General features: G+C 37.1%; 1 protein-coding gene across 1 annotated transcript; it reads right to left on the bottom strand.

Annotated features, from left to right (window-relative positions):
* Nucleotides 1-62,270: 62,270 nt before the first annotated feature.
* BRWD1 (bromodomain and WD repeat domain containing 1) lies at nt 62,271-140,560 on the bottom strand. Its single transcript, XM_070944304.1, has 42 exons — nt 140,390-140,560; nt 140,100-140,158; nt 139,958-139,987; nt 139,726-139,785; nt 137,560-137,710; nt 131,490-131,588; nt 130,458-130,618; nt 128,401-128,622; nt 127,243-127,343; nt 126,890-126,960; nt 125,479-125,579; nt 124,608-124,648; nt 123,478-123,576; nt 122,696-122,849; nt 121,890-122,024; nt 120,637-120,765; nt 118,174-118,399; nt 116,161-116,346; nt 112,974-113,157; nt 112,432-112,525; nt 111,886-112,026; nt 107,063-107,148; nt 106,153-106,342; nt 102,165-102,263; nt 93,395-93,502; nt 91,009-91,133; nt 90,840-90,922; nt 89,715-89,826; nt 88,392-88,453; nt 83,140-83,295; nt 82,831-82,951; nt 80,685-80,810; nt 79,135-79,207; nt 78,904-78,939; nt 78,607-78,753; nt 76,697-76,849; nt 74,964-75,136; nt 73,517-73,752; nt 71,013-71,180; nt 68,023-68,913; nt 66,073-66,915; nt 62,271-64,474 (listed from the first exon to the last, which is right to left on the bottom strand). The coding sequence occupies exons 1-42, from the start codon at nt 140,541-140,543 to the stop codon at nt 63,438-63,440; spliced, it is 7,623 nt and encodes a 2,540-aa protein (XP_070800405.1). The 5' UTR covers nt 140,544-140,560; the 3' UTR covers nt 62,271-63,437.
* Nucleotides 140,561-144,179: the final 3,619 nt, after the last annotated feature.

Here is a 144,179-nt window from a genome sequence, read left to right as displayed (position 1 = left end):
AGCATTCCTTCCCATCCGTGACTTAGTTAAGGGGCACATATATCAATATTGGGTTGCAGTCTTCCACCATTTTATTTTTTACACATTACCTAAGCGAAATCTCTTTAGTGCCCAGAGACAAGCTGAGAGATGAGGGCGAGGGAGGGCGAGGGAGCGGGGGAAGAGGGAGAGAGAAAGGAAAGAAAGTTTTCCACTCAATGTTGCTAGTTAAACTAGCAAGTTGTAACTATATTAAGTTACAACTATATTAAGTACAGTAGCTAGTTGATGTAGAAAATATGGGGATAGTTAGGATGAGCAAAGGTTACCCTTTCTTTATTTTGAGGATTTAAATATGATTGAATATAGCAACAGGTATTTCATTGGATATGGCAATATAATACTGTATGTTTCAGTGAGATAATCTGCCTAATGATCAATCTGTGCTTCAACAGTATTATGTGCTGGTCTCTGAATTAAATAACCTCATGGGGGAAATTGTGACAGAGCAACTATCATAACTAGCATCTGCTGAATGAACTCCATATAGTTTTGTTTTATTTTTTTACCTCCCCTCATTTCTGTCACAGCAGATGAGTTTAAAACCAAAACTACCAGCAATGAAATACCTAGAGAGGCTTTATTGTCACTGGAGATCTCTAGGACTGGTCCCAACTATGCATCAAAAGGGACAGTTATCTCCCTGGTACACTGTAGGGACAGGGGAGGATTAGCTGACAGGGTGGGGTTAGTTTATGCAAGACTAGATCTAATTAACTAACCCCTCGGGATTGAGTAGGCCATTGACCTCTTTTGGTGTTTACATAAAATGCTGCCACATCACCACCCATTGACCCAATTAGGCATGTTGTAGAAATATAACCTATTAATTAAATATATATTTGATTTTATAAGGGCGGCACCTTGAATATCCAAGAAGACTAAACCATGTGACCACATAGTAGCTAAGCTTATATACGTCATACTATACCAAAAACACACTGACAATATAATCTCTCCTTCAAGAATGTCCAAATAAGCACCTTCTCTCTTCTTGGCTCAGTTGTTTCCATTCAATGGAACTTTAAGGCCTAACTAACTTATTTGGTAACTCTTAGCAATCAAATTCATTAAATTGATACATAAAGATTTTCTAGGGGAAAAAAACATTCAAGTCTTCAGACTCTGACGACAACTCCACTACCACAGCCTTTCAATAGATAATTACAATTGCTAATAGACTGGATGACAAGTTGGCAAGAGCATCTGTTTTCCTCAGCCTAGAAATCTGTATGGTGTAAGCTTCAACAAGCTAGACAAGATGAACAACTAGTCTTCTAATTCCTCATTTTGGAAAGTCAGAGTTTTTGAGTCAGTGAGGTCATAATGGACAACACCAAGAAAACCTAGAGACACTAAACAAATGGCATTTTAGAGTCCTTCCTCTTGAATTAACCTTGTGTCATAGCTTAGCTTTCCAGATTCAACTGGAGATACCAATTGATTGAAAATGCTAGACTGAATAAAATTGAATTGAATACAATACAATTCTTTATTGGCCAAGTGTGATTGGACACACAATGAATTTCTCTTTGGTGAATATGCTCTCAGTGTACATAAAAAGAAAAGATACATTTGTTAAGAATCATAAGGTACAACACTTAATGATAGTCATAGGCACTGGTGGATTGCTACCAGTTCGCCCCAGATTGGGTGAACCGGTAGTAGCGGCAGCGGGAGACTCCACCCAGCGATCCGGATGCTTCTGCGCATGCGCAGAAGCATCACACGCAAGCATGAGCACCCCCACAAGCAAACTGGTAGCGACAGGTTTTGAAACCCGCCCCTGGTCATAGGGTACAAATAAGCAATCAAATCATACTAGGAAAAATCAATATAAATCGTAAGGGTACAGCAACAAGTTACAGTCATACAGTCATAAGTGGAAGGAGATGGGTGATAGGAACAATGAGAAGATTAATAGTAATAGTAATGCAGGCTTAGTGAATAGTTTTACAGTGTTGAGGAATTATTTGTTTAGCAGAGTGATGGCGTTCAGGAAAAAACTGTTCTTATGTCTAGTTGTTCTGATGTGCAGTGCTCTATAGCGTCGTTTTGAGGGTAGGAGTTGAAACAATTTATGTCTAGGATGCAAGGGGTCTGTAAATATTTTCACAGCCCTCTTTTCGTCTCGTGCAGTATACAAGTCCTCAGTGGAAGGCAGGTTGGTAGTAATTGTTTTTTTCTGCAGTTCTAATTATCCTCTGAAGTCTGTGTCTGTCTTGTTGGGTTGCAAAACCCAACCAGACAGTTATAGGGGTGCAGATGACAGACTCAATAATTCTTCTGTAGAACTGTATCAGCAGCTCCTTGGGCAGTTTGAGCTTCCTGAGTTGGCGCAGAAAGAACATTCTTTGGTGTGCTTTTTTGATGACGTTTTTGATATTAGGTGTCCATTTTAGGTCTTAAGATATGGTAGAACCTAGAAATTTGAATGTCTCTACTGTTGATACTGTGTTGTCTAGTATTGTAAGAGGTTGTAGTATGGAAGGGTTTCTCCTAAAGTCTACCACCATTTCTATGGTTTTGAGTCTGTTCAGTTGAAGATTGTTCCGGTCACACCACGAGGGTAGTTGTTCAACCTCCCGTCTGTATGCAGATTCATCCTTGTCTCAAATGAGACCAATCACTGTTGTATCATCTGCAAACTTCAGTAGTTTAACAGATGGATCATTTGAGATGCAGTCATTGATATATAGAGAGAAGAGAAGTGGAGAGAACACACAGCCTTGGGGGGGGGGGCTGTGCTAATTGTACAGGAATCTGATGTGATTCTGCTTAGCTTCACCTGCTGTTTCCTGTCTGTTAGGAAGCTTATGACCCACTTACAAGTGTGTTCAGGTACCACTAGCTGGTTTAGCTTAGTTAGAATAATGTCTGGAATGATGGTATTGAATGCTGAAATGTCTACAAAGAGGACCCTTGCATAGGTCTTTGGAGATTCAAGATGTTGTTGGATGTAGTGCAGAGCCATATTAACAGCATCATCTGTCAATCTATTTGCTTGGTATGCAAATTATGAAGTGTTTCTGAGAAGTCAAAGTAATTATTTTATAGGGAAGAAATTTACTATACTTTTCCTCAAGGCATTTTAAAGCCAAGTTTAAGCATGCATGAAAATAAGGTAAGAATAAGGTAAGGTAACCATGATGGGATCTTCCTCTTCCATTCCCATCATGTTCAGATTGAATTTGAATTTTAATAATTATAAATTAAAATTAATTTGAATTTTAATAATTATAATATAAAAATATTTACAGGAAATGTAGTCTTGGGTAGGCAAAACCTACCATCTAGTGAATTACCGTACATCTTATTAGGAGATTCTAAGAGCATGAGTTCCATGCATGTCTGTGCCTAGAAGAAGGAAATGATCTCCGATAAGCAGCGTTTCAGATAAAGAATAGCAATCCAAAGTAGAACAGGGAGTAAATGCCTAATTGTCTATCTTCACATTTCTGCCCCTTTAAAGTTAGTAGGCCAGGAGGTCCTAAAGAATCAGGATCATTGACTTGTACTTCCAACAATTGAGCTTAATTGAGTGAGTCAACTGACCCCTTTTTAGTATACTGACTAATCCCTCCAATACAGTTAAGCATACAGGAAACAATAACTACAAGTCTTCAGTGTTATCTTGCTTTTGGCCAACCTTTTGCTCTGATCATCTCTCTCCCCAAGTTCTTCACCAAGTTGTTAATAATAACTGGCAGTCTCTTTAGGCTTAGAGCTTGGGCAGATATACAGGTACCCCCAAACCAGTGGTGGGATTCAGCCAGTTTGAACGAACCAGTTGTTAAATTGCTGGCTGGCCCCCCTCCCTTTCTAGGAGTCCCCACATGCCCCGTTTTGGCCCTCAGGTATGTGTAGAGAGGCCTACTAGGCCCAAAACGGGATGTAGGGGGCTGCGGCATGGTTCCTCTGCAGCCCGTTTTTGCTCCCAGGAGGCTGCAGGAGGCCGAGTGCTGCCTGTCACACCCGCTGGCCATGCCCAACATGGCCACGCGCACCCAGTCAGTCATTAGGGCAGAGAACTGGTTGTTAAATTATTTGAATCCCACCACTGCTCCAACCCCCCCCCCAAATTCAATTTGGTGATTACCAATAATCAGTGGTCTGGTTCCTTCCAGGATGAGATGGGAAAAATATGAATCTCTATAAGCTTAACACAATTATCAACCAACAAACCAAAACAAGCAAACAAAATCCATAATCGACTTTCCACACTTGGGAGAAGATAAAAAATCTCTATCCACAAGTATAATGTAGCTCCACTTACTTTGCATCATTGCCTTGCCCAATGTTGACCTTGGTCCTCCAAAGTCATCATGCAACATCCAGGCATTGATAGGTTGCTCACTGTGGATTATATTATCCCAGGGCCTTGGTCCCCAGGGTAGCACCCAGGAATCTTATTATCCTGCTAAGATATTTCTTTCTTGTGCCTTTAAAAATATTAGTTATGATCTTTTCAGTTATATTTCTAGGGCTCACATAGACTCTAGAGCACTGATGGCTAACCTTTTTGCCATCTTGTACCAAAAGGGGAAGCACAGGGGAATTGTGTGCATGTATGCCCACACCCATAATGCAATGCACCTCAACCCCTAGAAAACCTCTGGAGCCTGGGGAGAGCGAAAAATGGGCCTTCCCCCCCCCGGAGGACCTCCGGAGGCCAGAAACAGCCTGTTTCCCGACTTCCGGTGGGCCCGGAAGGCCCGAAAATCAGTTGGCCGGCATGCGCATGTGCACTGCAGCTGAACTAGGGCAATGCTCGCATGCCCACTGATATGGCTCCGCGTGCCACCTGTGGCACGTGTGCCATAGATTCGCCATCATGGCTCTAGAGCCTGTTTTTTTCTTTTTAACTTATCTTTAAGAGATATGGACTTCATCTTCGAGAATTCTGGGAGTTAAAATCCACACATCTAAATTTGCCAATTTTGAAAAACACTGCACTCAGGCCAAAAATGATAATGATTGTAGTTTAGTTCTCTGTTTTGAAGTACCCACCAACTCAGACTAGCCAGGGGTAAGTTAAGATAACAGGGGTAATCTGGAAAGAACTCAGGGTAGTGCCAAGAAATTTCATCAATCTTCCTTTGGTAAGTCAATATTTTGTAATTGGCCAGTACAGTACAAAAAAAGCACCTGTTTTGTAAAAGTAATAAATACACAAAATTACAAATATGCTCATTGGCCAAAATAAATTGAGAATCCTGGACAGGGATCATGATGGCCTGTTTTCAGATTCCCTATACAGTTTATTGGGTGATTCTGGGTCACTCAATGTCCTATCCTAAACCTTAATTTCTCATTCAGGAGTACTGTACACTGACATCAGTTATTTGGATGAAAAGCCAAATCAAAATGCAATTAAAGTGTTTTTCTACAACTTAATGTGTCCCCCTTTCATATATTTCCCTCATTGTAGCTGCACAAATTTTAAGCTTTCTGAAACCATATATTTTCAGTTTTCAGAGGTTCATGAAATGTTGTGTGTGTACCACAAGGTGCATTTAGAAATAGAAGCAAAACTTCTTCAGCTTTTCATAACTAGCTCACCATGTTTAAATATAGGAAGAATGATGTGTGGGAGTAGTTGTATTCTGGGTGTGGTTTTTCAACTTTGCAGCCAACTTAAATTGACCTTGAAACCACCTTCTCGTGATTTTAATAGAACTAAACTGGATCGTCCCCAAACAGGGTGTTATGGCCATAAATGGGTTAGGAAGAGGGTGGAGATTTCCGAGGCCTCGAGTGAATTCAATAAAAGTCAAGCATAATAACAGTGAAGCAGTGACTTCAATCTTAGGTTTTAGTTGAGTCATTTTTACTAGTATTTGTTTTCACTCTTAGAAAAGAAGACTGAGAGACAAAAAGTATAATAAAAAATTGGTTTTTATTCCGCTCTCAGATGGAAATAGACAATATTCACTTCAGATATTTACTCAACCTTCCCAAATTTCACACCATCCACAAATGTGGCAGTAACCTCTCCCTAAATTTCCAACCAGCTCCACTAGTTTTGTTCTGTAAATACCATGCAACATAAAAATCAAGATTTTTTAAATCTAATTCCAGCTATTTCTTGGTGTTTATACTTTGAATATAATATTTGGGAAGAATTGGATATTAAATTCCATGAGGCTAAAGGTGTAATGGTAAAGGAGTGTTTCAAATTTTATACTCAAAGGTTTTCATGCAGTATCACAAAATCTTGTTACACCAGTATCACAAAACATATGCCATAATACAGAACAAATCTTTGAACAAGCTCTCAGTCAGCAAGAATTTTGTTGTTGTTGTTAGTTGTGAAGTTGTGTCCGACCCATCGTGACCCCATGGACAACGTTCCTCCAGGCCTTCCTGTCCTCTACCATCCTCTGGAGTCCATCTAAGCTCATGCCAACTGCTTCAGTGACTCCATCCAGCCACCTCGTTCTCTGTCGTCCCCTTCTTCTTTTGCCCTCAATCTTTCCCAGCATTAGGCTCTTCTCCAGTGAGTCCTTCCTTCTCATTAGGTGGCCAAAGTATTTGAATTTCATCTTCAGGATCTGGCCTTCTAAAGAGCAGTCAGGGTTGATTGCCTCTAGGACTGACCGGTTTGATTGCCTTGCAGTCCAAGGCAATAAGAATTGATCTTCCTTTAATTTGAACATCCTTCACCAGATCCAACATTGCATCAGCAGTCAATGATACTCAACTCTTCGTATGCTCAGCTTCATGGTACAAGGATGCAACATAGGAACACTTAAGCTTCTGCTGTCAAAAGGGGGGCAATTGAAGTTTTCCTTTTCTCTGATTCTGGATTTAGGGTTTCAGTTCACCATTTTAATTTTCAAAAAGTGTCCAGTATAGCATTATTCCTCACACAGTGAAGGAATGCAAACTGATGAAGGCTAGAGCCAGAGGAAGAGGAAGGTAGAGCTTCCTCTGATTGAGTGGCTTCTCCAAGGGATTTTGCAGAAAAAACCCTCTAGTACAGCATTCTGTTTTCCATCCTTGTTCATTATGTTTCTTTTTATTCACTGGTTTAACTTGCAGTGTTTTATAAAAACTACTCAGATGTTTTAAAAACACTCCAGTAAATAACCAAAGTTTGCTTCTGCGCCCCCCCCCCCCCGATACTCCCATGTCTATTTTATGGAGGTTTCTTAAAACATTCTTAAATCTTCCCTTTCAGTTTGCATTTCTTGAGTCATTAAATAGCTCTCTTCAGATGTCTCAAGAATGAATCAAAGAAAAGATGTTAATGGTTAAAGCAACAGTGAAATCAGAAGAAAAGTTACACTTTTCTGCCTGGCAATTTTAACATCTTTGCTTTGATGTTTATAGAGCAGGGGTTTCAAACTCGCATCATCATGACAACATCACATGATGTATTGGGACTTTTTTCCCACTTCGCTAAACCAGGCGGGGGCGGAGCCAGCATGTGACACATCCGGCCCATGGGCCGCGAGTTTGACACCCCTGGTATAGGGTAACAGAGTTGGAAGGGACCTTGGAGGTCTTCTAGTCCAATCCCTTGCTCAGGCAGGAGACCCTATACCATTTCAGACAAATGATTGTCCAATCTTTTCTTGAAAACTTTCAGTGTTGGAGCACCCATAACTTCTGAAAGCAAGTTTTTCCACTGATTAATTGTTCTAGCTTTCAGGAAATTTCTCCTTAGTTCTAGGTTGCTTCTCTCCTTGATTAGTTTCCATCCATTGCTTCTTGTCCTGCCTACAGGTGCTTTGGAGAATAGGTTGTCTCCCTCTTTTTTGTGGCAACCCCTTAAATATTGGAACACTATTATGTTTAGGATGACATGTTCATAATTCAGCCACTTACTGCAGGCAGTTGTTTATCACTTTGATGCAACTAATGGTAATCAGACACTCAGCAGATGCCACTGATGAAAGCATAAACCTGCCTCCCTTTTATCTGTCTAATCAAAAACAAATTATTATATTCAGATCTAATCCTTAAATGGATAATTTACATCAGAACGTATCTTAAAGATAGCAGCACAAGTACACTATAGTCTCACTAAAATCAGTGGAATTTAAGATACCTATTTCTCTCTAGATTATAGTAATTTTAATTCAATGTTCAAGAAGGTTACCTCCAGTTAAGTGACTAGGGTGAACATTTGCAGACTGCTCAAAAAAAAGGAAATATAGATTTGCATAAGATTTGCATATCACCTTATAAACAGATGACAATGTAGAGGGAATGAATATAATTTAAGTAAAATACTTTTTCAATGCCACCATCATCATAGGGATGATTGGCAGGACTGGAAGAGAGAACCTTTTTGGTGACTGCTTACAATTTTGGGATTCCTGTCCAAAGTAACTCAATTTAGCTCTCTTTCCTTGCTGGAAAGCAAACCAAGACTTCTATCTGTTTAAGAATTGTTCTCATTGTTTTGTTATATGTAATTATATTTTCAATACATTTTCATTATATTTTAATTTCATATTTAATTCCATTGCTGTTTTTTATCAACTGTTTTAGCACCATCTGTTGGCAGAAATGTAGGCAATAAATATATCTAATTTGAACAAAGAAGATTGTAACCCTACCTGATGTGCTGAGACTGCTATCCAAATGCTTTCTGATGAACAAATCTAGGGTCCTGCTCTTTTTTTTTAGTTCCTTTTTTAGTCATTTTTGGATTGGACAGACTTTAAAATACTGTAGAGCGAAGGTGCCAAACCCGCAGCCTTCTGTACACTGACACCCCTTCTGTAGAGAATACTTTCAATTAAAGGACTTCTGTCTGACAGAAACATATTTTCTGTGTATTAGAAGAAATAACTGTCCAAACTGATTCTCCCACAGTGATGTTTCCTTGAACATTAATCACAGTACCCATGTTGTCCTTCTGCTCTCGGTTGTGAGCCTCAGTGCACTCCACTGAGTGCATCTTGTTTTGGTTTCATTTTGGAGCATTACTAACAGTTTTTGATATCTTTATAGAGTGAAGATCATGCATGCTTACTGAAAAGGTTGGTCAAGATTGCTTTTAGTTTAAATTAAAAAATGAGTCATAGCATTTCTTATTAAAATGGAATTATATTAAAGTACTAGTCACTGAACCATTAATTGGCCCTTCCTCGAGCCAACTCCCCATGAGTTCCCTCACTCTTTTCACAATCTGATATTTTTGCTTGATAATTTTTAATGGCTTTCATTTCTTTTTGTTCATCTTCTTCTGTAGCTGATTTGGAGTAAAGCATGAGCTGAATGTGATTCTCCAAATGTTATGGATCTCAACTTCCATCAGTTTCAGACGTATACCGGTAATCAGTAAAGACAGTCCATTGGAGCTTCTACTCTAGAATAACTGGAGGGCCACTACAACTCATGCCTACTCAGAAAAATTTTGAACTTAAAAAGCATTTATTTTTAACAATATTCTAAATTGAGCCACAGTTTCTTAGGAGAAGTGCTCTACATATAAACAGTTCCCTTGGAATTAGCAAAATCAGACTAGGAAACAATGCAGCTATATGGATGCTGATGTTTAGCCACATTGTGCTCCACCCCATAACAGGTTTCTGACACAAGTGCTCCTTTGACTGACATCTTACACATCCTAACAAACACTGTCAATTATCCTGGCTACATAAGGGGAAAAAGTAGCAGTCAACTTGTTCTTCTAGTTTAAAATTCCAGTTGAATAAGCACTTCCATAATGGAGGCACTATTCTTATGACTCAAAAAGATCATTATTGATGTTACAAGCTACACCCATACATTTTAAACTGGATACAGAGATATTATCATCAGCCATAGGCATGTGCCAAGGATGGCACGATGAATAGGGAACATGCATGGTTGATTATGAGGTGAAAGTTATTAAAACACCATTCCTAACATATTTCATACATTTCTTTTAAATGCCCATTGGCAAAGAATGATTCAAAACCTTTTTAGATTATACGGGTCAAATTTTCAAAAGTAAACAAAAGGCATAGTTTAGCCTCTTTGGAAATACAGCTCTGTGCTTGAAACTCAAAAAGTATCTGCATATCTTCATTGCACCAGAAAACATTCTCTTCCCCAATATTTCTTTAATAGTGCTCAGAATTCAACCAACCAGGTCTAGGAAGGATTTAGAGGGTGTTTAGCCTCTGCTGAGTTAAAGAGCTATCCATCCTTGAATTAACATGAAACAATTGTGTTTTAACATGAGCTATGCTTCCCCTTTGCTTCTGCTTGCATCTGTTCTGGAATGCAGTTGTGAGCGAGCCAGCCATTTTACATAAGGATGGTTATCTTTCTTAATCCCTTTCCAGCACATTACCAGCCAGTGAGACAAATATCCACAACTTGTGACCCTGCGTTAAGAATGGGGAGGGTCTCAACTGAGAATTTCTAGGTTTCTTTATCTAACTCCCACATCCCATTTGAGCATTTCCTGAGTTGTAAAAATGTAAAACAAAGAAATATATGCAAAATTACCAACATAGAAATAGTCACAGAAAAGAAAAAGGCAGAATTTGCCATAATTGTGTAACAAGCTGGGTCTTGTAAAATGGAATAACTTTAACTAATAAGATGCTGGATAGGAATAGGATGTCCCTGCTGTGAGAAACCCCTTTAATTTGGCATTTGGAACCTTCTTTTCTTGGGGGAGGATGCATTGGGCATAGTTTCTAGACTCCATTCTCTCTGCCTTTTAAAGAACAACCAAGACATATCTTTTTTACCTGACTTGTAAATTATTTTGTGCATTAATCTTCAGTTATATTATTTACAATGTCTGTGCTGTCACAGTTACTACATGGTAAAGCAATATAAGCACCCCTGAAACTACTACCCACATTCCATGCTTTCTGCATTTTGGTGTAATGCTGAGATTTAAAGGGCATGCTCACAAAAACCACCCTGGGTTTATAACCCTATTTTATTTCCAGCAATTTGGAGGGCTGTAATTTACACTTGAGGGGACGCGGTACCTCAGTGGCTAAGAGGCTGAGCTTGTCGATCAGAAAGGTTGGCAGTTCGGCGGTTCAAATCCCTAGTGCCATGTAACGCTGAGCTCCCGTTACTTGCCCCAGCTTCTGCCAACCTAGCAGTTCGAAAGCATGTAAAAATGCAAGTAGAAAAATAAGGACCATCTTTGTGGGAAGGTAACAGCGTTCCGTGCGCCTTCGGCATTTAGTCATGCTGGCCACATAACCACTGAGGCGTCTTCGGACAGCGCTAGCTCTTCACCTTAGAATTGGAGATGATCACCGCCCCCTAGAGTTGGGAACATCTAGATGTATGTGCAAGGGGAACCTTTACCTTTACTTAATTTACACTGGAACTCTGTGAAAATTGATAGAGCAAAAGGACTAGCAACAATGAGTCGAGTGGCTACTGCATCCGCCCCATTCCCAATATTTTCCTGAAGGTCTAAAACTTGGCAACTTTAAAATGTATGGATTTCAACATGCTGGCTAGGGAATTCTGGGAATGGAAGTCCATACATATTAAAATTGTCAAGTTTGAAAAACACCGGTGTGAAGGCTGACAAGATCTGATGTAAAAATAATGATGGTGCAATTAATCTTAGAACAGAAATAGAAAGAGGGGGAAACCATATATGGCTACCAGCCATGCTATTTTGTCACCAAACCACCCCCCCACTTCCAGATGTGAGGGGAGAAAGTTAAAATGTGCTATTCCAAAACCAGTGGAATGCTGGAAAGAGAAATAGTAGAAGGGAGAAGTGGGTTTGAGATGAAACATTGATAGGCATAGTTGGAACAGCAAACACAGGAAATCTGAAAAGGGACTGTAACACACATACACACACACTTTATCAATCAGTTTTAAAAATCTGGCAAAGCTCATTTCTATCATTTGCATACACATGTCAATAGAAGCCATTTAAGAAGCACATGTGAAATTGGTCAAAGACAGCAGATAGGAGATGAGTTTAAATAACTTCTGCTTTTAGTCAAAGTAGTAAATGTTACAAGGTAACTATGCTTTATAATTTTGCTTCACACATAAAGTTCATTCTTTTTTCATTGATTTTAAAACAAATTAGGCTACGCCTCCATTATATCATGGCACACATAACATAACTATTTCTGTTTCTGTAATTTTAATTTACTCTTTGAATAAATACAAAAATATTGAATAATCATTCTCTCGAACACTCTATTGTGTTTATTTTTTTAGTGATGTATATTAATTGCATTCCTTACAATGAAATATTTAATACTAATTGATTTCTTTTGCTGGAAGGAAGCAATTATCCTTAATTTTCACACTACATTTTGCTAGTTTCTTTTGGTAATGTAATGCCACTTTGGACATATTATAAAAAGGGAAGCTATGAGTCTATTATTGCATTTCATCATCATGTATGCAAAAGGATTTTGTATTCTTGAAGGGAAAATCTGATTTTCAGACATAATAAATATACATCCCTCAGAGTGACATGCATGGGTTCCTATTTTGCATGTGAGGGTGAAAATGGAAATGAAAATGAAAGGGTTTGCTAAGATTGCAAAGTGGCAATGAAATGCAATGCTACAAATGCCATGGATTATCAGGTTTTAGGATAGCCATTTAGGAAACCTGTTGAACATCAGGTTACAAACTGCAAGAATAAAGGAAAAAAGCATCAGTGAGGATGACCAAAAATTAACAAATTATTATTTACTACAGTCACATTCCTTGATTCAACAAGCAGCATACAGGGGAAAAAAAAAACAGAATTAAAACATCTTTCTCCCCTTATCTTTCCTTGTTCAGCGAAATTAAAGTGGATTAAAGTGTTCCTCTTATTACATTATACCAGTTTTAAAGGATGGTTTATTTTTTTGTGTATGTGTGTGGAAGTGTTTCTTTAAAGATTTCCTATTTAACTTCTTTTCTTCTTCCAAGCTCTTATCTCCTTGTGCAGTTTTGATTTACAAAAACAAGAGAACAAAAATCAACAAACTATTCTAGCTGACTTTGAAAGGTAAATAAGGCTCAAAACTTCATTTGACTTTAACACAGGCATAGTTCCCACACTCTAAAAGCTGCAGCCATTGCAGGAAACCAGGAGTAGAAAGGAGATAAGGAAATTGTTATGCCTTGACAAATTCCTTACTCTCCATATGTATGTGTGTTGCATTTCCTCATAGTTTTAGCTAGAAAGTGTTCATCTCAGATTCAATTTAGCATTTCACTCTGTATAAGAAAATCACTTTCAAAAGGCAAACTAATATTCAACTTTTCTTCCTTAACAAAGGAACAAAAATACTTCCAGAGCTAAAAGCATTGGTCCATTGTTGCACAATTAACAGTCTTGTGGCCTTTTACAATGTTGTAGATTTATGAAGGCAGACAGTTTATCTAATCCTTGAAATTTTTTATTCCAATAAAGAAAACACTGTCAACTTGTCCAGGTTTATAACAAGTCTTGAAATAAGAGATTTTCACTTGCTTCAACTTGAACTTTGGCCAAAATGTATAACTAATTTGGCTTGAGAGAACATTATTTGAATGAAATCAGCTTTTTAAACTATAGTAACTGTATTATATCAGTAATATATTGTCATGCAGTAAGGAAGCTGACTTTTTGGGCATTCTTCAAGAATTCAAACAGAATCAAGAATCATGGATGTCAGTCAGTTCACCACACTGTACATGCAGGATGTGTCACATTGACTGGAGAAGGATATTAGCACATAGGTCACTATGAACAGGATCATAGGCATATGGTCCAGACTAGCAGCTCCATGAGTATTTAAAAGATCCCTCAAGCTCTTGCAAGTAAGGAGATATGGTACAAAGTAGAAAAAGTTGTAATGTATATATTTAAGTATCATTGAAATGAACCATTGAACTGTAATTTCCAGTCCATTAAATTATTTCTGCTTCCAGGACAAACATACTACAAGCTTTTGGTCAATCAAATAATGTATGTATTTTCTTATTGATTTGGGGTTTTCCCCCTCATTTTCTCACTAGGAGTTCAAGAAGATACATATAGTTCTATTTTGCACAGTTTTTTCCCCACACAAACCTTTTTACTAGAATGAGCTGAGGCATTCCGCCTGGCTCAAAGTCACCCATTAAACTCTCTTGACTCAGAGGGGCTAAACCTGAGCTTCTCCAGTCATAGTCCAGCAATTTAATCATGACACCTCTTTGACTCAATATTTGTCATGTTGCCATTCCTGTTTTATTTAATGCTTAACATAAATATTAAGTACCAGCAGATTTAAAACAGCATCTTTGTTATTGTTTTCTTCTGGTTTAGCTCATCCTTCTCCTCTCTGGTACCTTAAATGATTATATTCTCCTATCTGGAGATTGAGGGACACTGAATTAACTTTTTGGGAGTGTCAGTGGAGGGGCCTGGACGAAGGTGTCAAAAAGTTAATCATCTATACAACTCAAGCCCTGCCTCATTTTTTACATGTGTCATACAGACAATACAGGGAAGGGACTTCAATCCCATAGTCAAAGGCACCAACTTCTTTGATGCCCCTCTCTTCTTCCTCAGCTCCCAGGGATGTCTCGATCTTGTTTGATGTTTGTTTTGTGATAGTTTGAAGATTACCTTACACTAGATTATGGTTGCTGTAACTATTTTTTTTTTAATGAACTACACTTTCCTTGAGTTTATACATAAAGATAAATGTTAAATGTTAAATGTTAAACTGAACAGCACATAATCTGAAGCCAAAAGCAGACCAAATCTATTATGGCTTGGTGGAATGTGTGAGCCTATTCTCTGTCTTTGCAGCATTTTCTACAATTTGGGATCACATCAGATTACAAAGTCTTTGTATCCTTCAATTCATATGGCCATTTTTCATGGGGAAGGTGAGGCTTGAATTCTGTAATGATGATGAATGATGGATGATGATGATGATGATGATGATGATGATGATGATGATGATTGGTATCTTTTCAGTCATGTCTGGGTAGGTGAGGTATAGATGATAACTTTGCAATTAACTTCAGCCAGGGTAAAAAATTCCAATTGCTCCATTATCTGACTTTTGAAGTAAATAATGTTGGCCTACATTTTCTACCCTGAAAGAACTGGATGCTGTTTTTCTAGAATCTAGGCTACACAAGATTAGATTATACCTTAGTATTTCCACAAGGACATCAAATAGTTCCACCTGTAATTATTTCTATGAGCAATATTGTATAAGCACAAAAAAGGAGGTACTGTAAAAAGCTGGTTGATTATTTGTCTTCAAGTAACTGGGATATACAAAACAACTCCTGATAATTCATGGTTTCAGATGCACATACTGTATATGTATATTAGTTAGTATGTTCCACCCACTTTCCTAAGCTGTCTGATTGCCTTCTGGTATGATATGTTAACCATAGACTTAAATTGCTACTTGAAAATGATTTACTAAGTTATGTTTTTATGTATAGTATAATTAATAGATGAAGTTCTAGTAAATTCAGTAGGATTTATATCCATATAAATGAATAGAGATTTGCACCTTTTTTGAAGTCTTTCTCAGTTCCTTTGAAAAAAAATTATTTTTTAAAAAAAATCTAAAAGAAAAGAAATAACCATATCCTCCCTTTGACCCTCCTTGACAAAAATCCAAGAATGATAATTAAACTGAAAAAAAGCTGTTCTGAATGTAATTGTCATAAAAGCGCAGATAATTTCCATGGTACTGCAACTGGAGAATTAATGCTCTCTTCTGTACATTAAAGTAGAAGAAGCATTAGTGCACTTGTGACTGGCTTTGGAACTTTATTTCTATTTAATGGAAGTAAGTAAGTAGGTCAGTCTTCCAAGCAGAAAAAAATAAATTTAAATTATCTGACATGCCAGCAGTTCTGTTACAAGAATTAGGCAGAAATGTATATACAAACTTTCAAATTTCTAGGTCCATAAAACTTTAAACCCTTAGATTTTCAAGATTAGGTTTCATCTCTTTCCCTTCTTGGAATAAAGGATTATAAGAAATAAACTAATCTTGTTATTTCAGGATAAATAGATTTTCAAATGCCAGTTGCTTAAATCTGAACTGGTTAATAATTCACAAAACAATTATTTTTATTTATTTATTTATTAAATTTATATCCCGCCCTTCTCCCCGAAGGGACTCAGGGCGGTGAACAGCCGAGAATTAAAATAACATACAATATAAAAGTTAAAATAATTAAAAATAAATTAAATTAAATGGCCACCCCAATTAAAAACCCCTAGCTATACAATTAAAAAACTAACCCATAAAATCTATTCAGGCCAGGCCGGCTTGCTGAAATAAAAACGTCTTCAGGGCCTTACGGAAAGTGCGGAGATCCGGAATCAGCCGTATTCCGGGAGGTAGCTCGTTCCAGAAGGCGGGTGCTCCCACAGAGAAGGCTCTCCCCCTGGGGGCCACCAGCCGACATTGCTTGACCGACGGCACCCTGAGGAGGCCCTCCCTGTGAGAGCGTATTGGCCGGTGGGAGGTTATCGGTAGCAGAAGGCGGTCTCGTAAATACCCTGGCCATAACTTTATTTTATGAAATCAGAATAAAAGAAGGATGAGATTCTATTGAAAGATGCAGATTTTCTGGACTAGTACTAGTCTTTTAAGTTTAGTCATACTTTCCTGTATTTCAGATATTCAGATTGTGAGTTTTGTAGCTTCTGATACCCTTCATGTACAAACAAGAGGCATCAGGAAATACTGTTTGCAGATGCTAACCAAAAATGTTTGGTGTTTCTGGAATGCTGTCTACTTACAGAAAATAGAAGGGGTTTGAGCTAGAGTAGTAGATGAAATACAAATATCAGCATTTAACTTTGTGGTGTTTTGTTCTACACCATCTTCCACAAATAGAATCCTGCCTATTCTGAAGCATTTGAAATAATGTTTAGATAATGAAGTTTTACATAATTAGCAATAGCAATAGCACTTAGGCTTATATACCATTTCACAGTGCTTTACAGCCCTCTCTAAGTGGTTTACAAAGTCAGCATATTGCCCCCAACAATATACCTCATTTTACTGACCTCAGAGGATGGAAGGCTGAGTCAACCATATTCTCTTGCAGTCTCCATGTCACTGATTATCATTTCTACCGTGAATTATTTGAGGTCTAAAATATTTTGTGGCCACAATGTATACAGAACTTCAGAATGAGATGTACATCTAATTTTACTGTATTTGTTTTTACATTTAAACTAATTCTAGGTAGCAAAGAATCCCATAGAACTTTCCCATTTTACAGATAGGGAAACCAAATACTGTAGTATAAATTCTCAAGAGTCACAGTAAAAAGAACAAAAAGACAATGTCTGCAGTTTTAAATTAATGTCTCAGAGTTGATTTGTAAGCACAAATACACACATGTGCACATACATGCACATGGGTACACATGCACACACATGCGCATACATACAGATACTGCAGACATCTTCCTTTGTCCTTTATGCAAATTTAACATTAGGAGTAAATATTCCTTAGTCTTCTGATGTTATTTCATTTGCACATGCTTGGTACAATCCATATGCTAGAGAAGCAAAAATATTGGCTTTACTATCGTATTGGTCAATCTGCTCAATATTGTAAATGATTATAATTGTGGCTCTATTTCTTTAATCTCTTAATACATGCGATATGAGATCAAATAACATGATCACTTTTCTTCTGGCTTCTAAATGAATTGAATTTTGGTTGCAATCAAACAATTTTAAGGAATTTAGTATCCTAATTTTTCCTCTTGTGCTATCTGAAGTACTTAATGAAACAAATGCTTATAGTTGCAGTTGCTTAAATTAATCCTTGTCAGATCAATGAAGCTTGACTGTCTGCTTAAGGTGGGCTGAAAAATGTTGATTATTTAAAAACAAAAACAAAAAAGATAGTTGGAAGCAATATGTTTCTCTGAAGTTAGAATCCTCCTTTGATGACAATGCTGTAGCAGACTCAATAGCAGGCAGAAGTGATGTTACACATTTTATTTGGTACCTGGATAAATTAGGAACATTTGCAAAATAGGTTGGTACTACAGTATTCAGTGGGACTGGAATCCTATCTTCCTCTTCTCAGTGATAAACAAAGTCAGCCATTTGGAATATGTTCCCATTCTTTTGAAATAGAATCTGGTACTTCCAGTGGTGGGATTCAAGTAATTTAACAACCGGTTCTCTGCCCTAATGATTTCTTCCAACAACCAGTTTGCCAAACTGCTCAGAAAGTTAACAATCGGTTCTCTGATTGGTGCAAACTGGCTGAATCCCACCACTGAGTACTTCCTACATATTATCTACATTTGCTGTATTCCTCTTAGAATAACATCTCTTCTCTGAATTTGTTAGAAACAAATTATCACTGATCACTGTAAATATATCTGCTGAACAAAACTCTGCATTGGCGACAGGAAGGGCATCCGGCCATTAAAACACACTGCTAGCTCCATTCAATTGCCCAAAGTCCACCCCGCAAGGAATTATGGGGTCGTATGGCTGTTGGATCTGTTCATGGGAGTAGATACAGTATTAGTGTCAGAATGGTTACAGTATTTTCAAACATGTATAGTACAATGTATCCATTTTGTGTTAGTTTAATATAATTTTTTGCCTTCTAAACTTTTGCACACATGAGGGCACATGACCTTTTAACAAGGTTAAAAGAGTTACTTCTCTATCCTAGAATGTCTTGATAGGCATACTGACTTATTATCTTAATTGCCTTGCAAATAACCCCTTGTAATTATAATAATAGAGACAGATTAAAAAAACTTCTTCTGTCACCAACAAAATGCTTTTATCTTTGGCTAAAAAAAAAGCAAAGATTTTTTTTCTCGTTATGTGGAAATAGGAGAATTTTAACTTATCAGAGATCCTTTGCTGGACCTAAACAATAGTCATGGTGCATCTTTAAAAGCAATTGCATCCACTAAAATAACTGTTCAAAACAAAATAAGTCCCATGGTTAGATATTCATAAATTCAACCAACAAGTAAGTAATCCCAGAAATCAATTGGATAGAAATCAAAAAGCTTAACTCTAATCTTTTTCAGATGGATCAAGTTTAAGGATATTCAAATGCAGGAGCTGGATAGAGCCCATTCTTCTTGCCGCTATCCTTTACATTTAGATTAGCACTGAGTGCACAAACTCTATGTATATATTGACAGTATGTGTATAGGCTTTGTACACCTGATCCACTTCCCTAAGGATGAATGGAGCCTGATTACTTAAAGAAAGCACACAAGCAGACCATTTTTATGCATTTGCAAGCTCTCTGCACATGCAAGTGGGGGAGAGAATAGCAGCTGGGATTCCATCCCCCTCTTCACATGGAATACAGTATTCCAGTGTGTTAACCGTCTGAAGTAACAGACTTGATGATGGCATAACTTCCTTCTGGCTTTATCCAAGAAAGCAAAGAAAGCATACCTTTGTAATGGACATGAATCCCTGTTTTAGACTTTTCATTTTGAACTGTTAAAGAATATTTCAAAAATTTTAAGAAGTCAGCATTATCAGGAGCCGCATTTGCTTGTTATAGTAATCATACACTCATAGTTTTATAATACCTTACTGACTAAGCAATCAGTCAGTCAATAAAATACCATGAAATCTGACATTTTATTTATCATATCTATTATGGTAGCCATCCCTAATAGATATAATAAGGCAATCTTTCTTGTTTAGCTATGCCAATTTCACAGCTTTTGTGTTAGACAAAATGTGTTTTGTGTTTCTCAAATAGAATGCTCTTTCTAATAAATTGCAAGCAATTTCAAATGATCTTTCTTTGAATTTATGTTGTTGAAGACAGTGAAGATACTGTGCTTTATAACTGCACCACTTAATGCAGGAAATTACTGTCATAACCCAAAGACTACCTTAATAACATACCTCTCACTCTTCTTTCTGTATTTCATATACTCATTTCATTCTTTATAAAATCTATTTACACTTATTGTTTATATATTTGGTTATTTGGTTGTATTATGATCTGAAACCATGATAAAATAGTTTACACATGCTATCTTGCACTCTGTAATGTGTATGTGTACAGAGAGCAAATTATCATGTGTATATTATTCAGTTTGTCCACTTAATTGTGTCATAATAAATTCATTCATAATTATCATTTTTGCTGAATTGGGTTATGAAGTCTTTTCTTGAATTTATTTTATATTTTACAAATGTTTGCAAATAATTAGTACACAAAAGATTATGGATGTCCTTAAAAAGGTGTCTATTTTTAGGCAAGAATAGAACAGATCTTGGTCTGCTGTCATGGTTCATTGGAATGACCTTGGAAGACATTGGGGGTGTTGGTGGCAGATTGGACCATGTAAAAGGTACAGTCTCAGCAGCAAGGAGAGTAGAATGGAATGGGACAACTTGCCACGGTCAACTCACCATGGGGATAACTCGCCATGAGACAATTAAACAAGTCAATTTAATTTTTTAAAATAAAGAAATCTGGCCAAATTTTAAAATCTTAAAATCTGGCCAGAGGGAGCACTCTGTCAGTTGCAGGACTGCTTTGAGACTACCGAGTGGAGTATATTTGAACATTTGGAGCTGCAAGAATTCACTGATGCTGTACTCTCTTACATTAAACATGCACAGACAATGTAACAGTGAATAAGTGTATCAGAGTTTACAGCAGGGGTGGGTTTCACTTCCTTTGCTCTCACTTTGCTCGCGCACGAGCCCTGTCTGCACATGCGCAGAAGCTGCTGCGCATGCACAGATCATATTTGATGATGTCCAGGGGGTGGGCAGAGCCTCCCGCCGTCGCTGCTACTGGTTCATCTGAACCAGGGCAAACCAGTAGCAACCCACCACTGGTTTACAGTAATCGTAAACCCTGGATGTCAACAGAGGTACAATCATTCTGAGAGCCCGAAACTCCACCTTCAAGGCAGCAAATGAAAATGAATACAACAAGGCCGGACTTGGGGAGAGGCATTAAGGCAGCTAAACAGAAATACAAATAAAAGGTAGAGAAGCATCTGGAAGATAATAACTCAAGAGAGGTGTGGCAGGGGCTATAACACCTAACCAACTATAAGGGCAAAATGAAAAAAATAGCCAGTGATGATGCCCTGCTGGTGGAGGAGCTAAATAGCTTCTTCACCCACTTTGAGGTCAAAAGACCTGTCTCTGTGGCTCTAACCCAAAGGACCTCTAATCTCCAGCCACTCACCCTGGATGAACATCAAGTGAGAGCTGTGCTGAAGGCTGTAAATCCCAACAAAGCTGCAGGTCCAGACTAGGTGCTGGGGAAAGTGATAAAAACCTGTGCTGACCAATTAACAGGGGTCCTGACAGATCATCCACAAACAGTGATGGTTGGTTCCTTTACATCTTCCACCCTGAAGCTCATCACAGGCTTCCCTCAGGGCTGTGTGCTCAGCCCCTACCTGTACTCGCTGTATACACATGACTGCATATCCTCTGATCCATCCAGTGGTGGGATTCTGCCGGTTCTAGGCGGTTTGGCCGAACTGTTTGTTAAATTGCTGGCTCGCCCCGCCCCTAGCCCCGCCTCTCCGCACCACTGGGCGAGGGGTGGGCGAGCCAGCAATTTAACAAATGGTTTGGTGTTTTTTTATAATTTTATTGGCCTCACAGCTGCTGCCGGCTTCAAAGGGCCGCCCTACAGCTGATCAGTGTTAAAAGAAAACAAATGAGTAGACCAACGCCTGCAAAAATAAATGGGTAGACACAGTGGTGGGATTCTACTTCGGAAGAACCGGTTGTTAAGTAGTTAAGCCAGTGGTTGCCAAAGTGGGTGGTACCACCCCCTGGGGGGCATGCCTTAGGGGACGGTAAGAGGCAAGGGGGGCGGCAGGAGGGGCTAAGTGGCAAGGAGAGTAGCTCCCACCCTTTGGCCTGTGCCTCACAGCATTTACCTCCTTGCAAGCAAACAGCAAGAAAAAACAGCCCCTTCAGCTTCAGCATCGGTTAACGAGCACAAGTTGATTAGATCGGCCTCTGGAAACTCAGCTGATTTGCTCTCAGCTGTTTTGCCGGTGTCTGTTGCTATCTGCAAAGAGTGCTAGAGCAGATTTTTTTTCCCCCTAGCTTTAGCTATGCTGAAAAAGCAAAACTGAAAGTAAAGCAGGGTCTTTGCTGCAACGTGACAAAATGAGGCAGAGAGAGATTTCTTTTTCTTTTTCCTCACCAAAAAAGGTAGGTGCAAAACTGCAAACAATGGGAAATTTAGGGCAAAAGAGGAGAGTTCAAGATTTTAAAACACAAAAGAAAAAAAGCTCTATTTAACTAGGGAATTGTAATAATTGTGTTGAAAGCAGAAATGGTTGAGTTGTGGTTTGGAGGAATATATGCGGGAAATTATTTGGTTTATTATTATTGGTAAATATAATTAATTGATTTGTAAGAAATTGGATTGCATGGAAATAATTGGAATATTCATGTTCATATTGATTAATATACAAAAAAGAGTTATATAACTAATTGATTTATATTAAAATGTTGAATTTATATTAAACAACTGTACTATTACATAATTAACCAATGTGAGGATGGATATAAAAATAGATGACAATGGGAAGGGGTATAATATAGAATAGAAGGGAAAAATTGAATTTGATTAAGATTAGAGATGAGGATGAAGGGTAATATTGGTTTTTTTAAAAAAATAGATGAGGAATAAATATGGCAAAAAGGAAATATAGAAATTGTAAATTTAATTGAAATGACTAAATACCGTTTAAATTTGTGAACCAGCCAAATATTCTGTTCAAAGAAAACACATTGTATGTTTGTATGTGTGTTTCTAATTATTGCTATTTATTCATATGTTCTCTTTTATTTTTTAAAGTTTAACAATTCATTCTTTATCTTAATATCTTTATATTTGTTTGGGGTTGGCTTTCTTCCCTTTCATCTTTTTTATTGTACAGCAATCTTTCTCCTCAAACCTACCATCTCTGTCTTTTCTTTCCTTCTTACTTTCTCTTCTCCACCCTCTCCTTCTCCTCCTCTCTTCCTCCCTCTCTTACCCTCACTCCTACTCTAATTTCCCTTTCCTTCCTTCATCCCTCTCTATTGCTGTATCCTTTTATGCATATGGACTACTCAGAGGGCTGAAAAAGTTATTTTTGATTGGTCCTCGCACTTTTGACCAGTCCTCGAACTTACGACTATCCTCACATTTTACGTTTTTGCCCTATCTTGTCACCATGGTGAAGAGAAGCAGTTGTGAAATGAGTGACACGGTTGTTAAGAATGCCGCAATGGGCATAAATGTGAGGATGGTCATAAGTGTGAGGACCGGTCAAAAGTGCGAGGACCAGTCAGAAATGACTTTTTTCAGCCCTCTGAGTAGTCCCTATGCAGATAGCCACGCCCACCCAGTCACATGACAAGCTAGCCACGCCCACCCGGTCACATGACAAGCTAGCCACGCCTACCCGGTCACATGACAAGCTAGCCACACCCCCAACTAAACCACGCCCAGAGAACCGGTTGTTAAAAAAATTGAATCCCACCACTGGATCCATCCAACATCATAATAAAGTTTGCAGATGACACAACAATGCTGGGTCTCATAACTAGCTATTTGTTTTCCATCAATGAATGTATTTAGTTTGTTTTACAATAGTGATGACGTCTTTTGTCTCCTCAATAATGTATAATACAAAGCCATGAAGATGCATATAAGTTCCCTCCTAGTCTGTCCAATGCTATCAATTCAGGTTGCTGCTTCAAATTCAGTGAGTGTCATTATTAGCAAAAATGAGACCAAAAAATCAGGAACAGCTATTTTATTATCTTTGTTTAATGTTAATGTGAATGGATGGATGGACCGACAGACGGACAGACAGACAGACAGACAGACAGACAGGCAGACAGACAGATCTAGATAGTGGTCTGCTCTTACCCACTTCCTAGAGCTGAAAGAGAATGACAAACCCAAGATCACCCAGCCAGCTTTGTGCCTAAGAATGACTAGAACTCACAGTCTCCCAGTTTCTAGCCTGGTACCTTACTTGGCTCTCTATTTAAATATATACATTTATATTTAGGTGTGTGTATGTGCATGTGTGTGCACACCAATGATAAAAAGTAAAACAGCAAATGAGCCAAGTAAAATAATAAACAAACAAACAAACAAACAAATGATACCAGTTTAGCGAAGGCTGCCTTTTTCTGCTCACACAAAGACAAAAACCAACCATGTCTGAAGACTCCAAAAGAAAACATTTCTGAGACGGCTAACTAAGGATTGGTTTGTTACACCATATAGTTTCACAAGAGAGGTGGAGGCTGGAATGAGGAAGTACTTGTCTCTGAGGATTCCTTAATCAAAGTGGCACAAAAACTAATTCCCATTTCCAGTTAACTTTCTTATAACATTTGAGCAATCTTGTTCAATTCCTCCAGACGCAAACACATTGCTAATGTCCATATAAATAATAAAACTGTTTCTAATGCAGAGCATAGATCTCCACACTAGGGAATCTGATCTCTCTGTACTTTACTGGATTATTGCCTTTTATCTTTCTATGAGTTCTGTTGGCTTATACATTTAAAAGCTTTAATTCCTTTTAAATTCAAACACTTTAGATATTACCGTATTCAAGCTCAAAACCTGGTTTTTTGTATCTCAAACTGAGCAAGTTATAACCCAGCAGCTCCTATTTAACAAATAAGAAAAGAAAAACTGATCCCTGCCCCAAAGTCAAAGAAACATCCCCAGCAAGGTGATACAGCTATTTATCATGTAGGAATGCTTCATGTGTTTACCAGCATTTTCCTAATTTTGCCCCAAAGCAATGCAAAATTTTTATATTGGGGAAATAAGTTTATTCAGCAAATTGCTGGTAATGTCACACTGCAGATTTATTCAGTCATTTTTATAGTACAGGTAGTCCTCAAATTACGACCACAATAGAACCAAACGTTTCTGTTGTTAATTGAGACATTTGTTAAATGAGTTTTGCCCCATTTTATGATTTTGCCTGCCACAGTTGTTAAGTGAATCACTGCACTTGTTAAGTGAGTAACCTGGTTGTTAAGTAAATCTGGCTTCCCCATTGACTTTGCTTGTCAGAAGGTTGCAAAAAGTGATTACATGAGCCTGGGACACTGCAACCATCACAAATATGAACCAGTTGCCAAACATCTGAATTTTGATCATGTGATCATGGGATGCTGCAATGGTCGTAAGTATGAAAAATGATCATTAGTCCTTTTTTTAAGTACCATTGTAACTTTGAACGGTCACTAAATGAACTGTTGTAAGTTGAGGACTACCTACGTGTACTCTTTAGTGGATGTTTATTATTTGTCCTAATCCTTTAATTTGGTTGTATTCATATGTTCAGAAAACTATTTTAGAAAGGTAATAAAATCATGAACAAGATAGAATTGTACTTGCTCTTTCTGTCTGTTATTTTATTTTCATATCTGGACAAGGGGATATACTCACTCCAGAAAATACATTTGGAGTTGGACACCCTGAAATTATATCCACGCAGTGGCTCAGTAGCTAAGATGCTGAGCTTGTCAATCGAGAGGTCGGCAGTTCAGCGGTTCGAATCCCTAGTGCCACGTAACGGGACAAGCTCCCATTACTTGTCCCAGCTTCTGCCAACCTAGCAGTTCGAAAGCGCGTAAAAAATGCAAGTAGAAAAATAGGGACCACCTCTAGTGGGAAGTAACAGCATTCCGTGCGCCTTTGGTGTTTAATCATGCCAGCCACATGACCACAGAGACGTCTTTGGATAGCGCTGGTTCTTTGGCTTTGAAACGGAGATGAGCACCGTGCCCTAGAGTTGGGAATGACTAGCACATATGTGCGAGGGGAACCTTTACTTTTTAAGCATATATTTCTGCAACTCAGCTTACAATAGATATCATGGAAACTTTACTGCATGAGGTTTTTCCAAGATGATGAGCCCCTTACATGCCTTTGCCTCTCATTGAAGAAGAAAGAGATAAAGAGACAATAGACCCCAAAGTGGGGGATAACAATAAAATTGGAGCAAATGCAGCAAAATTTGATGCTGATAAGCCTGATTCAGTGTCAAAAGGCAGAGCTTAGCAGAAATATCAGTCCTTGTTAAAGTCTTGTTCTTTTAGGTTATTATTTTTTTCCAAGCTTTTGGAAAGGGGAAGCATCTCTCCAGGTTGACAGAGCTCAAAGTGGTTTGTTTGTCATGCTCTTTTCTTCACAGAAACAGTGACAAAAGCTGAACCCATCAGCACCCAGCTATCTGTCACATAATACAGGTATTCCTCGACTTATAACCATTAATTTAGTGACCATTCAAATTTACAACAGCACTGAAAAAAGACCTGTGACTGTTTTTCACACCTCTGAATATTGCAGCATCCCGAGGGTCACATGTTCAAAATTTGGATGCTTGGCAACCGATTCAGAATTATGATGGTTGCAGTATCCCAGAGTCATGTGATCACCTTTTGCAACCTTCTGACAAGCAAAGTCAATGGGGAAGCCAGATTCACTTAACAACCACATTGCTAAACTTAACAACTGCAGTGATTCACTTAACAACTGTGGCAAAAGGTTGTAAAATGGGGCAAAACTCACTTAACAACAAAAATGTTCTTTCACTTAGCAACAAAAATGTTGGGCTCAATTGTGGTCGTCAGTCAAGGACTACCTGTAAAATGCCACATATTGTATCTACACAAGACAAAGAATAAAAGGTACCTTGACATGTGGAGTACTTTCCTTATTGATAATTTACATTATTTCTTCTCCTGGTCAGCTAGAAACACCTGGACTGGAAAAATCAGATAACTGGAGCAGACAACTAAAACATCATCTTTCCTACCATGTCTTGAGAGGAAGACAATCATTGACTCTACTACCATAGTAGCATCTCTATTAAGATTTCAGTAATCACTTGAGTTATTGCCAGTAAACCGAAGGTCCCATACAGTTGACAAAGTTGCCTTTGAACTGGTATAATCCTTTTGGTCAAGGATCCGATTTCTCTGACACTATTTGAGATGGAGAGTATCTGCCTTATAAGTGAGTGGCTGTTGTCCTGTACCTACTTTATTCATCAACACTGCATCTCAGATATTGGATAAGGAGGAAGTCCCTTGGGTCAGTGGTTGTACAACCATAGATTTATGTATCAGCAGCCCTGATCACCACAAAAGCAACTGGAACCTCCTGACTGCATGTCAGGCAGGAGGAAAAGCCCAATTAATAAAGAATGGAGCCAACATTTGAAGATAATGTACGATTTCATCAACAATGACTGGAAAACAAATTCAGAGAAGTTTTGCATGTCATGTGAAACTGATTTCACACAAATGCCTCTTACGTACAGCTGTAGATTGTCTACAGTGACTCATTCACTTATGGAGGAAATTATTTTCCCAAAGACAACAAGTTAGGGTTTTTTTTTTTTGTTTTTGTTTTTTGCTAATGAGGAATTTCTCTTGGCTCCAATTTTCCTTTGCCTGTGGTTAAATAAAGTAATATGTAGAACAGTGTTACAGGTGTGTGTGTGTGTGTGTGTGTGTGTGTGTGCGCACGCGCTTAATTTCTACTCAAGAGATCTGCATTGTACAGCTAGTTTTGGTGGCCCAGCATCATTTACCAGGTTTTTGTTATTGGTATTATATGTCATTTATAAAAAGAATTACAGCCTCTGTTACATTAATTCTTGAAATAACCACATAAATTGAATGGGAGGCACAGATTACCTTCAGGACTAGAAAAGGCACCCAATTCCATCACTATTTCCCTCAGTATCAAATAGAAGTGGATCAGTAAAATTCAGCAGACTGGCAACAGTTCTGAGTTTGTAAGAATAAAATATAACTGTGTTAAATCTCCGGAACCTTTAAAACACCTCTTTTTTTTTAAGTAAAACTCTTCATAACCCTTCAAATATGTTACTGTGCCCTATGGTATCCCTGTAGCCTTCAGTGGTACTAAACAAGATCACCTATCAGTTACCCAAAAGATTGTCCCTTTGCTTATCAAATCATGAGTAATATTCACCTCTGATAAAAGAAGTACTATCCATCTCAGTCAGAGAAAACTACAGGGAGTCTGTTTCATTCAAATGAACTCTCCTTCATTTTTGTTTTCTAAGAAAGCTTCTGATATTTAGATGCCATGGGTATTCCTGGAAATAAAATTATTTTGATGCTGTGATTTATTATTTTATTTATTTTATTTTTCAGATTTCTATACCGCCCTTCTCCTTTCGGACTCAGGGTGGTGAACAGCCAAATATAAAACATTCGTACACAAAAGTTAAAATAGATTTAAAATAATTAAATAAAATTTGGCCCATAATTTAAAACATTTCAATTAAAATCAATATCAAATTTTAAAACCAACCATAAAATCAGGACAGCCCGGCTAACTGAAAAAAAATAGGTTTTAAGGACCCGACGAAAAGTCCGGAGGTCTGGGATCACTCGTATCTGTGGGGGTAGATTGTTCCAGAGGGTAGGTGCCACCACAGAGAAGGCTCTCCCCCTGGGAGTCGCCAGCCGACATTGTCTAGCCGACGGCATCCTGAGAAGGCCCTCTCTGTGGGAGTGAACTGGCCGGTGGGAGGCAATTGGTGGCAGAAGGCAGTCCCGTAGGTACCCTGGCCCTAAGCCATGGAGCGCTTTAAAGGTGATCACCAACACCTTGAAGCGCACCCAGAAGTCCACCGGAAGCCAATGCAGCTCGCGCAGGAGAGGAGTCACATGGGAGCACCCTGTCGCTCCCATAATCCCCCGCGCAGCCACATTCTGACCAGTTGGAGCCTCCGGGTGCACCCCAAGGGGAGCCCCATGTAGACAGCGTTACAATAGTCCAGATGAGAAGTGACGAGTGCTTGAGTGACCGTGCGTAGGGAGTCCCGATCCAGAAAGGGGCGCAACTGGTGTATCAGGTGAACCTGATAGAAAGCCCCCCTGGCCATGGCCGTCATATGCTCTTCTAAAGACAGCCATGCATCCAGGAGGATGCCAAGTTGTGGGCCCTTTCCGTGGGGGCCAATGATTCGCCCCCAATAACCAGCGATGGCACCAACTGGCTATACCGGGACGCCGGCAGCCACAGCCACTCGGTCTTGGAAGGGTTGAGTTGAAGCCTGTTTATCCCCATCCAGACCTGCACGGCCTGCAGGCACTGGGACATCACTTCCAAGGCATCGTTGGGATGGTCTGGGGTGGAGATGTACAGCTGAGTATCATCAGCGTATTGATGGAACTCCACCCCAAAACCACAGATGATCTCGCCCAGTAGCTTCACATAAATGTTGAACAGGAGGGGCGAGAGAACTGACCCTTGTCGCATCCCACAAACAAGGTGCCTCGGGGTCGACCGCTGCCCCCCTGTCAACACAGATTGTGATCGGTCGGAGAGATAGAAGGAGAACCACCGCAAAACGGTGCCCCCCACTCCCAGTCCCGCCAGCCGGCGCAACATGATACCATGGTCGATGGTATCAAAAGACGCTGAGAGATCTAACAGGACCAGGATAGAGGAATAACCCCTACCCCGAGCCCTCCAGAGATCATCCACCAATGTGACTAATGCCGTTTCCGTGCTGTACCCAGGTCTGAAGCCGGACTGGAGCGGATCTAAATAGATCTAAATATTTACATCATATTTGCTTTCTCTTTTTTAATCAAAAGATTGTTTAGGAATTGAGAAGGGGCAGAGAATCTTGCAGACACCAATAGAGCCTCTGTGCATCTCATTTCAGGGGTTATATGCAACACTTCAGAAATAGCTTGCCTTCTTCTTAGGGCTTAGAGAGAGTGACTGGCCGAGGTCACGCTGCTACATTTGTACCTAAGGCAGGACTAGAACTGTGAGTCTCCTAGTTTCTGGCCTTTAACATCTATGAAAAACTGCATCTCCTTTGTAAAATATGCTGGTGCGCATTTCTTCTCAAAAGAAAGGAAAATTTATATGAGCAGGATTCTGACCATTTTCTTATATGGAAATGAAAGTTGGATAAGTGAACAGGGAGGCACTTAAGAAATGTCTGGATTAGAAGAAAAAAAGATGAATGGATAAAGTAGGAATAAATGAGTGATGAATAATATAAAGTGTGTCACCATTATGAAAAAAGTATGCTGAAGTGGCTTCATCACATGGAGAAAATTAATTATGAGTGAACGGTAAAACAGATGTATGAAAAAAGAGTGAATGAACTGAGAAGGGGGAGATCAAGAAAGTTGCAGTGGGTGGTATTGAGATCCTTAGAAAAAAGAAAGGTGACAAGTTTAAAGAACAAAAGCCATTATATGAATTTATGTATAAGTTAAAAATCACAGATGGTTTGCTAATGTAGAAAAATATGATGATATTCAGTAAATATAAACTAGATTTAGCTACTAATTAGAGGAATGACAATAAATTAACTACTTTGGCCTACTCAGGGAATTGTTCTGGTTCTTGACACACTGAGAAGCAAATTGGTAACCTATGTACAGTACCTTCTGTAAGTTTGGTGTAGCACTTCTGTAATGGGGTTCACCTGCCATTGTATGGGCCACAGTATTTTGCATTTATTGAAGTTTCTTTAGTTGTCTTCAAGGGCAACTTCAAATGTGTTGTAGTAATCCAACCATGAAGTCTTAAAACTGGCTATATCTGCTAATGTGAGGTTACAGACAGGATACTCTATTGTGATCATTACACTTTTAATGTAAAATATAGATAAAAGCATTAAAATAATAAGCATACAATTTGCAGCTGTGCAAATTGAATAGGTGCTTGTCTGTTCAATTTGCACAGCTTCACAGTTTGGCCAGCTATGATATGACTGCATACTTAACAGCATTTATTGATAATGATAAGATTATATAATATCTTTTCATGTATTAAAATTAATGGTTTAATTACTACAAATTATTATTCCACAATGCCTTGTTCAGTATAGAAGAGGTTCCATAAGATAAAGAGTTTCCATAATTTCATTATTTTAACAGCCTTGATCAGGCACATGGACCAGCTTTCAGTGTATTTATTATACAGATTTACTGCTCCGATTTTTACCTTGCCACTGTCCAGAAACTCTTGGCAGCTTTATAAAACCAAATAAAACATCAATGTAATTATAAAACCATAAACCCAACACCAACAAAAACTGCAATAGAAAATATGGGTAACATGATAAGGAACTCCAGAACAATTTTGTCTTTAAAAAGTTCTGAAATGTTTGCAAGAAGGATTCTAGCCTGTTGTCAGCCAGGAAGTCAGACCATGAAAAAACTAGTGCTTCATCATTTCTGCAGCCACCCTCCTCTGGTGCTCCCCAAAATGTAGGATTAGTAGCAGTTTCTCTCTGGTAAAAGTGGTTGGGCTAGACCTAGCATTGTGCATTCATATGATACCAATTTGTTGCTATGGATAGTATAGCTTGAAAGAACAAGAAAAACATGCAATGTTTGTTCATGCCCAACATTTGGGAAGGAAAATAGTTGTATTTTAAATGGAAAATTGCTCTTTACAACTGTTGCATGTCTCTTTCCACAATTTTTTTAAAGGAAACATTAATCAAATTGAGATTACTAAATTACAGACAAGGAGTATAGTTTCTTGTAGGCAATTACTAACAATATTTTTAAAACGCCCTTAATACAGGTAGACTTTGACTTACGACCACAATGGAGTCCAAAATTTCCATTGCTAAGTGAGACAGTTGTTAAGGGACTTTTGCCCCATTTTGTGACCTTTCTTGCTACAGTTGTTAAGGGAATCATGACAATTGATAAGTTAGTAACAGGATTGGTAAGTGAATCTGGCTTCCCCATTGACTTTGCTTGTCAGTAGGTCATAAAAGGGGATTGCATGACCCTGGGACACTGAAACTGTCCTAAATATGAACCAGTTGCCAAGTGCCCAAATTTTAATCACATGAATCTGGGGATGCTGTAATGGTCATGTGAAAAACAATCATAAGTCACTTTTTTCAGTGCTGTGAACAGTCACTAAATGAATGGTTGTAAGTTGAGAACTATCTGTATTAGCAACCGTAATACTTTTGTGAGCATCTACCAAGCAACTGAAGTCATATACAGCTCTGTGCTGGCAGGGTATCACAGCATGCTTAGCTTCAGCCATAGGCTCAATGGAAACCGGGCTGGAAGGTCTCCAGCACCCTCAAGACCAACTTTCCAAAGGATCTGCAATTAATTAAAAATAAAGGTAAACTTTGAATAACCCTTTTATAGAACAAAATATGTACTTAAAAATAATAAAACATCAGTGAACAAACACAACACAACTGATTTCATGGCTTGTTTTGTGAAAGCCTTTAATGGTTTTAGCCATGAAGGAACGCCTTGTTCAAGGCACTTGTATGAATGTATTAAATTCAGATTACAAAGTAGCACTTCCCATTTCTAATATACACAGTGCTACTTTATCTAGAGCCAACCAGCTATACAAAAGCCAGTAATAACATTAGGTTTTAAATGTGTATATATCTTGTTCAATTATGTTTTCAAAGAGTGCATTTACAAAAAATAGACATCCAGATATCATTTAATATTTAATATTAAGAAATGCTTTCCAGAAAAGTGACTATTATTATATAATATTCCTTTTCCAATGATTAATTTGAATGACTGAGTTGTGCAACTGATTTTTAATACTCAAAGTTTTTTTTAATACTCAAGCTTTAAATTAGAGATAGAGTAATCCTGAAGTTTTGTTCTAAAGGAAATCATATAATGGCTCTATATTAACTGAAAACTGATGACTTTACTGAGTGGGTATTTTCTTTTTCCCAGGAGGCTGTTACTTTTCTGTAGGAGAATATTTCCAAGTCTTCCCATTCTGAATTGGTCACAGTATTCATGATTCTATGATATAATCTACAAATATGACCAGGTAGGCTTCAGCTTCTGGAAGAACAGCAACAAAAATCTTTTTGTGTGATTTTAATCTTGCAGTTGTCTATGTCTGGACATTAGAATGTGTCAGGGAATTCTGCAGCCAATGTCCAAATGCAGTCAGAGACACTGACATAAACTTGTAGTTTTATATAAATAAATATATTTACATTTATATTAATAGCAAACAAGATAGTCATGCACGTCTACATCATGAGGTAAATCATCAGATAAATCACAGAACAGCATACATAGCACACAGAAGAAAAAGGGTAGGGAAAAAGGGAAACTCTCCCTTTACACTCAGCAACCAATCATAACATAGATTGCCTCATGCAGAAGCTTGCACTCCCCAACCAATCAACTACAACTGTCTGTTCTGGTCCATTATATACTTTGCTGTTCCAGCTATTAAATTAAATATATTGACAGAAGGCATCCAAGGAAACCCTTTGTTGTTGGACTAGAATGGTCAATACAATGGTCCATACATACTAAGATCACAGTTCTATATTATTTATAAAATAATCAATAATAAAATAAATATATAAATAAATAAATGCTAGGTACTATACCTCTAGAGTGTAGCCTGCCAAATTGCTCCAAAATTACCACTGAACTATATTTCTTAATCTTTACAAGGCAAATAATTATTAAATACATTAGGAGTTATCCTACGTAGCCATATTAACTTGATTTCAATTGAATTTATCAAATTAAATCAACATTTAAAAAAATTTTGTACTGACCCCATTCTTTGTCTTGATCCTATCTGTGCTGGAGTACACACTGTGCAAAGGAAGATCTTGACCTCAAGAAAGTAATACATTCAGTCATTCTAGGCCAAAAATATGATATTAAAGAAAGAGTTTTCAGGATTAGGCTATATTAAATTCTGCCACATAAACACTAGCGAACATTTGAAAATACCATCAAGGCAGTGGTGAAATCTGAACTGGTTTGCCACTGGTTCACTGGCTGCGCATGCGCGCTGCCTGCCAAGCACGCGCTGCGTGCATGCATGTGCTGCATGTATGCATGCGCAGTATGCACCAAAAGGAGACTTGGGAAGGTAAGGAGAACAGCAGGGGGGAGGAAAACAGCTGTGATGTGCGAGCTTAGGAACCTTTTTAAAAGCTTTTTAAAAGCATTTTTTAACTACCGGTTCCAGAGAACCGGTAGTAAAAAAAATGCTTTAAAAAAGTTTAAAAAACCAGTAGCATTTTTTAGTACCGGTTCAGGTGAACCAGCCCGAACCGGTAGCATTTCACCCCTGCATCAAAGCCTCTGAAGTAAGAAACTCACATGGTCTGCTGTTACTGTTTAAAAATAATAACATTAAAAATAATAATCTCCCAGTTCTCAATTTTTCAATGGGCTTGTGAATTTGGTATGTCCCTTAAATGTGTTCCTATGTGATGAGATGGGTGATCCGATCAAAAGAAGCTGGAAAGGTGTTCTTTATTTTCAATTCCTCTATAGAGCAAGCTCAGTGGTTTGTGAATTATTTAAGCAACATTTCTTGTTGCTTAAATCCATAGCAATAGCACTTAGACTTATATACTGCTTTACAGTGCTTTACAGCCCACTGTCTTTACAGAGTCAGCCTATTGCCCCCAACAATTTGGATCCTCATTTTACCCACCTCAGAAGGATGGAAGGCTAAATCAACCTTGTGCCTGGTGAGATTTGAACTGCCAAATTGCAGTCAGCCGGCAGTCAGCAGAAGTAGCCTGCAGTACTGCACTCTAACCACTGTGCCACTGTGGCTCACATGTGCACAGTCAACACCTCAGAACTGCAATTTCAAGTGATGCTTAGCACAAACTGAAAAACAAACCAGTCTTGAAACAATCCATTCTAAGCCTTGTCAACACAGCACAACACATTCTATTCTATAATGCATTGAATATACAGTTCCTCACTAGGTCCAGATTCTGTTATTATTCCATTTAAATAAACACTCATTTCAATACCTAGTGAACAACCCTTTAATTTCATTCTCTTCATCTTTTAGAAACATTGGGGAATTTTTTCCCCCATGTACAGTTCATTCAGTAGTTTTCCGTATTCAGGAAGCAATACTTATTTGAAAATATTTAAAAAGAAAAATCTGCCTCTTCAATTCCCCAAAGCAAGTAGGAAAATCCATTTTTTATCATGCTTTTGCTCAGTAATTCTGGCATTGGCTTGAATTGGAAGATTAAGTTTTGGTGTAAATTCCCCAGTTTGGATATATACAAATAAGTCATAATTTACTGGCATTTGGTAAGCTGCCAGGAAGAGGCATGCACACTAATGCTGGAGGTTTTTTTTTAATGAAACTGAACAGTCCTATGTAATTTTTCAAGTAGTACCTATCCTTTAAAAGTAATCTTCTAAACTTTAGTTTTCTTCTGACCATTCTGATCTCAACTTCTCAATCATTCACAAACTAAGAAAAAGAACAGTAGCAAAAACACAGGAATAGAAATTGGTATAAATAAAGGCATTTAGAAACATAGTCATAGGTTCAGGTGCTTAATTCTTAACTTTTGAGATGTACATGTATTGCTATGAACTTTAACAAAAATGTTATTGAGCTTTGCTTTCATTTATGTGATGCACCTTCTTATTCCTGTTCACAGTTGGTTCAGGGCATGTAGTATAGCCATCCCCAACCTAGTCCCCTCTGGATGTGTTGGACTGACAACCTCTCAGAATTTTTAATTTGCATGGCTTTGACCTTAAGTTATCGTTCCAGCATAGAAAACCCACCAAACTGAGGAATGATAGGCTAGATTATATCCAGAGTTATTTTAAATTATACATTTTAATACGTTTAGAGTTCTATTCTATATTCTATATTTAGTTTTATTGTGCTTATTGTATATTTTGAATAATAGTATAGCAAGCAACATAGAGCACTTCCTTCAATAAAAAGACAAGATATGTTTTATTTAAATAAATAAATTTATTTATTTAAATAAATTAAAGGGAAACTTTATGCAACAGGTCTTACTTCCAAGTAAATGTCTACAAAATTGAAACCTAAATCTGTATCTGTTTACTGACTGAATAATCTTCCCTGCTGTAGAAAGCCAATATGAAAACATTCCTTCAGCCTTCTTTCAACATTTACAAAGAATTGCATGACTCACACATGTAAATATATCCTGTCTTCATATGGAAATGAGATAGGCCACTCTTGTATGGTTTCCTTCTGGTAAAAGGGCTATTACTGTATCCAAAAAAATACAAATTATAGTTATGGCAATTTTTTTTAAAGCACAATGTGCAGAGTTCAACTTTTCCAGATGTATTACTTTAGATGTCACAATACAAATTTTGTTCCAGCTTTCTTCCAAGTGGCTTTTAAGTAATGAGTCAAAAATGGAATGATTTGTGAGTATGAATAGCAGTTTTTAAATTGAGCATTCCTTTGAGACTACTCCTGTGACTGAAAACAAACCCCTAAAACAACAACCAAGAATTCTGGGGTGATTTTCAAGAAGCATCATCCAACTTTTTGCTGGAATGGAATATGGAAAATTTTGGCCTGAATACCAAAGAATGATACTGACAATATGCACAGGTAATTGTAAAGCAATAGTCTCAATAAGCATTTAAATGTTATCTTGATTTGGCTTTCATTGATCACATACACTGTAACTCAGATTTTAGGTTGTTGTTTTTTTCATTCTGTAGTAGTTTATTTCTAAACATCTGTGCTTCTTGAAAACCCTTGGTTAAAGCAGTATTCATGCTACATACAGAAGTATAAACAGGCTTTCAAAATTCTCCACTGCATTTCTGGACCAAACAATTGGTGGGTGTACAATTTCTCCAAAGTTTTTCAAAGAAATTCTCCAATCCAGATTTCAAGAGGAGGTCCCCATCATAGCAATGACAGCAGCACCACTATTGAAAAAGTCGAGTGTGTGTGTGTGGGCTGTGGGGATGGGAGGGGTGGGGTGGAGAGTTCCCTTATGATATCTTCTCTTGAGATTTAATTGAAGTCTGGGAAGCCAGGCAGGCTTCAGGCTGGTGAAAAGAGAAGTTGATTCAAGGAAAAACAGGCCTTCACACAGCCTCCTTGGCCATCTTATAATTAAATTGTGCAAGAACCACAGTCTACCCCTGAGAATTTCTCTGAAAATCTCTTTTGCTTTGAAATAATGCCTAAAGCAAATAAGCCCCCCCACCCCCCAATCAAACTGAATAAAAACTGGTAGAAAAAAATGGAGAATTTGTCTGCCTAATAATTATGCACAGTACTTTACATCAACATTTGCATTAGGTAACAATGCAAAATTTAAAAAAAGGGTTTAGTCGGTTGCCCAAATAAAGGATAAGCATTTATGCTTCTTAATACTGTTCTTCAGTCTGGATATTAAGCAAGAGAGAAAAAGAGAGGCATGTAGGAGGAAATAGATGTTTCTGGTCATTTTAAAAAAAATCATGTGCTAATTAAAAAACATTAACAGCTGATTATTTAAAGTCATGCCTTCGTGTTAATGAGCTAAACCCATACCACTGAAAATAAAAAGCAATTATTTAAGAAGAATCTGAAGTACTGTAAATGTGTTGTGGATTGCACTGCCTTAGCTCACTTACTAAGGGACTCACAGTCCTTTGAAATTTGTTCAGATTTTTAAATGTATTCCTCTCATAAATTACAATAGCTCAGTAAGATGAGTTTTCATGTTTGCATATACAGTATACTACTCATTTGCATTGTTTCTTCATCTCATTCTCATAAAGGGATGCAGATAATTTTGCTTAGCTCACATTTCTAATTCAGTTTTTCCAGATTACCAAACCATAATTATACTTTTAATTTTGTGATCAGTTTTCACTTCCGAATTGTTTAAAAGAGAAAACCTAAACCTAAACCACCATGGGCTGCTAATCCTTGACATCTTGTAACATTGATATATGCACCTGAATTCTCTCCAAAACAACAGTAGTATATTGTTATGAGATCAGTATATTACATTGATATAAGCATGTATTTTTAAAAGACTTCCATTATAGAAAAGTAATTATTAATAGTTAAGGCAATTCACTGAATTCAGCTTAAAGTCAGTGATGTTTTCATAAAAAAATATTCACACAGCACCATATGCTTTCTAAGAGCCAGATGATCCTTTGAAATCATGATAGAATCACAATTTTCCTTAAAATGTGGTACAATCCTTCACGTCAGGTCCATATGTATCAGAACAATGATTCCCAAAAAGGTCTGAACAGTTCTTTAACCAGTCTATTAAATAAGGAAATCATACCACTAATAGGGTATTTTTTATGTTCAGAGCAAGTGCACATTTCAGTAACATAGCTTTAAATTACTTATGCAAAGTTTATAGAAGCAAAAGATGAGGGCTTTTGTTTAGGCAGAAACCTTTGGTTATTGATAATATTGTTATTTTTGAAAATGATGAAGGTTATTTTTTAAAAGTTGAAAGTGAATTTTAATCAGTTTATTCAGAATCTTTTTTTAAAAAGTCAAAACCACTGCTTGCAATGATGGAATATTATTGTATCATTCATTATTTGCGAAGGTTGTTGAGAGTGTGGTGGCGCAACAGCTTCCACAGTACCTGGATGAAGCTGTCTATTTGGATCCGCTCCAGTCCGGCTTCAGACCTGGGTACAGCACGGAAACGGCATTGGTCGCGTTGGTGGATGATCTCTGGAGGGCTTGGGATAGGAGTTATTCCTCTATCCTGGTCCTGTTAGACCTCTCAGCGGCTTTTGATACCATCGACCATGGTATCATGTTGCGCCGGCTGGAGGGACTGGGAGTGGGGGGCACCGTTTTGCGGTGGTTCTCCTCCTATCTCTCCGACTGGTCGCAATCTGTGTTGACAGGGGGGCAGCGGTCGACCCCGAGGCGCCTTGTTTGTGGGGTGCCACAAGAGTCGGTCCTCTCGCCCCTCTTGTTCAACATTTATGTGAAGCCACTGGGTGAGATCATCCGTGGTTTTGGGGTGGAGTTCCATCAGTACGCTGATGATACTCAGCTGTACATCTCCACCCCAGACCATCCCAACGATGCCTTGGAAGTGATGTCCCAGTGCCTGGAGGCCGTGTGGGTCTGGATGGGGAGAAACAGGCTTCGACTCAACCCTTCCAAGACCGAGTGGCTGTGGCTGCCGGCGTCCCAGTATAGCCAGCTGACGCCATCGCTGGTTATTGGGGGTGAATCACTGGCCCCCACGGAAAGGGCCCGCAACTTGGGCGTCCTCCTGGATGCATGGCTGTCTTTAGAAGGGCATATGACGGCTGTGGTCAGGGAGGCTTTTTATCAGGTTTGCCTGATACGCCAGTTGCGCCCCTTTCTGGATCGGGACTCCCTATGCACAGTCACTCAAGCACTCGTCACCTCTCGTCTGGACTATTGTAATGCTTTCTACATGGGGCTCCCCTTGGGGTACACCCGGAGGCTCCAACTGGTGCAGAATGCGGCTGCACAGGGGATTATGGGAGCGACGGGGCACTCCCATGTGACTCCTCTCCTGCGCGAGCTGCATTGGCTTCCGGTGGACTTCCGGGTGCGCTTCAAGGTGTTGGTGATCACCTTTAAAGCGCTCCATGGCTTAGGGCCAGGGTACTTACGGGACCGCCTTCTGCCACCAATAGCCTCCCACCGGCCGGTTCGCCCCCACAGAGAGGGCCTCCTCAGGGTGCCGTCGGCTAGACAATGCCGGCTGGCGACCCCCAGGAGGAGAGCCTTCTCTGTGGTGGCACCTACCCTTTGGAACAATCTACCCCCAGAGATACGAGTGATCTCCGACCTCCGGACTTTTCGTCGGGCCCTAAAAACTCATCTCTTTCAGTTAGCTGGTCTCTCTTGATTTTATGATTTTATGGTTGATTTTAAATTTTGATATGGATTTTAAATTGATAAATTTTAAACTATGGGCCAAATTTAATTATTTTAAATCTATTTTTAATCGCACTTTATGTATAAATGTTTTATTTTGGCTGTTCACCGCCCTGAGTCCGAAAGGAGAAGGGCGGTATAGAAATTTGAATAATAAATAAATAAAATAAATAAACAGTGACTTAAAAGTGCTGGTGACCCCCCAAGTTTCATAACGCATGAAGCAAAGGAATGGCTTCTGGAGTGCTACTGTCACATTTTCTCCAGATAGATTTTGCAATTTAATAGTTGGAAGGAGATCCTTTCCCTGCAATGGAAGGACTACTTGGGAAGCACTATGTTAGGAATAGTCCAGGGCTGGGGTCCTCTCAGTAGGCAAATGAGACTTGGTCACTGCTGTTTTTTTTTTTTTTTAAAAAAACCATTCTATTCTAGTTAGTACATTTGGCTAGTTGGCCTATTGTGCTAGAAGCTTTTTAGATACTACTAATTCTCTCTCTCTCTCTCTCTTTCTCTCCCTCCCTCCCTCCCTCCCTCTCTCTCTCTATCATCTCTATCTCTATCAGAATAGAGCTGGAAGGGACCTTGGAGGTCTTCTAGTTCAATCCCCTGCTCAAGCAGGAGACCCTATAATTTGAGACAAGTGGCTGTCCGGTCTCTTCTTAAAAAACATCCAGTGATGAAGCACCTGTCAGGGTTCCAAGTAACACCCCCAACCAATGAAGACTCCAAGGCCAACAGTTCCTCATAGTTCCATTTTATTAGAGATGTCATATTGGCACATCTGGGAAAACTCGAATCTGAAAGCTCTCGGGTTTTCTTCACCCAAAAGAAAGTCGAAGTCCCTTCCCCTGCACCCACATGTCCATCACATGGTCCAATCAATCCATCGTCCCAACTGGGGATGCCTCCCAGTCATGCCACGCCAGGTGCAGGCTGAATGTCCTTGACTCTCAGAGAAAAGAATGTTGTTATGACTAAATATTTCTACCAACTCCATACAACTCCCCTTCCCAGTTTCCCACAGATTAAGTGTGGCAACCCTGAAGATCCAAAGGAAAAGATGGCCTCCAGAGCTGACAGCACCCACAATTTCTGAAGCACCCACAACTTCTGAACTTCATATGATATATAATTACATCATATGAAAACAATATGCCCTAATTTTTTCAAATAAATACATAAATGATAGTTTCCTTCAGCAATTTCACGTTTGTCCACTAAAGTCACATATGCCTTATATTAGGCCTCATATGAGATTTTTTTCAAAGGACATGGGGCTTTAGCATGTTGCATCTGTGTTGGATCAACAATGTTTACATGCTCTACAGCAAGAGTGTCAAATTCACAGCCTGTGGGCCAGGTGCGTCACGTGCTGGCCACGCCCACCCCCGGTTTAGAAAGGGGGAAAAAGTCACATGACATCACATGACGACATGAGCTTGACATCCCTGCTCTACAGTATTCTGATTATGCCTTTGCAAAAAGAATGCTCCCAGTCACAAGAAATGTATCAAAAGCTGAGAAAAGGGAGTTTCCAAAATTTACAGATTATGGAATCATTCATGTCATTTCTATATGTGTCACCAATACTATACAACTTCAGATACAGTTCTAAAGATAGGAGGAAATCTCAAAGAAGCCAACATTTCAGTGCCATATAAAGGCATTCACAGCACTGAGGAAGAAACAGCTAGAATTTTGCATTTATAACTGTAGAAGTGAAAATGAAAGAGGTCACTTGCAGTTCACAAGCATCCCTTTTGAAACAGAATTTTCTCTCACAAAAAAAATCTAGAATAAAGTCATTTAAAAGTTTTCTGCACTTATTTCAGTATTTTAAACAGTGTATCTTCTTTATCTAATGTATAGGAGTGTTTTACAAGATCATTAATTTTTACAGCTTTTCATTTTATAGCAGAAATTAAGAAATAGTGATATCTATGCAATAATAAGTAGATGCTATTTTTCCAACAAAGAACCACCAATGAACAAAAAAAGGCATAATTGGAGGGGCACAACCACATTTTTCCTTTTTAAAAAAAATGGATTTGATATGTTTTCCATATTAAACCATATTTATTAAGCTTATTGAAACATAGATTTTCATGAAAATGTTCAGTTACTCCTAGTCTAATTATACATTAAATCTCTATGTGAATAGAAGCAGACGTAACTTTCACTCGGTACAAAGTTAAACATGCATTTCCACAACTTTGAATGCACACTTGCTATTCACAGTATGTGTGGTTGGTTATCCATTCAAAAATTAGTGAATTTGACAGGTGCTAAAGTTTGAACGTCTTTTAGTCAATACTTTGCAAATATGTTTTGGCAGAAATAATTTCCAAATTTTTCTTACACTAAGGAAATTTCTTGTTTTTGGAACTTTCCCCCTACTCTGCTTTATAGAACCTTAGTTTCGAAATATTCTCAGGCCTCTTTGCATGAAACTATATGTTTTAAAACTTCCCTCAGATTTTTAATAATATTCAAATGAGGGCACTATGAAGGCCATTTCAATATCTTTAACTTTGTTTCTATAAATACATGATAGCTGATTAGCAGGTATGTTTTAGATCTTTGTCTTGCTTAAATATAAATTCCCATTTCCAGAAATTTTATATTTAATTTTGTATATTCTAGAGGAGGGCTAAATTTCTTTTCACTTAGGGATTCATTGAAACATACAATTCCAAACAGGATTATACATGGCTGATACCATTTTAAACCATTAAAAACAATAAAAGATTGTTGTTAATCGTGAAATCATGTCTGACCCGTTGAGACCCCATGGACAACATTCCTCCAGGTCTTCCTGTCCTCTACCATCCCCCGGAGTCCATTTAAGCTCACGCCAACTGCTTCAATGACTCCATCCAGCCCCTTCTTCTTTTGCCCTCAATCGTTCCCAGCATTAGGCTCTTCTCCAGTGAGTCCTTCCTTCTCTTTGGTGGCCAAAGTATTTGAGTTTCATCTTCAGGATCTGGTCTTCTAAAGAGCACTCAGGATTGATCTCCTCTAGGACTGATCGGTTTGATTGCCTTGCAGTCCAAGGTATTCACAGGAGTCTTCTCTAACACCATAGTTCAAAGCAGGGGTGAAATCCAGCAGGTTCTGACAGGTTCTGGAGAACTGGTAGCAGAAATTTTGAGTAGTTCAGAGAACTGGCAAATATCACCTCTGGCTGGCCCAGAGGTGGTATTTGGGGTGGGAATGGGGATTTTGCAGTATCCTTCCCCCAGGAGTGGGGTGGGAATGGAGATTATGCAGTATCCTTGTCAGATATATATTGATGGTCGTGCTCATTTGGTTCTATGAGGAAGTTATTTGGTCAATACAGCTTCAGGTTCAAAAGGTTGTTTTTATTATTTACAAATATATACATGCATACAATAATGAACAGGGTGTCCTGTTACATTTTTTTATCCTAACTGTATGACTCAGATGTTGAGAGGAGAGAGAAGTTCACGTGTTGTTCTTAGTACACCCAGCATGGATGTTTTTCAGTAAACATTGTATTATAATGAAAACAATTAGGCATATTCTCATGAGATTACTGTATTTAATAACATTTTAGAGAAATTTACAATGTAATAGTTTTAGGGCTAGACATGACTTCAATATCTATATACATATGTGGAAATATACATGGTATATTTGTTAATTTGGTTTTGAGAGTCATGATATAGAATGAAAAGCAAATTAGGCAGAATGAAATACAGTCGCTAATACAGAGTACAATCACCATCTAGTGGTGTCAGAGAACATCAATTGCACTGAGCCTAAAGCTGAAGAGTGGTCCAACTAAACTATAGCTAGATGAGTATCCAGAACAAACAAAATGCTTCACTGAATGAAATATCCTTAAGAATGAAGCTCAGATGAAATGCTAGTGGCATGAAGAAAGATTTTCCAGCAGTCCAGATGCAGTTTGGTATCTGCTTAATTTCAGTATCTGTTTCAGCTGCTAAATTAGCATATTTCTGATTTTTTTTTAAAAAAATGAAATAGAGTTGATTTTTTTTTTTGCAGTACAAGTAGTCCTCAAATTATGACCATAATTGAGCCCAAAATTTATATTGATAAGTGAAACATTTGTTAAGTGAGCTTTGTCCATTTTATGACTTTTCTTGCCACAGTTATTAAGTGAATCGTTGCATTTGTTAAGTTAGCAAGATAGTTGTTAAGTGAATCCGGATTTCCCATTGATTCTGCTTGTCAGAAGGTTGCAAAAGCTGATCACATGACCCTGGGACACTGCAACTGTCATAAATATGAACCAGTTGCCAAGCATCTGAATTTTGATCATGTGACCATAGGGCTGCTGCAACAGTCATAAGTATGAAAACTGGTCATAACTCACTTTTTTCAGTATCGCTGTAACTTTGAATGGTCACTAAATGAATTGTTATAAGTTAAGTACTACCTGTAATCAAACACTTATTTTTATTGTCTCATGATGATATCTGAACTCAGGGTAACTGTTATCTCCTTTACTATCATCATAGTAGATCTTCTGTATCCTTTTCCGGGTATCAATCTGTAATTGTTATTCTGAGAACTGCTGACCCACTTGAATCATTGCAGTAACATGGGAAAAGTACCTACTTGCAAAATGTTTATAATGCTATCATCATGACAATTTACAAAAACCTTTAAAGCAGGAAAATAGAATTTTGTAACCTGTAAGCTTAAAATAACTATTGAGTTGTGTATGTGAATGCTAATTACCAGATATATGCTCAAAACATGTACTGAAACTAGGGGTGATTGAATTAGCAGTTTATTTTATTTGTTTTAACTGGATGGGAATTGTTTGTTTGGATTTTGTTTTTGTTTTTAGCTTCAGTATCAGCAGTGGCCAGTGATATTGGATGTTTCTAGGAGTTTTCAATGGTTTGTGGTTTGCAGAAATGAAGACGTTTGCAGGCCAGTCAGAAATTACTTTCTAACAGATTAGGAAGTGGAAATGCTCTGTGGAAGTCCCCTTGGCTAACTCATCTATATTCAAATTTAGAAATCCCAAATATGATTTAGCTCTAACATACAGAAGCATAAATCTCCTTCCAAAAAGTCCATAGTATTTTCCATCCAACAGTATCCTCCTAGGCATCTCCATTTGTAACTCAAGCCCATTTTTCATAGTTATCATAGGCTTGAAAACACTTGAGTCTTTTGGAAAGATTGCATTTTTTCCATTTTCACTTTTGGAGTTTACTTAAATCAGCAGAAGAATTGGGACTGGGACTTCAGTTAGTCTAACTGAAGTCTAATCTATTTTAAGGGAACATTCTAGTGGACCTTATTATATTCTTCTGTGGCCTTTGAGCTCTGATGAGTTATGCAATACAACTAAACAAATGGAGCAAATAATATTATAAGATTGGAAATAATGGTTCTTGCCCCTTAAATGGCAAAAGTTATAGAAGATGATCTCTGACAGACATTTCATGTTGACAATTAAGCTTAATGTATGGATATTATTATTTTTATTCACTCTAGGGTTTTTTTCCTAACCCAATTATAATGGAGAGGCAGCATAGTAGGACAGATTAGTTTATGAAAGTAGCTGCTGTAATTACACTGACACAAACCAGACTTTAGACTTACTTTGATAGAACATTATTTGATTTTACTTAGATGAATTACATGACCAAAGCTACTGTTTATTTCCAGAAATAATATTAAATCTGCTATAGGATTTGAATTATGACTTGACAGCTCCAGGGAGCAAAGTTGGGGAAGTTAATCTTAGTCAGAAATGCCACAATCAAACTATTAGTCCTTAAGACCATCAAAGGGTTCTTTATAGGTTTTTTGCAAGAGAAAAATAAAAACAACCCAGGTAGGTTAATAACATGCATAGAGAAGCAGCACTCCAAAACAAAAAAAAAAAGTAAGTCAGAGAAGAATTTTCTCTTCTTACAAAGCCACAGTTCTGTTTTCCAGTTTGCTTATTGGCAAGTCATACAGTAGGTGATTTAAGAAATTCACCAAGAAGAATTCTCATGGCAAAGGATTAATTTCATGAGATCACATGGGAAATAGATGGGCACCAATGTATTTATTTGGTGAAACAACAGGAATTTCTCCAGGGATAGCTTTCATTAGGCAGATTCAGAGAAACAATCAAGGCAGGTGTGGGCAAGCAAATGATGAACAAGACATCACTCTGGGATGATTTTAACTGGATTCCTGCACTATGCAGGGGGTTGAGCTTCATGATCTGTATGTTTCCTTCCAAATCTATGATTTTACCTTCCCACAGAGTCATGACTTCCTGAAATGTTATTAAATTTTCTTACGAAGTGACAGGAGATTCATCAACACCCTACTTAATATACTAGGTTTCTTATAATAGGGCACTTAGTTTAGGTTTGTAAATGTTTTATGTGTATAAACACTCATTAAAGTATATTAAGAATACAGAGGAATACTTGGTGTGATCACAACTTTACAGCATGAATCAGCATACAAAGATGACATTATGAGAGGTTTCCTTTATGCTATGCTCCTCCTAGTAAGTTTTGTAATAGGCTAAAGCTATCCCAAAGTGTTTTCTCTAGTTAATTTGTGCAGCTGTGAACTGTGTCACATTTTTTCCCTAGAAAAAATTCCCTGGTGTGTGTGTGTGTGTGTGTGTGTGTGTGTGTGTGTGTGCTATTATAGACATATTTACTTATTTTAATCCTGTTGCTTAATTTCTGTCACTTTCTGGTATAAATAATATATGCCAAATCATTGTAGAATTCAGATAGGTCAAGTAGGGGAAAGAAAAGGAAGAAAGGAAGTTTTATAATACACTTTTGAAGTCCAAGGAACTCTGTTATAATTCTGCAGAATCCCTGTGACACATACAATTTGAAGCTTATTTTTGTCAATTTCAGTAATTTATATTATTACACACTACATTTTCCAAAAATGTGAGAGAGGTTTACCAAAATAATTAAGCTGTCTACCATCTGCAAAAGATTTAGCACAGAGGTTTCTGAATTCTTCCCTATCATCCCATCAAAATATATTTTACTGAAGCTTTTTCAACAATTTCCCTTGTAACCAAATTCCAAATAACGCCCACAATTGCAAATTTAATTGGGCAAAACTGTCTTTCCAGTATCTTATTCTTCACTGTTATTAAATCATGTGTTGTCATATATGACTTTATATCACATCAAATGTTTATCATTAAAAAAAATATCAGTTTTATCTGTAAATTATTTATTTTGTGAAGCTGATGTTAACAGCACTTGTCTATAATTATCAACATACATATCCACTTTCATGCTCATCTTTATTCTTAAATTAAATTATTAAGAGGCTTTATTACTTCAACATATCCTGCTTTTTACACATAAATCACTAACGGTGCATATAACATACTACCCCTCAGTTGCTTGGAAAATAATTCCTAAGAACAAAATATAACTAGGAAATGCATCCTACTGGAAAAGCTTAACACTTTCTTGCTCCCTCTAATTTCAGATATTTTCAGAAACATTTGCTTTAGTGTGAATTTAATGGATCTACTCTGCTATGCTCTCCCTAAGAAGGGATAAGGATAATCAAACAACAATAATTGGGGACATTAAGCATTGTCTAGGGAAGCATATTTTACATCAGTTTTAGACTCTAGCTAGACATAACTGTCTCAAACAGAGGGTATTTTTTCTGCTACTGCTTATTTGGCTTGCAAGCTTGCTGATTGTTTCCAGTTGCTTGGTTCAATTGTTATTTTTCACTCCTCCCAATGGAAACTGCTCCAAAGGCACTCGAGGTGTAATTTTAAAACTCTTCAATAAACAGAAATTGTATATGACAAATAATCAGGCTGCCTACTTTCCATGCCTGGTTCTTGCCAAGGAATTTCATCATTGAGGACTAAGGCTTAAGAACAAGCCTTTTATTGTTGTGATATATGCAATCATCTCAGTGTTTTGGATTTCAGTTCCCATCCTCTTCAGAGGGCTGACCATAGATATGAAACATGAACTGATATTCATCTGTAAGTAATAATTAGCTGAATTTCTCTGTGTGTATGGTGGGCAGCAAGACTACCACTTTATTTGCAAAAATGAAGCATTGTGCCTAAATTCATATGTTACTAGGCAGTTACCTATTATATCTGTCAGTATTGCTCAGTGAATTGTTCTGTTTTGAATTGTATTGATCTCTGCTTGCAAGGAGGTACCTTAAAAAGCTAGACAACAAGGAGGAGAAAGGTAAGAGGATATTTCTTGCACAGAATCTCCCATAATTTAGAATACATTGTTGTTGTAGGCAACATTGCAGGTGTGTTAATGCAAGGCTGAGCTGCAGTCACCGACATACTGTGATCTATATATTTTAGAGCATGAAGATCATTTCTAGTCACAAGATAATACTTGGAAAATTCTTGAGGTATTTAGCATTATATACCTCAAATTCCATACACCTACCTTTCCAAATTCACTAAGTTAATGTTTGAAAACCCTGGATTTTGTTTTTTGTGAAATATTCAAATTTTAAATCATTGCTCCAAAATTCAGAAAGATAAATTACAGATTGATATTCATACTCAGTGAGTAGATTAACATTCTACTTGATAATACAAAATAGAATTGACAATAATATACTCGCTCAGATTCTTAGCTGGCAAACACTACTCCAGGAGTAGGTAAACAATAGAGATGCTCATTGGTATGTTCTCAGCTTGTATTTTTAAGTTTCAACAGTAAAATCATTCACTTTTTAGTAGACTGCACAAATTATGTCAACTTTAATGCTATGCTTGGTAAGTCCATGGTGCAGTTTAAATGACAGATATGAAGTAATGAATGACATTACACTTTCAAGGGAGAGAATGGAGGGAGAGCAAGAAAAAGCTGGATTTACTGTAGATCTGCATCCTAGGGTTTGAGAACCTCTTCCAATGCTTATTCGTTTGTTAATGGAGGTAGTGGTTTGTATCTATGAAACTTATCTGATGTAATACATTTCTTGTTTTCAGAAAATAGGTACAGTATGTCAGATATTATACCCCAAATTTTCCTAATATGTTAACTTTCTGCTCAAAAAATAGTTTGCACCTTCAATAGAGAACATTCAGACAGCTGGGGGGAACTGGCTGGGAGTTGTAGTTCAATGCATCTGGAAAGTATCAAATTGGGAAGAACTGTGATATATTTAGGTCATACCAGATAAGATTATGCATCCATAATTGGTCAGTTTAGGCTACAGCAGTCCAAGCACATGTTTGAAAATGGAGATGTTATAGAGAGACTCTCATGCTAATTACTCAGGATGTATGAACGGTGTGGTTTATTGGGATAAACTGGATGCTTTATACCTGTAGACATCACATCAGTATTTTCCTCAGCATATAGCAGAGTGAAGTGTTATTTATCATTTTCTCTGTCACACAGAGCAGGATTTGGCTTGAACTGAACTATACACAGCCAGAACAATTGGCAAAGGCAACCTAACACTTCTTGCCAACTGATTTATTGCCAATGTTAAGACTACCAGGCTCCTGTCAACTGATGCTATTTCTTTGGGGTACTTTCCTGGGTTTACAGCCAGTGTACCATGATGTAATGTCTCTGGTTTCTAAGATACATAGTAAAGTAGCTGATAGTATGAAACCTATATCATAATTTAAAAAGGAATGCAGTTATTTCAGATGAGCTTTCATGTTTTTCTCCATTTAGCTCAATTATGCATGGTGAGCTAATGTGTACTGCCATTCCTTACTTCACACCTTATTATATCTTTTCTATTCCCTGTGCACCTTTCACAATACATTTACTGCTAAATGCTAAAAATATACTTTATTTTGGAAATGAATTGCTACCTGAAAGACCTTTTGGTTTACTTCAGCCACACATTCTTATGAAAAAGGCATGAAAATATAATGAGGATAATAATATAATGATGAAATAATTTCTCATTTCTATTGGTGGCGGTTTCTTCCAGGAGGGTTTCAGTGGCCCCTGGAAAGCATACCCTGTTTCCTCCAAAATAAGACATCCCCTGATAATAAGTCAAATTGGGCTTTTGAGCGCATGGCAATAAGGCCAAGGGCTTATTTCAGGATTCAAAAAAAAAAAAAATAAGACAGCGTCTTATTTTTGGGAAGACACGGTAGCATTGTTGTTTTCCACTTCTGGGTTAGGATAAAACCCAAATATGAGGATATCCTGTTATTATTGTTCTGTCCCCGTACCACGCACACACCCAACCAGCCAGCCGAGGGTTAAATAAACTCTTCAAACACTCAACGTCAGTGATAAGGAACTTGGCAGCAACTCCGTGGCTGCCTGCCAAGATCTTTTTGTTGCCGTAATTCGAGGATCGGACTCAATAAAGAATTCAGAATTATATTATTCAAACAAAGTAATGTTTATTTACAGAAGGCATTCTATATTCATTGAGTGATTGTAGATAGAAGCAAGAAGGAGGAGTGTGCATCCCCTTTTATATCATTGAGGCGGGATTAGGAGGTAGGAGTGGTTACAGAGGAATACATTAGGGAAGGAAGAATAAATTAACCCTTAGTACTCTATGAGCATATGTCTCTTTCATTTGAGAATAAGGCATTTATCCATGACACTTTTACTCCGATAACACAGACAAAAATACACACAGTTTGAATAGTCCAGTTTGTAATTAAATCCACAGCAAATAGGTGTTGTGTCCGAAGGTGCAAAGTGCCTCGCCAGAGGTTAGCTTTGTCCGTCACAGAGTCCGAATGGCCACCACACTCACTTTTATAGCCTGTGGGGTGTGGTCCAGTGACTCAGCTTAATCTCTGGCATGCCTCCTTTTCTGCTGTGCCTGCTTGTCTCTCCGACGCTGGCGTGGGTCCAACCACAATGTTTCTTCGTCACTATCCGACGGCTCGGAAACACCTGGCTCCTGGCCAATCTCTTCTCCTTCGGGAGACACCTGAGGCATTGCCAGAGAGGAGGGTCCTGGAGAGGGAGGCCTGGCCATCTCCTCTCCTTCATGTTCGGAGCCTTCTTCCTCCGATAAGATAGGCTCGGAGGACGGAGCCACAACACTTATCAGTGTAGATGCTTCACCCAAAGGCATCTACATTGTGTACAAACTAACAATATTCAGTAAGAACAATAACGCAAGCAGTCACAATGCAATTAAATTGCAAATATTAAAACAATATTCCTTTTTCAAAAGCATTCTAAAAGGCAGACTGGTAATGCAATTTGTAGTTGCACTCAAGAAATGTCTATGGGTATAGGCAGGCTTTCTAAAAGGCAGACGTAGTGATTTGGGCATCGACATTGAGAAGGCCTGATTCCTGACTACCCTTCAATGAACCAAATCCACCATAGGGACCTTGAGCAGCTAATAAATTATTTTAGGCAATTTTAGTCGTCAGAAAACCGATTCTTGAGTTTTTTCCATTTTGGGGGCACAGTTAATATTTTGGGGAGAGACATACTTCTCCTCCAAGACCTAGTTTCAATAGACTGGCTGCTTCTCTGTTTGTTGTTGCCATTGTTTTTTCCAATCTATTTCTGCTATAGCAATGTGGCTCCAGCTTTATATTTTTTTGTGTGGATTTACTCAGCCAATCCAGGATCATGTAATGAATCTCATGGTTTCAGGATGCTTTTGGTGACAAAGAAAAACTGCTACTGTGAAGGCAGAATGAAGGGTCCTAGATTTTGTTTGTTTGTTTGTTTGTTCATGCCACCCATCTCACTGATACAGTGACTGATACAGTAGCTTATAATATAATAAAATGGTTATAAAGGTAATAAATACAAAGTTATTAAAATTAAGAGAATTAAGTAGTAAAGTAAAAAGTAAGAAGTTGGCAACATGGGCATGGGGAACTTCTCTCTATCCCGTCAACCATCCCCAACACAGTACACTCCTATGGGGGCCCCAGGCTAGCCAGCAGGTTTTCAGGCTCTTCCAGAAGAAGTGGAAGGGGGAGGATCTCACCTCTAGCAGGAAAATATTCCAGAGGGCAAAGGCCACTGCAGAAAAGGCTCTTCTCCTGGATCCCACCAGCTGAAATTCTTTAGCCAAGGGGTCCCCAACCTGTTTAGAACCAGGCTGCATAAGCAGCAGGCATGCTTGCTCGTGCATGCACTCCACTTGTACAAGGAGGCGAGTGATGCACTTGCATATGAATCTCCATTTGTGTGAGTGGTGGGATCTTGCCATGGGTAAATTTGTAGCTGTGCGCGCTCACCCGCTCACCCACTGCTCATGCAGAACCATCCCTTCTGCCCCCCACTGCTGTCAGTAGCCCACAAAGTTGGAAGGTTTTCTGCTTTAGCAGACAAGATCCAAAGTAAGCCTCTTCTGCTACAGTGGGAGGCTATCCCCATTGGGAATGGGGATAGATCAATCATAAACTAATAGAAATAGACAATTAAACCAATTTTAGGTCTAAATAGATGAATTAAGTTTTCTTTGTGATGATCCACCACCTCAAGAAACTGTCAAAAAGAAAAGAAATTGGTAATACTGGTTAGAAAATCATATACGGTAATAATAATAAATCATAATAAAATCTACCATCCTATTTTTTCAATTTGTGAGATGTCATATGATTTCAAACAGAGGTAGAAACCTTTCCATGGCTAATGGTTAGCCTTTTGTTTGAATGAGGTAGATCTATAGCAAGCAGGACAATAAAGTGAAGAAAATGGATCAATGACTTGCATTATATAAACGAATGCAGGTAAGATTTTTCAGCTGTTTATTTGGCATGAAGTCTGACCATTTTTTTATTTATTTTTAGTTGTGCCTACGTTTTGTTTTAAGGAACAATGTCATTTTATCTCAATTTACTTCAACATCAACAATGAGGCTTGCCTCCACATCAGATCAATCTAGAACAGTGTTTCTCATACTTGACAACTTTTAAGATGCTGGCTGGAGAATTGTGGGAATTGAAGTCCACACGTCTTAAAATTGGCAAGAGTGAGAAATGCTGATCTAGAGAGGTCCTCTTGAATTAGTTCCTCAAACCACTAATATATCAGCCTTCATTTCAGTGAAATTTCCACATGATATGTGGGCAGCTGGTTGGTCTTAGGAAGGGATATATCAATTGTCCTGCAGGCAGAGCTTGTTGTATTTTCTGGACTGTGAACAAAGATGAGAGTTTGGGGAATGAAGGACAAATTCATATCCCTGGTGAATAAAATCAGATCAAATATATCCTTCTGAGAGGCAATTAAACAGAGATTATCCTTTTGCATATGTACCACAAAATGTATGAATATACTCAGCATATATAAAAGAACCAAAAACAACCAGGGCACTTTATTGAGGTCCCAAGATGGAATAGATCAATTACTATAATAGCAATTGCACTTAGACCAGGGGTCGGAAACCTTAAACATTCAAAGCCACAAAGGTCCTAACTGGAAGCCCTCGTTCAATTCTGGAGCCAACCGGAAGTCCGGTTCCCCCATCATAATCTCCTAGCGCGGCGTCCTTTTTCTTCTCCCTTTCCTAACCGAAAGCCATATCAATTGTAGAGCCAACCAGCAATAGGGAGCCGCAGCAGAGGGATGAAAGAGCCACATGCAGTTCCAGAGCCGTGGGTTACTGACCCCTGACTTAGATTTATATAGCGATTCACTGTGCTTTACAGCCCTCTCTAAGTGGTTTAGAGTCAGCATATTGCTCTCAACAATCTGGATCCTCATTTAATTCATTACTTATCCAGAGTTCACTTTATTGTATATAGTTTTGCTTTTCATTTCACTTTATTTTGTAAAGCAATGAAAAGCAAATTCTTACTTCATATGCAGTCTATTCTAATCGCTCTGCTTTTCAACAGTAATTTACTTTCCACAGTGCTGCTACAAGAGGAAAGAGTTAAGACTTAGAAGCACTGGTATAAATTTCAGTGGAGCCCAAGCTATTTTAAGCCAGAGATAAGTTTTCATAAGGATGAGTATTTGTTTTGAATGCAAAACTATAGATAGTATCAAACCACAAACAAAGTTGAATCTTTAAATCCCTAGGTCCAACTAAGGAACACTATACAGCAATTTTGGGCATGACTCACTTTCTTCTGAAATGTAACTTACCTTTACGATCATACTATTTTTATTGGCCCTATTAGGTTATTAAATATGTTGTATTCTGCAAGACTGGACATAATCAGTGGTAATTTTATGAACCAAAGTATGTGAAATATAGTTTAGTAAATAAGCGCTCATGTGCAAAGTAAGTTTAGTAAGGTTATAGACCAGGGGTGTCAAACTTGCAGCCCGCGGGCTAGATGTGACATGCATTGGCCACCACCACCCCCATTTTAGCAAAGGGGGGGAAGTTGCAATACATCACGTGATGATGTGTTGTCATGAGTTTGACACCCTATCATAGTCCATGGGGGGGGGGGAGAGGAGGTTAGCTTTTCTCACTATTAAGATTATTTTCAGATAATATTTTAGTTAACATTTGTAAAAAAAAGTATTGGAATTTGACATCAGATCAAAACAGAGGTACATTTATGTAAGCTTTATTCATTAAAGACAATGATTTATTCTTCTTCAGTATTCACCACATTTCAGGGCCAAAAAAAGTCAGTTACATGGACTTTTAAAGGTTTAACAGAAAAAACAAAAGTTATTGAAACTAATGGTATAGTCCTAGAACTAAGAGACATAAAAAATCTTGCCTGATCAATATATTTTAAAGTAGACACAGAGCCAAGTAACTTGAGACCTTTCAAATCTGTTCAGTAATTACCACCATACTGCAGCCATTTTATATATCTCAGAAACAAAGTATTAAGCTCTGGCTCAGTGACACAGAGTTTACAGTGGACTATAAATTAGAAGAGATGGACTATAATAATATATTAACAAGTTACCAATTAACTTACTTTCCCAATGAAAACAGGTATGCTGAATAAATCAGGAAGGCACCAGTTACCTGTTTTTGGGAGAAGGAAAATTTTGATCCTAATAACCTTTTAATATGTAAGATGAATTCCAATAATTAACATTTATCCTGGGAATTGTTGTTTCTGCCATGCCCAGCAAGCTGAAATTTATTTTTGACTCAATTCGCTTTATACCATGACTTACTTCTCATAACATAATTGCAATATTTAGCTCACAACTTTCATGCCACAAAACCCACAATCTGATCAATGACTTCTGTTCAGATTGAAAACCTGCAAGAAGATATTTGGCGCATCACTCTGAATACAGTTTAAGATTAGGTTTTTTTCAACTTCCTCTGCGTAGAATAGCATGGAAATATAACATATGGAGTTAGCACAATAGCTGATTGGATTTTGATTGCTCTGAAACAGAGCCAAGTTTAAAGTGGAGAGTGCAGCCTGAAAGGAAATGCAGTAGACACTAGACAATTTATTTGTTTCTGAGAAGGGACCTGGCTGACAGGCTGCTTCGAAGGTGGCTAACAAAACCAGTATGTTTCCATCTGGAAGCCATATGGGGAACTCAGTTACTATCTTGAAAATGCTACAATAGATACAAGTACTTGGAAAACAGATATTGCAGTTTTCTAAAAACTGGAGCAGATCAAGAGTATAATGACTGACCAATAGCCCCAATGAAGACTTGAAACAGTTAACCTGAAAACAAATACATAATAAAATAGCGTCAAATCAATGCACTGAAACTTGCAAAGGCAGGTAACTGTTGAATATCAAAAAAATGGTCTTGGGGACTGGCAAAACTCCTATTCATTTCACACACATTTCAATTAAAACATCTTCATTTGATTGCCTGGCAGAGGGAGGGAGGGAAGGAGGAAGGGAGGGAGGGAGGAGTTGCCTTACACTGAGAACTGATCCATTTTACTCAACATTATAATGGAATGCTCTAGGATTCAATAACAATGACAATCCTAAAGAAAAGGACATGCATTATGACATTTCAGTTTGTGTCTGAAAGCATCTTTATCCAAGAACAAATATTGCGTTGTTTCCATATGAAAAATATAAAATTGCCATGCTCAAAATTAACTATTTCTCTTGTTTCTCAATGCATGTTCATGGGCAATTGTGTGATTCAGTACTAGCAGCAAATGGTCAGCATGCAATACCAGTAAGTAGGACCTCTGGTAAAAGAAGGAAAATATTCCTAATTTCCTTTTTTTAGTCTTTAAGATTCATATTTACCCTGCACAAAATGCTGCACAAAAATGTCCCAAGAATGTAATGTAATATAATTGCATTATATTGCAATGTAATTGCCCATATCTGCCATCAGTGTTTAAAAGTTCTTCGGTAATCTTAGTTGGAGAAATAATTCTACTTTAGCAATCCTGACATCAAGAAAGGTCAGCCTAGAAAGATGTTGGAAAATGTGAAGTTTTTATTGTCTGGTGAAGCAGAAGTTGTGAAGGGACAGGGATAATTCTTTGAGAATATTGTCCCAAAATGTATGTGTCACCCAATAAATTGCACAGGGAAAAACAAAAGGAAGAAATGTGTGGGAAGATTTTAGCACAACTTGTGCTCTCTGGGGAAGTCTAAGAGTTGGAGTCCATGCAGTTAAAGGATTCTCAGATTGGTAAAGTCTGATTCAAAGTGTACCAGAAAAAGAAAGGCGCAGAAGACACTGTCAAGTCTTATAATTGATGGAGACAAGACCTTACAACATTAAATTAGCTCATGGAAACATCTTTATAAATTTACCTCCCAGATGCTGTTCAAAATAAAACAGAACAACAAAATTTAAAAATGTTATCCATGTGGTTTGCACAATTTATAAATTATTTACCAGTGCATGCTGAAAGTTATTATATGTTGCTATTGCCTGAAAAAAAAACCCAAATAGGAACAAACATAAAATGAATTGCCTAGTGGATTTCCTACAAGCTAGTTATGGGGGGGGGGGGGGGGGATAACTTATCTTAAACAACATTGCCCTCTTGTGTTTGTTATCTAAAAAGCTATCACAATATTTGCAGTAGAAAATCTAGAGTTCTTTAATACAATGTATTCTTTGTTTTTTCGATGGAGTAATGATTATTTTTTTCAATAAGAAAAAAAAAGTGAAATGTAGTAGAATCTTTTACATGCAGTTATGTACAAAAGCAACGTTCCATAAACCTCTAGTTTCAATTGTACATTAATCTTTAAACTCTTCTGAATCAGTGTATATATATATATTTGAATCCAAATGTTTCTAACTTTTTACATGTTCATCAAACATGATAAAATGACTGTTCATTTTGTTGTTAACAACATAAATTTGAAGTGCCTTTATATATTCTAGAGAATTTCTCTGGTGACATACCAAGGATTCTCTTTAAAATTCTCTTTAAAATTATAACAGTCTAAATTTTGATCCTTTCATCCACTTTTCTCATTGTTCCGTATGTATATTAGAACCCAATTTTTTAACCCATTTTATCATACATTTTTTATTCGTTCTTTTTCAAATTTCAATAAAAGTTTATACCTTTTAGCAATTGTTCATTATTTGTACACAATTCTCCTTAAAACTCAAGTCTTACAATGTTCAAAACCGTAAATTCTTTTGTCTACTTAAATTTAATAATTGTAAATAAGAGAACCATGGACAACTATATTCATTTGCCACCAGTTTTTCTTTAAATTGTATTTACATTTCCCTTGATTTATTTTAATATCTTGTAATAAATTAGCAATTTGTTTGCCTATTATTTGTCTATAAAATGCTTTTTGTGCTGAGAGCTACTGTTTTGGGACACAATCTATTCCATATTCACAATATGGCATGTTTAACATAGTGATTTTTACAATTCATATTACCCTTGATTACCACAAATATCCATGCCACCCAAATCTCAGGTCACGTCCTTCTAACTCTAAGTGCCTTCTAATTATCAACACCTACTCTTTCATATAAACCAAACAAGAAGCTTCAAAATACAATTTTTGGATGGGGAAGAACAGTCTTCAACTCAAGCCTAGAAAGATCAAGTTCTTGTGGGTTTCAGCACCCCTGAATTTTTTTAAAATTGTAAAGTTTCTCCAGAGTTGCTCGTTCCAGTTTTTCATTCCACAGTTCATATATATATAACTATTATTAATTTTCATTTTACCTTTTAATTCCGTAAAGAAAAAAGGATTTTCATTAGACAGCTAGACAACACAGTAGTAGGTTCTCTTGAAGTAATAGAATCTACAGAACTCCCAGGAACAGTTCTCAATGCAATGCAGAGGCATTGAATTGAGATCATCCAAAGTCTGTATCTAAGAGAAGGAAAAGCACTACAACTATTCCTAATACAAGCTTTCCGGTTTCTCAAAGTAAGGACTACTGTGTCCTATAAGAATACAGGAAGGGTGCAAGGGTATATAAGTCCAATAAGTCTAATAGACATATTTTACACTTATCACACCAATGGACACAAAAGTGTGGATTGAATCAAAGAAAAAGTAAAGCAAAAATTTTACTGCAGTGGGACTAAATATGCAAAATCCAGTGGTAATTGCCAAAAACTAGGGAACTGCAAGAACTGAGTGAATGAACCATTCCAGCCCTGGAAACATACCTCCTGGGAGTATCTAACCCAAGATTGTGTGTGTGTGTGTGTGTTTTGTCAGGGTAGTGATTTAAAAGCTGATCAGCTGCTACAATGATGCACTGATGTAATGATGAGAATGAATCAGCAAAGTTTTTAGCTGTTATACCTTTAAGAGCTTGTGTAAGAATAGACTCCATTAGGGCATCCCTCTCTCTCACCATGTTCTTCCCTGCTGTAATTTACTAATTGTTTGACTTCTGCCTATAGTACATGTATTTATAGTATATACTCTTTTGTAGATAAAACCACTATTTATTACAAACCTGTTTGCTGTTATTGCTCCTGTAGTAAAGCTGTGTGCACTCTGACACGCACACACTCATTCATCTTTGTGAACTATGCCAAGATATGGCCTGAGACAGTACCTCTAACTTAAACTGATACTAGGAATAAATCAAACCATAATTTTTTGGCAAGAAAAGGTGGCTGCCAACTATCCTGACAAATGCAGTGCCCATTTTATTGTCAGGGCGATGGAAAAGACTGCTCATGGTACAGAAAAAGTCAGATAAGCCCCTATCATCATGAAATAAACGGCTCAATGAAGAAATTCAGTGGAACATGAATGTCACAATTAGAACGTTTATTAAAGAATGTGTCAACAATTAGATACCTGCTTATAAGGTTGTACTATTCCCCAATATGGAATTTTCTTTTTCAAACTTGTACATGCAGTGATGTGACGGTTACTGGAGCCGATTGGGAGGGAGAGAAAAATCTTTTGGAACAAGAGCTTTGTGAAACGGGAACAGAATATCCTGATAGTTGCTTGCCCAGCAAAATCTGAGACCTGAGTTGAAAAAGATACCATGCTGGTGTAATCTGCATACAGATGTACAAATTGAAAAATTAGATCCTGAGACTGGGGAGCATCACAACTCAAGCAGCCTGGAAAGGTTCTACAGATTAGAAAGATGGCAGACCAGTTGAAGTGTCAGAATTTCCAGGAATTCAGTTCAAAGTTGGTTTGTATAAGAAGTGGCTTTCAAATAAATAAAAGCAGCACAGGGAATTCTACAGGGTGATATTTTTTTTGGACTAGATGTTAGAATGATGCCTTGATCAGAAAGGCCATCTTGTTCTACTACATGGTAATTTTCTCTATTAATCCAGTCCATTAGTTTCACACAGAGACGGCTGGCATATAACTTAATTTTTATATTTAATAAATTGAATGGGTGATACATTTGTTGAATTGTCTCCCTTTTTAAAAAAATGATAGTTGCAAGTTCCACTCATTGGACAGCTACATCAAATGGATTTTATGTGTAAAAGGGGATGCTAGTAGAGGGTGAAATTCATTCGTTTGGACTAAAGAGGATTAAGTAAGAAAACATAGTTTTCAATGTCTTGCATGCTGGAGCAGCTAAAGGGAGTCAATGAAATTTCCACACTGAAAGTTACTAGACTAATTGCATGTGTGCAATGGCAGAACAAGACACACATTAGTTAACATTTAACGTGCACAGTGGATTGCTTGAATGTAATCAGTCCTGCCTCTGATGGAAATAGAAAAGGGTCAGCCCTTTGGAAGATAAGAACAGAATTTGAACAAATTCAATTGAAGTCCTGACTCTTTATACAAGCCTTTGGCTGGAATAACTGAAGCCTTTTCTGAAGAGTGTGTTGTTGTAGCCCAGCATTGGCATATTTTGTTCCTTTAGCCCAGAGGTCAGCAACCTGCAGTTCTGGAGCCACATGTGGCTCTTTGGGCCCTCTGCTGTGGCTCTCTGTCGGATGATCCCACCACTGGCTGGCCCTGCCCCTCGCCCTCTCCTCCCAGTCACTCCTTGCCTGGCGACGGGAGATGGAGAAGCGGCCAGGGCAAAGATGAGAGAGAGAGAGAGAGAGAGAGAGAGAGAGAGAGAGAGAGAGAGAGAGAGAAGAAGAAGAAGGAGGGAGGGAGGGAGGGAGGGAGGGAGGGGGAGAGAGAGAGAGAGAGAGAGAGAATGTCAAAAGGGTTTTGTGGTTCCCGGTGTTTTTTAACTAGTTCTCTGCCCTGACTGGCTGGGTAGGTGTGGCTAGGAGGGGTCATGTGACTGGTGGAAGTGAGTGACATCGAGTTGGCCATGCCCACCCAGGTTTTGTGGCTCCTGGTGTTTTCTTTTCTGTGGGAAACAGGTCCAAATGGCTTTTTGAGTGCTTAAGATTGCAGACCTCTGCTTTAGCCTTTATTTCGTTCCTATCGTTTTGCTACTATTCTTCTGCTTTTTAGTCTGTGAACTGTGCAGAGTTGCTGAGTCAAGCTGAATACAAATTAAGTAGGTAGGTAAATGAATGTTCTGCAATTGAGAAAAGTGTAGGACTACCCTCATACCTCACAGCCTTTGATCAAATTTGAGATTTATTTATTTATTTACCAAAAATTTATATGCCGCCCTTCTCCCTAAGGACTCAGGGCAGCAAACACAAGTTAAAAACATACAATAATAAAAAGTAAGATGGTTAAAACCCAGATTAAAACAACAACAATCAAAATAATAAAACCCAAGGATCAGGGTCTACCCATTTGTTGGAACAGCCAAGTCTTTAAGTCCCTACGGAAGGAGCAGAGATCAGGCACCATCCGAAGCTCGGTGGGTAACTTGTTCCAGAGGACAGGGGCGCCTACAGAGAATGCTCTACCCCTGGACGTCGCCAGCCAACATTGTCTGGCCAGCGGTACCCTGAAGAGGGCAGCCCTGTGAGAGCGGACAAGACGGTGGGAGGCAGGTAGGAGATGGTCCTGCAAATACCCTGGACCTAAGCCATGTAGGGCTTTAAAGGTAAGTACCAGCACCTTGAAGCGGATCTGGAGGACCACTGGTAGCCAGTGCAGCTCGCATAGGAGAGGTGTTACCCGGGAGTAACGGGGAGCTCCCGTAACCATCTGTGCATCCTTGATAAAAATAGTCTGATTTTTCTTAATCACAATTGGCCTGTCTCCCAAGGAGGGAAGGCTCTGCACCACATGCCTTTATGTTATACAGCCAGAGGATTGCATTATAAATTTTTGACATTCTAATCAGCAAGGGCAGAGTACAGGTTGTGTGCGTCCTCCCTCTCATACCACCTGGGATTTAAGGTGGATACCAGGTGATCCCCCCCATCCTCGCAAACACAGATGGTTGCAGCACCAAGCTTCTACCCCAACATACTTGCATACATAACCACCTGCCATTTTCCCTTCTCTTTCCCCAATTTTGTTCTTTCTCTAAATTACACATTGGGGGGGAGGGGGGAGAAACAGTGATAGAGCAACCAATTGCTGTGTGTTATTTTTCGCAAAATAGCTATTTGCAATCTTACGCTTTCCGGGTATAACAAGCTGCAACTCAAGAATTCCCAATGGAAGTTCACGCTTTTAATCTAAGGCTTAAATAGTTACCTTTTTCCAACCAAGGGTTGTTGAGTTTTTTTGAGTATTACTTAAAGTATAGTATTTTTTTAAAAAAACTTTAAAAATGTGAATATGAAAAGCAATTATCTTTTTTTCCTTAACTGCCCATAGCAGTAATATATAAGGTGTGAAAAGAAACTATTCAACCAAACTTAGTATTCCACTAAAGTTACCACAACATGGATTTGTCTTCTAATGTTCACAAACAGTAATTGAAATAAAAGAACTTTTACTCCTTTGATTTTTCAAGGTAATTTGCAGCCATTTCTACAATAATGATGTCATTTGAGAACATTCCATTTATTGTATGTCACTGGGCAAATTCAGTATTCATTCTAGTACCTTAAAGATTTTTGGGTGAAACTATTTAATGTTGTATTAGTTTTCTATAATATATATAGAACACAAACAGTTAAAATTCAAGATTATTCCAAAATTGCAAATAAAATTTTATGGGCAGTGCACTTCAGATAAATTACTGAACTTTGGGATTTCTCTTTATCATTTACTTCAGAAACAAAATTACATTTTTAAGTTCCTAAATAAAATATATTACATTCATCTTCACTTTAAATTCAGAAATGTGCAATTTTTCTCTAAAGCACATTTTAAACTTAACATACAAAAATAAAGAATTCTGAATATTAGAATTTGTAGATAACCATCTTATCTGGATAATTTTATTTTGAGAAATCAAAAAAGTGGAAGACAAAACCAACATTCAGGATTTTGTTTCATAAAAATATCACATACATAACCCTGAATAAATAATTCTCAAAATAAAATTTCATTAGGCCTGAAGAGAAAAATAAAACTGAAAGTCGTTAATAGTACTTCTGAAAAGGAAGTCACTAACATCTCATTATGTATACGCTTACATAGCAGCATGTCCTTCCCATTTTTCATATGCTACATGAAATGTAATGATTTTATTTCAACAATGCCAACTTAAACACCACCAACATGAAGGTGCTTTATTTAGTTAAATCAAGCGGTGGAGTGGTTCAATTGCACTAACAATCTGAATTATAAATAATTAAATTTGAGGAACTTTAGTAAATATTAAACTTTACCAATAACACCTTAAATATAGTATTCTACAGAACAGAAGCTTTAATCATTTTAAAGAAAAAGCACAAAACACAAATTTTCACAAACAAAAAAGGAAAGACCTGTATCCTAATGATCTTAAATTTACAGCATGGGTGCCGTATATTAAAAGGGATATGACAACAAATTTTAATCCACATATTTATAAAATCAATAAGCATTTTTAAATTATCTATTTGTTCAAGCTGTTTTTCCTCAAATCAATAGCATTGCTCATTTTTACAAGTTGCTATAATATTTGGTAGCCATTTTTCACATTTTTGTTCTTTAAAATTAGTAACTATTAAGATTTGTTTACAATATATTCTAGTTGGTTCTATTCATTACTGATCAATTAAATATTAAACACCTTGGTAGTCAGATTCATCTGGTTCTGAACACACTAATATAGTATGACATAGGTAGTCTCAATCTGCAGCACCATGCTATTTAATCAAACAACATTAAAGCTGTTATCTAATGTTTATCCCCTCTTGTCACTTACTACACTAACAAACAAAATATTATTAAAGACAACAGTTCTGCCTTCATAACGAGGCACATTTTGGCATATGTGCACAGATAGGCAAGTGCAAGTCATATTATCAAAACAGAGCTTCCACATTTAACTTTTTCATAGAAAAATATAAATATATTCCCTGAATTAGAGGAAGAGAAGTTCCAACGTAAGTCTAGTATCACTAATAAAAGGAAAGTGAGCTAGATCTTCATGTTTCACAATCCTCTTCATCATCTGCATACCTTACAGTTTGCCTGCCCCTATTTCTAGTTCTGATTTTGGAGCGTCGATTTATTCTTTTGTATTTTGTGTAATGCAATTCATCAGAATCATTCTCTTCATTCACTTTTGGCCGTTTCCTTCTCTGAGGTATTCTGGAAGATTCAGAAAAGCCATTTTTATTTGCTGGCGTGGCTTTCCTTTTCCTTTTCCTTTTTGTTGTTTTTACGCCTCCGTTATTATTGATGGGTTTGGATTCTGTTTGAGTTTCTGAATCAGAAGAAAAATGGGAACTTCTATCAGGTTCAGATTTTGAGCTCTCTGGAATGCCTAGTTGTTTATTCTTTGACAAAGCACTACTTTGTCCCATTTTCTCCCTTTCTCCATTGTGCCTGGTGTTCCTCACATTTGTAAAATTATATTCCTTTTCCAGTTCAGAGTCTGCAACAGAGTCACTTGTTACATTATCTTGACTTGAACTTTTTTGATCCTCAGAAGTAATGCTGCTGGAAGATTCTTCATCAAAATGTTTTACTGTGATTTTTTTACATACAGATTTGATAGAACCTTGTCTTGATCCATCGCTATGACTGCTCCTCTGTTTTAACACACTTTCTTCTTCAGCATCTAAATATCTTGCTTTTAGCGCTTTATTAGATTGCCTAGATGAATAAGAACAAGTCTGATTATTTCTCCCCTTTCTCTTATGTCCTTTCAGTTCTGTTTCACTATCTGAGTGTGAGGGTAAATCATCCAGTACTTTTCTAGCTGCAATAGAGGCACTGCGGAGTGGAAGTATTCTGTTCTTTTTTCTACAGTATCCAACTTCTGAGCTTGAGAATTCTTCCTTTGCATCACTAATAAGTTTTATTTTGCTTGCAGCCACAGCAGCACTTCGACGTGGAATTTTCTTTCCATTGAGGGTTTTAATATTCATTGACATGTTATTCAACTCTGTACAACTTTTGTAAGTATTTCTGTTCCTGAGTACTATTGGACTTTGGTTCAATAGCTGAGAAGCTGATTCTGTAGAAGGAAGAATTTCTAGATTAAATATTGTTACTTCTAAAACAAGTTAAGACAAATGATATAATACTTTAATCATAATTAGTCCAAATTGTTATACATTTGGTTGTGTACTCTGCCTAAAAGCTTATCTTGGCTTTTCCCTTCACTGTGAAAACATGCTGAAAACTACAATGAAGTTCTCAAATTCAACTACCATTTAGATATTTTTGATGCTAATCTAAGTGATTTTTGGAACTGCAAGTACTCATCAGTAATAAGAAACATTTTCTTTAAATTTTTCTCCGTTTAGTTTGCAATTTTTTGTTCTTCCTATTTCATAGCTTTATATATGAAAATCATACGTGCATTTTGTATTGTACAATTCTTAACTGTCTTTTTTGACAATCTTTTTTTTTTTTTTTTGCAAATGTTCATTTATTTTAAATAAATACAGGTAGTCCCTGACTTACAAGCAGTCATTTAGTAACTATTTGAAATGCAATGGCACTAAAAAAAGTGGCTTATGAGCGTTCTTCACGCTTATGACAGTTGCAGCATCTCCAAAATTCAGACACTTGACAACCAGTATGTATTTATGATGGTTGCAGTGTCCCAGGGTCATGGGATTATCTTTTGTGACCTTCTGACAAGCAAGGTTAATGGAAAAGCCAGATTCACTTAATGAAGTTATGGTTATAGTAACATGGTTATGTTACTAACTTAACCTGATTATAAAATGGGGCAAAGCTCACTTAAATAATGTCTTGCTTAGCAATGGAAATTTTGGGCTCTATTTGTAATCATAAATTGAGGAATTCCTGTAAATCCACTGAGTTGGACAGCCAATAAATTTAAATAATTTTAACAAACGTAAAAATTAAAAGAAGCACAAACCCCAACATACAAAAGCAGTAACATATTTTTACACAAACACACATACAAACATACAATGTATTTTTTCTGAATAGAGTATTTGGCTGATTCACAAATTTGAATAGTTTTTAGTCATTTCATCTAAATTTACAATTTCTTTACTTCCTTTTTGCCATGCTATTTATTCTCTTCTATTTTTTTTAAACCATCTCTGATCTTAACCAAATTCAATTTTTCTCTTCTCTTCTATATTGTACTATACCCCTCAAATTTAAAATCTCACCAAGTATACCTCCTAGTATTTCCTTATATTCCTTTATGATTATTAATATTTCCAATTATCATATATTTTTATATCCATAATCAAATTAATTAATTACGTGGTGTTACAATCATTCATTGCAGTAACATATTGAAGGGAAAGTAAAAATTTAAAAAATATTAACATCTATAGCAAAACAGATACATATTAAACAATATTTAATAACTTCTAGATGAAAAAGGAGGATATTGTAAAATATCAAGAAATCTGCATCCAAAACACTGCATAATTTTCTAACTTGTAGATAAAATTGCGTTTTCAAAAAACAAATAAATTATACATCCCTTGAATGCAATCCTTAATGTAAGAAATATTATATTTATTTCATATAAAATATAATATACATTATAATTTGCACATAACACAACAAACATAACTTTCAATATTATCAAAGAAAAGATATCAGTATTATAAAAATTACCTTCCTTAATGTCATCGGTTTTTTCTTTCTTTTTCTTGGGTTGTGTTTTGACATCACTGTAGTTGGTGTAAGATTTGACTTCCAAATCAGGACAGCTGGAATCTACTCTGGTTTTAGATTGTGTGTTTTTTGAAGATTCTTTGCTATTTGGCAGAGAATCAGTTCCATTTCCTTTATGCTGTATTTCAGATTCATTTTTTGATTTTCCTGAAGAGTCTACTGTCTTCTGACACATGTGTTCCTCTTTAATATTGTCACTGTATTGGTCTAATTCAGAATCTCCCTCAAATTCAGAAGTGACTATAGTATTATGTGTAAATACAGGATGTTTATCAGGAATTCTATCTTTTGGCAGTTGGCTTTTCAGACTTTTCTTTAGAATGGGATTTATACTTTTATCATATGCAGTTCTAGGCTTGTGCCTGTGGGCTTTTTTAATATGCATTTTTTTTCTTTCAGCACCTTCAGAATATGAACTGTTCTCAGAGTCACTACCATCTATCTTGGCAGCTTTGGAAGACTGAATACACTTTCTTCTACAGTACTGTTTCCTTTTTGCTTCACCAGACTGTTGGCTTCCATCTGCTGAGCTATCTAATTGCTTTCTAGTTGCAGAAACAATACTGTGACAGTTCAGTTTTCTATTATTGTCACTGTAGGTTCTAGTAGTTTCTGAATTGGTGAAGTCTTCCTCATCATTCACAAGACTTAATTTATTAATAGTCACAGTACCGGGCAATTTCCCATAGATGTATTCTGATTTACAAGCTCCTGTCTGACGATCACTTTGGAATGGTCTTTTTCTGGTAGATTTGCTGAGCCCATTTGTTTTGGCAACAGAATCTATAAAGGCACACAGAATAATTATATTTAAATACACAATATAAAAGCATTAAGAACTCATAAAAACTGGTTGAAATAAACATATTTATTAACAACTGTAAATAATCTAGTTGAAGATAATAAAGGTAAGTAAATATCCTTGCAGCTAAGGCAAAATTTACTCATCATAATTATCAACCTCAGAAAATTTCATGACCTAACTGCAAAAATTAACAAATGTATGACAACATTTCAGTATATCAGATCATTAAATACTAGATTTAGTAGATAGTCAATCAAGGTTGAGGTTTTTTAGCCCTGCAATTTGAAGAAATACTCAGTACAGCATCAAAACATGGCTGCCAATGAGATTCATAGGAAGAAAAACTTATAAAGCCTAAAAAAAGTAATGGATATAAGGGAGATGGAATTTTGAGCCTACCTCTGCCAACTCTATTTCTTGCAGAATTGGTTTTCTAAGCTAATTCAAGCAATCTTCTTTCTTGGACACACACAATCCTTGTAACATATACATAACATGTACCTTGCTTATTGCTACTTAGCCCAATTTCTTATCTTTCCTACTGTATTCCAGTAACTTGCTTCCACAGCTTAATCTAAATTACTTCCTGCACTGTACTGTATTACACCAACTTTTCCACATGTGATGCTCAATACATATTTTATTTTCCTGCTTGTTACCTTCAAGCCTCCCTTCAAATTAGGCAGTGGCAAAGTTGGTATAACTCATGTAGAGCAAGAAGTAATTGAGGAGATTGGGTTGGAAGCAAGATAGTGGATTACAAAGGGGTCAATCTATTCCTTCCTTTTATGGGATGAAGAAGTGAGGGATAAAATCAGAATTAGGCTAACCCTAACCCTGCATCTGTAACTGTCTATTGCTTATCTTTTTTGAAAAAAATATGCACCTATCAAACAATATATTACAAATATTTGTTTGATGTGACTAAGGCTGTATTCCTAAAATGAATTAAGGTGGATAAATTGCACGTAAGTCAGTAGATCCAGAATACTTTGTTGTGCTAAATGAGACTAAAAGAAAAATATTGAGTATGCATTACATTACACCCTTTTATTCTAATACTTCATATATTTTAAATACATCACCTTTCCTGATGTCTTTTCTTCCCTGACTTTTTCTTGAGTGGCTGCTATCGGTTCCAGATTCTAAATTAGATGAGTCATTTTGGCCATGTTTTGAAATTTCAGAAAATATTCTGATCTTTGAAGAAGAAGGAGTCTCATCATCCCTTCCTGACTCCACTCCTTCTGAATCACTCAATATTTTAGCTTTCCTGAAGCGAAATGATGCCCTTGTAAAAGTATGTCTTGTTAAAACTTTACATTCTTGCTCAGAATCTGTCTCAGAGCTGCTATTGGCATTAATTTTGCATGAAGATGACAACTGATGAACTGTTTTCTGAATGCTCTCATCATCTGATATGTGGTTTTTGGAGTCATCTTCTGAACATTCTGGGCTGTTTTTTGTTTTGGGAGATACACGGCAAGCAGTTCTCAAACGTTTTTTATAATCTTTAACAGGGTACCTCTTTGGTGTTTTTTTCATCCCACTCTCAGAATTTGAATTACCACTTTCAGATCCACTACTATGCCTTTTTTTAACAGCAAAATATTCAGTTTTAGGAGCTTTTCTTCTGTCAGACTGTTCTTCCAATTCTTTGTCACTTTCAGAATGCATGGAACTTTCTTCTTCAGAATCATTTAATAGTAACTTTCTGGCTGCAGCAGAAGCATTGCGATGAGGTAGTTTTCTGTTTTTGCTTCTGGTACCACCACTTTCTGAGCTGGAGAACTCTTCTTCCACATCACTCATCATTCTTAATTTATTAGCCGCCACAGTAGCACTTCTGCGTGGTATTTTTCTATACCTACCAAATCTATTGCTCAATGTTTCATAATGTTCATTTGAATTATCAGTTTTTCTTTCCCATATCCTTTTCCTTGCAGTCCTTTGGCTATCTGCATCCCCTCGTGAAGCTGGACATATAAATGAATGAATGAATACACACACACTTATAATAAACATTCTACAAATAATTTTGACTATTTCTAAACTCCTAAATTATGCAAAGTGTTGAGGTTCTCACCTTTTTAAAGTAAATATAGGTATGTGTTTTTTCATCTTTTATAAGCCATTTGGAGGAATATTTTCCATAGTTACATTTTTACTGACTACATGCAGATAAAGATTTTAAATTTGTATTTAAATACATGAAGGGTGAATGGGCTGAGAGAAAAAAGAAGACTGAGAAAATTGTCCTTAGAGGCAGCTGATGAAATCCCAAAGAATTGAAAAGCTTAAAGACTAAAGGGTAAAATGAATGAAATGCACTGATGTGGTGAAAGCAAGCATGGGTTGCAAAGCTAGAAAGAGATGTACAGTGAACAGTACTAATGTAAACTAGGTCAGCAGTTGGTTTTACTATGAAATACCTTTCTGATTACCAGCAAGAAAGCTTAATCTCATTTCTAGCCAGAATGCAGCGTTTAAGGCTTCTACCTGGAAAAAAGTCACTTTCTCACTCCTAAGTTCTGCCTTCCAGAAAGAAGTAGTGGCTTTCTCCTTGCCACATTTTGAGGGCTCAGGAGGAGAGGGGTGGGGAGAAGAAAAGCAGTATATGAAAACAATTTTTCATATACACCAACTAATTCAGGGGTCCCCAACCCGTTTAGAACCAGGCTGACAAATGGTGGGCATGGGCGCTTGCACCTGCGCCTGCTGTTCACACAGAACCACCACCACCACCATCCCACCATTGGTAGGCTAAAGAACATCATACTGGAGTAAGGAATTATATGGAATGATGCTAAGGACCAGTCAAAGGAGGAAAGGAATAATTTTTACAGATTGCTGTTTGAGTAATTTCCAGATTAATTTCTTATGTGTACATACACTTCTGTATTTTGTAGAGTAATGCCCTTATTTATAAAGGAATAGTGTGATAAGCATGTATGCATGTTTTATTAATAGACCTCTATTTAGTTTTCTGGTGCCAACTGAAAATAATTAAGTTATTAGCTAACTGTCTGAAGTCCAATTTACCATCAGGAATTTTCCTTTAGTAAGACATATCTCACATTATTTGGGCATCCAATAATGGGTGGTACCATTACATCACATGATGCCATTACATGGGCGTCAAAATGTTTTTATGTCCACAAGTACAAGGTTGCATTAAGATGCACTTTCATGTAATTATCCCATTCTACCCTAGATGGGGCATTTTTGGGAAAAAAAGATATACAACAATATTTCAGACGGCTTTTGGAACAGGAATTATACAATTCCATTATTTTTGCTTTTTTGCATTATTTAATGTAATCTCTTAACATTTTTGAAATTCTCTTAGTAGATCATCTCCGATTTGGGCTACTGTAATATGTTCTACCTAAGGCTACCCCTGAAAAACCACTCAGAAGCTGCAACTGGTTCAGAATGCAGCACTGCTACTACTACTAGTAGTAATAGTACTACTACTAGTAGCAGTAATATTAATAGTGTTAAGTGGGTGACCACAGTGTACACATATCAAACCACCACTTCATGAACAAAAAGTGGCTCCCTATAATTACTAGCATCCTGAACTCTGGGTACTGCTAGTAATCACCTATTAAGCCTTCATTGCACCAGGCCAGGTTATTTGTGACACTGCTTCTTTTCAATTTGTTATTTTCCTCCCATGGGATCTAACATAGTAATTATGTTTCAGGTTTCTTACATGGAACAATGTCATCTGATGGGAATGAAGAGGCATGGCTTCTCTGTTGCAACCACTTCCAACCCTGTTCCTGCTAACCATCAGAAATGTCCTGGAAACCTGTTTTTCCTCCCAGGCATTGAGCTAAAGTATTGGATGAGCCCATCCAAATGGGAAAAAAAAAGACTTGAATGGAATATGTTGTGGTTGGCATTTATTTTCTTTTGAATGGTGATTCTTTTTTACTTTTAATAATTTCTAAGTTGCCAAGATTCACTTTTATGCGTTGGTAGTCATATTTTAACAATTTTGATTGTCATTAAGTTGCTCAGGACTTAGACATGACATACATTTTAATATATATAAATATATACATACCTATTTGGTTTTGCTGATATACTTTACTTCTAGTAATCCTGAATATACTTCGTTTTTCTCCAAAAGTTCCATTATGTAGCACTGGAGATGACAGAGCTGTAGAACTCTCTTTGCTCTCCTCTGAACTACTTAAAGATGAAGCAGTTGATGAATGTTCTAACTCACTTTCTGGAAGAGTTAAATGATATAAAGCTAATCAGAATTTTAAATATTTCTCTCATGTATTTAAACATAATAATAAATTGCAGACAGTCTGCATTTTGTATAACTAGATCTTAATGTATTATGTCAACAGAATAGTCACCAGTACTTTACTATGTGCTGTGTAAAGTTTTGGGAGCTCATCAGAAAAGTTTAAAACAATACAGAAGAAAGAAAGAAAATGTCAAATCCTGCCACACAAAAATCCAACTGTTTAAGAAGGATTGCTGTATAAATGAGCTTTATATAATTTAAGGTTAATATCTCTCAAAGTTCAATAATTAATGCTAACTACAGATTTAAAAGATTTTTAAATTAACTAAATCCCACTCCAAAGCCATTTAAAAAAAACTTAGAACTTATTTGCTTTTTAGTTACTTACATATGAAACACAGAGGTGATAAATTAGGTCTCAAAATAGAAATATTGCAATGTAAAATATAGGACATGTATATCAACTTTAGCAGAATAAAAATATGTTGATAAAGCTGTAATATTTTAAAAATAAAATTATCAGTCTTAAAAACACCAAACATTAAACCCCAATAGAGGTGACTGTTTTTCCTACATTTTGTTAACAATTTGACTATTTGGAATATTGGCTTATTTTCCCGTAATTTAAAGATAATGGTATTCTAAATAAATGCAAAATATTAAATTTATATAATAATCACATTGGAAAATGAGAAACACGTCCATGATTATTTGACATGTAATTACTTTGCAAAAGATTAATGCTGGCATATTCCAATCTTAGGAGGATATACCAAGAGATCCTGGAGGTTTCAGCTTTACCTCTCTAAAATCAGTGATAATTATCCACATACAGACACAAGATATTATGACTTCTGAAGAAGTTATCGCATCCAGGTTATGAAAGGACTATGGTGGGTTACACGTCCCTACAAATGAGAGATTGAAAGATTATGCCCTTGCATTCTGGATAATTGTGCCTCGTAAGGAGTCTACAGATACTGAGTTTCTTATGGTTGATTGTGAGTTGAGTGGCTTGGGAGCCAAATGATTACCATCATGCTCAAAATCATTGTGCAGCCTTGATGGACACTTGACTTGCAAAACCCCGCTTTTGGATCTAATAAATGTACAACTTAAGACAGATTTTCTGACCAGCAGAAAAAGAATGAAGATATTAATTGAGTCAATTTCTTTTTGGAATTAAGAAGAAAAAAATCGGTATCTTGAAGATTTTAACTTAAAAGAAAAAGCTTAACTGGTCTATATTTAAGAATTTTTTAAAACAAATAAAGGAACAATTATTTTAGAAGACTGATTTACTTTTGAGTACCTTTGAAAATAGTAAAGCTAACTAGAAAATCATGGGATTGTTGTTCATTAAGTTAAGATATATTTTACAAAATAACATGTTTTGTTACAAATCTTTAAGCTTGTAATTAAAGCACTTTTTAAAAAGGATTGAAGAAAATATCTGATGATGTCCTGGTCTATAAACTGTCCTTCCTTCTCCTTTTTTTGATGCTTTTCTTGTGGTCACCATTGTAATATTTATGGCCCAAAAGTGAAAACATGTAATTACTAGAATGAAAGTAAAATGCCAAGGAATTCAATGTTCTGATGGTTCTCCTCCTGAGGTCCCATGGCCGTGTTTTGCAATGATTTTGCAGAACACCAACATTTACAGTTTTTGGCAAAAGTGTGCCCATAGTGAACTATTGGTACACTTAACGACCATAGCACTTACTTAGCTCTCTCAAAAAAGGTCATAAAATCATGGGAGGAATGTTCTGAAGGACAGATATTCCCAAAGACTGATGGTCAAAACTGAATCTGAATTGAATTCTATTTGTTTAAAAACTGGACACTGTTATGACGTTGACTTATACTTCATGACCAGTATGATTTCAAAAAGATAACTTAAAAGCAGAAAGAACTCTGAAAACAAGGGACGCTTTAAAGAATTTATAAACAGAATGACATGGCAGTGCTGTTCCTCTCAAAAACATTTGTAGGGACGTTTAACCCACCATAGTCCTTTCATGTCCTTGGATATCAAAGAGGTCACTCAGAGCCCCCTTCCCATATGGTTGGGTTCCTTGGTGCTCTCTGAGCTTGGTTGTTTTCTTGCAGATGTTTCATTACCAAATTAGATAAAGTCATCACCTTTAAAAACTGTAAATTCATAAAGGATTTTTTCCTCAGTATCAATTTTTTTAAAGAAAGAGTCCCACCAATTCCTTACTCTAAAGCCAAGTAAAGAAGGAAGCAATATTAATAAAAACTGGAGAGGGGTTTTTTTAAACCAAGTTTTAATTCAGTTCATTTACCTGTTGATAATGTACAACTGTGAGCTACTGCTGTGCTTCTGGTCCGTGTATTTGATCCAAAATACGATGCAGAGGTAGAGTCAGAAGATATTCCAGCAATATTACGAGTAGAACTAGTAGTAAACACCTTATGGCTTGTGAAACAGGATTTTTTGCCTGATGTATTTTGATTAGAAGAGTTTTCTGTCTCAGACTGAATTTCTGTTCGAGATTTACACTGCTTCTGTTTTGTGTTTCTTAACATACAGAATAAAAACGATATGTATTTGATTAATGTAATTTGTTTTCTAAATGCGTTGGTATTTAATTATGCTGTACTGGTTAAGACTTTGGGCTAAGAATGGAGGTAACCAGGCATTATTTATTTATTTTTATCCTACTTTTATTATTTTTTATAAATAATTCAAGGTTTCAAACATACCTAATACTCCTTCTCCTCCTATTTTCCCTCACAAAAACAGTCCTGTTAGGTGAGTTGGGTTGGGAGAGTGACTGGCCTAAAGTCACCCAGCTGGTTTTCATGCCTAAAGTGGGACTAGAACTCAAAGTCTCCTGGATTCAAGCCGGGTGCCTTAACTACTAGATCAAACTAGGTCTACATCCTCATTCATCTATACAACTTACTAGGTGATTTTGAGCCATTCATGATCTCTCAGCCAAACCAACAATAAAGGAAGAGGAGGAAAATTTAGAGGGGGAAGTGCTATGTATGATGCCTTAAAACTTTGGACAACAGGTAAGATTCTTTGTAATAAATAAAAAACACTCAATGAAAGATGTAATTATTTTATTAGATATTAATAAATATTAATATCATTAAAATGATGCAATATAATGCATAATATTCTTAAAAATATTCATTGTAGTTTAAAATTTAAACTTTTGAGTTTAAAGACTAATAAATAGAAAAGAAAAATTAATTATTAATTAAGGAACTTGTTTGAGGTGAATTACAGTTTGCTAAAATTTATGTGGGGAAAAATGATAAAAGAAGCAGCCCAGTTTAATTTTAGCAAATTTTGAAATGGGAAGGAGATTGGACTCAATTATTTTAAAGGGCCTTTCCATCAAATGGTCCTTTCCATTTGATGCTTATATTCACTATGAAAAACAAAAAATAATAACAATTAACAAACATGGAAAAAGTAAACAACAATCACAACCAGTTATCTGTTTGATATGTTTTTGTTATGACTGGTTTTCCTTCAATATCCATTCCTGTATCCATAGAAGTATTATTAATGCATCCGTGAATATAATTTTCTCACATTTATGCAACAGAAAATAGTTTATGATAAAGTACATTATAAAAAATTGTAGAACAAAACTAAATGAAAATGAGAATTTACTCCAGTCAGTTATTGGGGTTAATAAATACTGTTTAAATATGGACCAAATCATCTAATACCAATATTATTCTAAAAGTAATATAGACTGAAAAATTTACCTCAGTATTTTGGAAGAATGTTGTACAGATTTATTCAGACTTTGCAACTTCCTGCTGGATCTTTCACTGCTCCATATTCTTTCATTGTGCTTTTGCCCAGTTCTAAAGTCAGAGATAATTCTTCTAATTTTTTCCTCAAATAGTGCAGATAATCTCAGTGTCATACTATATATCTAGATTAAGAAATGAAGACTGAATTAATATACTATGAAGGTTATGCAACTCATACATTAATAATTTTATTTTTTTAAAGTATTAATTAATAATATACAACCCATTACACTATTCCTTTTCAGCTAAACAGTAGCAAACCAAAGAAAAGGAGCAACAAAACAGTAAACCAAAAAAATTAAATGTATAAGAAAAATAATGAAATTGATTATTTTCACTTTTATTTTTAATTCATTTTTATTTTTAGTTCTCTTCACTTAATTGGCAACAATTTATTTCCATCAAAACTGCTTGGTTTATTTCTATCACATTAACTTAACCAGGCCCTGTTCTCTTTGACTACATTCATACTAAAATATGAAGTATTTTCTCTTCCTCAATTTTTCTGCAGCGGTAATTATCTTTTACCGCTATCTTTTCTTCATCCATAATCTTTTTCACTTTTACTTTCCACCAAGCACCCATTTTATATCCTGTATTGGCATAACTTCACAGACTTCTGTAGAATGTAATACAATTATTTTTACTCTAGCAATTCCATACATCCTCCTTCCTTATCTCCCACTTGCTATTCATTCTGTTGAAATAGTAATTTATTTTCTAATACCTTTTATATAGGATTTGCACTTTTTCTTCCTGCAGTCATTCAATTATGGTTGTATGCAAATTTACCAAAAAGTATGACCTATTCAATCAGAGGACATTCTTTAGAGGAAATATGTATATGGTAGCACTGGTTACCATACTGAGCACATTACCATATATACTCACATATAAGTCCATGGATGGAGAATAATATTATAAAACCAACCATCAAATTTTTATCCAAATTACCATTACCAATGTTCCATCCGTAAGAAGCTGACCCTCAAAATTACTGTATTTTTTATTATTCAGAAGTGTCTTATCTGCTGGTAATACATTTTTAATTGTATTTTGGTTAAAAAAAATATCAAAGGTTGGCTTAGCCACAGATGCACTCATCCACAAGTATATATGGGATATATGGGTTATAAAATGTAGTACTATATATACTCACAGATAAACTGAACCCAATTTTAGGTCTGTATTTTAGCACATAAAATTCCTCCACTTATCTGCAAACATGTACAGTGGTGCTTCAGTAAACTATTCTTGTATTTAGGTATTCTATTTCTCATTTTGGCTATAATGAACATCTACAACAATTTAATCATAAGAAATTGATGTTGCCTCAGAAAGTGTAGAAAAGTGAACATATTGGAATCAAGTAGTAATTGAAAATATTATCCAAGACATTTTAATTAAAACACATTTAGTCACAGTTGAAAGAAGCTGCTTACACATTCAGAGCCTGTATTAACGACTGTATAAAGTTTTGTGTTTATTCTCCTTTAAACTAATTATGTTTTTAAAGTAAAATTATTTACCAATTGTTCCTTAAGTTCTCATAACAGAATTTTGATTGATTTCACACTTCCAATGATCTTCCGACATGGCTTTCATTTCCTATCCATCTAACCTTTGCCTAACTGCTAATAATACTTATTTGGTTATTGCAGTAAATAGTATAGAAATGTTACCTTAGACTTTTTGCTTGGGGTATATGCTTTAGCATTGCTAAATATTAGTCTGACATCTTTCCACAGTTCCATTGGAGTATCATAGTTTTCAGCTTCTAGTGTTTCCTTTACTGTGGCTAAGTCCATTGGTGTGTCTATAATTTCTCTGTAGTCCTAAATAAAGATAACCAAATGGCTCCATTATTAAAAGGCTGGGGTCGAGTTTTTCAAATACAGGTGGAAAGCCTGTAGACAGATAGACAAGACAGACACAGAGAGGAATTGTGCAGACTAAGTAACTTTACACTTTTTTAAAGGACTAAAAACAAGCACAACTAATAGTCATAGGAGTTTGCAGCTTGGAATGAAGACTAAGACAAAAATCAGATGTCTATTATCTCAAACAGCGTTTGAAGAACTGTATTATTATTATTATTATTATTATTATTATTATTATTATTATTATTATTATTATTTGTGTGTATTATATGTATCAGTGGTGAAATGTAAAATTTGTTACTACCAGTTCTGTGGGCATGCTTGGGGGGGTGGGGAGGTAATATGACTGAGTGGGCGTGGCCATTTTTTTTAAGCTTTTAAAACCATTTTTTCTACAACCTCTTCGGCTGAAGAGGTTGTAAAAAAAAATGCTTTTAAAGCCTCTGACGATCCCAGCTGACTTGCCTGATCGGCAGAGGCTTTTTTCCTTTTAAAAACATTTTTTCTATAACTCTTCGGCCAAAGAGGTTGTAGAAAAAATGCTTTTAAAAGCCTCTGATGATCCCAGCTGAGCTGCGCGATCATCAAAGGTTTTTTTTTTTACTTTCAAAAGCATTTTTTCGGCCAAAGAAGTTGTAGGAACCTTCAGAGTCAGTTTTCATCAGAATTGTGCCAATATGATATATCCAATAAAGCTATTCTTTGAGGAATTCATCTGCCTCAGAATTTTGCTTAGTATGGGTCTATTACTTGGTACCCTGACATTAAACCGACTCTCCTAAAACTCAAGCTCCAACCGGAGCCGCTATCCGGGGTCCTGAGCCCTGGCTACTTACCCAGTCTACCTGGGCAGCAGGAAGACTCAGGGAAGATGACAATAATGTATTATATGGACTGTTTTATATCCAATAGGCCCATAAGTGAATTTAACTTATGAAGGGGTAGCTGATAACTGTACTCAGATTCTTCAACTACCTTCCAGCCAAGGCTTATCTCCTTCATCTCCAATGATCTTCTGCCAAAGTGTTAAAGTTTTCCCAGTTTGGAGAGATTCACGCTTCAGACATTACATAATTTTCAACTTGTTGGATATTTTAAATTAAATTATTTTCATTAAGTTTTATTCTGATGCTGATAATATTTGTTTTATTAAGATTGTACTCTGTGATTCAGAATCAAACATGGAATGCAAATGCTTAGTGTGTCCATCTCCATTTCCATAACAATCTTTGAAGTTCACAACATGGAAAAGGTAGTATTGCTACATGGCAAGTGTTCTTTTTGTTTAAAGTACCCTTTCTGGGCTTAGGAAATACTAGATTAAAGGTTTATCAGCTGTATATAAAATAGGGAGTGACTTGTCATCAAAACAACTGTAACCTCATTTGCTTTCGGGACAGTGGCAAAATCATGAGATTAAAGAAGATTTATGTATTGTTTTACGGCTGTGCTATGAACCATATTCAAAAGAGAAAAGGAGACTGCACATCATCATGGAATTGTAGGCATTCTGTTTACTAGGAAACAAAATACTGTACTTTCTCTTAGGTGTACTATGATTGAACAAGGGTGCCTTCAGACTTATCCATCAGAGATTCCTAACTGAAGCAGACATTTTTCTTGTTTTGATAAGAAAGTACAATGGATAAGAGAATGCTTTAAAATGTGGCATGTTTGATGTTATTGTAACTGATCAAAGAATAATTACTTACAGGGTACTGCTCCAGATCAACAGGTTGTCTAAAGGGTTCTGAATCCTCACACTGGAAAATTAGATTAACAAGTTCCATACATTGTTTCCTCCATCTGTTTTCATCATAGTGTGATTTTGTAGTATTTTTTCCCTTCAAGGATTGTCTCTTTTTTTAAAAAAAAGTAAAATACCCGTAAACGTTTGATGACTTTTAAAAACGCAATTACAACAAATGAATTGCATTCAGCTACTTAAAAATACAAAATTCCTACTCATTCATAAAGAAAAAAGTTATGGATGGACAAAATTAACTTACTTTCCTAGAAGATGTCCTTGGTTTATAATCATCATCCTAGGAAGTGAACCAGACATATTAACCATAAATTTTTTTTTAATTAAGGTAGCGAACATCATTTTGCTTAATATGTTTACTGAGTTGAATCCAAATTAATATTACAAATGAGGAAGACTGAAGCTTAACAACATAGCAATGAAAGAGAAATATCAATAATTAACTGCAAAATATATACAAAGCTAGCTTTATTACCGATTCAGTAGCAGCAATGCTGTCTTCATTTGTTGCAGTACATAACTCAAAAAAGTTAGTACAATTTGGATTCCTGAAAAATAAAAGTGTATTTTAGACCCTAAAGTATGACTCTTTAACTTTATCAGTGCAAGTTTGAAATAAATGTTTCTGAATAGTAACATTGCAGATGGCTTTTAGAAATTAATAAGGCATGTTTCAAAGTGCAACAAAAATGTACAGGTGGTCCTTGATTTACAACCACAATCAGGACTGGAATCTCAATCACTAAAGTGAGATGTCACGTGACTGCTTTGCTAGCAACACAATCCTGTCTCCTGGCTGCTGTTGTGAAGTGAAAATTATAGGTCATAAAGTCGAGATCCAGTAAGGAGTGCAAAAGTTGCTTCAAGGGGCTGGGGGGGTGGAATAGACCATGTGCAAATTAGGGGATGCTGCAATATGGAAGCCTCAGCCGCCCCAGACTGGCCCAGTAACATTACCACACCACAGAAGATTCAGCTGCCCAGATAGCTCTACAGTGTTTACAACTACAGGGGCACTCCAACTCCCTACACTAGTCTATCTCCCCCACCAATCAGTTTTTTAACTAACCTGCATATCAACACTCAGTTGTGGCAATGTTGGGACTGAAATAGAAGCCCAGGGCCTCTAGCAGTATCAGGCCCCTAGTACCAGGCCTCTATTAGACCAGCCGCTCTGAGTCTCCGGAGAAGGGTGGCATATAAATCGAATCAATCAATCAATCAATCAATCAATCAATCAATCTTTCAGCTCCAGCACCACCATTACCACTGAGAAATGCTGCCTCAAGCCCCAGACCATTGGCCTTGCCTGCCTCACACCATTCTCCAAACCAATGTCATGTTTCTTCTATGAGCCAACCTCCTGTCCTTTCTGCAAGATGGCTCTTCCCCAGGTCTTGTGAGAATGGGACACTGGTTTTTAGAACAGCAGAAGCCCTGTTCTCATGGTGCTTCAATGCCTCATTCCCAAAATCATGATTGCTATTCTGCAAGCCAGTGAATGATTTATTATTTATTTATTTATTACATGTATTTATATGCTGCCATTCTCCCAAAGGACTCAGGGCGGCGAACACAAGTTAAGAAACAAGTACAATAAAATCCCATTTTAAACCAAATAACTAATTAATAGTAAATAATAAAACCCGGAATCAGAGTCAGCCCATTTGTTTGAACAGCCAAGTCTTCAGGTCCCGATAGAAGGAACGGAGATCAGGAGCCGTCCGGAGCTCAGTAGGTAATTCATTCCAGAGGGTGGAATGAGGATTGAGCGAATGAGATGCTGGCTTGCAACAGGGAGGCTTACATGCATAAAGAATGGGGATATGCAGCTTGGAGAATGATGGTACCATGTGGACATGGAAGCAAATTGGGTCTCAGAAACATATGGAGAAGTACAGTAAATAATATTATTTTAAGCTAGATTTAATTGGATTTTGTACATCAAAGACACAGATAGCAGATAAATGTGGTATCACTATAAACAACAAGCTCACATTTTGCTGTTCTATGGATATTGCTTACCTAATAAATTCTAAGAGTTGATCAGTGATTTTCTGAGCAGTCTTAGCAATTTTGCTATTGGGTTCATTGAAGGTCCGAGCATTGCTTTCAATACATCTTACTTCCCAAATCAATGCAGAAAGTCTTCTATATATAACAACAGTAATAACAATAACAAATAAACAGTTAAACTTGCAGTCTCTAAAACTGGAAATCTATAAGCAAAAAAAATCAACAATTCATTCTTTTTTATACTGGATACTACCAGGACTCTAACAAAAGTGGACAGTATATACAGTTATATAACTACCAAAAAAAAAAAAAAAACCCAACCCCAATTAAAAATCCTTAAATGACACATTTTAGCAAAATAGTGCACTCTCCTACCTAATGCAAAAAAATACTTCATTGATAGTGCTGTACTTCAGGTTAAGCTAAACCTGCTTTATATATGTGTGTATGTGTTTACAGTATATGTATATGTATCTATGTATCTATGAATCTATGTGTGTAAGTAAACAGCAAGGAGAATTTACTTTTTCTTTTTTTTCAGAACCTAGCCAGGGTGGATCTTACATGTTAAATGTTACATTTATTTGATCACTTTTTCCTTTTTTGTACACTATTTTTTTCTGTTTTGTTGTTGTTAGGGTTGAATGTATGCTTTTGTTTTGTTTGTTTTTCTGTTTTGTATTTTACTTTTTATGATTAAAAAATAAATAATATTTACAAAGTCAGTGTTGTACTTCCTAAATGTTTAATTGAATCATGCAAAGCTAGTGTTTCAAGTATCTGTTTCCTAAGGAAATTAATGAGCAGCAGAGATATAATTTTATATATCAGTCTTCCCCAATTGCCAGAGGACATTGATAACCCACCTATTTTCAAGAGCAGGTTACTGCCAATGAAATATCCAAATCTACTATTCCTATCCTAAGTCAATAAAATAAAGTTGTCCTTAGGATATGACAGAAACTGCACATCACCAAAAGTACCACACCCATAGTGTGGTGGTGGCATTATGCTTTGGGGCTGCTTTTCTTCAGCTGGAACTGGAGCTTTAATCAAAGTGGAGGGAATTATGAACAGTTCCAAATATCAGTCATTTTTAACACAAAACCTTCAAGCCTCTGCTAAAATGCTGAAGAGGAATTTCATCTTTCAACACGACAATGACCCAAAGCATATTTTCAAATCAACAAAAAGAACAGCTTCACCAGAAAAAGAGCAAAGTTTCAGAATGGCCCAACTAGAGCCCAGACCTGAATCCACAATGAAAATCTGTGGGGTGACCTGAAGAAGGCTGTGCACAGGAGATGCCCTTGAAATTTGACAGATTTGGAGCGCTTTTGCAAGGAAAGAGTAGGCAAAGATTCTCAAGATAAGATGTGCCATGCTGACAGGCTCCTACCCCAAAAGTATAGTATCATAAAATCAAAAGATGCTTCAACAAAGTATTAGTTAAAGATGTGCACATTTATGTAACTATGTTATTGTCCATTTTTATTGTTATTTTCCCTCCTAAAAGATTTCAGTTTGTTTTTCAATTGAATTGTACAGCTTATGTTATATCAAAGGTGAAAAAAAATTCTGATTTATCTTGGCCAAGGAAAATGATCTGTTTCAAAATTTCATGGAGGACATTTTTCAAATTTATGGACATAATTTTTCCTCTTAAGAATTTGTGGGCAGGGCATATCAGTGCCAGAATCTTTCAGATTTGTTGTCCAATGTCTCTTTTTCCTATATTAATTCTATTCTATTTTAAATAAAAATAGAGAGAAAGCTGGTATGATGCAATACTGGTCACCAGGCTCTTTATTTAAATTTAAATTGGCTTCATGGTATTCTTAGAAAAATTGTTTGTCATTATGAGTTGCTAAAGCTTTTTCTACTTTTTCAAAAATAGACAAATATAATAAAATCTGAGGAGATAAGAGGGCTCATTTTCACCAGTTTGCCACATATTACGATACTTGCCATTTTCACCATTTTTAAAATACAGAAGCTACTCTTTTACAGCAACCATATTTTACAATATGTAAACTCTGAAAATCACATATGTGTTCATCTCCCCGCAAAGATCAGCAATCATCTGAGGTTTAACTTCAGAGCAATTTTAGAAGCTAGTTCTATTAACTGGATTCTAATACCAAATCAGACTAACCTGTAAAAATGATTCGTCAGTCTCAGCTGAATAGTCGAAAGATCTGTTGGATAAGCTACTACTGTACTGTACTTTGGATATGTACTGAGATCAACTGGACGAGCAAAAGCTGCTGAAATATCTGTTAAAATAATAGTTTAGTTGAAACAACAGCATTGTCAGTTAATAATGCAGTATATAGTAAATTGCAAATTAAATTTATTTTACAAAATCTGTACTGCTTACATCCAAGCAACTGAATTTAGTGTAAAACACTATATATGTCTTTATATTTATCAAAACAAAGCTATCAAATGTTTAAAACCGTACCAAGTCTCAATAGTTGATCAATTCCAGAAATAATTCGTTTACACTCTTCACTCTGCGAATTCCCCTGCCATTCTCCCTTTTGAGGTTTATACAGTAGTTTTGTCATCTCTTCAGCAGTAACAGAAACACTTGCTCCCAGTTCTTTAGGCTTATCAACTAATTAAAAAAAAACAGATGAAAAAGAGAACAAAAACCAAATGTAGCAAGGTTAGCAATTCATTTTATTCAAGCTTTTATGTCAGAAATTAGTATCATGCACAAATAATCAGGATCATTCATAAAGTTGCAGCATCAAAGACTTATTCAAACCTATGCACAAGAATCTAGTCAACTAACAGTCAGTGCTAAATTGGCAGAAATCACGGGGGCTTCTTATAACAACATAAGGACTCTTAATCTGGTGAGGCCACAACGGAGCAGGAGGCTGAGCCACGCACTGTCCCGTGGCCATGAGATGAGCTGGTGGGGTGGTGGAGATGCCCCACACGCCCTCACCGGCTGTCATGTCCCTGTCAGAGCCTGAATCTGCAGGGGAAGACTAGCTGGAACCTGAGCTGACAGAGATTGTGGTGGCAGCTTTATTGGGTTTGGAGGAAAATGGGGAAGGGCAGGGCCAGTCAGGACAGGGCCTTTCAGGATTAGAACAGTTTGTAGACAGGGAATATCAGGGGTAGGATGAACATGAGACACAGAGCTCAGGTGAGGAGCAAGGACCACCCCCTCCTGATCCGAGAGCATGGAGTGGGGAGAAAAGGTGACAATAGCACAGATTCAGCAGGCTACTTGGGAGAAGAGTGCCATGCCTATCTTCACAAAGCACACCTGGAGAACGAGACTTAAGGAGAGGAGAGGCTGTGGGCAGGGGCATTTGTCAAGAACAAACATGGAGTTCCTGAAGTATTAAGTAATAATGTTTGAATTTTCCAAGAGTCCTGGCATTCTTTCTGGCTTTCTGGACTAATTAACTGGATCCTTTGCTTCCTGAACTCCTTGATTTGCCCTGCTGGATTTATTGCTTGTGCAGCCTTGGTATACACAGCACTGGGTTGGACTATTTACAGCCAGAGGCTGCTTGAGGTGTGTGTGGGGGGGTTTGTCATCACTTTGCTCTGGGACTTGCCAGAAACGTGGGAGCATTTGGGGAAATTTGGAGCAATAAAGGACTGATTTGAACTGCCAGCTGCCTGTGTTATCTCATCATACTGGACTACCTCAGGACTCCTGCAGCTAGGCCATCCATGCCCTGACACTTGCCTCACCTCACAGTTGCGGCACCAGCACAACGCTCAGCCTCCTACTCCGTTGCGACCGCGAGCAAGCAGAAGAAGTGGGCTAGTGGCCACATGGGTTCCTGCTGCACATGGCTGTTGGTGCTGCCACTGCGGAGGCAGGTGTCATGGCATGGATGGCCTGGCTGTGGGGGTCCTAAGGTAAGCCAGTGCAGGGCGCGTGGGACAGCTCCACCCTCCCACCTTGCACTTGCGCCACACCAAACAACCGAACAGAATGAGTGGCTGGATGGCTGCACAGCCTATTAAGTGGGGTAGGGCTTATATTAGGCACACACACAAAAACAACATGCTAGGTCTTATTTTCAGGATAGGTCTTATTTTCAGGGAAACAGGATGTGTGTGTGTGTGTGTGTATACACAGCTGCAATGAAATTTTTTTGTTTCAATTTTTTTGTACCAACTGCTTTTGTTCTCCTAGAAAAAGTGCTTTAAATGCCTATTTATTTTCTCTATCCAAAGGAAAGTGACAAAAGGAATGATTTTGAGTATATACTTGTGCCAGAACAACTTTTTGAACACATACAGTATAAAGCAAAAATCAAACCACATTCAACATTATTGTTTTAATTCAATCATTGTTTGTCCCAATATATTATAGTCTGTGACTTAGTATGTTTTGTAAATTCAGCTATTTATAATGCATCGAGTAACTACATTGCATGCACAATTATTAGGCAAGTTGTATTTTGGAGGATTAATGTTATTATTGAACAACTAGTGTTCTCCGTCAATCCAAAATGTTAATAAATCTTAACCCTGAATATTTAAGAAAGCAAAAGTGAGGTTTTGTCTTTCTTAGGAGAATATCTACGTGTGTACAATTATTGGGCAATTATTGGTGTGAAGAATTATTATGCAACTAAGTGAAAAAATGAAAATTTGCTCATCTCACTCATTTATTTGCATGTTAAAGTGAGAATAAATAAACAAAATGTACAAACATTTTTGACATTTTAAAAAAAATCAGTGACCAATATAGCCACTCTTCTTTTCAATAACAGTCATAAGGCTTCCATTCATGGAATATGTCAGTTTCTTGATCTGTTGATGATCAACTTTTTGTGCAGCAGCAACTACAGCTTCCCAGACTCTGTTCAAAGAGATGTACTGTTTTCCTTCACTGTGGATCTCCCATTTAAGAAGGACCCAAAAGTTCTCAATAGGGTTTAGGTCAGGTGAGAAAGGGGACCATGTCATTATTCTTTCATCTTTAAGGCCTTTACTGGCTAGCCATGCAGTGGAGTACTTCAATCCATGTGATGGACAATTGTCCTGCATAAAAATCATGGTCTTCTTGAAAGATGCAGACGTCTTCCTGTACTTCTTCCTGTACGCAGCCCTTTCTAGATTGTGCAGTACACATAAAGGAAGACAGAAGCCTTAACACTGAAGTTTACAGAAAACACACACAAATCAATATTTACATTTTGATTCCTACCATCCACTGGAGCACAAAATGGGAGTCATCAGAACCCTACACACCAAGCTGAAGGCCTGCCTACCAGCAAAGATGGTAAAGAAAAAGAACTAAAACACATCAAGGAAGTCCTCAGAACATGTGGCTATCCCAAATGGGCCTTCATCAAATCTCAAAAAAGACCCTACAGGAGTTTCTCCATAACTGACAATGAAAAGAACAATAAGCAAAGCAACATTGTTATTCCATACATTGCAGGAATATCGGAAAAGCTCTGGAGGATCTTCAGCCAACACAACATATGTGCACACTTCAGAAAACACTATGGCAGAAGCTTGTCCACCCCAAGGGTAAAACACCCAGACATAAGCTGAGCAACATGGTATATGAAGTACAATGCAGTGAGCCATGTGCAGATCTGTACGTTGGGGAAACAAAACAACCACTTCATAAACACCTGGTACAACACAGGAGAACCAACCCATCAGGACTAGATTCAGCAGTCCCTCTGCATTTAAAAACAAAGGCTACTCTTTTGAATACAGCAAAGTCCACATTTTGGAGAGAGAAGACTGCTGATTTGAAAGAGGTGTCAAAGAGGCCCATCTATGTCAAAATTGAGCAGCCCTCTTTCAACAGAGGGAGAGGGATACAACATCATCTATCTCCAGTCTACAAGACAGTCCTTTCAACAGTTCCAAGAAGGCTCCACACCCATTTGCACCACTCAGGTGACCTTGATGACACAGATAAGCCTGCAGGTGGCCTAAACGACTCACTAAAAGAATACAAATGACCAGCTGTCTGCAAGGAGTATAAATCCTTCCATTTCCCACCATCCTGTCAGAGCTGAAGAAGCTTCTTGTATGAGAAGCTAAACGTCTTCAAAGAAAAACCATAAAGTTCAGTTGCCTCTTAAAAAAGCACTTTTGAGACAACCACAACCTGGATGACTGAGAATCTCCATAGACATTTGAAGAAAATGTCTTCTAAAAACTGGCAGTAGGTTTGGGAGTTGATTTTGAGTCCATCTTCAACCTGAAAAGGTCCAACTAGCTCATCCTTAATAATATCAGCCAATACCATTATCCCACCTCCACCTTGCTGGTGTCTGAGTCGAAGTGGCACTTTGAGCCCGTTATTGATCCAGCCACGAGCCCATCCATCTGGTCCATCTCATCTCATCAGTCCATAAAACCTTTGAAAAATCTGTCTTCAGATATTTCTTGGTCCAATCTTGCCATTTCAACTTATGTGGTGGTCAAGTTTCAGCCTTCCTTACACTGGCCATGTCTCTGAGCATTAAATACCTTGTACTTCTGGGCACTCCAGTTAGGTTGCAGTTCTGGCATATGACAGCACTGGAGGATAATGGGTTCCTGGCAGCTTCTCAAATCTTTGGCAGTTAATGTGTGTCTTTCCCCCCCCCCCCCATTTCTTGCGACCCTGCTGAATATTTGCAACAAAATGTTTGATGGTTCTCTGATCATGCCCCAATATCTTAGCAATTTCAAGAGTGCTGCATCCTTCTGAACAACTTTTTACAATTTTTGACTTTTCAAGTCAGTTAAATTTCTTTTTTGGCCCATTCTGAGGAAAAGCTGCCTAATAATTATGCATACCTTGATATAGGGTGTTGATCTCCTTAGGCCACATCCTCCCTCATTACACAAATACACATCACCTGATATGCTTATATCCACTAAGCATTCAAGTTTATACAGCTCGGAGGTGGAAATTATGCATAAAAGTGATTATAAGGTCAAAATATTCACTTGCCTAATAATTATGTACATAATGTATGTACAAGGTTAATTTTATCCAAATGCAAATTATGCTTTAAATTTTTCAGTGCATCACTTTAGATCAAGAGAGTTATGTGTATCACAGCAAGGTATTATTCAAGCAACATCAAAAGGAATGCATGTGTTGTGCTATTGCTGCTGTCATATCTATAATGAGAAAAACAATTAATGCCTCAGTTACCTAGTTTGCATTTATAAAAATAGTTGATACATGTAAAGGCTTTATCAGTCAATGTCATGAAATTAATTATTCCTATAAGGCAAATATAGCTGTGAAGACATATTGCTAACACGCTAATTTATTTTTTAAGAAACTAGATGGCAAACATTGAGCTTAAAAAACCATATTGATTTTTGTTTCTTATTACGATTTATATGTGCTACACTACCAGAGATTTTGGCAGTTTAAGGGGCAGGGATGGAATCAGGAAGAAGGTTGAAGCCCAGGTCCTTGAAGTTGGTATTTCCTCAGCAGTGAGAGCCTCTAAAAGCCCTCTTGCTAAGATCTCACTGGACAAGCAGATTCAACTTTCAGAAGTGTGACACAGATACATCACGACCTGTACCATATAAGGTTTTAAAGGTAACAAGCTATGCTCTGAATTGCACCTGGAAGTTAAACGGTGCCAACTCTTTAGTACTAACTGCTACTTAACTACTACTAGAAGTTCTTAACTACTAGTATTAACTGAATAAAGTGACCACTAGGAAAAATATGAATAAATTAGATGAACATACCATTCTCTGGAATTGGTTCCATGTCCCATGGGCTAAGTCGTTCAGTTTCACCATTGTCCCATCTATTTAACAAATTAGAAAAAACAGTGAAGATATTTCTATGTAGAAAATATCACATTCTAGATGTAAAATTGCACTTTTGTTACCCATTTTATATATATATACTAAGCAGGATATTTTCTTGTGGGAACAGAATTCTAGAAAGGAGTTAGATATTTCTATTAAAATGAGCATACATCACACACCTCTCCCATATTCATCAGAGGAGCCCTGGTGATACAGTGGTTAGAATCCAGCATTACAGGCTGACTCTGGCCACAATCTGGAGTTCGATCCTTAGGGTTGACTCAGATTTCCATCCTTTCGAGCTCGGTAAAATGAAAACCGACTGTTGGGGGCAATAGGCTGACTCTATAGAGGTTTATAAACCATTTAGAGAGGCGGTAAAATGAAGTGGTATATAAGTCTAAGTGCTATTGCTATAGTCCTATTGCTATCAGTGGTCCCCAACTCCAATGTGCAGGACTTCAATGGTTTGGGTCTAGCAAAGATTGCATTTTTTCCACATTCTGGAAACCTAAGAAAGAGTTTCTTGACAACTATAATGGCAATTAGGATCTCTTTAGAGCTACAATGGTCTAATTACTATCTCATTACATCTTCTGATGTGTAGTAGTCACATCACTGTCACATCACAGTAGTCACTTTATTAGAAGAAACTATGAAGCTTACTTTCTAGTAAATGTTTAGGATCAAAGCCCAGGTTACAAATGTCTGCATAATCCATCCACCGAAAATAGACCTCCTAGGTTTATCTTATCTGGCCATCTTTTTTTCTCTTTCTTTCTAAACATATTCACAACTTTCTAAAATTTGTTTTGCTTTATGAATGGTCATGCTGGTTTGTTTGTTTGTTTTGTCTTCCATTCAATAAGACAAAAATTAAAAAAACTCCGAGATAGCCAATTTGGTGTAGTTTTACGAGGCTAGAATCTAGAAGACTGTGAATTCTAGTCCTGCCTTAGACACAAGTCAGCTAAGTGATTTTGGCGTAGTCTCATCTTTAGAAAACAGGCAATGGCAAACCATAACGTGTCCACACCCCCAAATAGCAAAAAAAATTAAAAAAACCTGCAGAAACGTGTCCAAGCATACACCAAGAGTCAACTCTGATTCAAAGGAACCCCCAACCCATCCACCCACACCCAATTCTTCATTATAGGAACTGACATACTTTCATAAAATTATAATTTGCAGTTAAGAGACACAAAGTTTTTAAAGTTATTAATAAATGCGACCATCCTGAAGCAAACATGTACGTACTTAACAATATAACACTGAAAAAGGCTATCTGGATATTGTGGCTGATACGGCTCTTGGCTCAAAACAATTCCAAACCACCAGGCATCATCAATAATTGAACGAAATCGATCATCTGTAAAGAAAAAAAGTCCCACAAACATACTGTACTAAAAGTTACCCAATCTCTTCCATAAAAATTTCTATAGTCATTCTAGAACATCTAAAGCACTGTGCTAAGGAAGACCCCATATTTGGTCCTCAGATGCTTTTGGAATAGTTTCCATCATCCCTAATCAGCATAGCTAATGATCACTGTAGTTACAGTCTATACTCGTGATGGCAAACCTATGGCACGCCTGCCTGAAGTGGCACATGGAGCCATGTCGCCTGGCAAACACAGCGTTGCCTATTCCTCTTCTGGTTTTCTGGCGTGCATTATGATCAGCTGGCCATTTTACATGTGACAGTGCCGGAAACTAGAAGATTTTCTAGCTGGTCTTCCATTTTCCTGCGTGAGCATGCGCACTGGCCAGCTGATCGTGTGTGCATGCATGCCAGAAACCCAAAAGAGTAGCTGGCTGAAACTGGAAGTTCAGTAGCTGAAACCAGAAGTTCATTTTCGGGGGTGCGCATGCACCTGGGCAGCTCCTCTTCTGGGTTGTGGCCCAGGCACGCATGCTCCCTTTTTGGCACTCAGTGCCGAAAAGGTTCGCCATCACTGGTCTATACTGTACTTCAGAGTGATGTTTTAAATACAATTATAGCAACATAATTTACCTACTAAGCATTAAGCAAAATTGGATAGGTTTAAAGTTGTAAATTATTGGTACTACTATATACCTATGAGAAAGTGATAGCCTGAGAAACTATCTTCTATTTACAGAAAATAATGGTTAGGTTCAAGCATTCAGATTTCCTGCATTTTATAAAGTGGGGTACATCTTCAAAAACAAAGTATAGTTGTTTGATTTGGTTAACAATTCACTTTTAATACCCACACTACCTCTGTCTGGTTATCAGAAATGTTAGGCAGAATAGACTGAAACTTTCAGTTTAATATTTAAAATTAATATTCAATGAAGCTATAAATAACTAAATAAGATTTTCAAGATAATTAGTTCCATAGCAAGACAAAACCTAACTTACAAGGTTGCCAGTTCCTTTTCCATGCTTCATCAAAAAACTGACGCAACACCAGGAAGTCAATAACATCTGGCATATCATGGTATCTAGAAAGATTAAACTTTAGTCAAATGCGCAATGACTAGAACTATGGAAACAATCTTAAAAATAATGTAAGGAAAAAGATACATACTTCAGAGAAAATGATTTGTCTTGAAGCTGCCCTGTAACATTATCCATGAGAGTAAGTTTAAGACAGCATAGTGTAGGAGGTCCAACTTCATAACGTATCCCAACAATTTTTACCAATTCTTGATCCTAACAAATGCACAAATATTTTTGTTAGTATTAATACAACAATTAGCTAAATTATTTATAGTTCTTTATCTGATAGATAGCCTATGGCATTCCAGATCACACCTCTCAGTGTGCCTGGGGAGAAAATGCTGAAGAATGCTAATGTCGCAATATTTGAATGCCATATGTTCTATGTCAAAGCATGTAAATGATTTTTACTATATTAGGACCCTGTGCAAAGAATGAATTATGTCTCAATATACGTTAATGGGACAGGTTGTTTCTCTTTAAGTCTTCAATTTTGAATGACTCTGGAGTCTTACATATAAAGTACATATTGGAGTTGGGCAAGTACTATATATTCCAGCCAGATCCCCAGCTTGGAAAGCAGCCCAAACTGCCTCGTGTTTTCTATTATATTCAGGAGCTTTATTCAGGAAAGCTAGAACTTCCAGCAGGGGAAATGTGGAAATGGAAATATAATTTATTTATTTATTTTTTAAAGAAAATAAAATAATGAATGTGGAGCTGTTAGAATCTGGGGTAAAATCTGACATACATTTGCACATAAGTATACTGTTTTTTCACTGTAGCAACCACTTGTTACAATCACCACTGTACAATCCTAGCTACTTTTTGCCAAGGTAATTTGAGAGTTTTTACCAAGTTTTTTAACATTAGCCAATTATTTTAGTCTATTTGTATGAATTTGTTTTGTTGCATTTTTCTCAGAACCTACAAACTGGGGTAGTTATCAAAATTTCAGAAATATAATTAATTCTCCCAGGTACAGTCTCATAGTGACATTATCTTTCATACTAACATATACATGCTCACTTCTATCATTATGACAAATGTGGAACTCAGAGTGGGAAGTAGATGCTGGGTTCTAAGACCCGCCCCTCCCATCTATTATAGTTTAAGAAAGAAATAGTAATATTGGTTTATAAGAGGGATAAATGAAAAAATTAAAAGTAGACTAAAATATGATGTTCTTTAAACAAAGTAAAAAAAACCTGACATGCAATGTGAAAACCATTTGAAGAAAACATCTTGTTGAAAAAAGCTAATTTATTGCTTTTTAAATCATACTTGAGATATCTACAAACCATGGAGTGAGAGTAAAACTGGTATGGATCAACTTTTGGTGATTCCGTGGATAAATGAAAACCATGCCAACATCTTGGTAACAATAACTCATAACTCTTCCAAAAATATTTCAGTAATCACTTTGATCTCATCTATCCACTTTATTTGTTGTCTTTTGCTATTTTCTTTTTCCTCAATCTTGTCAAGCATAGTTATTGTTTTTCTAATCCATCTTCTACTTTTATCACATGTGCAGAGCACAACTGCTTGGTGACTACAACCTCAACAGAAGTTAGCTTTTATTTGGTCCAGGACTCATTAACTTTTTTTTTTTCTCAATCTATGGTACTCTTCAGAACTCTTTTCAGTTCTGTAATTCAAATGTTTCACTTGCTCTTTCTTGATATCCAGCTTTCATAACAAGCTATTACCAATGAAAAGACAACTATTTAACTATTCTGATCTTTATTGTCACAGAATTGTCTTTTTATGCATCTAATCTGGAAGGCTTCTATCTGGAAGGCTAGCGAGGAAAGGAAAACCAGGAGGATTTATTCTTCCTAGTGATACCCTTCCCTCTCCCAGCGTTACACTGCTAGTGTTGGGGGAGGGAAGGCTAGTGACTAACAAGGAAAGGAAAACCAAGACCTTTGCCAGTACATCAGAAAGACAGCTGCTTGTGGAATTTTGCCACGTGGTCCAGCAATAGAATGGCCTCGCCTCCTTCCATACCCCAAACTTCTGAGCTCTCGAGGTAAGTAAGTGATCGATGACGGGAGAGTAGAGGGAAGCATGTGGAATCTGGTGAGCTGGCCAAGCAGGCTCACTGCGTGTGGAAACCCAATGAGGCGGGGGAGAACAGGTGGGGGGCATAATGAGGATCGTTGCAGCATCCACAGAGGAGCTGCAACAGATATAACTTTGGGATTGAGTCTTAGCTATCTTTGAGAGGTTTGTTGTAATTTTAAACCATCATTAAGTGACCTGTCATAAGGATTACCTGTAATTTTCACAAAGCATAATTATTAGATTTTACTATTTTCTGTCTAGTTTATTCTATTTGGATCATATATCTTTATTTTTTAACTTGTATTCCCTTGCTTAGTTCTTCTTCTATACTTCTATTAAAGAAATATGCTTTTTAAAAAAGAAGCAGCATTTAATAGAAACAACCAGTACTAAGCTAGTCTTACCCTAAGCACCATTTTTCTCCAAGGTTCTTTCTGCGGATTCAACTCATAAATATTATTCTTTCTTACTGCTTCAATATAAGCTTCGTGGCCTTGTCGAAAATATATCACCTAATGTAAAGAAAAATGAAAATTGAAGAATGAAAAACAGCCATACATATAGTTTAACTGAAACATTAGGACAAATTGTGAATAACACAATCCTAACCCTTTTTATCTGATGTGAGATGGCATCCTGCAATAAATAATTTTCCCATTATTGTCCAGGGAGAGGAGTTATATGACCTTTGTCTGTAGTTTGAATTTAAACCAGAGAAATCCATTACAACAAAGAAAAATACAGAGAGGAATCTCTATCACAAACCCAAGTGGATGATTTTTTTAAGGTTCTTGGTAATCACTAATTAGCAGTGGGATTGGGATTATTGTATCACAACAAAGGATAATAAATTTTCATAATAAATTTAAATGTTTCTCAGTTTGATGTGAATGGAATATATACAAACCCCTTCTATGGGGAACGTAGCTGACTCTACTGAGAAAGATCATGCTATAGCTTTTTTCTCCAAAATGCTACTTTTGCAATGGAAATGAAATGCAATGTAGCATTTAGTCAAAATATTTAGTACAGTATAATCCATGTAGCAATCTTACATCAGAAAGCAGAGAAGATGCATGCCACCATTATAGAATGAATTGTCACAGGAACTCGGGATATCTACCATCATGATTACTTCTCATTTGCTGTGAAGGCACCCATAACCTATCTGCATCCTATCTAAGTCTTTGGCTTCTCATTCCTTCCACGGCAAAACTTTAACCAATACAATTATGGAGTAGTCCATAAATCAAAATGAGAAAAGCAGAAACATAAATTAATTCCTTAAAAAACTGTGCAATCACTGCTTAAGCCTTGTAATACAATTTTCTTTCCCAAATATTCCCAGGGTGGGAGTGGATCTTACATACAAACAGGAGGTAATTTTCAAACCAAGTTTTCAATGTTTCTTTCTCAGTTTAATATTAATAAAACACTCAATAGATTATGCTAATTATAGGTTGCCTTAGAAATTTCAGTAATTCATTTCATTTGAGATCTAAGAACCTCACCCCCACCCCGTCATTTTTGAGCCAAATCTAATGAAAGGCTACATGTGATAGAGCTCAACTGCCAAATGCAGCCTTATAAGAAGCACATCCACCATCTTAAAATGTTTGATAAAGTGGAAGACGACAAAATGGCTAACATTTACATTTTTAAAAAACATTTGCAGTTTTCTTTTCACACCATACACATTTTGTGGACAGCATATTGACTTGGTCAGGGCTTTTTTAAACAATGCTAACAATAATAATACAAATAAATATGTGTAATCTAATCTTCCAATTTAACAATACTATTCTCTCTTCTTAATCCTTTATCATTTTCCCCATTAATTCAGTTAAACATAAATAACATTTCTTTGTACCATGTATTTGTTATCCCCTACTAAATTACTATTATTTAATATTTTAAGAATTACTCATTATTCCACCATAACTTCAATATTCCAAATGTGTAGGATTACTAATAACGCCAAATATTAATAATATTTAGTCAATCCTGGAAGTGTATCTCAAAATCCCCACAATTTCTAATCCTTAATATTTTAAATTCACAATATACTATTAATGTTTAATTAATCATTAATAGCTAATTAACACTATTAATGTTAATAATACAATTAAATTACCTAATCCTAAATTTCCATCTACTAATCTTAATTTATTTTTAGTTATAATAAATTGTATTATCTATTAATATATATACTACTATTTTCCCTATTTGTATTTTCCCATTTTATTAATATATTTTCTCATTACCCATCATAACCTTTTTAAAATTCCATCATTTATTGACTTTTTAATCACTCTTTTATTTCTCTCTTGGAATCTTGTAGCTCTTTTAAATATTTTTGATATTTTAAATATTTTAAATATTCCCTTCTGGATGCCCTTTGTCTTTTTCTACTGTATTATTTGAACACCCATCAACAAGACTTCCTTTTTTAATAAAAGAATTTTTTCTTTTTTCCCCTCTAAATCTTTTTTTTTTTGAAGAGATTTTTCTCTTTTCCCTCTGTTCTATTATAAGCTTTTGAGTTATCTAATTGATTCCTACTTATTAATCCTTTCTCTTTATTTTTAGCTTTTTGCATCTCATTTTGATTTTTCCTTTCCACTGCTTCTTCTAATTTCTCATCTATTTCTTGAATATCGTGTTCCTCTTTTTCCCCCAATTGTTGAGTGACTTCTACATTCATTTGTTTCTTTAAACAATCACATCTCCTTATTGTTCTTTATAGATTCACGCACCTTTTAACATCCAAGAATATTTCTTCATATGCCTCAATTATCCCCTGTAAATCTATTTTATAACAATTTAATAAAAATTACTCAATATATTTCTATAGTTCCAACGTCTCAATATTTAAAAACTCCTGCTTAATAAAATTTCATCAATCCCATAATTATACCTCCAAAACCCTTAAATTTATGATCTTTAAAATTCTTTAGTAATTTACAGCCTTGTAGTTTCCAATTATATATCTTCCTGATTGTCCAAATTTTAATCTTATTAAATTTTCCTTTTCTCTTTTCTTCTATCACCTTTCTTCTTTTGTCTCGTAGAATGTTCTGTTGAATAACATTACTAGTCAAAATCCAAATTAATCCAGCAGATTCCTCCAATCTTTCAGATCCATAATCCAATAGCCAATTTTAATAAAGTTTAGTTATTTGCAAGTTAGTTCCTTTTAAAAATCTTCAGAAGGGAAAAAAAACCTCATTAAATATTCTCAAATTATCCAAGTCATCTTCTAACATAAAGTCAAAGTCAGGCCGTCTTCCAGATGTGTATTCGACTTTGTGTGTATTGAGTTGACTTTTGCTGAGTATACTGCGGCTATAGTGCTATAGTACTTCTCTTCTTCCAGTAGATGGCTCTCTTATTCCCAAATCCAACGTTAAACAGTCTGTCAAAAACAGCTGATTATCCAATAAATCCAGGTGGTTTAAAAATACAAATAAGCAAGACAATTTCTCTCGAAAATCACCTTTCAAAATTGTTTTAAGCTTGGGCTTTTTTCGCCTCTTGATTATCAGTGGGTTTTTTTTTCTCTGTGTACTAGTTGCTGTTCTCTTGGGCTTGGAAATTAAATCTTTTAAAATTCTTGTACTTAAATCAGATCTTTAGAGTGAAAGTTGGTAATTATCTCACCCAGTTTCAATGCTCTGTCCACAAACCACTCCAGCACAAATCTTGTGGTCCCGGATGCCCCAGCTTATGACTGCCAAAAATGGCCACCGTCTCTGCTGTCGTTCAGAAGAGCTTGCTTCGGACCTAATGAGGAAATTGTGAGCTCCTCGTGGTCAGAGAAGTACCTCTCCTTCCTTCACCACCCCTGGTGAAGGCAGCTATGACCCTGTACAGTCTCCCAATAGCGGATACCGGCTGGATTTCACAAAACTAGGCGGAGTCCGCTATTTTCCAGCTGTTCTCGCAGTGATGTCAACCGGACGTCCGGCTAACATATACATTTTTTAAAATAGTCAAAAAAAAAAAATGCTGAAAATTGAAGTTCCTCTCATTATAATGAGAAACAAAGTCCACTGGTTTGGGACCTTCTAATGCTCATAAACCTAAAATATGCAGCCTATACTGTGTTTTTCTGAAAATAAGACAGGGTCTTATTTTCTTTTGAACCCTGAAATAAGGGCTTGGCCTTATTATCGGGGGGTCCGGCAGAGAGAGGTTCTCTCCATGTGCCATCAAGCCCTGTCCTTCCTGTGGGGGGAAAACGCGAGAGGCCCAAAGGCGCCAAGCCACATGAGCACTTGTTCCCTCCCCCGCTTGCACACCTCGCAGGCCTCATCACGTCGATGTGGGCGAAGACTGTGAGCACCCGGCTGGAAGCTGCTGGAAATGGAGAAGACGCTAGTCCTACTGCCAAGTCTTCCAGGAGCCGGGGCAAAGAGTCTTCCAGCAGCTGGGGCAGAGAGGTGGCGAAGGGCTCTCGCCACCTCTCTGGGTGAAGGGCGGAGAAGAAGCCGGTCAGGCCAGCTGCCTGCTGTTGAGTCTTCCAGGAGCCGGGACAGTCGCATGGAGCTGGAAACAAAGTGTATGCATCGGCAGCGGCCACTCTGGGAGTGCGCTTCCCACTCTATGGTTCCAACTCCATGCGGCTGCCCTGGCTCCCGGAAGACTCAACAGCAGGTGGCTGGCCCAACCAGCTTCTTCTCCACTTCCAGCGGCTTCCGGCCGGGGTTTGGAAACTGCAGAGGAAGCCATCCTCAATGCTGGGTGGGCACCACGTGGCAAGAAGTGCCAGGCGGCTGCTCTCTTGTGAGCGGGGCAGGAGTTTGCAAGTGAGGTGGATGGATGGGTGGATGAATGGATGGGACGCAGCCGAGCGCCAAGAACACTAGGGAGAGAGAGAATGACAGGCAGCTCCCAATCAGCTCAGCTGATCCGCAGGTCACGATTAAGGGGCCCAGCTACCATTAGCTGACTGGGGAAGGGAGTGTTGTGACTCCGACCCCCGAGCCCATCTTATCGGAGGAAGAAGGCTCCGAACATGAAGGAGAGGAGCCGGCCAGGCCTCCCTCTCCAGGCCCCTCCTCTCTGGCAGTGCCTCAGGTGTCTGCCGAGGGAGAGGAGATTGACCAGGAGCCAGGTGTCTCCGATGACAGCGATGAGGGTGATAAGTCGTTCCTGGATCCACGTCAACGAAGGCGAGATAAACGTTTGCAGCAGATGAGGAGGCATGCCAGGGATTAAGCTGAGTCACTGGACCACACCCCACAGGCTATATAAGAGAGTGTAGTGGCCATTTAGACTCTGTGACAGACAAAGCTAATTTCTGGCTAGTCACTTTGTACAACGCCTAAATCTGCTGAAGGTTTCATGTTTGAGCTGGACTGTTTTGAAAACTGTGTGTATTCGTTGGTGTTATCTGGTGGAGGAACACTCCCTCTTCTTGTAGTAAAGCACTTGGCAGACGGTTATCGTATTGCTGCCCAGTTCCTGATAACGAACCTTGTGTGTGCCGAGTACTTCTTTAACCCCCGGCTGGCTGTTTGTGTGTGTGTGTGGGGACGGGGGCAGAACAGGGAAGGGCTGCCTCCAGGGCTGGCCATGCCCATCCTTCACTAGGGTTTATTTTCGAGGGAGGGTGTATATTTACGCCCATCCCAAAAATTAGGCTTGGCCTTATTTTCAGGACATGTCTTATTTTCTGAGAAACACGGTAGAAGCATGCTTGAGCTTTTAGAGTTCAGAGAGGCTGGATGAAAAGAAACAAAAAGTTACTCATGTTAGAGTTCCAAGTAACACCCCCAATGAAAGAAGACTCTGAGGCTTGCATTTCCTCAAAGTTTCATTTTATTAGAGGTATCATACTAGCTGATCTGGGAAAACCCGAATCAGAAAGTTTCCAGGTTTTCCCCACCAAAAAGAAAGTTCAAGTCCCTGCCCAGCACCCACATGCCCACCACATGATCCAGTCAGACACCAATCAAAACTGGAGATGCCTCCCAGTCACCTCATCACAACTGCAGGGCAAGATGGCCTTGACTCTCAAAAGAAAAATGTTATTATTATCTATCACCCACACTCTATACAATCCCCACTCCCATTTTCCCACAATAGAAAATGTGGTAGGCCTGAAGGCCCAAATGTAAAAGATGGCTTCCAGGTCTGACAACTCATTTTGCAAATAGTCCGATAATGTCAAATATAAATGTTAGTAATATATATCCAATCTATGCCATGTTCTTGCCAGATAATGAGAAAATGTTAAGAATTAGAAAAAGAAAACTGCCATTCCCTATGTAATGGTGAATTTACTGCTAAATATAGAAAATCTTAAAAGAGATTTGATTAATATATAATTTATAAATTCAAATGATAGCATTTATAGGGAAATTGAAATCAGAGATTCTGGCTCCAAATACAAGAGTGATATAGATGATAGAAGGCTTCAAAAGGGATGCTCTTCTGAAAAAATTGCAGAAATGACAACGAAATGGAACTTTTTCCTATTGTTGTCAGGATTAAGGATAATTAATCCAACCACTTGCAAAAACAAGTGTGCTTGCTTTGAATATGAATCCCAAGCACATCTATCCTGTAGGAAGGACAGTATATGTTTTCCAACTTCGATGTAAGCTATGTATTCGGAACAACTGGGGAAAATAGTCTTCCAAATTGCTTCATAAAATCAATCTAAACATTGTTTCTAGGAAAAAAGGAAATGCTGAAAAGATAAAAATCTTCCTTGTGTTCAGATGTTAGGCAATTAGGAGTGACAGAATGGGTCTTGTGAGATTAAATGCAGCTGATTTGAAATTGTATTTTGCAGCTTTCACCTTACTGTTTAGTTTGGATGAAAAAGTTGGTGCTGCTGAGAAATAAAGAGTTGGAAGGACACCATCTTAAGATTTTGGGTGGGATAGATATTTGTAGTACAATGAAGTCAAAATTAATGTAGATTTTAAACATCATTATGTTAGATGTGTCATATTAAGAATATAAAATAGATACAATCACAGGTTGTACCTGAAAACACTTTTGTGGCTCTCAATATTTCATAGACAAATTGTAAACACAATGACTTAATTGATGATGAGATACTAGAACTTTGTCAAAAGGAATGTAAAATAAAATCAAGAGAATTGCTGTCAGCGGGATACAGTTGCCAATGGTTTTCTTATTTACAGTTATCAGCAAAATTTAAAGTAGACAAAAGAATTTATGGTTTTGAACACTGTTAAGACTGAGTTTGGGGAAGGCGGGGCTGATGCTGCAGTGATACGACGCATCTCCACGGGGCTTCGTGGAATTGTGCTGAATTTCACTTGCTAGGAAGTTCCAAGGGACCCAAGTCACCCTGGAGGGGTGATGAAGACAGAGAGGACATTCCATCGATCACAAGGAGACCACAAATTCCTTGTTTGATTCAGAGGATGCTCTCAATCCAGTGGGAAGAAAAAGATGGCCATTGCGTGCCTGACTGAAGCTGTGACAGCAGACTGATGAAGCATAAAAAACTGAGAAACAGTGTGGTCGATCTGGGTGAGATTTTTCCAACTTCTGTTGAGGAACTTGCCCCCTTAAAGCTAGCCTGAGTGAAAGTAGGACTCAAAGAGAAGGTGGGATTGTTTGTTTTCTACCCCTCCAAGAATAGCGGCGAGCAAGCTTGAGAGCTATCTATAGAACTGGAAATAGAGAAAAGAGAACTTTTCAGGAAAGAGAAAGAAAAGCTAGGAAAGTTGGACTGGTGATTTTAACTACAATAGTAAGTTGAAAACTTTTTGGAATATGAAATTCTGACCGCTGGGACTTTTAAAAAGCTTTGGATAAGATAATACAATACAAACTAACAAGAGAGGAAAAGGAGAAAAATAGAGGAACAACAACATCTACAGGTGGAGAAAAACACTGAGAAGTGAAAGTGAGTGAAAGAATGACCTTGAATGTCTGCTGAAGAATAGCTTGCTTGCTACAAATAACATCTGCACTGGCAAATTGTTTATACCGGACAGCTGAGACAGAGAGTGAAACACTGTAATTTTTTAAACAGTGTAGCTCTTTGAACTTATATGAAAGCTAAACAGACAAACTAAACAGAAGCTGGGAAATAGCAGGGAATTACATTTTTTCCCTCCTGAAATCTCCTTTTGGTGACTTATGAGCTTTTGTTTTTGAACTTGGGGGCTTGGTAGGCCTATGTGGATAACAAATTTATCAAGAGGAGAACAGTGTTTGAAGAACTTGGGGACTAACAAACAATCTTTTTTGGATTACTAAAGTGTGAAATTACTTGGAGACTGAGAAGAAGAGAGGAAAGAGAAAAGGGGATCTGGTGGTTCAAAATGGCTTCCTGCTCAAAAGACAGATCAAAAACAATATGAGAATGATCTTAAATACATTGGAATACCATGAAGCATACCCGGGAAAACAAATGGTGTTGATCTTCCTAGACACGCAGAAAGCATTTGATAATCTAAGCTGGCAATTTATGTTACCCTGTTTCCTCCAAAATAAGACATCCCCTTATAAGCCTAATTGGCGTTTTTAAGCGCATGGCAATAAGGCCAAGTGCTTATTTCAGGATTCAAAAAAATATAAGACAGGTTCTTATTTTCGGCGAAACACAGTATTACAACTAAAATATATGGACTTTGGTGAGAGATTTATATACATGATTAAGGCAATATAAATTTTCATTTAATTTTTGGGCGATACCACTGTTGAATTTTATTTCATTTTATTTGATAGTTATGGTTTCTTTCCACTCACTTATATGGTTGTTGTTACTGAAGACCACCAACTGATAGTTAAAATACATTCACTATATGTAGTATTATCAGAATTCTGCCACTTTTAGTTCATAAATAAAATGCCAGATTTGATCAAAATATGAAAGGATTTTTAGGTGTTAGTTAGAATTTATCGATTTGACATTTATATTCCGATTTGAGTGTTAATTTTTATTTCCAGTAGCTCATTATAACATTTAAAAAAGAATTGCATTACAAATTAAGCAAACCCAGCTTTGAATGTTTAAACTGAGTTGTAAATTTTGTGGTTTTAAAATATCATAAATTCTGTAAGGTAACAAGTATATGGTAATACAATATAGGTTCCCACCTATGGACAAACTAAAATTACAGAGCCAAGTTTAAATATTCTACTTTAAAAGAAACATATCATATAGTACAATTTCCTCACCTCATCTCCCATTTGTGGGACAAAAGGAGATCTTCGGAGTCTGATGTTTGTTATCCATTCAGGAGGTTGAAAATCAGATAATAATGTTTGGTCTGCTGACTGTTGAGAAGCATTTACTTGTGCATTATTATAAAAAAATTACTAAAAATAACATCATGACTGCATACAAGCCATTGAGCTACAGATTTATAACAAAAAACAGTTAATTTTTCCAGGATTACCATGATCAATTCAAAAACATTATGTTTGAACTAGACTATTTGAAGAAAACTACCGTATTTTTCGGAGGGTGAAAATTTAGATGCCTGTTATACACCGAATATAGCCCCGCCCACCCACTGGCCCCCATCCTTTGGCCTCTGCTTCCCAGCAGTTACCTCCTTGCAGCAAACAGCAAGCAAAAACAGCTCCTTACAGCTTCAGCACAGCCTAATTAGCACAAGTTGATTGGATCGGCCTCCCGACTCTCAGCTGATTTGCTCTCAGCTGTTTTGCACAGGGCTCTGCTGCTTGCTGCAAGGAGGTAAATTGCTGCAGCAGATTTTTTTTTTCCTTGTGCTAATCAAACTATGCTGAAAATGAAAGTAAAGCAGGCTGTTTGCTGTTTGCTGCAACGAGACAAAATTGCGCAGAGACAAAGGCAGTTTCTTTTTCTTCTTTTCCTCACCAAAAAAGGTAGGTGCGTCTTATAGTCAGGTGCGTCTTATATTCCGAAAAATATTGTATGTTCTACTACACAAAAGATAACATAGTTAATAGTTTTATGAACTGCACCTATAAATTTTATTTTACAAATATGTGCAAATTTAATAACAATATTTATAACATGAGATACATTTTTATACATTTCCAAGAAAAAGTATGTGAACCCCTTGGGATTACGTGGAGTTTTGCATGAATTGGTCATAAAATGTGCTCCGAACTTCATGTAAGTCACAACAATAGAAAAACATAGTCTGCTTAAAATAATACCTCACAAACATTAGATGTTGCCATGGTTTAATTGAACATAACATGTAAACATTCACAGTGCAGGGAGGAAAAAGTATGTGAACCTTTGGACTTAATAACTTGTTGACCCTCCTTTGGTAGCAATAACCTCAACCAAACGTTTCCTGTAGTTGCAGATCAGACCTGCACAACGATCTGGAGTAATTTTGGACCACTCCTCTTCACAAAACTGTTTCAGTGTAGCAATATTCTTGGGATGTCTGATGTGAATCGCTCTCCTAAGGTCATGCCACAGCATTTCAATCGGGTTGAGGTCAGGACTCTGACTGGGCCACTCCAGAAGGCGTATTCTGTGCTGTTGAAGCCATTTTTTTGTTGAATTACTTGTATGCTTTGGGTCATTGTCCTGTTGCATCACCCATCCTCTGTGGAGCTTCAGTTGGCGGACAGATAGTCGTATGTTTTCCTGCAAAATGTCTTGATAAAATCTGGAATTCATTTTCCCATCAATGACAACAATCCGTCCAGGCCCTGAGGCAGCAAAGCAGCCCCAAACCATGATGCTCCCTCCGCCATGTTTTACAGTGGGGATGAGGTTTTGATGTTGATGTGCTGTGCCTTTTTTTTCCACACATAGTGTTGTGTGTTCTTCCCAAACAACTCAATTTTGGTTTCGTCTGTCCACAGTATATTTTGCCAGTAGTGCTGTGGAACATCCAGGTACTCTTTTGCAAACTTCAAACGTGCTGCAATATTTTTTTTGGACAGCAATGGCTTCCTCCGGGGTGTCCTTCCATGTACTCCATTCTTGTTTAATGTTTTCCTTATTGTAGATGTGTCAACAAAAATGTTAGCGTGTGCCAGAGATTTCTGTAGGTCTTTAGCTGACACTCTAGGATTCTTCACCTCATGAAGCATTCTGCGCTGTGCTCTTGCAGTCATTTTTACAGGACGACAACGCCTAGGGAGAGTAGCAACAGTGCTAAACTTTCTCTATTTGTAGACAGTCTGTCTTACCGTGGACACATGAACATCAAGGCTTTTGGAGATACTTTTGTAACCCTTTCCAGCTTCACGCAAGTCAACAATTCTTGATTGTAGGTCTTCCGAGAGCTCTTTTCTGCGAGGCATGGTTCACATCTTGAAACCAGTAAACCCAAAACAGGTGTGTGTTTTAAAGGGCAGGATAGCTATCAGCAACACATCCAATATCATCACACTGATTGGAGTCAAGGTTGGCTCATTCCTGGCTCCAATTAGCTCTTGGAGAAATCATTAGGCTAGGGGCTCACATACTTTTTCCTCCCTGCACTGTGAATGTTTACATGTTATGTTCAATTAAACCATGGCAACATCTAATGTTTGTGTAGTATTATTTTAAGCAGACTATGTTTTTCTATTGTTGTGACTTAGATGAAGTTCAGAGCACATTTTACGACCAATTCATGCCACCTAATCCTAAGGGGTTCACATACTTTTTCTTGCAACTGTACATTGTATCCTTCCTTAAAACTTAACTTTGAATATAATTTATGTAAAATATACCCGTGTTTCCCCGAAAACAAGATCCTGTCTTATATTTTTTTGAACCCTGAAATAAGCGCTTGGCCTTATTGCCATGCGTTCATAAGCCCGATTGGAATTATCAGGGGATGTCTTATTTTGGGGAAAACAGGGTATACTTTTGCACATACTACCCTTTAATAAGAACGTGTTAGTCAATACAGACAAAGAAATACAAAGGAATTCAAGGGGAAAATTTAACTGGCAAGGGTAACCTCTAGTGTAAATATAACAATACCAGTATGTGTTGTGTACAAAATTTACAGTATTGGGGTAACAGAATAGATGAAATGACATTCTGCATTAACTGTTGTGATGCCTACATAGGTTTAGAGAACCTGGTTCTTAGTGATAGCCTCCCCTATAATATTGAAACTAGTAATTATTTATCTTATATTCAGTATCCTCACTTACTGACCATTCAACAATCATTCAAAGTCACAATGATGCTGAAAAAGGAGACTTACAACTAGTTCTTGAAGTTGCAGCCATCACATGCCAGTAGTCACTGAATCATCATTTGGATTCTTGGCAACTAATATTAATTTTCAATAGGTGCTTTGTCCCATAGTCATGGAATCACCATTTGCAACCTTTATAGCCAGCTGCTGACAAGCAAAATCACTTGGGCAGAAAGTTGCATGTTGCTGCCCTATGATGTCATGCTTAACCAGCAGTGATTCATTTAACCAACATAGCTAAAACTGATGTCATAGGTCAGTCAATTTGACAGTTCACTTTATGACCAGACTGCTCAGCAACAAGATTGCTAGGTCCAATTGCAGTCAGTAATAACGACTACTTGTAGTTTCTATAAAAATTAAACCTAGATAACATGACTGGAATGTTTCAAACATATAAAGATGTTATAGAATTATAAGTTATTTAAATTCAGAGTTAATTTTTAAGACATTTCATTTGCAGATGTATACTGCTTGTATTAATACCTGCATATTAGTTGCAAGGAAAACTATTTTTGCATAGTTCTTAATTATTCACTACTTGAACTAAGAATAATTTATGATATTAAGTGCTGACTAAATACTGAAAAAAGTCAAATCCCAAGTAACTGTACAGGTAGTCCTTACTTACTACCATAGTTGGGATCAATATTTCCTTTATAAGTTATTGCAGTTGTAATGCAAGTCATCATGTGACTAGACTGGATTTTATTAATTTTTTCCCATGCTTGTTAAGCAAACCAACACGATTATTAAATGACTCACATAGTTGTTAGCTGAATTTAATTTTTCCAAATGACTTTTTGACAGAAACTGGCTGAGAAGGTTGCAAACCCTGATTGCTGAAATTGGCTTAAATCTGAGCAGCTGCCAGGCATCTGAATTGAGATCAAGAGTGGGTCCATAAAGCACTTTTTCCCTGTTGTAACTTTGAACTGTCATCAAATGAATGGTCATAAATCAAGAATTACCTGTATTCCTAAAAGTAGAAAAAAACAGATAAAATTCAATACCTCATGTTTTTTCGGTTTATATTTTTTCCGTCTTTTTCTCCTTCTTTTGGGTGGAGAATTTTTTTCTATTGATACTTCATCTTCAGAAGAAATACAATATCTAATGATTTTACGTTGAGACATTCTCACAGGAGGATGTAGGTTAATTCCTGCATCAGCAATCCAATCAGAATACTGACTTGAGGAATCACTATGAGGGAACAATATTATATAGTACAAGTTGAAAACCAAAATATTTTACTATAGTTTAAAATATTCTGTAATTAGACTAATAGCTTAAATTCTGTTGTTGTTAATTTCTGTAAATTTTATGATTGTTTGAAACTAAGCTTAAATTCTGTGAGTTTTTAAACACAAACAGATGTTACAACATCTATTGTCCTGCTGGTAATCTGCATAGTTACACATATGGAATTATGAATGAGCAAGCCACAATATTGAACTTTCTAAAGGTAATATTAATAAATTAAAGTTCACAATGAATTTTAGTCATACTTTGCATATTGAAAGCTTAGAAGGGCATGTTGCATTTTCTATTATGGCAATACAGAAGCAAATCAGTTTGGAGCTATATAAGACATTTCATTAATGTTGTATGTTAATTAAGACACAAACACGTGTGAACTAATACCTTTCAAATATTTTAGACTATTATTCCAAAGAGTTGGACAGGATTACTGAGCTGTAATCAAAACATTCAGCAGACACAAGACTGTGTCAAAAGCAGCAGTTAGTAGCAAGCCATGCAAACAACAGCACAGCATCTTTTGTAGTGACAAAGCTGATACAACTCTTTCTGTATTTAAATTCTAAATTATTCTTTTTCGAGCGGTCCCCACAGAAATTAAAATGCAATATTGCCAAGTTTCAAGTATATGACACATATATATATATCTGACAGTGATTTTACCTGGAACTATTACTGCTGGATTTCTTGTCACTCTTCCATTCTTCCTCACGGGAAGTCAAACTCAATCCATCACTTTCTTCTGCTTCCTAAATTAACAAATAGTTTGAGTACTAAACTATATCCTAATTTAAAGATTATTTATTACACTGCTACTTTATCACACAATTTATCATTCACTACTGAAGTAGAATAGTTTATCAATCCTTTTGCTAGCATGTTTTGCCATGCTGAACACCTCGTGTATAAAGCTTATTGAAAAACATAAAATCATATCATTAATTCATTTAAAAACATAACAAAAAAATCTTTCTATTCTATATGTGTTTCAAAGAGAATATGTTCACAATATTCATTTTAAATCATTCTTAGGCTAAATTAGAATCACTGAAAAAATTGAAAATTGGAAATGCAGGTATTGTTTAAATCTTAGTAAACTATCTCCCTAAATAATTGATTTCAGAGTCAAATTGTTCTTAGAGTTAGGAATTTTCTCCTAATTTAATTAGAATTTTCTTAAGATTGGAAATAAAAATATAGACAACATAAACTCTATTTTTGGTCATTGAGGATGACCAAAAAACCCACTTTTTCAAATTAAAAGACAGGATTAGGACTTCTTATCCCATAGAGGCACCTCCATCCAAGTCTTACCTGTACCTTCTAAAGAGGAAGAGATTTTCTGTCCCTTCAACTCTATTGAACTAAGAAGCAATACATGTAGTCCTTGACTTACCACCATTCATTTAATGACTGTTTGAAGTTACAACAGAACTGAAAAAAGTGACTTATGATGGTTTTTCACACTTATGACCATTGCAGCATTCCTATGGGTAACATGATCAAAATTGGACAGTTGGCAACTTATACCGTATTTTCCGGCGTATAAGACGACTTTTTAACACATGAAAATCTTCTCAAAAGTCGGGGGTCGTCTTATACGCCGGGTGTCGTTCTCCTGTAACCAGGCAGACCAGCCCGAAAGGCTGCAACTCAGCTGGGATCGCCAGAACCATGGCTCTGACGGTCCCAGCTCTGACGGTCGATCCCAGCTCTGACGATCCCAGCTGAGTTCCCTGCAACTCAGCTGGGATCGCCAGAAACCATGTAAAAGGAAAAAAGTTTTTTCCCTTTTACTCTGACGATCCCAGCTCTGACGATCCCAGCTGAGTTCCCTGCAACTCAGCTGGGATCGCCAGAAACCATGTAAAAGGAAAAAAGTTTTTTCCCTTTTACTCTGACGATCCCAGCTCTGACGATCCCAGCTGAGTTCCCTGCAACTCAGCTGGGATCGCCAGAAACCATGTAAAAGGAAAAGTTTTTTCCCTTTTACTCTGACAATCCCAGCTCTGACGATCCCAGCTGAGTTCCCTGCAACTCAGCTGGGATGGCCAGAGCCATGTAAAAGATAAAAAAAGTTTTCCCCCTCCAGCTTGCTTACCTCAGCTGCTAGTCCCAACGCTTGCCTTGCTTCGCTTGCCTGAATCTATTCCATCAGCAATCAGCAATCAAGCAAGCAGGGAGTTGTGGACTTCAACTCCCAGAATTCCTCAGCCAGCAAAGCAAAGCTGGCTGAGGAATTCTGGGAGTTGAAGTCTACAAGTCTTAAAGTTGCCAAGGTTAGAGACCCCTGTTCTATTGGGTAAGTTTTTTTCCCCTTTGGGAGCTTTAAAAAAAATAGTCAATTGGGTTTTTTTTAGTTGTTCTTTTTTAGACCTAGCCATTTAAAGTTTAGGAAGTTTTAAATTTAGCTTTCATATAAAAATAAAAATAAAATAAAATAATATTTGTGCAGCTTTCTGAGATTTAGTGTGTTTCTGTAGTGTTTCACTGTAACTACACAAACACACAAAATCTCACAAAGCTGTATGTGGAATTTTGTGTGTGTAAAGTGTGAAAGTTGGTTTTTTGGACTTTTTGTGGCTGTGTGAGGTTCCTGCTTGTTGCAGGGGCCATTTTGGGTCTAGCACAGCTGCTTTTACATTGTGGGTGAGCCAGTTGTGTTGTGTGTGTGTGTTTAGAGTGTGAAAGTTTTTTTGGGGGGCTTTTTGTGGCTGTGTGAGGTTCCTGCTTGTTGCAGGGGCCATTTTGGGTCTAGCACAGCTGCTTTTACATTGTGGGTGAGCCAGTTGTGTTGTGTGTGTGTAGAGTGTGAAAGTTTTTTGGGGGGGCTTTTTGTGGCTGTGTGAGGTTCCTGCTTGTTGCAGGGGCCATTTTGGGACTAGCACAGCTGCTTTTACATTGTGGGTGAGCCAGTTGTGTTGTGTTGTGTTGTGTTGTGTTGTGTTGTGTTGTGTGTGTTTAGAGTGTGAAAGTTTTTTGGGGGGGCTTTTTGTGGCTGTGTGAGGTTCCTGCTTGTTGCAGGGGCCATTTTGGGTCTAGCACAGCTGCTTTTACATTGTGGGTGAGCCAGTTGATGTTTTTTAATTTTTATTTGGTGTGCATTGGAAGAGGGGTAGTCTTATATGACGAGTATAGCCCAAACCCTATATTTTAACAGGAAAAGTTGGGGGTCATCTTATACGCCCAGTCGTCTTATACGCCGGAAAATACGGTACTTATGTCAGTTGCACTATCCTGGGGTCATACGATCACCTTTCATGACATTCTAACAAGTAAATGCAATGGGAAAGCCAGATTCACTTAATTTGTTAGTTGTTGCTAACAACTTTGGAGCTTGGTGGCTCACGTAGTTAGAATGCTACGTTGATAATCTGCAAGCCCATGTTCAAGACCCGAGTGTTCCTGTGCGATGGGGTGAGTTCCTGTCACTCATTCCAGCTCCTGCCAACCTAGCAGTTTGAAAGCGTACAAACACAAGTAGATAAATTGGTATCACTTCGGTGAGCTCATTAATAGGGACATGAAAGGAGCTCCCAACTGGGTATCTTTCAGGCACCCGTGAAGTCACCGGCTAATCCTTTCAATCCAGAAGCACTTCTGAAATGAATATGACGATGTCTAACAACTGCAGTGATTCACACAACAACTGTGGCAAACAATGTCTTAAAAGGAGGCAAAACTCACTGAACAACTATCTTGCTTAGTAACTGAAATTTTGGCTCAATTGTAGTTGTAAGTTGAGTACTATTGTGGTGATCAACTACATGGTAGAATAGCCATGAGAAAAGCTTTGTTTTTATAGACATGGACAACAGGATCATCCTGTGAACACACTGTTAAGTGTCCCTTTGAATCATGGGCTGCTCACTTAAAATATAAATCACAGACATGGAGGATGGGTCAAGACTCAACTAAGATCAACTAGGTACTCTATTTGGATAATTCCCATGTCCTTTATAATGGACAATACATGGCATTTATTTCAATCTGTTCTTTTCTCTCATTAAAAAGACTGTGAGAGTCATTCTACACTCACCACTGTAGGCATAAGTACACCAGTGGCATCCCTTAAAGATTATATTGATTTCACTCATGCATTAGACAGATACAAGACTAAAGAAACCATGATTATGGGACATAAGGAACTGGCTTCTTCAGGAAACACAAAGCTTGGTACTAATAAATAGGGTGGAGCTATATGTAGAGGAGAATTTTTTGCTGCTGTGGGAATTCAAACCACAAACAGCTTTTATTTTGTCCTAATTCTACTTCTTTGGATTATTGGAGATTTCATTCTTAAGGAAGGAAAAGTAAAAGTAAATGTGCCATGATAAAAGAGTGCAGTTCCTCAAAGTGTTGAAGCTTATTCATGAACGGCTGGCCTAAGAAACTGAAATAATAAACAAATGGGTTTGATGGTAATCAAGATGGTATAGAGTTGAGAAAATCTTTTCCCCTCCTTTCAAATTAATCAAAGAGGACATGCATTGAAGTTCAAGTATATTTTTAAATAAAGGTTTCTTCCATTATTGATGAGCAGAAAATACTAGCCACAAAGTGTTGTTGATCATTTCTCCTTTTTAGTCCAGGAAACTCTCTAATGAACATTAGTATAGATGAAGAGAGTAAGGAAGATTACATTGCCAGAGATATGCAGGCTCTATTACCTAAGCTAAAAAGGCTAAACCATTTTTAATGTCCAGAAAATTCAAATGATATTCAGTATCAGCCCAGACACCTCCCTAATTCACTGAAACAGAAGGGGGACGGTAGTACAGCACAATCAGATTTCCAAGATTCTGTTATTATAGCCAACCTTAATATGATCAATTTTAGTCATCCTAGAGAGTTGATTTCTTGCTCTGAGCTACCTAGTGGAGCTGACAAGAACCATAATACCTTCTAGTATGGCCAAATCTTGAGCCAGGACCAACCCTGCATCCAAATCAGGTGGCAACTCAGATTTCTGGTGATCAAGAAAAACAGTTGCACTTATTGTATTTTGCCTTTTCCAACACCAGAAGGTAGACCTGGATAGGTCCCATCTAGGGAATTTCTAAAGTAGGGAGTGGTTACCTGTACAGGATGAGAAGCTTTAACTCTGCCTTTTGACTAAAAGAGGGGATTTAACCCTTTCCTCATGGGGCTATTGCCTGGTGACCAGAATGACACTTTATGTCCAACTGCCGCTGAGATACACCATGTATAAAGGTGATAATATTATAACGTATCACATTCAAGTATGTGTCTACTAATCTACAACTTTCAGCCTATTTAAATTTAGCATATCTAAATTAGTTATCAATTGGATTACCTCTATTACAAATTTATGTATCTATCATAAAGTGATTATATAGTTTAACACAGCAAAATGCCTAGTTAAACAATCTATTCTATCTGTAATGATAACAGCTTGAACTTTTAGAAATCAAAGTCAAAATTTTTAGTAATATGAATTATTAAGGTAAACCAAAAATGCTTACCTGGTCAATGAAGCCAAAACAATCACCTATATCTTCACTGGAAGAATCAGATTGTTCAATGTTGTTCCGTGATTGATACGATGCATATTTACGCCTAAAAAGCCTTCTCTTAGATTGCATCAATGAATCTTCAGAATCACTCTGAATTAATGACATTTTGAAAAAGAAAATCAGGGGTTGAAATAACCATCACTGAAATAATGGATTGAGTTCAGTCAGAAAGGGGACATCCTTTGGACACTTGCCTTCAAAAATAGTGTAATAGACTTAACTACTAGAAAAGCCAATTATCTACATAATTTGCCATCTTTATGGTTTATGCTGATTCAATAAAGTACAACCCACAGCATGTATTCTTGCTTTCATAATAATTTTATTTAAATTATTCTTAGCTGCAATGATACATAATTTAACATTACTTAAAGCAGCCAAGCAAAAGAAATAGATTTGTCTGGATTTTTAACTGCCATACTTCTTCAAACTTAACAAGCTAGGCTTTTTAATTACATCTGTAATTATGCATTTAAAAAGTCGTGGATTTCTTACCTTTTCTGAGGACTGAAACATCTTCCTTTTCTGCTCTATTGTATACAGCCATTTTTCTTCTTCTCCTTTTGAAATCCTATATTCTTCCTGATTTCTAACATATTATTTTGAAAATTTGTCAGAAGAAAACCTCAAATATGAAAGTAATTACTACTACTTTATTTATTGCTAACATGTATCTCTAAGAGAACTAACAACTACAAATTAGTTTCCCTTACACAAAAATGGTTCTTCAATTAATCTTAGCTTCATAGTTTATTTGACTAAAAAAGATGAAAGAAAATCCAACTCCAGAACTTTTTAATTTAGAACAGCATAAAAGCTGTTTTTTTTACTGAAAAAGAACCAATAGCAAAGACTAGAAAGTGTACCTTTATAGTAATACAAGTGTTATTATAAAATGATATCTAAATCAGCCCAAGAGATAAATAAAGCCTATGAGCAACAATACTGTTGTATCTGTCTGTGGTTACAAACTAAAATAAATGAGCAAGTGCTCATAGTTAGTTTCAACAGGTTGTTAGCTTAATGGGTCTGCTCACCTAAATATACTGGATGTTATTTCTGGAACAACTACTCTTCGTCTCCAAGCCTGAAGATCTCTTTCTGTAGCAATTTGACTTCTTGGAGCATTTTGGTGCATCTGACGGACACCCTCAACTTGACCACTACGTCTCAGACCAATATTGGGAGGTGACTGAATATCTGAGCTTAGCCTGCGGAAATCTTTAAAAAGATTCATGAAAGTTAACATATATTCTTGGAACAAAAACTTTAGTATCTTCTGCTGGATAATATACCTATTACCATATTCCAGCATTTATTTAATAATATTTTTATTGAGGTTTACAGATACAAAGATAATAAAAACTAATACAAATATTTTAAAAACTACAGAGAAAAAGAAGAAATAATAATAAAGACATACAAAGAATAAACTTCTACATTTTCCATCAAGAAAAGTAAAATTTCAGTAACTTATCTCTTTAGTAACTTATCTCTTATCTTTAATATTTCAACAAAAATAAGATATGGAAAGAAGATATCTATTAAGAAAGTTTTAAAGCCTCATTATTCAGTCCTAGTCAAGATCCACAGTTGAATCTGCCTCAGTTTCTATTTCATCCAGAAAAAAATTCTTCCTTTTCAATAATCCCTTTTTTCACTTTTTATAATGGAAGACTAGTCACACTAGATGCTGTTTTAGGACCTCTTTCCAAAGCACGATACCATAGTCTTTTGAGACTGAAGGATGCCAATGAATGAATGGAAGACAATCTTAAGCGTAATTTTTGAGAGTATTGTTCCAAATAATCTTGAATTCTTCCAGGTATTTTTGCTTCATTCAGTATTAATGCATATCTTCAGCTTTAATTGTAATCTTAGCTCTATCTTCTAATGTCAACCCTCACAATCCCCTTATCATGTTCCCCCTCCCCCCCAAATCATCAATATTTTCACATAGGGAGGTTTTGTAAAATTAATTTCAAAATCATATATTGAACAGGGGGTTGGACTAGAAGACCTCCAAGGTCCTTTCCAGCCTTATGATTCTATTATTTTAAGTCTTTCTGGCCCTTTAATCCATTTATAACTTTCCAAAATCAATTCTATTATCACCTTTTTGCTTTTATTGAAAAATTTTAAAGAAAATTTCAAGTCCTTACACTTACATAAAGCTTGTCAAGGATAGAACCAGTGCAGATTCATCCAGTATAATGAAACTTGTCTTTCTAAAAGTTCTTGATATCCAAAAAGCTTTTAACAAGCAATTTCCAAAAGCGATTGAGAAAGGAAGTATGGGAACCCAATATCCTTTTAAAAGCCCTTAATCTAAATTTGGGCAGAGATGGCTTTCCCTCAGTTCCCATAGCTCTAAAACCCACCAGAGATCATTGTCTTATAGTCTTCTTATGGGAATTCACTGTATGGAGCACTTGTGGACAATGTTGACTCTTTCATACTCTAAAGAGGAATTATGGGTAGCTGATCTATTCAGAATTCATGTATTAGCAACTGTTCTGGATAACCTAATATAACCCTCCAGACTCTGCAGTGCCTCATCTAAACAAGGTAAAATGGATTACATTTTATATGGTATTAGTTAGGATGGCCAGATAGCTAATCTTTTTTTTTCAACTGAACAAGTAATAGTATCTGAACATTTGAAGAGAATTAAAAAATGTGAACTCAACTCCAAAAGACATTTTTTAATAAGGATGATTTTTTAACTTGCATTATGTATTTTCCCCATATTATAATTAGTTTAGCATTGAGTTGAGTCTTTGGAATAAAGATTCAGACCATACAGACAGAACATCTAAAGAATAATACTGAAATAAATATAAAGTACAGGGAGTAAAATCACATCACAGAATAACATATAAAAAATGATTAACTACTGTAATAGTTACAACAGAAATGTTAAAATTATATGACAAAATATTGCATGAATGAGTATGTAGTCCAGTTATTTGGATTAGGAAATAATAAGGTCTTAAGAGAATAGTCTATAAATAAAATTTAAAAGAAGATGAATCTTAACATTTTAGGATAACATTTATTATGAAGTATTTCAAATAAAAAATAAACCCAAAGATCAGGAGGCAAAAAGAAATGCATTGTATAGTGCGGGTATCGGCAACCCGCAGCTCCGGAGCCACATGCGGCTCTTTGGGTCCTCTGCTGCAGCTCCCTGTCCCATCACTGGTTGGCCCCACTCCTCACCCCTTTTATTTCTTTTTTGGATATTTTTGGAAATCCCGGCTGGTTGAGGAATGATTGCCAGCTGCAGCAGAGGCTTCCCTTCGGGTGATCCTCCTCCTCTCGTGACCCTCTGGCCGGCTGTGGCTGAACCGGGAGTGTGCACACACACAGGGAGACCCTCCTCATGTGAGCACCAAAGTGCAGGAAAGGTGTGTGCGGGGAGGGTGGCTGCTCACTTAAGGAGGGTCTCCCCATACATGCGCATGCTCCCGGCTCAGCCACAGCCGGCCAGGGAGTCACGAGAGGAGGAGTGGGAGGAGAGTCATTGGATAGTGCAGGAGCGAAGTGGCCCTGTATCTGCCTTCGTGCCACATTGCACGTAAGGCAGCCTTCGCTTCCTGCTGGAGTTCGTGTCCCTCAAGAAACAAAGTGTTTTAATTGTGAAATATCCCCACTCAAATATAATATACTTCCCCTAAATATACTGGCATTAATATTTCTCCCTAAATCTGAGCTATGCTTGAAGACTGGAACAGTTTTCCCTCATCAAAATAAAAAAAACATTCTTTAGCAGACTATGTAAATTATGTACTTTTAAGAATCTCCAACATTCTAAAAGCCTTCGATTCTCAGAATGCAAACTGTGCCCATACTTCTGTTGTTAACATCAGGAATCTCTCAAGATTACTGCAGCCTAGCATTAGCATTATAGCACTTAGACTTATATATCACTCCACAGTGCTTTACAGCACTCTCTGAGTGGTTTACAAATGTCAGCATATTGCTCCTAACAATCTGGATCCTCATTTTACCGACCTCAGAAGGTTGAGTCAACCTTGAGCCAGTCAAGATCAAACTCCTAGCTATGGGCAGAGTTAACCTGCAATACTGCATTCTAACCACTGTACCACCACAGACATACAAAAAACTGGCAGTTAATAACAGAAATAAATGTTCAAAATACTAACAAATATTTAAGAACCTAGGAAACAGAAAAAATTAACTTCATTCTAAACTACCAACCTCTTCTAGGTGTTTCTTGTCCATAGTGTGGATTAGCTGAAACAATATCCTGGTCTATGCCAATTCTTTGATCCTGCAATTGTTGTAGCTGTCTAATCATGCCATCAAGTATGCTGGGCTCCAGACTCTGTTCATCCTGCTCAGCAGTCTGTTGTCCTATTACTTGCTCTATAACCTCTCCATCACCTTGCAAAAGTTAAACGGAAATATTTATTTCAGTGTGAAAGTATTTTCAATAAAACCTGCCAATAGTATTGCAGACTCACATAATTAAAAGCATTCATTTATACTCTTGGGAAAAGAATTCACTCTTTTTGGATTTTTTGAACAAGCATCAAATGTTGATAGTATAGGTTCATTTACAACCCCACTTCCTTCATATATTAGGACCACACAAAATTTTAACAATATTCAAATGAATATTATGGAAATTTTCAATTATCCAGGTCATGGTTGTCCCAAAGGTACTTTTTCAAAAGACAATTGGACTTTTTTGGTTTATTCTTTGAAAACATTTTGCTTCTTATCCAAGAAGCTTCTTTCAGAACTGGGACATTCAAATGATATGAACAAATTCATTCAAAGGCTCAAGGTTGACTCAGCCTTCCAACCTTTCTAAGGTAGGTAAATTGAGGACCCAGTTTGTGGGGGCAATAAGCTGACTTTGTATAAATATACAAAAGTATGAAGGCTATTGCTTAACGCATTGTAAGCCGCCCTGAGTCTCCGGAGAAGGGCGGCATATAAATCAATTTTTTTTAAAAAAATTATTACATTAGGATGGCATGTATCAGATATATAATATCTGGAAGTATTCAATTTTCCATAGCCTCAACAAGTACATCTAAGTATAATGCATCTTGACAAGTGTACTTTAGAAGTATCTTTGGGACAGAACTTTCTTATCTGTTTATATAAATATTTAATCTGAAAGTTCTTCCTGCCTACTGTTAGGAGGTAATCATTCAATGTTACTTTCCTCTTACCCCTAAGAAAATTGGAAATCTGGAGTGTATAAAGGCTTCTCCATTCTTTTTTCCATAAAAAAAATATACATTGGGCAAACTTAGAAAAATATCCTTTTCAAGAATGGGCAAAACGTAGCTATTGAGAAAGTGCATAGGAAGGTAGGCCAGGAATCAAAAACTTTTTGTTGCCTATGTATATAGCTAGAATCTTGACTCTTTGTAATTAATGTTCTCACAAAGTGGCTACTACGGGGAATATGGGAAGACATTAAAACAGTTATTTTGCTAAAATGCAAAATGATTAAGTTGCCCTGTCTAATCAAATATCCTTTAAGAGTAACATTCTTCATTTTTGTCAAGATCTTACTACAAAGAGTTTTCCCAAGTAGCTAAAAACATTGTTAAAAGACCCTTCTTCCAAAGACACACCAATGGGAGAAATAGTTTTTAATGTGAAAGCAAATTTGAATGAATTATAATTTCATTTAATGTGAAAACTGAATGTTCTCCTGAAATGTACTTTCTCAAGTAAATTTTTTAAAGCCTCAACTATAACTCCAGCAAAGGAGACAGAATGATGGATGTACAGTGTGCAAAATGTTTCAAGTTAAAATTTTGTGACATCTCGTATATCATAGTTTAATTGGCTGTTTTCAAGGTTGGAGCGCCACTGGAATCTTCAAATAGCAGTCTGGCCAATTAAAACGGCACATTTCAGATTTGTTTCACAATTGAAACTTAAAAAGAAAAAAAATTGCATACTGCTGCATGTATAAGGGAGCTCTGAATTCTGGGGAAACCTACATTCATTTTGAGGATATAAAACAGATCAGAATGTATAACAATAACATTTTTGTTGAAAATTCCAAGACTTTTTCAGTAAAAGAATATTGGTACCAACTCTAACCTAATGAAAGCATTAATATTTTATAGCTTGAATATCATAAATCTAATACAAGTACAATTCAAAAACAATATATTTATATAACATTTTTATCAGGTTTTATCAAGATTTTTGCCATAGATTTAAACGTTCCTTTCATACTTGTTGCTATATATCCCAGTTGAGGAATCAGATGTTCATCTGCACAATTCTCTCTTCCTGGTACCAATCGCTGGTACTTTGTTGGGTGGGGATTTCCATCTACATCTACCAAGAATGGAGGAGGCATGAGGTGGGGTGCCTGTTGTGTCTGTTCATCTAGGACATAATTATTAGAATCTCGAATCAGTGGTCGATAGTCAGTGTGGAAGAACATCTGATCAGGAATCTAGAAAACAATGAAGCTTATATATAATTAACTTTATTAACTACATCTAAACTAGATATGTTACAGTGAAAACAAAAAAGGAAAACTTCAGGAAAACTATAATTTATTTTATGAGAAATATTTAACAAATTTCAATCCCTGGTTTCCTAAGAAGCAGATTGTTGTCCTAAGACTTATTTTGATCTAGCACAATCACTCATACAAAATATTTTTTTAATTATTCCTTTTGCAGAAGATGGTTCTCTATGTTCTCTTAAATCAATCTCCAAGAAGGGCAATATTTTACTATAGTTCCAGTCTAATTTTTTCTTTGTAATAGTTGAGAATAATTTGTAATAGTTGAGACTTTTCAAGGCAAATATTTTGTTTTTCAAAACAACAGAATGGGCATCTAAGACTAAGGAATGCTTAATCTGTGTTTACTCAAAATATAACTGAACTGTCTGTGTTATACACAAAAGAAAATTGGTGAAATTGTTACTTTTTATAAATTAATTTTTACATTTAAATATTAACACAAAGGATTAATAGTTTAGCAACAATCTCAATAATTTCTATAATTTAGAAACAAAAGAAAGCCCATCTTTTGAGACTAGAGAAGGCAACTACTTGCAGTGATGTACCTTCATTCTTTTTTTAAAAAAACAGAAAGACAATTATGTTGTTCAGTTCTCAATCCCTCTACAGACTGAGGTTTAACGCCACCAATTTACCAATTAAAGCTTTTGCTGAATGTAAGCACATGAAATAAATGAATACATGACAAGATTGGTGAGATTAGAACATTATATATTTTAACACAGGGATCCTCAAACTATGGCCCGCGGGCCAGATACAGCCTGCCAATGCAAAACATCCGGCCCACGGAGTGATGGGATTAAGCCCTGCCCCCTTACCCTCGGCTTTATCTTCCAGCGAGCATCCACTCCAGCCACACTTATTTCACCGGTTGAGCTGCACTTCTGATCACGCAGCTGCTGCCGAAGGTAAGGCCGAAGGGTGGGGGGGAGGGCCAGTGAGAGGTGATATGAAAAGCTTAAAAAAGTACTGCTTTAAATTAAAAGCCTTTGAAAGCAATGTAAATGGGATCTTTTTCACAGTTGGAATGGGGGATTTTTTGCTTGCCTTCTCCTAGCTTGGAAACTGGCTGTTTTAAATTAAAAGCCTTTTTCACAGCCATGTCAACCAGGGCCAATGTCTGAGTAGGGGAAGGGCTGCTTGTAAAGTTGCGCTTTTAAAGTGGGTGGATGGGGGATATGTCTCCATGTCTCGTAGCTTTTTCAAAATCAGCTGAAATTGGCTAACACTAATTCAAAAGCAACCGCATTATAATGCCTGAAGGAGAATTCACCCACTGCTTTGATTCTGCCATATATAAAGTACATCCACCAAATCGGTTTCTGAACAATTTTGGTAGCTTTCATGTTTGTGGATACACAGGCACAAGTGTGGCAAAAAACAAATCAATTTGAATTCTCCTTCAGGCTTAAAAGACCTTTAGCCTTGTAATCCCAAATAATTAAAAAAAAGTAATCTGGTGTCCTATCACTTCCCTGGCCGCATCCCCCGTTGGCAGGCACAGGTCCTGATGTTGCTGCTTGCAAAGAGTCCCAAATAAAGATATGTGCAGTGTTCACAGAAGTTTGTTCATGTTTGTTTCAAACTATAGTCTGGCCTCCAACAGTCTGAGGGACCATTATCCCTCCTTAATTCACCATTGGATGCTTTGGGGGTGGTGGTGTTGATTCTTGCCTTCTGCCTGTTTCCAGTGTCTCTCAATGCCCATCTTGGGGGTTTTAGTTGCAGTCTTAATTGCTGCAGTTCTGAGTCTGGTTTATCGTGTGGTCATCTGAAACATGATCAGGAGTTATTTTGAAGGAAATCCTGTTTATTTTATTACTTTTTCAATGGCCTATTTTAAGGAGCCTGAAGCTGCTGTTGTAATGAAGTTAGGCAAGTGGCAAGAAACTTTGTGCTCTTTTTTCCTTTGCGGGGGGGGGGGGTGAATCTTATTAAATAAATAGATTCCTTGGCTTGAGCAAGTACAGTTTAGGAAAGAGAAAGGCATAAAATGGACAATTAAACTGGCCATGCCCACCCAAGCACATGACCACATAGCCACGCCCAGTCAGCCAGTTCAGCCCCCCAGCAGTCTGAGGGACTGTGAATCGGCCCCCTCTTTAAAAAGTTTGAGGACCCCTGTTTTAACAGCTAAAAAAATAAAGCTGAAAGAATACCTTTTCATATGATTTGTTACAACCAAACCCAAATATCAAGAGATGACCATGAGAATCTGTACAGGTAAAATGCTGGCCATCTGATGAAAACTTGCAGTCAAACACAGCACCATGTCCTTGACCTTCAATCTAAATAAAAATCAAAACAAAAACTTTACAGAACAATTTATAGCTTTTCAGATGAAGTCTTATCCATCTGATACTGATGACCTCTGCCCCATTAACACAAAATGTGCATCTCAGCAAGCAGCTAAGATTAGTAAAAAGGAATCAGTTGAGTTACTTAAAAATAATGGATGGCTTCTGGCAGTGCGCTGGAGGCCATGGCAGCCAAAAACTTGTCTCCTCCTCCTGACCTCTTCTGGTGGTCTCCCATCTATTGCTGAGAATGCTTTGGTTACAAAGCCGGGTCTCCTCACATGGAAAGGGTGTGGACCTCCCTCTGACCCACATTCTTTGCCCTCCTGCACACACCATGAGCAACCTGACCAAGGAGAGTAAGCACAGCAACAGCAGCCTCAAGGAGGTGGTAAGCGCAGCCTGGCACTCCCTTGGGGAATTGGGCTGGGCTGTGGAGCCCCAGTGCCCTGGGAACTCGAGGGCTGTACTGGCCGCTTGGCCACTGCTGCCTAGGGCTCTGGACAGCTTGCACTGCCGTCTGGGGGTCCTCCGTGTAGCCTGAGAAGGATGGCGAGGCTCCTCTGGAGGACAAAGGTTTGGCCCTCTCCTTGGTCTCGCCTTCCTCCGCTGGAGACAATGGATCCCCCCAGCCCCACCTGGGCCACTATAGGCACCCCGACATGAGTGACATTGAGTTGGCCATGCCACCCTGGCCACGCCCACCCGGTCTCCCAAGGTCAAACACAATCCTGATGCAGCCCTCAATGAAATTGAGTTTGACACCCCCTGGTCTAGAATAACAAAACTTGACTTTTTAATACTTAGTCATTGCATGTATATACAACTGACAATTATTATTGATTAAATTTATACTTTAAATCTGATGTGCACTTAAAAATATAATTGGGAAATTGAATTGCCAAAATGAAGATTAAACTTTTTTTAACAGAGAACTTTACCATTTTCTATTGAAATTGTGAACACTATAGTCTTTTCAAAAATCCTCCTTCCTAGATTAAATTAGCTGCGTGGTGCTTCTAATAAATAATTATTTAAGTGGCAATAAAGCTGAAGGTAGCAATTTTAAAAAATGCATGTCTTGCTAAAACAATACTTTTAGAAATAGTATTTACCATATTAAAATAATGTTTCATTTGAATGCCTTTTTCTATATCCCAGATGAAGATATTGCCATCATGGCCTGCGGACAACATAATCCTGGAATCAAATGGATGGGGCTCCAAAACAAACACTTCATCCGCATGTCCCTTTTTGAATAGAAATTAATATATTAGTCATGGAGAAAAGTGGATTTTTCATTATTCATTGTTAAATTGCAAATAAATATCTATGGACATTCTCAGTCATCCAGGTCATGGTTGTCCCAAAGGTGCTTTCTCAAAAGGCACCTGGACTTTCTTTGTTTTTCCTTGAAGACGTTTCACTTCTGATCCAAGATGCTTTAGTTCTGACTTCTTTTGCCTTTTGAAAAAGCACCTTTGGGACAACCATGACTAGGATGACTGAGAATCACCATAGACAATTTATTTATCCATTCATCCAAATTTAATATCCAAAAAAATTCTGACAACCCCTAGTTTCTGAGACATAGGGATTAACAATCATTGAAATTTTGCTGTTACATATCATAGTGTAAATAAAAAGTTCCAAAATTGTCCAAATGTTGGCTTTCCCTATCTTCAAGTAAGCATTTTTGCTGTTTTTCTTTAAAGAAAGGTTATTATCTAACTTCCATTTGGTGCTATCATTTCTAGTGTCATTTCTAGTACTAGTCACTGACTACTAGCCACTTAATTACATTCATGTTTGTTTCAGTTTTCTTAACACTGTGTTCCATGAATATTTCATATTTTAAGAAAATGTATCTAATAATATTTCATCTGAAGAAAAATTATAGAAAACAGAAATTTTTACTTACTTTGAGATCATGTAAAAGCTGCCCAGAATAAGAATTCCACACTTTGAGCAGATGATTGTTCACAGCAGTAACCACTAGATTATCATTTCGACTCCAAGCTATCATAGTCACTTTGGGTTTCATAAATTTATCCTCCTCTGAACACGGGTCACTGCTTTGAATGAATTCAAGTAAACATTTAAATACAGTATTCTGCATTTTAAATATGCTATTTAATTCATGCTGGGAGAAACAGCTGATTGTCTCCTACTGAGGGCCAAGGCCCAGAAGTATTGTGCCTCTATTGTTGGTCCAGCCTTCTAGAGCCCTTTAGAATGGCCTCCCACCAGAATTGTACTTGGTCCCAACTGTGGTCATCTTCTTGAAATTTCTTAAATTGGAGTTTTTCTGGAGCACTGACCTAACAAGTTTATCTATTTTGATTGTTGGTTTTATTCTATAAAAATATTTTATTTTTATTTTTATGTTTGTGAGCTATGAAGAGTCAACGTACAATTGTGATGAGCTATAAATATGGCGAATAAAGTTTAAAATATTAATATAGAAGTCACTCTACATTGGGAATATCTTCACAAAAAGGGGCATACCAAACTTTGCTATGAATACCAAACTATATTAACCCAGTTATTTTAAAGTAAACTGGCCTTAACCCTTCCACCAAATTATATCCTTTAAAAAAAATCATTTCTCCCAAGTATTTAGAAGGTTCCTCCAAATTACATAGCACAATCTTTTTAAAATTAATTTAATGCTGATACTATTCACAAATAAAGTAAACCTACCTTGGTAATTTGTCAGCCATATCCAACAAAATGCTCTGCCACTCTGCTTGCTGAAATTGCCAGATTCGAGCTGTTCCATCTCTGCTGCCACTTATGAACCTTAACATAAATTTTAAAAAGACTATATGACATACAAAATAGAAATCATTTGTTCATATTTTAAATAGCATCTTTTTAAAATGCTGAATCCATGCATATTGCATATATAAAATGTAACTAGAGCAATACCTCCCACAAAAGTTGATCTCCAATGATATTTATATATTTCTTAAGAGCACAGAGATCTTTGTGATATATTTACAACTCACCAAATCATACAGTACGGGCCTACCAACAATTTGATTATTATAACAAATGCTCTGAACCCAAGTCTACATGTTCCTATATCAGAAGAGAGTAGATATTCTCCTGAGCCACTATTTGTTTCTCTCTCAATATATTTATTTCTATTCTGTTCACAGGTTGGCAGCTGCAACTCTGAAGACAAACAAGGACAAATAAACCCATACACACATTAAAGTACAATAACCTTGCTATGTGAGATCCAAGCATGTGGGCATCTCACTCCTGTACCGTCTTTTATAATAAGCACAATATCTTCTAAACCTAGGCTGTCCAAAAACTGCTATTGTGGAGCTACATACATACAGTCTGTATATTTTTTGCAACTCACAAGTACAAATTGCAATGGCTTATTCTTCCCATTTCTTCATGTATTTTCCTCCCTAACCATACCATATTAATTTGTATGGCTTTATTATATATATATGAATATTTGGAATATATATTCCAAATAATGTACTTTAAATAGTAATGGATATGTTTCTTTGATAGATCTTACTACTACAAATGAATAACCGTCTGTCTTCAATGGTACTCCCAAACTACAATGTCAATGACATACAACTTATTCCAGCAAAATGTTCAATAAATTCTGATAATTCATTTCTGAGTCATATGAATATCAAACTTGTTTTCTGTATGAATACCTATAATCATTGGATTTCATGTACATGCTACTTTCTGTTCCCCCCCAAAAAATCCAGAGAACATTAATCTTCTATGACTGTTAAAAAATGCTAGCTTACTCTGACATAGTTCATTTAACAAAACAATCTTTATAAAAATACCTGTCATCTCTATTTGAAAACTGAATACTGTCAACTTTGTCCTGAAACAAGAAATGTACATTAAAATAAAATTCAAGCAACATGTGTTCAAATTTGGAAATGGTCCTACTTTTATTTAATGAAAGCAAAGAAAGATCATGGTGATAACAACAGGATTGTCCAAAACTGAATTAGAGTCCAGGTATTATTTATTTTTCACACTTAGATTCATAATATATTGAATATGAATATGAAACTAACAACAGTCTTTCATCAGAAGGAATTAGCTATGCTTTAGAAGTCTTCAAACTTTGCATGAAATCACAAACAACTGCCCAGGCCTTGAAAAGCAAACCGTTTAGGGTCCAGTGGCCATTTTCACTGTCACCTTGAGTTCCCTGGTTAGACATCAAACTATCTATCTTTCCCCTGCAATGACTAACCCCAGAATGGCGAATCTGTGGCACTCAGAACCCTCACTGCGGCCATGCCAGCCGTCACCCCAGCCCAGCTCTACTACGCATGCGCGCGTGCCTCCCGCCGGCCAGCTGGTCTTCAGGTCTCTGCCATGCATGCACAGGGGCGGGGCACATGTGGGGAACAAGCAGGCACAGACATGGGGCTCCCTCGCATTGCATTTTGGGGGACCGCAGGTGCATTTTGGGCCTGGAAGGCCTCCTGCACCAATCTGGAAGACATTATGATCATGACTGCATGGTTAAATTTCTTTATAAGAAATAAAGAAATCCAACTTGTTCTACATCTAATTATACCAATTACTTCAACCTGGATTGTGAGATAAAATGTTTTCATTTAGACTACAGGCAGTCATAAATCTTTATTTTATATTAAAACGTGAATTTATGGCAAAATTTAATATTACATTACTTACAGCGTGGCTCTCTAGTTCTGCAATTTTTTCAGGAATTTCAGAACCAAAATAATATATTCTGATAACATAGTCAGTACTTCCAGTTACTAAAAACATTCCACCTAAAAAAAATAGGAAATTGCTTAAAACAATGAAAGGAAACAAATGCAAATGAAGAACTCTAACTAGAATAAATCGGATTATTTTTAAAAAAGTTTTTGATAGGTTTGTTAACCAATCTGTCCTGATTGTAATAGGTTCTCTTAAGACAGGGGTCCTCAAACTTTAAACAGGGGCCAATTCACGATCCCTCAGACTGTTGGGGGGCCGGACCGACTCAGTGGGCATGGCTAGGTCATGTGACTAGGTAGGCATGGCCAGTTTAGCAATCCATTAAAAAATGCACACAAATTAAACTTTAATTTGTTTTGCTCCTGGGGGTGTTTTATGTGCTTTTGTTTGCATGTTGCTCTTTTGGTTGACTTTTCTTTTTATTAGATCGTTTTTTCAGTCGTCTAGTGGGTCCACTTCAGGAAACTCAGTTTTGCAGCAATTCTTCTCAGCCCAAAGGAGCTTACAATCAATAAGTCTCTCTCTCTCTCTCTGTCTAGCTAGCTCTCTGTGTGTGCCTCGTCTCTCTCTCTCTCTTTCCCTCTCTCTCTCTGTCTGTTGTCTCTCTCTCTTTCCCTCCCTTCCTCTCTCTTTCTGTCTATCTCTCAGTCTCTATCTTCTGGAGGCAGGGGAGGTGTAAAACGGGGGGTGCAGATGCCCCGGGAGGCGTCCGTGCATCCCGTTTTTGGCCTGAAGAATGCTACTGGAGGTGGGGGAGACCAAAAACAGGCCCATTTTTGGTTTCCTGGGGTGTTTGCACCCCTCATTTTTCACCGCCCCCACCTCCAAAACCACTCTGCAGGCCAAAAATGTTGGCCTTATCTTCCAGTTCCAGCCTGCAGGGCTCGCGAAGGTAAGTACTGCACTCGGCCGAAAGGTGGGGGTTGGCAGGCGGGCAGGGCAGCCTCATGGTCCTGCATGGGCTGGATTAATGGCTTCGGCAGGCCATATGCAGCCCGCAGTAGTAGTTTGAGGACCCCTACCTTAAGCTATCTTGAATTATATCTAATCCATTTCTACAGATCTGGAAATATTTTTTAAAGTCTTCAGTGAAAAACTGTCAATCAATCAAGGAAGACCTGGATTATTCAATGTCCAATTCTGTGTATACCTACAAAGAAGTCTACTGAGTTCAAACAATTGTAGTAAATAGGGTACTACTAAGGAAAGTAGTACCTGATTTGGGGACAGAGAATATACATACATACAAACATACATACATACATACATACATGCACATATATATCATTCTGTGAGGTTGTATAAAAGTATAAAAGTGACTAGTACAAACAAATTCGGCTTTAGTATATCATTTACTTACCAACACTAAAAGAAGAACAAAGCATCTGAACTCCAGGTCTAGGTTTTTCTATGAATTTCAATGGCCTGTTACTTCAAAGACAACAAGAGTTACTTGTATGCATCTAGCATTATGAATAGTATGGAGATTTTACATTAACAGCTCATAAAAATAAAATTCTATTTCCAATGTATTCAGACATCTCCATATTACAAAGAAAATAGTTTTTCTTTACTTCCTTTTGTAGCAGTAAGATTCTCTTTTTATACTCTGTAATAAAAAATCATTTTCTTATTGAAATGTAAAAGTAACTTTAACAAACTAAATATGCTATTTATCAAAATAATTAATTAGTAATATAGAAAAATACATACTTAAATTTCATGGATGTGGTATCCCACTGCCAAAAGCATACTGTTCCATCTACGCCTGTGGACGCCATATATCTTATTGAACCTTTGACTAATGGGCTGAACTGTAAAATAACCAGTTACAATGTGTTATAAATAGACAGATGTTTTGAATAAATGTTAAAAATTCCAGCATTTCTGTCAGTGTTCAAATTTCCATGTTTAATTCCTTAACTAAGTATAGTTTGCATACTCTAAAAACATTCAAAAGTAAAAATAAAATATAGCACCAAGTGATATAATTTATTAACACACTACAGCAAATGTGATTTACAATCACACATATGCTCAGTATGAGTACATACAATTGTCTAGGCTTACACATTCTGGAGCTGATTTTAGTTTTGTATGATACTAGATAATAAAATTTGTTGTTCTAGCTCATGACAGTCTGTAATTCTGTAGCTGCTTCATTTGTCCAAACTATGCAACATGTTCTTATCCAACAGTGAAATCAATGCTTAATTTCTAATGATACAATGATTTTTATCAACCTAGCTGGGGACTAGGAAATTTTGGTTTCCTTCTTATCCTATGAAGACTCTCAAAATCTATTTAGAGAATTGAATATTCTAGAGCATATCTGAGGTATCACAATAGAGGTGAATAGAATAGAATTTTATCACCAGCATTTTCAATAAGCAGATTTTTATTCAAAGAATAATGTAAAAAAGTAATGTTCAGGACAAAATCAGCCAATTCAGATGTTCCAAACTGGGCAGCAAACATACCTAATACTCCTCCTCCTATTTTCTCCCCAACAACCATCTTGTGAGGTGAATTGGGCTGAGTGAGTGACTGGACAGGATGACAGTAGAACGTACGGTCTCCTGCTTTCTAATCTGATACTTTAACCATTAGACCAAATTTTAATGGATTTGGTGGTCTATAAATATTTTATAAATTTGCAAAGACTATGATCTCAATCAAATTAAACATGCAACAAGGAATCATGTCATTTTCAGAGACATCATTAATTATACAACTGCAACTTTCTGATCACTACAAATTTAGAAACACACGAAGTAAAGATCCCAAAATGTACTATGGTATAAAAAGCAATTTTAAAAATAGTTTGTCAACATGCATTAACAAGCATATATAAATAAATGAAGAATTTACTTGCAAAGATGTAATTGATCCTGTGTGACCTTGCAAAACAGCAATTGGGGCACATGTTCTAAGACACCAAACTCTGATAATTTTATCACAACTACCAGCTGCAATCATTGTGTTCTCAAAGTTCACAGCCATATCAGAGATCTCTGCTGAATGGCCTCTTAGGGTAGCTAATAACCGACCATTATGCGTGCACCAAATTTTTACCAAGCAGTCATCTGATCCCTGAATAAAAACAAAAGTTAATTAGCATCTAATCATCACTTAAATTTACATGTGTCACATGAGTATATATAGATTTATTCTCAAATGCAGTTTAATATAAAAATTTGTAATATTCTACATCTAAGACTGTTTTGAAATAAGAGAACACATCTGAGTAATAGATAAAATGATTTGGCCCACACATTGTGCTAAGCCATACTGTGTTCTCTTCAAGTTCAGGATGTTTCTGAATACATCACTGGGGTTTGTACATCAGTGTTTATAATTTAGCTTTATTTAAATGGTGGTATAGATTTTTCATGATATAGCTCAAAATGTAAACTGAGCTAACAGTCTGTAATAGTCTACCCGATTACAATTTAGGTTTAATCGGATCATATACCAAATAAATAGACAAAAAGGGTAACTAATGGATCAATATATTGCCATTAAGTGATATTTAATTTAGCAAGGCTAATGTATTCCCTGACAATATATTTTTTAAATTTTTACAATTATTCTCAGTGCTATTGTTTCCTTAGCTCTACCTTATTTTGATTTCTTAGAGAATGTTAATATAAAAGCAAAAGCATTTCTTAACAGAAGAGAAATTTACAACAATAGAATGTTCTATTCACAGCTACTTCTATTTTACTGCCATACAAATTAATTATCAGTTTCATAATGAGCTATAAAATAAATGCAACAAAGTATGTTTTAAATAGGACTTGGTGAAATTAACAATCATGTTTTGAATCCTATGGCTCTCAAACAGCTTAGATTTGAGAATGGACATACAGAACCTGGCTTCTTGTACCAGGTACAGTATATGCAGTAAAACTTCTCTTTAATAGATCATTTCAGGAAAAGGTGTCCAATAAAGCCAAATGTTTTTTAAATCGGAAATTGCACCATTAATTAATAAAATTACAAAATTGATGTTTTTGTAATTTGTATTAATGAAATTACAGAAATATGCAATTGATATAAATGCATTATTAAACAAATTACATTCATTAATGTAAATTGCATCATTTGTCTGGACAGACTTCAAAAATCAATGGAAATTGTTTTTTGAACTACTATTTCAGAAATGAAGCCTACATTGAAATTTGGTCCATAGTACCCGAAGTTAGTTAAACAGGAACACATTTAAATCAAGATTTCATGATATTAATGAAAATGAGTGACTTTACTCTAAAAGGATTTGACAGATCTGGATTTCAGTCAAGATGATTATGGAAGCTTCCCTCCTATCCCAGTATCCACGAGTACAAATTCTGATATCTGGCATATTTCCTGTTTCACTGAAATCTTCTAGTCTTTAACATATTTGTTTAAATCACTGATTTAAATTAAACCAGGAGATTTATATTTCCCCATAATCTGTATTAAATACAAAATCCCATCTAGGCCAGAATTTCAATAGCAACAATTACTTAATATGAATTGCTAGAGTTTATGTTTCTCCATTTTCTATTATATTTCAAACATACAACTTTAACAATAAACTTATCTCCACCTGTTTCCAATTAACTCTGCTCATCCTATGAAGTCCAATAGGGTGAATATTCTCTAGGCTCCCTCTATGAAACAATGCTATCTAATGGGATCCAGGAGAAAATCAGAATCCCCATGATTTGGATGATATTGACTATGCTGGCTTTTCAGAAGGCATTAAAGACCCAGCTTTTTCACCAATTATAGGATCCAGATATTGGGTGAGCTCATTTTGCTCTATGCACATATGTTTTTGATTGCTTTTAATAATTATTTTATTGTATTTGTTAGTCACCCAGAACTCCATATCTATCAGGCAAATCATATACTTCTATCAAATAAATAAATAAACTCACAGTGAATATCCTATGTCCAGTCCTATCAAATGCTACACAATAGACTGCAGAAAGATGACCAAGAATCCGTCTATGCATCTTTATATGTTGGTACATATTTTCTGGGAATGAACAACTGTATCGTGTACATCCAGTCAACTGTTTTGCATAATTTAATTCCACTAAAACAGGAAAAAATGTTAAGATTATGCATTTTTTTAAGAAAAGAGAAAGGATAATCATTCAGATTATGTTATATTTAGGATTTCTGATCAATGGTTATTTCTGCTGCAATAACTAATATGGAAAAAATGAAGTTCCCTTATAACAGGTTACATCTTCATCTATCTAGCTTGAAACTGTTTATTCTGAGGGATATTTGTCATTTTTATTTGAACTGTATATAAACAGATCTCCTGTATACAAAGCACATGCATAGCCATTGAGCAATAGCCTTATTTCAAAAAGCTCCTTAGCAAGCAATCAAGCCAAAGCAATTATAAGTTAGTTCTTTAATTTGACAAAGGGAATTCTTGAAAGTTTGGCAGCTACTTTCTCTCCTTCCTAGATAGCTATAATAACTCTTAAGTTTAAAATTGTGTTTGTTTTAAAGGAGGGGGATTAATTAAATACAAAATTTTGTAGATGCTGGGTTCAGGTTTCAGAGGAAGGAGTAACAGAGAAGTTAACAGATAAGGTGAAAGTACACTGGTTCCCCCCAAATAAGACATCCCCTGATAATAAGCCCAATCAGGCTTTTGAGTGCATGGCAATAAGGCCAAGCGCTTATTTCAGGGTTCAAAAAAATATAAGACAGGGTCTTAATTTCGGGAAAACATGGTACAAAACATGCAGCTTTTTGTACATTTCCCAGCAATTTTTAATTTAAGATTATTCATATCAGGTGTACCTCTAATATTTTGATATCTAATTATTGTAATTGCATTATTTTACATTTATCTTACTTTTCAGTAAGATAACATACATTTTTAGCAGAAGTAAAAAAAAAAAAACCGTGAGCATAGGATATTAATAGAAAAAACATTCACTTACCTAGACTTGGTTTTCTGCCACAGTTAATAGGTATTTCAGGTGGTCTTCCTCTATGGAGGGCAGCAATACCTGAGCCTTTCCAATTTGTATATTTGCAATCTGCAAAAGTGTATTTTAGTTGTATGCAAAGTAACATTAGGATTCTAGCTAAATCAGAACATTAAAAATATCCTGAAAAAGGGAAATGTCAAACATTTATATTATCCTGTTAAGAAAACTGTTCAAGTGCAATCACCAAAGTGATAAGCTCATTTCAAAAATGTCTTCAGAGCTTTGCAGTAATATACCTTTTCACATATAAAATATTCTATATGTCATATGAGATTTTTGTGAATTTAAAAATGGGTGTAACGTAGACTAAATTTAAAATGTATTTCAAATTCAATTTTCTTTAAAAATAATACACAATACTTTCACATTGAATTAACAACCTTTATTGGTGACTAAAAGACTGCTAAGCTCATGGGGAAAATATTTTATGGTAATCATTATGATTGTGCTTAATAAATTTGTCAAGATATTATATAAGACTACAGATATTTACAAGATTTAACTCAATTCCAAGATTTAACTCAATCCTGTTTAGTAGCAAGATCCACTGGAGTAATCTTATGTCTTTTAATTGTCTATCTCAATTTTTAAATCATATTTATCCTGTTACATATTAGCATTTTCCATTGTGTGAAAACAACTCTGTCAGTCCTTAACTGCATCTAAGGAAACAGGCATGCATGTGAAAATGAACTGAAAGAAAATTATGTTTCTGCATAAAAGAGGCTGAGGAAAGACAGGATGTTTGTAATAGGAATAGCAGCAACAATGGAAAGAAACACTCTTATAAAAACCATCAAAGTTTTGTTTAGCTGTAAGTTAGCTTGGCTATTGAGAGAGACTGGCCAAGCCAGCGGGAGGAATCGAAAGGGAAATTAATCTGGAATCCCTACGTGGGCACAAGTGGGCAAAGTCATGAACGCTGTTGAACCTTATCTACTCTTTGCACCTTGGTACAAACTGTCAATCTGAAAATATTTCTGTATATTAGGCTTGAACAATAAAACAGCTAATCGAACTCTTCACCTGTAGATCTGGTTATTTGCATCTGACATTAATCTTCTCAGACACATTTAATTTAATTTAATTTAATTTAATTATTTAATTTAATTTAATTTAATTTAATTTAATTTAATTTAATTTAATTTAATTTAATTTAATTTAATAATTTAATTTAATTTAATTTAATTTAATTTAATTAATTTAATTTAATTTCCAATTTATATACCGCCCTTCTCCCTGAGGACTCAAGGCGGTGTACAGCCAAGATAAAAAACATAGAATACAAATATTAAAACATTTAAAAATATATATAAATTTTGGCCATAAAGTTAAAAAATCACAGACTAATTAAAAGAATTTAAAAATTTCTTCTTAAGCCAACCCGGCTTGCTGGAAAAGATGGGTTTTCAGGGAACGACGGAAGGCATTGAGGTCATGGATTCTCCTTATCTCTGGGGGCAACTGATTCCAGAGGGTGGGAGCCCCCACAGAGAAGGCTCTCCCCCTGGGGGTCACCAGCCTACATTGTTTGGTTGATGGCACCCTGAGGAGGCCCTCTCTGTGGGAGCGCACGGGTCGATGGGAGGTCGTCGGTAGCAGCAGGCGGTCTCGCAGATAGCTAGGCCCGATGCCATGGAGCGCTTTAAAGGTGATAACCAACACCTTGAAGCGCACCTGGAAGACCACCGGGAGCCAGTGCAGCTCGCGCAGGAGCGGTGTTACATGGGAGCGCCATGTTGCTCCCATCACTACCCGCGCTGCTGCATTCTGGACCAGCTGGAGCCTCCGGGTACTCTTCAAGGGGAGCCCCATGTAGAGAGCGTTGCAGTAGTCAAGGCGAGACGTGACAAGGGCGTGAGTGACTGTGCACAGGGAATCCCGATCGAGAAAGGGCGCAACTGGTGAATCAGGCGAACCTGATAAAAGGTCCCCCTGGTAACAGCCGTCAGATGTTCCTCCAAAGACAGCTGCCTATCCAGGAGGACTCCCAGATTGCGAGCCCTTTCAGTGGGGGCCAAAGACTCGCCCCCAATAATCAGTGATGGAGTCAACTGACTATATCGGGATGCCGGGAGCCACAGCCACTCAGTCTTGGAAGGGTTGAGCTTGAGCATCAACTTTTCTCCTAGAAAGCAACAACAGGATGGCAACTGATGCCCAAGTGAGAGCAGCAGCAAATGAAGGAATGGATGCTGTGCTATGGCGACAGGATAGAATAGAGAATGAAGTATACAATTTGAGAGCAATAGTACTTCAGCTAGTGCAACAGGTGCAAAATCTGGTACAGCCAGCAACTCCGGTTGCTCTGACTCCACAATATGTTGTTGAGTGGCGGAACTTTCAACTGACTCTCAAGGGTATTCTTCATCTTGACACCTCCCAATCATCAAAAAAGAATGACCCAATTATGGATAATGATCAGAACTTCATGGACAACTTCAGAGATCATTTTGGAGATCCAATAAGAGTGATAGCTACCGTCCAGATCCACCAGCTTAAACAGAGTAACAGAAAGGTCAGGTTGTATGTAGTTGAATTCAAATTAAATCCACAGATCTGGAGTATAACAAAGTAGTCCTAACTGCTCAGTATAGACAAAGGATAAACGCTAAAATCAACACCAAGCTGATAAGACAAAGCGTTCCTTAGAATTTAGACCAGGTTACCAGCTTTGAGTGATCATTAATGCAGGCCTGGGAGAAATTTAATGCCTAGAAGAAATTCAGAGAGAACTGAACTCAAAATCTTACTATTCAGCCTTCTCCCCACTCATGCTGGCAGGGACTGAATTGGGGGAGGAGGAACCCATGCAAGTAAAGGTGGCAAAGAGAACAGCAGTTGAAGAAAGGCAGAGGTGTGTAGACCTAGCACTCTGCTTTTATTTCAGAGAATCTGGACATATGGTAAGAATCTGCCCAACCAAAGCCCCTCGAAGAAAGATCATCCAAGCCAGGCTATGGGAGAACATTGAATTGACCTGAGTGCAGAGTCCAGGCCTGAGAAATGACAACATGTGAGTGTCAATCACTAAACAGGCTTGATTCCATCTGAATCAAGGTATGTTGCTGAAAAATTCTGTTACTTTGACTGTTGCTGTTACCCCATGGGCAAGAAGAAATGCAATTTTATAGATTTAGGAATAACTGAAGCTAACAATAGCAAAACATGCAGAAGAATTGCCCCTTAATGTCATGCACCACCTTCACATCCCAACTGCATTAGGATCAGTGTAGCTGAAGTTTGACAATAGGGAGAAAGGAGACTAGGAGACAGGAATTCTGTCTTTTCCCACTCCAGCTTGCCAGTTCCATCATGTGCAAGCAACTTCCCTTTTACCATAGACAAAAGAAAATTCCAAGGACGAAGAGGCAAAGTTACCAAGTACACAGGCTTTGTTAGATTTTTGGGGAAGAGGAGCCATCAGTCCTTTCCCCACATAGAGACAATGATTGTGCAACTGATTTGGTCCCGGGGCTAAAATCTCTGCTAAGAGAATCCCATGTCAGAAAAAGATTTCTCAATGTTGAAACAGTATTTGGATTGTAATCTGCAAAAAAGATTTTATTAGACTTCAAAATTGCCAACTTTGGCACCTACACTCTTTGTCCCCCACGTTCTCCATAACCAATGAGGTTCCAATCAGCACCATGCATGGTTACAAAGCCCTTAATGCGATTATAATATCATATCAGACTTAATTGAAAAGTGTGTGCATACTAGACCTCCAAAATACTTATGAACCATTTTTTCCAGATAAAATTGACATTTTTATAGTAATTTATATGGCTGATCTCCTAATCTATTCAGAAGATAAGAAACTGTATGACCATCATGTGTGTGAAGTCTTAAGAAGACTGAGGGAAAAGCACCTCTTTGCTAAATTAAAGTAGTATGTGTTTGACTTGCAACAGTTAGATTTCTTCAGTTACCACATTTTTACATATGGAATCCAAATGGATCCCCAGAAAGCGTACGAAGTGTTTTCATGTCAGGCTCCACATAACACAAATACTGTAGTGTTTTGTAGGCTTTGCGAACTTTTACAGAAAGTTTATTTCTAAAAATGAGAGTGTAATTTGCTTGGATGAGTAGACAGAAGACAGTGTTTGAAGGGTTAGAACAGTTATTTGCACAACAGCAGCTTGAACAATCTAAACAGTCTTACAAGAAGGTTGCAGAAGCTCATCAGCATGAAGGGCTGCCAACTGCTGAAGGTACCAAATTCCTGATTTCTATTAGAAACTTGATGCAAAGTTCACAGGGTCCTTTCAGGTCCTTCAGCAATTAATTCTTTAGCCTTTCCTTTGCAATTACTACCGTCTATGAAAGTCCACCCAGTTTTTCACCGTTCATTGCTAGTCAAAGGCCCTCTTAGCCCTATACACTCTCAGTACAGATTGCCTCCACCAGTGATTGTGCATGCTGAGGAAGAATATGAAGTCGAAGAAATTTTGGACTCGTCTAGACAAAGAGACAAAGGCATCATTTGATCCATTGGAAGGACTACCTAGAATCTGAACATTCCGAGAAAATGCCAGATATGGACATACTCGTGACTTGGTGTGACAATTCCATCAGCATTTCCCAGAAAAGCCACAGCCTTCCAAACTCCCTCCTACTCTGCATTGGAACCACCCAAAGAATCTGTAAATGAAGAGGTTAACCAAACACAGTGGACATCTCTGGGGAGGGGGGGGCGGGGAGAGACATAGTAGTAGATGAGACCTTCCATTTCCCAAGGGAGAAATACATAAAAGAGCAAAAGTGTTAGTCAATGAAGGAGGTCATTGGTGTACGCTAGACATTTCTGCTGTTCTCCTTGGACTACATAGACTGGGCACATTACAGATAGTCCTCAACTTACAACAGTTCATTTAGTGATGGGTCAAAGTTACCATAGCACTGAAAAAGTGACATGACCATTTTCCACACTTATGACCATTGCAGCATCCCCATGGTCATGTGATTTACATTTGGATGCCTGACAACTGTCTGACATTTATGACAGTTGCAGTGTCCCAGAGTCTTTATCCCCTTTTGCGACCTTCTAACAAGCAAATTTTCACTTAGCAACATAAATTTTGGGCTCAATTATGGTTGTATTTATTTTATTATATTTTATTAAATTTTTATACCGCCCTTCTTCTGCTGGACTCAGGGCGGTGAACAGCCAAGAATAAAAACATCACATACAAAATTTAAAATTTTTAAAAGAATTAAACAAATTTTGGCCCAATAAATTTAAAACACCCCAACTAAAATCAATTTACAGTTAAAAATATCTAAAGATATCTAAGGGGGGATTCACTTCACTTGTAAGTTGAGGACTACCAATACAGCCAAGGACTAAGAGGTAACAAGGAAGATTAAAAGACAGATGGATAGAAAGGCTAATAGAAAATACCACAGCATTTGGAAAGATAACCAGATATCAGCAAGGACAGGTGCTATAGTTCCAAGAAGCTCTGGAAAAAAAAGTTATTGTACCCTGTGCTCAATCTTGTCTCTAAGCTAAAACAAGCCAAGAAGATAACCTCTAAAGGCGCAAGATTGTTCAAGTTGGGATAAGGAACATCCGTATGAATCGGCAAGGGAGAGAGAGAAGCAGTTAAGAAACTGAAAAACTCTACATCTTTACAGTTTGTTAAGTTAAGGCTATATATATTAAAAATAAGTATATAAGTATTATTAAATAAATTTTATTTAAATGAACACAAATTATTTTTCTAAAAAGCACTGTAACAAGTAATTATCACAACAACTTAGGGAACTCTGGCTATATGGTCTCTATCATTTTTTTCTATGCTTCAACACTATGAAATGTCACAAAGCAATATAAAGAAATGTATGTAATGTATCTTCAAAAGAATTGAATATGTTCAAGAAGTTTTCATTAAATGGGTAAGGACATTCATCCTAATTTGGAAAACTAAGATGTGCACTTTTGCATATACCAAGCTCAGACATATTTGATTAAAATTAAATGAAGTATGTAATATACAAAATTTGAATATACCTTTTGCTGTTCGTAGCAGGGACTGTTTCCCAGCACCCAACAATGAATTCACTCTTGGAATGCTGGGTGGAATCTCCTTATCCAGTATAGGACAGATTCGCTTGCAAATTTGTAACAAATGGTCTGGAGCCACGTGTTTGTTAGATAATACCTAACATGCAAAATAAAATTACAACTTAAAGTTAATATGACGTAAAATGTTTACATAATCTAAATATTTTAGTTTTATTATTTATCCCTTCCTTATTGGAAATACTTGATATCACATAATTTAGCCTTTTTAAAAAGCACCTTCATTTTACTATTTACATTATTTCACCCTCTCCCCAAAAGATACTTTAGTTTGCCTATAATTAAACAAAATAATAACTTCAAATTAATTATACAGTTAGTTGCCTTCTATCAGAAATATTCAGAATACATAATAGGAACATAATACCAGAAGCCAATAGTCGCTTTTTTCACTATCATATCTTCATAAAATCAAGATCAATCATACACCCCTATAAGGTAAAAGGTAAAGGTTCCCCTTGCACAATGTGCTAGTCGTTCCCAACTCTAGAGGGTGGTGCTCATCTCCGTTTAAAAGCCGAAGAGCCAGCGCTGTCCGAAGATGTCTCCGTGGTCAAGTGGCCAGCATGACTAAACGCTAAAGGGGCATGGAACGCTGTTACCTTCCCACCAAAGGTGGTCCCTATTTTTCTACTTGCATTTTTTATGTGCTTTCGAACTGCTAGGTTGGCAGAAGCTGGGACAAGTAACGGGAACTCACCCCATTAGGCAGCACTAGGGATTCGAACTGCTGACCTTTCAGCACCCCTATATTATACACCTCTATAATTTGCCCTAAATCTGAACATCCCAGAGGATACCTCTTTAAAACTTTTTTTTTTTTTTTTTTTTTGCTGTGGCAACCTATCTATCGCTTCCTTTAATACCTTTCTGACCAAATCTATTTTATTTTTAAAAACTTTTAAATTTAGTAATTTTTACTTCATATGAATATATTTTCTGATCTGGTACGACTATCTGAGTATCACTTGCTGCAATAAAGCACCTTTAAAAGTGCACCTTATTTTGCTTTTCATATTAACATGAAAGTTAAATACATTGATCTGATTTTGAAACAATTTAATTGTAAAACACCTAGTCTCCAGAGAATCATTTGTTATAAAACAAACCAACTACTGAATTTATTATTCCTGAAACTTTCAGCTACTATAATAATATCAGAGAGATACAAGAAGAAAATTCAGGATTAAGAAGCTACTACATTAATGTAGAACAATTATTTATTTCTGAAGATAAATGCATGTAACCAAATGAGCAATCTCACTAATGTTGGATTCACATTTCTAATTATAAATTACTAAAACCTGGCAGTTCAATTTTATGTACTGTATTTTTCTTTGGAAATCCTATAACAAAAAAATCTTTAAATTCTAATATTTTTAAAGTTTCATAATTTTAAAAAATCTCATAACTTTAAGAAATAAATGAATAAATAATAAATAATCATTAATGGCATTTGCTTTAAAAACATGGATTTCCTAAGAGAACATATTGTACAGAATATTTAAACTGTGTATCATTTGGAGGAAAGAAATGGAGAGACAGAAAATGATAAGGATTTTAGGCTCCAATCAACTCACTAAGAATCCTTTTCTCCCTGAAAGCCCTGAAATCAGTGCAGAAATATTCACCAAGACTACTAAGCAGCATTCTTAAAGCAAAGGAACTTTGAAGATAAACTTCTTCAGTACAAACAAAATACAGAATGATCCAGGTTACGAGTGAAAATAAATATATCTTCAAAATAAATATATCTTCAGAGAAATTTAAGTTAACCAGAAACAATAATCTCTGTTAAACTAAAATTATTTAAGAAATTTCTGAACAAATCAGGAAAAAAGTCTCCATATTTTTCATTTTGAAAGACAGGGAGGCAAAAACAAGGTTGATGTTTTTTCACAACTCATCCTCTGTGTGACACAGTCTCACAAACCCCACCTCCTTTGTGATGACAACAGCAGTTTGCAGTCCCATTTATGGTTTTTGTTGTCTGGCAAAATAATTAATACATCACACTAAGTAGGATGATTAAGAGTAATGATTATCTTAATAAATGCATTTTTATAGTTCATTTCTAAACTAACTAAATCTCACCAGGTCTTCATAACGTCTGTAATGCTCTTTTCCTTCCCAATCCAATCGTTTAGGAAGCAACTAAAGTTCAAGGGGAAAAAAGGGGGACATGAAAAAGATGTTAAGTTAAAGTTACAATGGATGCTTGGACTAATGTCTTGAAAAAGACATGTCTACAAATAAAATCAAGAACTATGAGCAAAATTTGAGTGTCACAAAGGAAACGTAGAATTTTAAAACAAGTCAACCAGACCTGATATTGTTCCAGTTCTCGGACCAGCACCTGTAGGGAAAGGAAGAACCACATCTTTAAAATCAAAAAGCGCGGCTGCTGGCCAAAGCGAGGGGGGCACTCTGAATTTTTACTCGGGGTACGGCGCCGATTCGGAACTCACCTCGGCTGCTTTTCTACAAGGCCCAGCGCCCAAGAAACGAGCTATGAGGAAATACAGTTCTGCGGGGGGGAGAGAGAGAGAGAGAGGGAGAGATGAATTCAGAGCTGAGCTCAGTTGGAGGAGGGCGAGAGAGGGGAGGGGGTGGGAGATCCCCTTAGGTGACTGTAATTCATAATCAGGATCACGAGTAAGATGGCGGCGTCGGAGGTGCGGGGAGCTGAGAGGCTGGGCTCGTCCGCCTCGCACATTTTCCCATCCCCTTTCGCGACAGCGCTCACTTTTTGTTTTACCTGATTCAATCAGCGACACAGAAAGACCTCCAGCGGCCAAGGCAGAATTGGAGGCCTTCGACAACTCGGCCATTTCCGTAGCGGCCGCTGTTGCCAGATCGAGATTACGATTCAGCGCTCTGTCTGGCGCGGCGGCCCAGGCCTGGCTCGACATAAACCTGCTAGCGCTCCCCTCCCCCTCCGTTCTTATGTCTATGTATATCTAAGGAGGGACAGCGATCCGGCGGGCACGCGCGCGCTTTGCTGTGCGCGCCACCCTAGCCGCTGTGTCTCAGATTCATGTCTTCCAGTCCCGCTGCTGCCATTAGTGCCGAGAAACCGCACACGACTGTGACGTCAGCTGTCCAAGGAGAGGCGGGGAAGACTGACGGCAGGAGGGAGCTGAGAAAAGTAGTCCATCTTCTGCAACAAATGAAAACGTTGCCTTAGAAAAATACAATCCTACCCGGGATTGATTGGTTTTTCGTTGTTTACAGGGTGTAGTGGGACGATCCAGTAGTTGACAAACTGAAAATTGTGGCGTGTGGCCTAAACGCGGAAGGAGATGTGATTAATTACACCACGGTGAACCACTTCAAAGAGGGAGAGAGCAAAATGTATTGGCGGTGAAATTTATTGTGGCTCGGGGAAGGAGAGAGTAGTATTAAAACGCATTTAAACGTTTTTAAATACATATCGAAAACATTTGGAGACAACTTTGCTACGTGGCGCTTTATTTCCAGCGATGCAGGAACTGCTTTGACGGAACATTAACGGTCAACTAAAGATCGCTGTCAAAAGTGCGACGCTTATTCAAGTCTCATTTCTAATAAACTGGTTTATACCAAAATTACTTCCATCGCATATTTCAACAATATAATCCCAAGAAAACCTGCTACATTGCAGCCTACAGTTACGCGAAAGTGAGAGAACTTTTTTAGAGAATTTTTTTTCAAAATAGAAATTATATACTGAGTGCAACTTGTTACTATTACAATAATCCCTTTACGGTTGATTATAAGAAATGGCCATTTAATGGTTACTTTAAACTGTCTCATATGAAAAAAAAATTTCCAGCTGAAAATAGTGCTCGAAAATTATTTGAAACTATTCAGTCTGATTTTACTTAGGACATATTCTCAAACAGAATTGTTTCACAACATATAGACAGATTTAACCATAGTTTCAATTGGGAAAATGACAATCCTAAACCAGCCAAGTCCAAAAAATGCCAGGGAATTTCTAGAAGCCTTGTACTCTGACAAATTAGACACAGACATTAACAACATCTATAGACTTTGCAAAAAAAACAGTCAACAAGCCCAAAAGGGAACAAAAAGACACAAGCACCTCTCCACCAGCAATTAGCACCCAGATCAGCATAAATTAACTCCCAAAGCTATCAATGGACCAACAATCAAATAAACAATACCCCAATCAAGAAACTACCAGAGAGCCAACAGTAAATAGTCCAATCAAACAATCTCTAAATTCACCCCCACCAACACAGGACAAGCCACCAGAATATAAACTGACAGCAAATTACAATCCTTATTAGCACTGATGATTGTAGCAAATTACCATCCTTACTAGTACTAGTTTGGGTAATGAAACATCTGCAAGAAAATAAGCTCAGAGAGCACCCAGGACCCCACAGAATTGTTGCACTATTGCACCATATATATTCTGTTTTGAATTCAAAACACTTAGAAATCTAAATTCTGCAGAGGTGATTTAACAACCACCAAAAGAAAAAGAATGCAGAGCAATAATTGGACAGGATTTTGTTACTGCTAAATATAGTATAGCGTCTACACTATAGACGCTATACTATACCATAGATAAACAAAATCTACCCACATCAGATCAACAGTTTTAGACCATATTTTTCCCAGAGCTCATAACTCCCTAATCCCGACACCCACAATACTTTTAACTGTTCTAGATTATATAAAAAATAGTAAAGTACACTTTTTAAATCCTGACAGACGCAAAAATATTTTCACTAAGATGTCTCTGACTTTTCATGACCCTAGCACACCAGCCGCCCCCCCCCTTGTGACAATGACACTATCTAACCATCTCATCCTTTGCCATTCTCTCCTTTTGCTTTCAATCTCTCCCAATCACAGGGTCTTTTCAAGAGTCCTCTCTTATTTAATGGCCAAAGTATTTGAGCATCAGCTTCAGTATCAGTCTTTCCAAAGAATAGTCAGTTGATTTTCTGTAGGATTGACTGATTTGATCTCCTTGCAGTCCAAGGGACTCTCACATTTTCTCCAACACAATTCAAAAGCATCAATTCTCTAGTGCTCAGCCTCCCTTACACAGCCATACATTATTACTGAGAAAATACAGCTTTGACTATATGGACCTTTGTAGCAAGGTGATGTCTCTGCTTTTTAATATGCTATCTAGATTTGCAATAGCTTTCCTCCCATGAAGCAAGCATCTTTTAATTTCATGTCTGCAATCACCATCTGCAGTGATCTTGGAGACCAGATAGTAAAATCTGTCACTGCTTTCATTTCTTCCCTTTCTATTTGCAAGGAAGTGACAGGACTGGATGATCTTAATTTTTTTAAATGTTGAGTTTGAAGCCAAATTTTGAATTCTGCTTTTTCACCCTCAAGAGGCTCTTCAGTTCCTCTTCAAATTCTGCCATTACAGTGGTATTGTCTGGATAGCTGAGGTTGTGGATATTTCTCTGGGCAATCTAAATTCCAGTATGTGATGTTGGAAGAAATATCCTTCTGGGTTCTGCTCCAAGTGGGGAAAAAGACACTGGAAACATGGAGACTGCTTGGAAAGATGGTTTAATGGTGGACAGGATCACATGGCTTGAGTTCCTGAACAGAAAAGGGACGAGATACAGGGAGTCCCTGGGTTTTATGCTTTCTCTGGCTTTGAACTTCCTGGGGCCCCGAAAGAGTATCCTGATTGGTTGTCAAGACTCCCAGGGGGTGGGGGTCTTAGCTAGCCTTGCTGGCTGATGTAATCTTCCCAGGTGCCATGTGATGAGTTTCTGTCCTAGATGGGTCCCATTGTATTAGTTTCTGTTGCTATTGTGTTGCAGATGGATCCTATTGTCAGAGATTGAGTTTCTGCCTCTGGCCCATTAACCAAGGGGGGGGGGCAGGAAGGTGGGAGTTGCTTTGTCTTTAAAACATGGAGAAATGTTTATCCATTTCTCAACCAGGGAAACATAATATTCTGCCTTTTTAATATTTCCTAAAATATTTCATTCTTCCAGGAAAGGGGTGGGTGCTAACTTCCTACAGTGATTCATCCAGCCCGACATTTTGCATGATGTACCATGTTTTCCCGAAAATAAGACCTTGTCTTATATTTTTTGAACCCTGAAATAAGCGTTTGGCCTTATTTTGGGAGGTATCTTATTCCCCACCCCTGTACTGGTATGAGGCGGTGGGGTGAGCGGCCCCTCATGCCAGCTTCCCGAAGGGTCACAGTAGGCCATCCCACCATTTACGAAACAGCTGGTTCGCGGTGGCACTCAGGCTGCCGCCTACAGCAAACGTGGCCGCAAAAAAAGCCAGAGGCCAAGCGACGCACCCCACATGCCTTGTGCCCTCCTTACCTAACTGTGACAGTCACAGCAGGCAATTCAGTCCACGGAACACCTGCCTTGTGGGTGCTGCTCCGGCCGGCGCCTCCGGCAAGTGCGTCCACTTTTCCCATCAATTGCGGCCAGAAAAGCAGCAGGAGGCCAAGCAATGTGCCCCACGTGCCTCCAAAGGGTACTGTAGCAGCAGCTATCCACAATTTTTTTACCCTTATTTATTTTATACAG

The sequence above is a fragment of the Pituophis catenifer genome, unplaced genomic scaffold (assembly GCF_029215685.1).
Source record: "Pituophis catenifer annectens isolate HBS135680 unplaced genomic scaffold, rPitCat1.0.hap2 SCAF_4, whole genome shotgun sequence".
NCBI lineage: Eukaryota > Metazoa > Chordata > Lepidosauria > Squamata > Colubridae > Pituophis > Pituophis catenifer.
The sequence above is the reverse complement of the archived record's forward strand: the minus strand, read 5'-3'. Positions and strand labels throughout refer to the sequence as shown.

Excerpts from the sequence above, each read along its gene's own strand:
- BRWD1 (XM_070944304.1), bottom strand. The coding sequence starts at position 140,543 with ATGTCGAGCCAGGCCTGGGCCGCCGCGCCAGACAGAGCGCTGAATCGT. Across the intron at positions 139,786-139,957 it reads GAGAACTGGAACAATATCAG|TTGCTTCCTAAACGATTGGA; the intron begins GTCTGGTTGACT and ends CTTGAACTTTAG. Across the intron at positions 112,526-112,973 it reads ATAACATCCAGTATATTTAG|AAATCAGGAAGAATATAGGA; the intron begins GTGAGCAGACCC and ends ATAATATGTTAG.